A 138186-nucleotide genomic window follows, 5' to 3' on the forward strand; every position below is an offset into this window, starting at 1 on the left:
ACTGGTGGCGTTAGTGAAGGCGACAAGGCCAGAGGCCTGCCCCACAACAAAGGTGGCAGTTACTATAACATTTTGTCTTCTAAGTGGGAGGAGAATCTGACATTTCATTACTGAGTGCTGTCACCTCCCAAGGGCAGGATCCCTGGGCACCTGGATACAGAAGGCGCGATGCTGCTCCTGTCTACCGAGATCCCGGCATTTTTCCCTGACCCTTTGGGACTGCTGGCCCGGGGCTCTGAGAGTGCCCTGTGGGCCGCTGCTCTGGGAAAGGGTCATCTCTTCCTGAGGGCCATCGCCCCACTTTGACTAGCATGGCTGGTGTTCTGCGTGGGCCACTGGCTGTGTGCTGGTGGGAAAAATCACTCACTTTCTTTGCGCCTCGGTTCCAAGACTGAAGTAATAATGCCTGTTCATGAGGATTATGGGAGCTAGTTTGTGTGTCCACCCATGAACTATTTAGGAGCTACCCCAATGAAATTATTATTATTACTGAGTTCATACAAACAACTATGAAAAAATATCAGCGTTTTTGCTTTGTTGCCTGGGGAGAAAGAGGAGACAGACAGAGCAGGGGTCCAAAGTAACTGAGAGACCGAGTATCTTTGTGTCCTAGAAACAACTGCATTGTCAAGTCAGTTACAGGAAACTTTGTCCTCACCACTTGCCTGAGGTTGAACTTGCCCTTGCCTCTCTCAGCTCAGCGGGGACCAGCTGTGATGGCTGGCTCTGTGTACGTCAGCTTTCTGTTTTCCTGGGGCATTCCTTCCTCCCGCCCTTGGTCCGCACACTGTGAGAGGTTTAGGGGAAGGCAGAAGGGAAAGATCCTCCTGTCCTGAGGGTGATGACACAGCAGGGACCCACCCAGCAACAGGTTGGCTGGGAGCTGTGTGTCCACAGCTGGTCCCCGTTCCCCTGTATTCCCCCTTCAGAGCTGCCAACTCCACAAAGTCACGCACTTCTCCCACTTCATCTACCCCTTCACCCTCCTCACATTCTCGTATTCAAAATGCCAGGTGTATTGAGACCCAATCCACATAGTATAAAAGTTGCTCTTTGAAGTGCAACGAGTGATCCCAACTACATTCATGGGGTTGCACGCGACCATCGCCACAATCCAACGTTAAAACACCTTCTTTGCCCCCAACAGAAACCCTGTACCCTTTACAAGCCATTCCCTCCCCTCTTCTCCCAGCCCCTGGCAACCACTAATCGACTTTCTGTCTTTATGGATTTGCCTTTTCTGGACATTTCATATAAACAGAATAACAAAGAGCCTTTTCTCACTGGCTTCTTGAACTTACTGTAATGTTTCAAGATTCATCTGTGTTGTAACTCGGGTTAGTACTTATTGCTTTTGATGGTTGGATAACATCCCACTGTACGGATATACATCTGGTGACCCACTTCATCAGCTGATGAGCAGTTCCACTCTTTAGCTATCACGACTAATGCTGCTAGGAACCTTCGTGCACAGGCTTTCGTGTGGACACACGTGTCCAGTTCTCTTGGGTGTACACCTAGGAGAGGAACTGCTGGGTCACGCGGTAGCTTCCTGTTTAACTGTTTGAGGAACTGCCAAACTTGTTTCCAAGGTGGCTGTACCACTTTACATTCCCACCAGCAGTGTGGGATGGCCCCGACTTCCCCGGGTCCTCCTGTAAGGCAGAAGTTTAGGAGGAGGGGGAGGAGGGATGGAAGGGGGTCCATAGCACTTGCAGAAAAAGCTCATAAATCACTTGGATTAACTGCCTCTGGCCACACATCTGTTTTGAACAGGAAAACAAGGGGTGTTTGGAACAAGATAAAAATCTGAGTTAACAGTCCTCTGCTCAGACTTATGCTCTTCCCTGGAAGAGTATGTACCCCCTTCCCCCACCAATAATTCCCTCACCCTGCCCCGGAAATTGCATGCATCCCCACGCCCAGGAGACCGAGCCCCTCTGCCTTTCCCAGCCACCTCTGCTAGGCCTGTTCTCCTCCATGAGAAAGTACCACTAATCAGCTCCGCTTACACACCAATAGCCTTGCTGATCTGTAATTCCTTACCGTGTGGGCAGGAAGACTCGAGCCTGCCACAATACGGTTGCATTCTCTCTCAGGAACTAGTGCTGCCTGCATGCCGCCACTCCCACAGGGCCGAAGCTTCTACAGGACACCAACGGGCCTACGACTGTCCTAACAGCAACCACAGCACACAGCATGTTCTGAAGAAACATCAGCTGTGCGTCGGATGTGCGTTTTATCATAATCACTTATGGTTCCTAACTCCAAGGTAAGCCTCCATTTGGAGAAAACACAGGTCTAATTTGACGTCGTCCTGAAAACCTAGCACATAAACAGACCCTTGTCCTGGGTCCTGCACCATATATGACCTCATTTTTCATGAGATGGGGACCCTGGCCGAGTCACTGACGGCCAAGCTGGAATTCAGACTGGGTTTTCACTCTACCACTGTCCTCCAAGATGAAGGGCTTCTGTCAGCGGCGGAGGCAGGGAAGCGGGGAGAGACAGACAGGCTGATTTTCCTCCGTAAGAGGGAAGGACAAACTCCCCAAGGTAAGGACGAACGTTTCCGTGCCTTTGATACCTCCTGTCCCACCTAGTACATGGTGTTAACTCAAAAGATCATTTCTGATGATACAAACTTTGAACACTGACATGAAGACGAATATGCTGAAATGTGAAGGTAAGGTACTGTTGTCCAGGTCCACTTCACTCCTTATTTGCGACTACCCGTAATAACGCACAGTAGGCATCCAACCCCTTGCCCGTGGCCACAGAGCCATTGCCTGCACTAGATTGCACTTAAATCTCCGATAGTTAGCCTATGCGCTTCCAAATGTCACCGCATGGAAACCTAGCTGTCAACTCAGCTACCATCCGGTGCCCAGGACACTGCCTAGCTCCACGCTGCTGGGACCCGCAGCTGGAAAAGCAGAACTAGCCCCAGACAGGCCTTTGCCCGTAATCAACATGGCTGCCGGAGGCTTCAAGCTGAGGGCGAGCTAGTGAGAATCACGTGAGAAGAACTCCATTCCTTTACTGGCCTTCTATTCTTGGAGGGCGGGACGAAAAAAAAAAAAAACACACAGCAAGTCCAACCTTAAAGGGCCCCGCTGCTGAATCCGCCGGAGCTCCGCCCTCGAGAGCTGGGCAGCCAGGACACGAAGGGAAACGGTGGCGGACCTGGCTGGCGCGCAGAGGCTGCCGGCGCGGCGGTGACGGTCAGACGCGACACCAAAGCGAGGGGGTTAACCGCGAGTCGGCAGGCAGACGGGAGAGCACGAGCCCGGCGCGGCCGGTCGAGGAGGGCGCTCTGGCGCCAGGATGGAGGACGGCGTGGCGGCACCCCGGCTCGGGGAGGCGGCCGCGGCGGCCGCAGCTCGAGTGCGGCCCGAGGTGACGCTGCGGCCCTTCGCTCCTTTCTCCGGGGCGGCCGAGGCAGACGGGGGCGGCGGCGACTGGAGCTTCATCGACTGCGAGATGGAGGAGGTGGACATGCAGGACCTGCCCAGCGCCACCATCGCCTGCCACTTGGACCCGCGCGTGTTCGTGGACGGCCTCTGCCGGGTGAGGGCGAGCGCGTGGGCCGTTGGGCGCACGGTCGACACCTGTTGCTGGAGGACGTGGTGAGGGTCTGGGCGCGGAGGTCCGGGCCGACAGGGGACCGGGAGACCAGGGGACGTGGCGACAGCTCAGGCAGGCCTGCCAGCCTAGGTCCCCTCCTGTCCTGCCTGGGGTGGGGTCGCACTCCCCGAGGGTCCCGGGTCCCCGAGCACCCTCTGGGCTGCATGCCCAGCCTGCCCAGTGGGTGTTCAGCGCCTGGGCCGGGACCTGGGCTGGTCACCACCTCCAGTGACGCCCCTGCCCTGGGTGTCTGCTCAGGCGGGGACGGGGAGCAATTCGCCCCTGAAGTGACGAGGGGAGCTCGGGAGCTCATGCTGTGCTGTCACCCGGAGGCTCGTCCCAGCTGCTGCACTTATTGGTTAGATGAGGGGTCACCTCATTCCTAGGGACTCACTGTGGTGACGTGACTCACACGTTCCCAATCTGCACTAGTGGAAGAAGAGCCAATGTTTGGGTGAGCGGCGCGGTTGCTCATTACCCCACGGTTGGCCAGTTTTGGTCGAATGGTTTTGGGAGGGAAGGGACTCACTTTTTAGGCCTTTAGGACATTTACTCGGGAATCTTGCTGCCTGAAAGAGTGACATGCCACCCTCAGGGACAATCGATCCATGGGGACTCCCTTCTCCACCAGCCTCCTCCCACACCCACACCCCACACCATTCAGATGCTCTGGAAGGTGAGGGGGCAGGTATGAGTCATCAGTGGCGGGGAGGAGGCATTTATTTCAAATCTGCGATCAGCACGCAGAATAAAGTCTGGACCCCAGGGGCGGTGTGGAATGAGGCCTCTCCTGGAGAGCTGCGTCCGGGAGAGTGGCTGTCAGAGAGCAAGCCTCCGCGGCCCTGGTCCGTCTGCGCTGTTGGTGCCAACAGGGGCCACAGTGGACCAGAGAGCGAGCTTCATACAAATGTATCATTTATGTACTGTGTACTTTCGGGAAGGATTCCCCAATGGCTGTGACCTTAGGTAAGCTTCCTGGTACACATTCTCAAGCAACAGTTGTCACAAACACAGGGTCTTGCTCACTCTTAGACCTTCTCTCTCCCTGCGCCTGCGTCCAGCAGCATTTACAGTCATTCTTGGGCGTCTTCACGATGCTGCTAGGGGAGCAAGGTCAGGTCTTGGAAGATGGCACTGTTTTCTCGGGCGTCGAGCAAGGCACCGATTACATTCTTTCCAGGAAGGGCGGCGCAACCCTGAATGGCTGCCTGTGAAATTCCGCCCACTTGCAGGCTGTTCATTTTAGCAAATGTGAGTGGGGGCGGAGCCCTGGGCCAAGCACTGCTCTAGGCTCCCAGAGCACAGCGGTGGTTCAATAGCGTTCCCGCCTTCAGGGCTGATGTGTTTTTTGTTGGGGGAAACATGTAAATGAATAAATATCAAATGTGTTGGAGGTGATGCTGCCAAAGGAAAAATCAACACCCTGAGGTGGGGGCGGAGGCGGGAGGTCTGGGAGAGGAGCATGCTATTTTGTGTGCGATGGGGCGGGCGGGTGGGTGGTCCTTGCTGGGGAGGTGGAGGGTGGAGCAGGCAGCGAGCTGGTGGTATTCATGCGCACATTGGGTCGTTTATTCTCTCGCTATTTATTCAGCGATCCTATCCTCCAGGCTCTGCTTTAGGCCCAGCGTGTAGAGCAGTGAGCACGCTGAGCTTCCTGCGTATGTCTGGGGGTGAGAACGGGGACGCTAGAAAGAAGTAAGTGAACCCCGTTCTGTCTGAGTGGTGTGTGCAGTGGAGAAAACAGAGCAGGACAATGTGAGGGAGTGACCAAGGAGGGGACAGGGCGGGGTGGTGTCAGTCAGGCCTCTGAATTGGGACCCTGTAGTGGTTCATGAGGTTTTAATTAGGAGCTGGTTCTCAGGGGCAGGACTCAGGGAATCAATAGGGGGTGTCTCTGGAACCACAGGAGAGCAGCTGCCTGGCAGGAGCTGAGATGTGAAGGTATAGCCCTGAGATGCTGAGCCGGGAGGGACACCCCCACTTGTCCCTGGGTGGCACAGAGAAGCTGTGCAGGGAGGGACAGCCCCACTTGTCCCTGGGTGGCACCGAGAAGCTGTGAGGGGAGGAACACCCCCACTTGTCCCTGGGTGGCACTGAGAAGCTGAGCAGGGAGGGACACCCCCACTTACCCCCGCTGTGAACCAGCTGGCGTTCAGGAGGCTTGCAGTGCAGGGCACAGGTGTGTTGGCCTCGCAGGGTCCAGGGTGGGTGCAGCTGGTGAAGAATGCCTCTGGGGACAGTGCTGGGAAAAGGACTTGCTGAGGGTTGACATCAGCCCCTCGAGTTCGAGTGGCCTCAGAGGCCTCTGCACAGCTGGCACCCGGCCCATGGAGGAAGCTCCCCGTGTGGACTCCATGTGGCTGGCGTCCAGGCAGAGCGAGTAGGAGATACATCCAGTGCAGGGGCAAACTGTATGCGTTTGGGGACAGAAAGGGGCCTGCATGGCAGAGTGGAGCTTGGAGTACAAGGTGAGGGCAGGTGGTGGCCCCTGAGGCTAGCTGCAGCCAGGGCCCCGAGGGCCTCAGCGGCCGTGGAGGACTTGCGACATTATTCTTTGGACAAACAGTCTGGAGAATGTGTCCGGGAAGGGGAGGGGATGGTGGAGAAGAAGCCAGGAGACTGTCACGCAGCTCCGGCTGGGGCTGCAGTTGCAGCCAGGGAAGCTCCGATGCGGCTCAGGCTTTGGTGGCAGCGCGGGTGGCGCAGCAAAGGACAGAAGGCCCATCGGAGCCTGTCCTCTCCGTGCGGAGGGATGCGGTGCGGCCCTTTGAGCGTCGGCGGCTTGTCCACAGTGTCCTGTGACACGTCAAATGATGGGTGAAGACACCAAACCCCGCTGGACTGAGGGGTCAGTCCCCGAGCGCAGACAGCTCTGCAGAAATCACTGTGAGCCGTCCGAAGAAGAGAGAGCTGGCCAGTCCGCTGGAGCGACCGAGTGGCTTCTGAGGTTCAGTCTGACGGCCTCACTGTTATAAAGGCCACTCCACCTGTCCCACCCTTGGGTGTGTGGTCCTGTTAGCTGGGCAGTCATTAATGGTGAATAATTTTTAATGAGTATGTTCATTAAGTGCTACCTAAAAAAATAACTGAAACTGGTCCTGGCTGGTATGGCTCAGTGGATTGAGCACGGGCCTGTGAAGCAAAGGGTCAAAGGTTCGATTCCCAGTCAGGGCACATGTCTGGGTTGCAGGCCAGTTCCCAGTAGGGGGCGCATGAGAGGCAACCACAGACTGATGTTTCTCTCCCTCTGTTTCTCCTTCTCTTTCCTCCCTATAAACAAATAAATAAAATACTAAAAATAAATAACTGAAACTGTATCATCGTTAATTCACAATCACTAACGAATGGGAACTTTTATTAAAATAAGATTACTTTCTCTTGTGCAAATATTCACTTAGCATATGCATCCCTGTCCTAGGCTGGGAATGTTTTTTTCTTTGTGCTGAGAAAGCAAAGCATGGCCTTGAACCAGGAGTTCCATGCGCTTTGGGTCGAGGGCAGGGGCTCCTTGGTTCCCAGAACAAGCGTTCATTCAGTCGTTGCCAAGCTAACCTGAAGTCCAAGTTCTCAGACAATGTTCTGTTGGTTTCAGGCAGTGAGTGTAGTTCCCCACGGTAGCGGGATGAACACCACTTTTGCTGTCGTCTACAACTCGAATGGACTTTTTTGATCGACAGAGCTCTGCCCGAAGCTAAGTCGGAAAATGCGAACCACAGAAAAGTTTACTCTTCTGGAGAATCAACTCCCCTTTATTGAAACAAATGCCCTGTGATACCCCCTGACGTCTTCAAGTGACGGACGGGGAATATCCGAGAGGCACAGAAGGAGTCTGAGTGATGTCCTTACATTCTTCCCATCAGCGGAGACCCCCTGGGTGGTCTGAAGACCCCTGTGCCCTGGCTGCCACAGACCATGTGCAGTCTCAGGGACTGGGGACCCCAGGAGGGTTCCCCAGGAGATTCCAAGTGGGAGTCATTTTGAGGACCGTCGTCCCAGCCACCAGGGATGTTGCCTGACCAGACCCGTCGTGCCGTGAAAAGAATATGGAACGGGGTCACTGAGCTCCACCCTTGGCCGGGTCTGCACCTGGGTTTCCCCGTTTGCAGGGGGTGTTTTGCTCCCGCCCCCCCACCAGCTCCTGAGCCAAGTTCGACCTCAAGCGAGCAGCAGGATGACTGGCAGTCGGCCTGAGAGCCCGAGCCTGTGGGCGGGGGACACACCACAGGCTTTTTCTTCAATGTGGGGTCACCACCCCCGGCCTCGGTGATGACCCTCCCTCTCACCCTGCGGCCCCTGCACCCCGGGGGCAGATCCGGCCTGTCCCAGCCTCGTGGACAGCAAGTGGATGATGAAGAGGGTTCTCAGATCCAGGGCATAGTCCGTGCGCAGCGTCTGCTCTCGGGGTGGGTGTGCTGGCCCGGCCGTGTCCTCCTCACCACCCCAGCCTCAGCGGTGAGTTGCCAGACGACCTCCCAGCAGGACAGGAATGGGCGGTTCCAGTTCCGTGTGGAGTCCAGGCGTTTCCCATCCGGTTTCCCATTCAGCCAGGTGTCCTCGGTGTGCAGTTCCTGGGGCTCAATCGTGCACAGAAATCCCCCTTAAACGTCCTTGGGCAGGAGGTCTGAGACCTGTGAGGTACAGTGGAAGTCCTTCGGGATGCTCAGGACGTCGTATGTCTTAGAAGGAGGGGACGCTCCGCACTCGGGCACACTTTCTCTTGGGAGGCCTCCATGCAGGGGCTGGGGGGTGCCGGGCGCCGGAAGTGCGGTTCAGCCGTGGGGGAGAGTGTCCTGCTCCTGAGTGCCCATGGCCATGAGAGCCAGGGGGCTGGCCCTCGGTGAGGCGGAGGTGACCCCGCCATGTTCTCCAGGCCCTCCCTGACCGGCAGAGGGGAGCGGATGCAGCCCTTCTGCCGTCCGCCCTTCCCGGGTGCAGCAGACACTTTCCCGAGCACAGCATCCAGAAAATGTTGGGTCACTCGTCTCCAAGCGGATGGCGGGGAGGGTCGCCTTCCTGCCGTAGAGAGCTCCGTGCCGCAGAGGCCCGTCACCGCGTTTGGTCCAGCCGGTGTGGAGTGGTGGCGTGACCCGGAAAGCTGTGTCGGGTGCGGCAGGCTCACGCTGCCCTGACCTGTGCACCCCAGGGCAGTGCGGAGAAATGGCCCAGGGTGTGGATCCACTCCCCCACCCGTGCCTCGGTCTCCCTGCCCGAGAAGTGGGTGCCAGGAGGACTTACATCTGAGGGTGTGCGTGGCGCGCCTGTGGCAGTGACTGGGAAGCAGTGAGCACGTGACATGCATCCGTGTATTCGTTCTCCTCTGCTGTATGACAGACTGACTCAGAGCCCGGGGGGCCAAGGCCAGAAGCCTCTGCCGTCCCAGTTTCTGGGGGCCAGGGACCCAGGGATGGCCGAGTGGGCGCCCCTGCCCCCGAGTCTGCAAGCAGGTGAGCCTCGACCGCAGTCTCGCCCGAAGGCCACACCACAGGAGTGTGGCATCCCGGCCGCCGCATGGTGGCGGGCAGGACTGTTTCCACAGGGGCATTGGGCTGGGGACTTGCTCCCTGGGGGCTGGTGGCCTCCGTCAGTGCCCGCTGCGTGGGCCTCTCCCTGTGGCAGCTCACTGCCTGGCAGCTGGCTGCCAGCAGAGCAGGCGAGAGAGTGCAGAACGGGGCTCCCGGTCTGTGACCTGGTCTCTGGGTGAGAGCGGCCGCCACCCGCCGTGTTCTGAGCTCTAGCAGCAAGGCAGTGAGTGGGCTCACCCGCAGGGAGCGGGACTCGCAGGGTGGTTGGGGGAGTGCTGGAGCTGCAGACCCCCGGGGACCGGGTGGCCAGCCGCAGCAGCTGCCTCTGGGGACCTTCACGTCCTTGCAAACTTTTTTGACTTCTGTGGGGCAGTTAATGTTCAGCATATTTATTAAGGCGTTTTCTACTCTGTTTTTGTTCTGGCTCCGACTCTATAAAAGAATACAGTGTGCACCTCTAAGCAGAAAAGACCTCATCGATAAGATTATAGGGAGGTCATTAAGTTTCCAGCATATTGCGAGGTGCTTGCTAGCTGCTAGGTTTTGAAGACGAGTGGGCGGGGTGGGGGTGGAACTAAACCCTTTTCACTGTGGGAAGGGCCAGTACTTTTCCCTTCGTTACTGACTGTGGCAGCTGCCGCCTGGGTTTCCCCCGTGTAATCCTAACACCACAGAAAGAGGTGTTTGAGGTCGGCCTGCTTCCAAATTAGAAGAGAAAAGTGTTACCTAATTCAGGTAGCTAATTATGGACTTATTATTATTTTTTGGCTCAACATAGTATCTTGTTTTACTTTATCATCTTTATACTTTCCGTCGCACTGTCTGCTTTATTTTAAAGATAATAAAGCAGTTCCTGCTTATTTATGGGCTTGACCTGAAACATATATCATTTCATCTTTTTACAAGAACTCTGTGGAAAAGGTGCTGTTGTCACCCCCGGTCTACAGGTGGGGACACTGAGGCCAGGGCAGGCCAAGACACCCGTCCCCTTCACGTGGCCGGGAGGAGCTGGTCCTCTGCAGGGACGCGCGTGGAGTGTCCCATGGCCCACGTGTCACGCACACCCTAGCACAGCCCCGTGAGAGAGCTTCACACGCCTCTTGCTCCGTCAGCCACTTACTGCAGCTCACGGATGCATCCAAGTGCTCACAGGGCACCGCGGCGGCCCCGGCAACGTTCCTGTGTCCGGGCCGGACCGACCTGACCTGAGCCCTGGCTCTGCGACCTCCCTCGCTCGTTCGTCTTCCATTCATTCATTCAACGCTGTTTGCTGAGGTCCTGGTCCCTTCCAAGCACAGAGTTGGTGGCAAGACCAGTGGGGACCCCAGGCGAGTCGGTCACCACCCCAAGCCTGGCCTCGTGGCGGAGGGCGGGCAGTCCCCCCTACGCCAGGGTCGTGGCGAGGTCAGTGTGAGGGGCCAGCCCCAGGCAGACCTGGAGGGTGACAGACAGAATTAGTTGCTTTCACTGTGTGTGGGATGTGAATGTAAACCCCGAGCATCAGGGAGACACAATGCACCGCATGTCCTCAGCCAAGTCGGGAACCTTCCTGGACCCCAGGTGTGTCCTCCATAAATGACCTCGGGAGCTGGGGAGGCCCTGCGCGGTCCCCGTGGGCAGTGTGCCAGTACCTGAGCCCACCCCGTGGCCCCATCACCCCCGCCAGTGACACCGTCGTAAGTCAGACTTTTCCACCAAGTAGGAATTGGCTCAGGAGGAGGATTTCCCAGGGTGGCCTCCCTGCGGCCTTCCCCGCCCTCCCCCTGCAGGGGGCGCTGGACCAGACCCTCCTTGGGGTGCGGCTGCAGAGCTTTAACAGAAAGACGGGGTCACGAGAGAAAAGCAGCTATGAGGGCGCAGGTACCACCTGGGAGAAGCCTCAGCGAAGTGGAATGCAGTGAGGAGCAGCGGATCTCGTCCCCAGCAGCCCCTCGCAGGGGCGTTGCAGCGTCCCCGACCCCCAACTCGGTTCCCTGTGCTGTGCCGGACGCCCTGTGCCTGCCAATCTGTGCCTCTCAGTCCCTGCGCCTCTTCCACCAGCAGCCCCCACAACCCCCCCCACCCTCCCGTGCCCCCACCGCAGCCGTCGGTCTGGTCCCTGTGCCTGAATCTGTTTCTGCTCTGCTTGTTCACTTATTTTGTTCTCTAGATTCAATCATCGATTTGTATTTATTGCCATTTTATTGTTCATATAGTTGATCTTTCTAATGTAATTGAAAAAGGAATATGATTTAAATGAAGGAAAGTGTTTTAAAAAAGCAAAGGAGAGTAAACGTGTGGAGGAAGGACAGGACAGGATGGGGGCAGCAGTCCAGCTGTCCACAGGGTCCGGGCCAAGGGTCCAGAGTCGCCCCCAGCCGGAGGGGGGCCGATGGTCCGTACACGGGGGGCCAAGGGGCGGGGTGGTGGCAGGACGGGAACTTCCCTGAGTGGCTGCTTCACCACCTTCAGCTCACGATGACCCCCGTGTTCACGGCGTTCCTGGGGTGACACCCTCAGGTTTCCTTTGCGCCCCACTCCCTCCTTGCCCTGCATTGCTCAGTGCGGGGGCGGCCTGTGTGCGGTGACAGCTGGGGAGGAGGCGAACCTGGCACTGACACTGGCTCCCCTATGGGCCGCGGGAGGGTGTGTGGAGGGTGCGGGCGGGGCCCCCCTGCCCCCAAGGCGAGTCTGCCCGGGGTAGAGCCCAGCCCTCCTCGTGGCTGCTCCTCATTGGCAGGGTGGCAGCAGCGTGTCCCAGTGTGGACGATAAGCTGTACAAGGGATTATCAGGCAATTAGTTATCAGCGCCCCATTTTGGGGGCACTTCCATTTGTGCCAGACATGTCCCGTGCATCGTTTTATTTGGTCCTTCTTGCGACCTTCTGAGACAGGTACTATATTTGTTTTTCCCCCTCACGAGACTTGACAGCCCGTACAACCCTGGCAGCTGGGCGTCTCAGGCCAGGCTGCCCCTGGACCTCAGGGCAGCGCTCTGCTGGGAGCCTGGCACTGCAGCCTCAGGCCCGAGAGGCCAGTCGTCTTCCCCCACCCCTCCCGCCGGGCCCACCAGGGATTCCAGACCTGAGCCTGGCTCCCAGGTCCCTCCCCCCTGCCCACTGCTACTGATGCGCTGGTTTTCGTCTCTGTGAAATGATGTGCTCCCTGCAGCCCCGCCGTCCAGATGACCAGAACCTGCAGATAGTGAGGACATCCAGAGTCAGGCCAGTGGGAACAGGCAAAACTGCCCCCATCGCGGCCGCTGTTCAGGGCTGGCTGCTCACTGGCTCCTGCAGGACAGAGACCTCCTGTCCCTTGTCCCCACCAGCGGGTCTGAAGTTCTGAGCACCGGCACTCACCCGCCACCAGGGGGCGGTAGCGTCACGTCTGTTCTGCCAGGGAGCCTGGTGGCTGCGATTTTAGGGATCAAAGCCAGAAAGTGCCTTTTCAGAAGCAGTCACACCACAGGGAGCTGTGATTTGTGTGTGGGCGGGGAGGTCCCCTCCCCCCTGTGGTGGGCGGTGTGCTTTCCGGGGAGCCCCCCCGTCCTCACGTGATTCCAGAATTCCCTGCTGCTCGGGGCCAAGTAGTGGCAGTGTCCTGGGCTGGAGCCGGGGTTCCAGTGAATTCCTACAGATCCCGACCCCTCGCCCACAACCCACCGGAGGGAGGGGCGGATCTCAGGTGGTGATGGAGAACCCCCGCCCCCCCGGCTGGGCCCAGGTCTGTACCACTCTGGTGCCTCTCCGAAAAGCAGACCACCCATCAGAAGTGCGCGCTGGGCCACAGCTCAGGAACTGGCCTGAGACACAGCAGCCGTTTGGAAAGGGGCCCAGGGCTGGTTGTCCCCGTGTCTCTCTTTCTTGAGGAGCCGCGTCCACGAGCTCACTCTCCAACTCCACCAGCAGCTTCACCCAACACGGCACCTGCAGGGCGGACTTCAGTTTTTAAATCAGTCTGTGTGCCTCATGAGACGATTCATAAACATCACAGGGGGCTCACACCCGAATCCCATCTGTGCTCTGTTTTGTCGGAACGCTCATTTAGTCTTTGAAGTATATTGGGAGAGACTATTAACGGACCCTAAGATACTATGTAACCTCTACATTTAGAAAGTTTTAGTTACCTAGACCAAGGCCAGGATCCCGACCTGTCCTCAGTACCGTGAGCCGGCCTGAGAGTGCGGCATAAGGCGAGCCGGGTGGAGACAGGCAGAGAGGCAGTGACTTCCTGCACTGATGGAGCCGGGAGTCCTGCAGAGGCCCGAGCGTGGGAGCAGACGGAGCGTGACGTGCGGGTGAGTGGCGTGGAATGCGCCGGCTCCAGAGGACCACCCCGAGGGCCGCGGCCGAGCCCCTGCAGACTGGGAGGGGACAGCGGCAGGCAGTACAGGCTGTGACAGTGTCTGGAGGCCAGTGACATTTCAGAAACATTCGTTCGGTCTTTACCAAGGACTCCGTTTCAGCGTTGACGGGGTTTCATGTAAGGGTTACCCATTGTTCATTTTCTTTTCCTTTGTTTTCTGTGCAGATGGTACAGGGACTGCGGTGGCAGGATCACCTGCCACTTGTCGATCTTATTTTTGTGGCTCAGTCCGGGTGGGGACATTCGAGGGGGTGCACGTACATTACCCGTGGACACCGCCCTCGATGGACAGATGCCCACCATGGTTTGGAATTGTGCGCATTAAAAGGCGGTATGATACCAGCAGGGGTCAGGAGGGCCGGCCCCAGAGCCACGCCGGCCCGATTCAAGTCCCAACTCTGCCAGCAGCTCAGCCGTGTGACCATGGGGAAGTAACTTACCCGCTCTGTGCTTTGGTGCCTTCACCTGTAAAACAGGGCTGTGAGGGTGGAAGAATACGGCCTAAATAAACGATTAAGAACAACACCCGGGTCATAGTTAGGGTTTCGTTTATTAGCAAGTGTATTAAGTCAGGGGACGGTGTCCGTGTTGCCCCCGTCATTCTTCCTGTGCCTGGGGCAGCGCCTGCCACATAGTAGGTGCTTAATGAGTATCTGGGCAGCAATGAGGCAAAGCACCATCATAAAAGCAATAGTATTGCCCTCTTCCGCCCCTTAAATACTAAGCCTGTTTTCCCAGAGGTAATTGAGGCACTTCCTGAAATTGCACAAATTGTTTTCGGCCAGTCGAGTCTTTGGCTTTAACACTCCCGCAGTGACGTGTGTGTGGTGTGTAAACATGTGCAGATGTGAAATTAAGCGGCTCAGCTGTTCCCGATACCCACAGTCATGTGGCAAGGTGTGCGTGCACCAGCGTGGCTCGTTACCACTGGTAAACACTTGGAGCAGGCTGGAATTTCTGCACACTAGGCTGGGACTTAAAAGGGTGTTTCAGCGTGAAGCAAGCATTGCTACAAAGTTGAAAACAACTTCAGAAATGGAACACTTTAAAAAATAAACCTCAGATAAGATGCTATAAGAACCCCATAAAATCACCGTTGTACCTGGGAAGTCCTTGGCTACCCAGCGCAATCCAAACACATCCTGGAATCGGAAACTAAATGCCACGTTTGCTGCCGAGCTCTTCCCTGCCGCCCTCCCTCCCTCTTTCCCTCCTTCCTCTCTCTCCCTGCCGCCCCCCCCATTGTTCTTAGGGTGCCTTTTAGGGCCCACACAGCTCTTCCCAGAAGTTCATTGTCTCCTGCTGAATCTCCACCTGTGGCAGCGGCCGGCCAGCCTCTGGCACCTGGTAGAAGGTGGCCGGTCATCTTTGCCAAAGCTCATCCTGAGGGACTCGGTCTGCTCAGCTCTTCTTACCTCTGCCTGCCGGCTGGTTTCCTCAACTGGGCCAGAACAGCAGACCACCTTCCCCCATGGGACCCATGCTGTCTGCCTAGCACCCCTCAGCCTGCTGAGCTTCTGATGAATGCCCGGTCTTCACACACTTGACCCTGTGTACACGTGGCATCACACGGCATCACGTGGCAGTCTGGCCCCAGCGGCTGCAGTCTGGGGTGCTCACGGCACAGGGCTGCACCGTGGGGGATGCGGATCAGAGTCGAGGGGCTGTAGCAATGTGTCATCTGGTTCCTGGTTCGGGGACCAGCTCCCTGTGTTCTCGGTCCAGGGTAACCCCTCATCGGGCCCCTGGGCCATGGGGCACAGCTGCATTACAGGATGACAGGTCTCCCCCCCCAGCTGTGGGAGACCTACACTGGGCCGGCAGTGAGGGGGGCAGTGGCTGAGGGGACTTCCTGTGACGCACAGCTGGCGCTGAGCACCATCCGCCAAGCAGCCACCGGGAGTTCCGGCCTCCGCCCGGGCGGCCACGAGATTGAAGAGTGGTTCTCTGGGGCAGTGACGCTTGGTGGTGACAACAAAGAGGAGCGTTTACTAAAATTGCCCCACCTCCGCTCTCAGCCCGTTTCATAGAGAAAGCCTCTGTTGTTTTACATGCACTCTTTCATGTGTGTGCTACACATGTACAACACACGCTATATGTGTGTGATTCCCTGTGTAAACAGTGTTGCCAGCAGCATCCTGCCTGTGCTGTTTGTGTGAGTGTTTACGAGATACATTTCTGGGAGTGAAATTTCTGAGTCAGGGGTGTGGCTAATTGTGCATTTGGACAGATACTGCCAATCTCTCTGAAGTGATTGTTCTGACTTGTGTCACCTGCACCGTGTGGAGTTCCACTTCCCCCGCCTTCTTGCTAGTACAGGGTTGGACCATCACCAGGATCTTTGACAAGTGAGAAATAGTATCCCTTCGTTTTAATTGGCTTTTTCTTCATTAAGAACAAGGTTATGCTTATTGGTCCTTTATTGTGTTTTTCTTTAAATTGTTTATATCTTTTTGCTACTTTTCCGGCAAGGTTTTAGTCTGTACTTAAATGAACTTGGAAGAGTTTTTTATATACTAAGGAGATTGATACTTTATCACATATATCGCAGATATATCCTCCAGTTTGCCATTTAATTTTATGGTGTTTTTTTTTTTCTTAGCCTGGAAATTTTTCTTTTTATTTGTAGCTCAGGAGGAGAAACTTTACCTTCCTGTCTCCTGGGTTTGCCCAGCCCTGAAGAATCCTCTCTGCCCAAGATGTAAAGAAGTGTGTTTTCTTCTAGTGCTTGTTCAGTTTTATGTTTGATGTTTGCCTTTATTCATGGGAGATTTTGGCGCAAGGAACAAGTTTTGCTTCGGATTCCCCGTCCTTGCGCGTCACATGCGGGCTTCAGCACCGCTGCGGCTCATTCCTGTCCCCACATCCGAGGTGTCACCCCAGTGGTCGAACAGACCGACATCGGGCCTCTTCCGTTGCCCTCCGGTCCCCTCCGGGCCAGGTCCACGCTAGTTTAATGACCGAGCGTGCATCTTACTTAACAGTGAACAGGGCCCATCCTCTCCCTTTCTTTGCCTCTTTCAGAGTTTATTTCCCCGGCCAGTTTCACTTGCTTCTTCTTATTTGTGAACTTGAAACACATTCTGTCCCGCGCACACTATCTTCTGGCCCCTAAAAGGAGGAAGACAAACCTGCAACACCCGAGCCTGGTGGAATTTGAGGCGAGATTGCTTTGCGTTTATGCAGAGGGAGAACTGCTGCCTTTGAACACCGTGTTCCTATGTCGGTGAACAACGCTATGTCGTGTTACTGACTCAGCCGTCTTCTACGCCATCAGCATAGGTTTGACACACGCTGCGTGTGACTGCGTGTCTTCCGTTTGTAGTTACACACAACACTGGACCCCGTCCTCTCACCCACGTGGCACTCCCACCACAAGGGACGGTGGCCGCAGACGGCCTCCTTGTCTCCTGCGGCACCTGTAAGGGAAGCGCGGTGGTGCCTCCCCGCTGACCTCAGCCGTGGTGCGCTGACCCGCCCTCGGGCTTCTCCAACGGACCCTTTCCTGCCCCAGGCCCGGCTCTCCGTGTGGCTTTTGTGTGGGTGCTGACCTCGCATCCAATCCCCCTTTTGAAAAAGTGGCTTCCTGGGTGTGCCTGAACTGCATGTCTCCACGGGTGAGGTCTCGGCGCCCCCCAGTGGCACTTCCTGTGTTGGTTCGAGCTGCCCAGTGTGGGGGGCCACCGAGTGTGTGAAATGTGGTTGATGGGTTTGGAGGAACCAAACCCTTAATTTTATTTCATTTCATCTATTTAAATTGTCACAAGCTATTGGGCACATAAAGGTTCCTCATGCTACTGAGGAACCGAAGGTTTAGTTTTGAGTTTGTTATCATTGAAATAGGCACATGTGGCTCGTAGCACGGTCTCCTCCTTCATACCGTGAAGCGGGGGGCTGGGGGTGTGAGCCCTGGGGAGGCCCTCATAGCGGCTCAGTGGGCCCCGCAAGGCTGAGATCGGCTCCAATCATGCAGTAGGTCGGGAGGAGAGAGATGAGGAGCCCTGCCCCCATCCTCCTCTTCCAGAGCCCCCCCCACGCCTATGCCCACGTTACCCCTCACTCCCTGTGTCTCTTCTCTAAGTGGCAGCCAGAGTCTCTCCTGTGCAGACCCATAAGCATCCCGTGCACATGCCCCCCTCGACCGCCCCCCTGCATGGGCTGGCCCCAGGGCTGTGCCGTCACCCCGTCCCGCCGTGACATCCCCTCTACAGCACAGGGCTGTCTGGTAACTGGCATTGCATGGGCCTGGGAGGCCCGGTGCCCAGGCTGCCCGTCCCGGGTCTGCTTCTGGCCTCTGCCGGGCCCTGGGCTCGAGTCCCTGCGTCCTCAGGACACCTTAGTTGTAGGAAACCTGGGCCCTTCTGGGCCGAGTGTATTCTCATTCATTTCCTGAAGTTGCAAACACCGGGCTTCCAGCAGGACCGTGGGGCGCCACTCCCACGCCCTGTGACTCATCAGAGCCTCAGGAGAACTCGGGCCTGGTGGGCAGGGAGGCAGAGAAGGGGATGAAGACGAGGCAGAAGGCCTGGGCCAGGGGCTCCTGCAAGGAGGGGGCTGGGTCATGGGACAAGGAGAGCACGGCGCTGCCCACAGTTCACTCTGAGTTCTTCCTGCCTCGGCCAGCCCTCCTCCAGGGTTCCTGGGCCCGTCACCTGGGCCCGTCACCATCGTGTCATGCCTGTCCTGTCACGCACACCTAGCAGACCCATACGGAGCGCCTCTCTGCTCCCCTCCTCCGGGGGGCGCTCGGGCTTCCCGCCGCATCTCTAACCGCAGAGTCGTTCCGTCTCCCCACGCTGTCCCCGCACCTGCGTTCACGGCTTTGCTTGTTCCATTCATTTTCAGCGGGTCCCCATTCCTACTCAAAGGTCAGGGTAGACGTTCCTCTAATGTCATCAGCAGATACGGGACATCCTGTCCCTTTTCCATTTTGCAACGTCTCTGAGAAGGCACATTTGCCCCAGCTCGGAAGGAGAGGGCGAGGGTTCGGTCCGTCCCTCCCACAGCCCTGCAGCCGCACAGACACGCGTGCAGCCTTCCCCTCCACGCTCACGGGGCTCGACGCCACGCCTCCGGCCTGGTCCCCGGCGCCGACCTCCCGGGAGTGTCTGTCCAGAGAAGGACAGTGGGCAGTGGTCCGCCCATGTGTATTGGGTGGGAAGGTCCAGGAAGCCAGACCTGGCCCGGGACCACCAAGGAGAGAACCCAGGCCGGTTTTCTGCTCATTTTCCCACTTTTCTCGCTTGCCTGTTCTCTAGGTCTGTTTCCTGTCCTGAAACCTGTCACATTGTTTCTCCACGTGTGAGCTGGCTGAGTGGCCAGGGGCCCCCCAGGGCCTCCCTCTCGGGGCCCTGGTCACCATCTGTGGAGCAGGTGCCGTAGTTCCAGCCCAGGCCGCCCCTGTCCCCGCCCTTCCTGGGGGACAGGCTGGGCTTGGGGCTCACGCAGGACAAGGGCTCTTCGCTTTCCAAGCAGGCGAGAAGACCAGATGTGCCCCCCCTGAAAGGGGGCTGGGAGCCAGGATGGCGCCCACCCCCGTCGGAAGCCCAGCCTCACATGTAGTGACCCAGCCAGGTCACAGCCGGCGGGGAGGCGGTCAGAGTCGGCGCCGGGCAGCTTTACCTGTGGGCAGAGCGGCTCGGGCCTGTCCGGCAGGTCCCGGGCACCCGTCAGCACGCGGCTGTTGGGTGAGGGCAAGTCATTGTTGTGCCCAAACCCGTTAACTTGCCAACACTGAGCGTTTCTGACCTGAAAACACTGGCTCTCATTACGTCTCCGTCTGCCATGCAGTGTCTCCTGGGAGCCCAGCTCGGAACGAGTGTCTCCGTAACCACAGTAGGATCGAGTCTGTTCTGTGAGGTGCTCAGGCACGTAAACCAGGGTCTGGCCGTGCCGTGCACCGGCCAGGGAAGACGAGCTCACCCAGAGCGGGGGCCTCCCAGCATCTACCTGCGCCCTGCAGCTGCTCAGCCTGAGGCCCCCCTGCATCCTCAGGCCCCCCTGTACCGCAGAGCGTGCCCACACGCACCTGGGGCTCTGGTTAAGTCGGACTGTGGAGGTTTTCCTGTCTGTCCCCTCGGATGGACAGCTCCGTGTCCGGCCCGAGGCTGCACAGAGGTCCGGGTTGGCCGGCCAGTCTGCTGGGCTTTCTCTGTACAACGCCTCTAGTAGTGCTCAGCTGTCTCGAACTTCACTGGAAACTATTTTGTCAGATCGTATTGTGACAGCCGTCATACCAGTGTGCATTTAAAAAAGAACTTACCAAAATTATTGAATTTTTGTGCAGCCATTTTAATGTTGAAGATGGAAGCAGATACACAACATTTTGAGTGTATTATGCTTCATTATTTCAAGAAAGGCAGGAAAAGATTTGTGCAGTGTGTGGAGAAGGTGCTGTGACCGATCAAACGTGTCAACGTGGTTTATGAAGTTTCTCGGTGCTACTGACATTTTGGCCAAATAATCCTCTGCCGTGGGGTGGTCTCGTGCACTGGAAGATGTTTAGCAGTAGCCCTCCCTCTACCTAGTAGAAGCCAAGGGTGGGAGAGATCCAACATACTCGAAATATCTAAATCAATAAAGTTATTGGTGAAAATGAAAGATGTGTCTTATTTTATGGAAAAAAACTAAACGGACTTTTTGGCCAGCCTGGTACATAGGAATATCTGGCATGGATGAGACGGCCCCAGCCAAGAAATGTTTCTTCTTGGAATCAGACATGCAAGGAACAGGGGATTTTTGGGTTCTGTTCCCATTTTAACTACAGAAAACGTGGGTTCTGGTCACTCGTTCTGTTCTGAAAGACTGTGAGTCCTGGTGGGGAGGGATGACAGGCACTCTGGTGGCCTCGGAAAGGTGGCTGGCTCAGCGGTGCAGGCCAGGGCTGGTGGGGTGTGAGGGCGGACTTCCACTGTGCGGACTTGCTGTCCAGTCCTTGTGCTGGGAAAGCAGCAGCCCCCGCTCTGGAATCACCTCCCGACCAGCGTCCTGTCCCAGAGAACGGCAGCCCATGTCCTGACCCCCGGTTTCATCAAATCCTTTGTCAGCCCGTCAGTCAAAGGACATGCCACCAGGGCGTGGACATGGGCACCATCTTCCAGAAGTGCTGCGGCCAGCACTGGTGCTGCCGGTGTGGGCACAGCTGGGGAGCCCCGTGCACGGGGAAGGCCCCCTGGTGTGCAGCGGCCAGCAGGCCTCCTGATGCCCCCCCAGCAGAACTTCCCCCCAGAAGGGAAGCTTGGGTGAATTTGGACAGTTTCCCTGGGTTTTCTGGCTCCCCAACATTTTTTGTTCCATCTTCCTAACCCAAACTGGGAGCTTCGGTGAAGATGGTGGGATCTGGGGCTCTGGTGGGTGTGAGCACTGCAAACTTGTCACCTCTGATAGCACTTTTACAGCTCGAATGCCCTGCCCACCCGTGTGTAGGGGGGGTGGGGGTGCATCCAGTTAGGTGACAGTTTGTCCTTTGGACTCTTGTAAATTAATGGCAGTTTTGGCATCGGCCTGACAGTCTTCAAGGTTCAACTCGAGAGGGTCTCGAACCCTTTAGGTAGATCCTTAACCGACTCGGAATCCAGTGGCAGAAATTTAATAACTTCAGCTCCATTTGGTCCGAAAGTAGCCTTGTTTGAAGCTAAGCTTTCATTCCATGTCATTTATGCCCAGGGTTCCCCTGTCCCCAAGCTCGGGGCGTCCCTGCAGCGGCTGGTCACCCTCTGCTGCCTGACAGTGCCAGTCCCTGCCCCGGGCCTCTGTGCCCCTCTGACCCCTCCTGGAATGTGTCGCCCAGAAAGCTGTGGCCAGGTCCCTCACCACCTTTGGGTCTCAGGTCAAATGTCACCATCTCGGGGTGAGTGTCCCTGGCCATCCTGGGTCAGTCACAGTCCTGTGCCCCACCCTTTCTGTCCCCCGCCCTTGTTTTCCTCGGTGCCAGGTCTCACCACAGGGCACATGGTGTGTTTTACTCACTAGATACGTCCATCTCCCCCTCCCAGATAATGAACCGCATGCTGCCGGGTTTGTTCACTTTGCTCACCGCTACATCCCCAGCGGCCACAGCTGTGCCTGGAGCACGGTAGGCACCCAGATAAATACGTATCATGTGAGAAGCCCATCCTCTGGACTGGGGTCCCTCGGTGTGTGGGGCCAGCGTGCCAGCATCCTGGGCCGAGGACCGGACCCGGGTCCCCTCCTGCTCCCCTGCCCCTCTAAGCCTCTGTGTGTCACAGAAGGTTCTGCTTCCAAACCTGAACACAGGCTGTAAGGGGACAGCTTGGTGGGCTTTTACTAACTAAGCAAATCCTCATCCTCTCCTCCAGATCAAGGCAGAATGTCACCGTGCCCTCGAATTTCTAGCCCATCCAGTCATTCTGATCACTTCATGACACAGCTATGACAGACTTCGTGTTTCAACAAGAACGTGGCTTCACTTATCCCTGATGTTCTTGGCTTCTCACATGTAGGAAATGTGGCTTCTGGTCCTTCCGCAACCTTCCTCCTGCGGCCTTGCTGGCTGGGACCGTCACGGGTGTGACGAGCCAGCCCCTGGCCCCGGCTCCACGGCAGGGAGAATCCTCACTTGCTGGGTGCTTGGTGCTGCAGGACCGAGGGGGTTTGGAACGCGAAGAAGTGTGTGTCGGGATAATGAGGAGAAATGTGATTTTAGGAAGGGGACCCAGAACGCCAGCGGGTTCTCGTTCTCACTCCCTTTCAGAGCAGCTTGCCGAAGCTGACAGCCGTGAGGTGTTTGCTAGGCGTTCATTTATTCATTCAGTTGCTTGTCCAGCAAACACTCACTGAGCACCCTGGCAGCGCGCCCTGACCGGGGCGGGGGGGGGATGGGCAGTGTCTCTGCCTTGTGGAGTGGGCATTTCCATGGCAGGGACAGGTAACAGCTTTTGTGTTTATTGGTGATGGGTTATGATAAGTGTCATGAGTAAGACAAATGGGGACTGTGACAAACAAGAGCAAGGGGCTCCTAAAGGGGCCCGGAAGGTCACCTCGAGGAGGTGACGTTGAAATGGAGGTAGGAGGGACGAAGGTCCCAGCAGAGGGAAGGGCTGTGCAGAGCCCCTGGCAGAAGGGGCGCAGTCGTTCCCACAAGATGCCAGCGTGAGCAGAAGTGGCGAGCAAAGGAACAGCGTGTGACAGTGGAAACCTCTGCAGTAGGCAGGGCTCCCCTGAGAAATGACGGGAGTAGGAGGGAGAGACCGGCGGGTGGACAGATGGACAGGTGGATGAGAGAGAGATAAAAGGTAAAGTCCTGCTCACCTGGACATTTGTGTGAATGGACACACGTGTTTCTCACCATTTGTACCTGGTTTCTGTAGCCCAGCAGCGTGTCTGTGAAGTTCACACACTGCGTGCGGTGTTGGCCCGAGCTCTGCAGAGAAGCAGAGCCGTGGGGTGTGCGCATCTGCAGGGAGTGGGAGCTGTTCCAGGGAGCGGCTCGCATGGTTGTGGGGGCAGCGAGTGCGGAGTGTGCAGGGCGGGCCGGCAGGCGGGAGCCCTGGGGGTCCAGGGCCGGAGCGCCCCTGTGGCAGAATCGCTTCCCACTGAGCAGATGGTCTTTGTGTTCTGCTGAGACCCCAGCTGGTGGATGAGCCCACCCACCTCGGGGAGGGCGGCCAGTGTGCTCACAGCTCACCAATGTGAGTGTGATCTCATCAGAGCACCCTCGCAGACTCAGCCAGAACCACGCCAGACCAGCTGTCTGGGCACTGTGGCCCGCCGAGGGGACACGCAGAACTGACCGTCACTCACATGGCGACAGTTCAAGTCCGCTGGTGTTTTCATTTCATGGTGTCGGCATGTCACGATTTGTTTATTGTTCCCCGCTGATGGCCACCGGGCATTCTCCCGTTTGGGGGCCAGCACAGTGCTGCTGCCCCCTGTCCCCCCTGTGGGTGTCCCCTGTGCTCGCACGGCCTTGGCTACGGGCAGTGCTCGCCCTCCTGACCCAGCCTCGCGCTTGTGTCTATGTTGACGGGGACGTGGATCAGTGATTTCTGTTCTTACACCACTCTTGTCCCAATTTAGAGTCGAAGCTGTGCCAGAATCATAAAACGAGGGGGAGGGGTTCCCCTTTGTCTTCTCTGTAGAGGAGTTTTTGTAAAATGGACGTGACTTCTTCGGTGTTTGGAAGATCTCACTGAGTTTTGTGAGGGCCTGGGGAAGCTTTCTAATGAGAGATTTAATTTCTTTAATATGATATAGACCTCATTGATTTTCTCTTCTGTCAGTTTGTAAGTCGTATTTTTCTAGGAATTTGTCCATTTTCTTTAAAATTTTAAATAATTGTCATAAAACTTTAAATTATATTTTTATAAGCTTTTAATATCTGTGGGACCTGTAGCAATATCTCCTTTTCAGTTTTGATAATGACAACTTGTGCAGTCTTTCCTTTTTTAAGTTTCTCTTGTCTAAGGTTTATTGAATTTATTAATGTTTTAAAAGAGCCGATACTCGACTATTAATATTTTTCAATTGTCTTCTATGTTCTTTGGGTTATATTTGCTGTTCTGTTTTCTTGCTCTCTGAGATTAATATGTAAATGATTGATTTTTCAGTCTTTATTCCCCAGGATATGCATGTAATGCTATGTATGAGAGTCTAGATGCGGCTTTGGCTGCATCTCTGGTTCTGATGTGTCGTGTCTTCACTGTTTTCCACTGCATGGTATTTCTGATCTCCATTGTAATTTCCTCTTTGACCGATGGGTTACTTACAAATGCATTGATTTCTTGCAAATGTTTGGGGAGTTTCTAGTTACCTCTCATGTCATCGGTTCCTAGTGTAATTCCACTCAGTGGTCAGAAAACACCCCGTCTCAGTCCCTGGGCGTCCTTGAGACCAGCTCACGGTTCTGTGCAGAGCCAGTTTCCCCAGAGCGCGCATTCCCGAGTGTGCTGCACAGCAGCTTGGAGTCGACTGAGATTAATTTGCTGTTTACATTGTTCATACCATCTGTCGCCTCACTGAGTGTTGTCTGGTCTGTCACTGAGCGAAGTGTTGACGTTCCCAACTGTGACACTGATCTGTTGCTTTTTCCTGATCTGTCGTTTCCTGTGTGTACATGTACATGTATACACATGTGTGTATGTGCACATCTACACACACGCTACGTTATTAGATACATACAAACTTAAAATATCTCTCGGGCAAATTGGCCCTTCTGTCATTATCCGATGTCCCCCTGACTTGCTAGGAATGCTTTTTGTCTCAAAGTCAAGTTCATGACACGAGCCAGCCACATCAGCCCTCTTCTGATTAGCATTCACGTGGTATAAATTTTCCGTTCTTCTTCTTTCTGTTGCCTTACTGCTTCCTGTGTGTTTCACTTATTTATAGTTTTCTCTCGTGACTTCTTTAGAAGCAGTTACTGTCTTTATTATGTCATCGGTTCACTTGTTTGCTGCCCGTGCTCTCACTGCTCTGTGACGGGTTCCTCTGGAGACTTCGGCAGGCCTCCGGGGCTTGTTAAGGTGCCAGAGAAACAAGCTGTAGGGAGAAATAGTATCTTAGCACGTGCGGCCTCGCGGTCCATGCATTATTCTGGAAGCGCCTATAAATGTCTGTCTGTCTGTCCCTGAAGACCGAGAGCTGTTAATGTGAGAATCACCACAATGGTGAGCAGGGTAAAGTTGAAATCATCTATAAATTCTTTAGAAATTCTTAAACCGTTTTGGGAATTCCGTTACTAATTTTCTTAGAAAAAGAAGAAATTTGTTTTAAACAAGAATAACTTATAAGTTATTTTCATCGGAATCAGAGTCCACAGTTCCTATAAAAACTTAAACAGTGTCCTCTCCACAGACGGAAGCGGTGTCGATAAAACGCACACCACAGCCCCCTCTGCAGCCAGCGGGCGGGCAGGCACGGGCTCCCGCAGCGGCGCGGCCAGCCGGCCCGAGAGCCGTCCTTCCTCCCCTCTCGAGCACGTGATGCTGAGTTAAGGGCAAGTGCCGGCTCCTCGGTCTTCACCTCTCGTGGACCGATGTCCACGCATCCTTTGTGAATTCCCCACCCGCCCCTGGTTACAGCCTCTCACCCAGCAATTTGACAGAAACCTTAATAGGTGTTACTGTCAACAGGATTACACTTCATTCCACAGGGATGTGATTTTCCGCTGCTCTCAGTAAGAGGAGGGCTGACTCACAGAGCAAACTATAATTATGAAGAATTATTTTTACAGAGTTCAACTTCTTTAACCATGGTGGTGTCTGCTCTCTCAGATTTGGTAGGAACATCCAGAAAGAGAAATAGTCTGGTGTCCGAAGGCCTATTTATCCTGGTCGTTTTGCTCTGATAAATTCATTCTGAATGAGACGTTTTAGCTGTTTCTAGCTGAGTTCCTGATTTCAGTTCGGATTGTGACTGTCTCCTGAGGGATACTAATAGAGATTACTTGAAGCAAAGGAGGAGATTTTTCTGCCTGTAGAATATGAGCAAAAGGTTAAAGTCAACAGCCTGTTGCGTGATGACTGTCAGCAGCCACGACACCCCGGTGGCTCTCACCAGCTGTCTCTGGCCACCGCCACCCTCGGAGCCTCGGACAAGAGCCTCCAGCTTTGGAGCAAATTGTCCTGGGGTCATGGGTGCAGAGAAGCAGCTCTCGGTCAGACCTGGCTGCCAGAATGCGCTCTGCTGGGGGCGGGGGCCTTGGTTTATTAAAAGGCCGGCCCTTGGACCTCTGCCGCAGCCAGGCCAGGCCAGGCCGGCCTGGGACCTCTGTAAACTCCGGGGAAGGTGCTCAGCCAACAGAGATTGAGAGCACAGCAGAGGCCGGGGCAGCTCTGCCGAGCCCCGCCAACTGGCAGGCTGAAACAGCACACATTTGTTTTCTCACCACTCTGAAGGCTGCCACCCAGGGTCAGGGGGCCAGCAGGTCTGGTCTCTCCTGTGGCCTCTGTCCTTGGCTTGCACACGGCTGCCTCCGTGCTGTGTCCTCATGTGACTGTCCTTTGTGCGCACATCTGAGGCCCGGTTCTGTGCCCTTACCTCCTTTTTGTATTCTGACACCAGTGGGATTGGATGAGGGCCCACGTCAAGGGCCTCTTTCTAGGTAACAGCCTCTTTAAAGGCCCCACTGCAAATACGGTCGCATTCTGAGGAGCCGGGGTTAGGGTGTCAGCCTGCATATTAAGAGGCCCAGTTCAGCCCATAACACTGTCAGGGTCATTTTAGCTGTGGCAGAAACAAGAGTGGAATGGTGGTCACCAGGGGCTGGCAGGTGGGGGTGGTCAGCAAAATGGGTAAATGCTGGTCAGAGGCGTGGACTTCCGATTAGAGGTGAGTCGGTTCCGGGGCCCGGTACAGCGCACAGCTCACTGCCGTGGTTGCCAACACCCTGCGTGCACTTGGAGTTCACCGAGAGACTAGATCCAAGCATTCTCGCACACTCGAAAGGGGCTGGCTGTGCGGGGTGACGGGCGTGTTCACCGACTGCAGTCATCAGCTCACAGTGCATGTGCGTGCGATTCATCACGTCGTACGCCTTACATACGTAAATTTTCTATTTGTCGATCACACATCAATACGGCTGGGGGCAGCGTACGTGCAGGAGTTACTGCCTTTGTCCCTGAAACAAGCAGTGGTTGTTCCCTCCTTGACACTAATGACTCTGAGCCCGAGCCCAGCGTTAGTGTGTCTGGTGGGGACACCATCAGTTCTCGGACACCAGCGGCCACCCCTCAATTCAGCTCAACTCTGGCACTGTCTGCCTGGAGATACACAGCATCAGACCCCACAGGTGGGGCCCAGACCCGCAAGACTGCCTCCCACACCCTCCCGGTGCCAGGTGCAAGTCCAGGTGGTCATCTGGGCATCTGACAACCCAGCAGGCCCAGTGACCCCCTCCCTGGGTTCCATTAGTTTGCTGGAGCAGCTCACAGAACTCAGGCATTTTCCTTGCTAAATCCACAGGTCATTATAAAGGACGTAACTCAGGAGCAGCCTGATGGAAGAGATGCATGGGGCCCAGCGTAGGGGAAAACAAGGGCTCCACACTCTGAACACGCCCCTCTCCCCAAATCTCCACGTGCCCACCACACCAGAAGCTTCTGAGCCCTGTCCTTTCAGGGTGTTGTGGAGGCTTCATATGCAATGGATGTGAGGACGCAGCCGATTAAATCATTGGCCATTGGCTGTTGATCCAAGCTCTGGCCCCACCCCTCCTTTTCCCCAGGGATCCAGGGGGTGGGACCAAAAACGTGTCCAGCCCAGCTGGTGAGGAAGTGAGAGGGAGCTGCCCGCTGGCTGGCCTTCTGATAGCATCTTCTGAGCTGGAGGCCACTGGGCGGCAGAGCCCATGGGGGACACCCTCCTCGCCGCCCCTGTCCTTGACACTCAGGGACACATAGGCCCCTTCCTGATCTCCCAACTTCTTTAGAGTTGTTTCTTTGATACACTATGGAACCTGGCATTCAAGGTGTCCTGACTGTGTGAGATACTTTTTAGGCCTGGAGCGAACAGAGGTTTTCATTTCTGTGACCTGCTCCTTCAGAGTCGTGCTGACGCTCGGAAATGACCCTTTGCTTCGGGTGTCTGGCCGTCCATGGTCCAGGTCTAGTGAAGGGCCAGGGAGCCCGGGGCAGAGGGCTGAAGACGTCTTCCTCCTCCTCCTCTCCATCTCTCTCTCTGATTCCTCTCCTTCCACCTTGGGAAACTTCTCAGGCAAGAAAGGGGTATGAATGACACTTTTTCAGAGTGAAAGATCTTCAAGGCCCGACAGCGGTTCACGGTTCAAGGCAGCAATAATAACTCAGTTAGTCTTGCTGTTTTGGGGCTGCACCCTTCCTCCTCGCCCTTCCTCCATGCCCTCCCGGCTCTACCCGTCCTGGCTGTGCCTGAGCTGGGTGCCCAGCACTAGTGGAAAGGCAGCGCCTGGAGCTGGTGGCGGGGCTAGGACAGGCTGCTCTCAGCTCTAAGACACTTGGGAAACGGTCTGAGGAAGCCATTTCAACTTTCCAGCCCGAAGGCCTTTCCCTCAGAGACGGAGTCACCTCTGGGGTGGCCGGGCCCCAACCCTCTGCTCAGTGCTCCAGTCTCTCAGGTTCTTTACCTACGGCCTTTCCAAAGGACAGGTTCGCAGGCTTGGCTTAAAACTGTCTTCTCCGTCCTCCTTCTCGCTGGCCTCGTTCACAAACGCCCCCTGCCACCTGCCTCCTGTGCTTTTCCCTGACTTGACCTGCTTTTCCTCACGTGTGACGGGGACACAGGTGGGGGGGACAGCTGGCAGGTCTCAGGTGTGAGACACACACAGGGCCCGGGGTTTGCATCCCTGTTCTGGGCCACCTCGGGGTCTCACAGACCCACGTCCACAGAGTGTGACCGCACACTCCTCAGGGTCACGACAGCGTCTCACCCAGGTGGGTGGCCCAGGAAAAGCATCCAGAGCCCTGCGGGGTGCTGGGTAGGTGACGCGCACGCCCAGGCCACCTCCCAGCCTCACTCTCCAAGCCTCTAGGGCACCTGCCTCTGCAGGCTGTGTCTGCGGCCGCGTCGGGGGCAGCGTACGACGCCTGCCACCCTGGCACAGCCCAGGACTGGGCGATGGCCTTGCCGAGAGATCCCCAGTGATGTCTGAACACGCCCCGATCCGGTTCTGCAGTCATTCAGCCCCGGGCAGCAGCGGATTCATACTTTCCCTGGGCGCGCAGGTGGCCGGTTTCCGTCAGCCGGAGCCCCAGGAAGAGGGAAGGGCACGCTGTCATTCTTTCCATCCCTGCCAACCCTGCTCCCTCCGGGGCCCGACGCCTGCACGGTCAGCTGAAGGAAGCTGCAGGTGCCGGCCGGGCTGTGCAGACCTGCCGCCCGTCCCAGCACTCGAGGGGGCAGATAAGATGGCTCTTGACGTGCTAAAGCCTGTGTGGCTTCACCTGGGACGGGAACATAAACGGGGCCTCTCCTTTCTCCCCAGAACCATCGTCTGGGAGCTCGGGGGAAGTGGGGAGGCAGTCGCCATGCAGACGCCCGGGTCAGAGCGTGACACCAAACGTGCTGTTCCTCCCTCGCGCCCGACACCTGGCATCAGCCACTGAGACAGACTGAGAGCAAATTCCACACGAGCTCTTCCACCAGCGCCGGAGACAGATGGGAGCTGTGAGCTTTGCTTTAGAGAAGGCATTTTTAAAAGGGAGCAACAGAAATTCTGCTGGGATGGAACACTGGGAGTCAGCAGCCCCGACGGAATGTGAGCTCAGGGCCTGGACCTCGCCCCTCAGGGCGCAGGGACCTCCCTGCAACAGAAAACGCCTTCCAGGGAGATGGGAGGCAGGTCTATTTTAGAGCTCCTGACTAATTTGTTTTATTTTGTTTCCTGGAAGGCAAAGCCGGCATTAAGGGTCTGGGACAATGTAAAATCTGTTTCTGTAGCAAACATCTTCCTCTTTCCCGCATCCGCATTAGCACCTCCACGCTGGCTGTCCTCTGGGCTCTGGGCTCTGGGCTCCGCCGGCTCGGCCCGTCCGACCCCCTCCGACCGCCTGCTGACCGACATCCCCGGGCCCCTCTGCAGGGCTCCAGCCCCGCTGGCCCTGGACTGTCTGCAGGCGTTCCAGGCCCTCTCTGTCCCCACCCCGCCATCGCCTCCGCACCTGGGCCGCTCGCTGTCCCTCTTCGGCCCTCGCCCGTCCACCCAGTCTTTTTGTGCCAGAAACAGGGGCGAGGCTGTCGTCTCTCCTCCTCGTTCATTCAGCCAGAAGGTTTGGAGGTGTCTCGTCGGAGGCAGCCTCCCCTCTGATTCCTCTTTCCTGTGCCCCTGGACCGGCCTGTTCAGTCCCTCAGAATGTCCCTGCCTGAGACCGCAGGCCTCCTGCCTGGCTTCCTGCCCCCCTCGGGCCCCTGCGCCCCACCTCCAGCCGCTCCTGAGAGATCTTTCTGAAGTCCCGTTTAGTCACCTCACCCCTGCTTTAGACAACCCCCCTGGTTATCCGTGTCTCTAAGATGAAGGTCAGGTCCTTTCGTTGTAACCAAGGCCTTCCACTTGGCTCCCACTTCTGTCTGGGTCTCGCCCCTCCTCTTCCCTGACACAGCTGTGAACTCGGGGGTGCAGAACCACCCGGGGTCCCCAGAACATGGCGTATGAGGTGGCAGTCGCTGCTGGCTCCGCCCAGGGTGCCTCACCCCCTTCCACACCGAGTTGAGCCTTGGTGGTTCAACAGCTTCTAAAACACACTGTGTTTTAGAGCAGTTCTGTGTTCCCAGCAAAGTCGCGTGGGTGGCCTGGAGACCTGCCATATACACCTGCCTCCCCTGTTACCAACACTCCCCACCTGAGCAGTGAGTTTGTTACAACAGGGGAGCCCCACATCATGGCCGCAACCCGCCTCTGCAGTTCCCAGGGGCCCCCCTCAGGGCGGTGAGTTTTGGGAGCATGTGGAAGTTGGAGTCAGTGCCCTCACCGAAGACTCCGGGGTTTGAAAGGAATGAAACACCTGCTGAGGCAACAAGCGGTGAGCGGAGCCATCTGAGATCACACAGGGCGGGTTTGTGGTGGCACCAGCGGGCCGGGTGCTGTAATGTCCAGTCACTGGAACCTATGAGCAGGCGTGGGGTGGAAATTTGGCAAAGCAAGCGTGGTAACAGGCCGTGCTCGAGGGCACCAGCCAACCGAAGCAAAATCCTTTCATCTAGATGGGCGATATCAAGAGATTAGCTAAGGAACCCAAGTGCGTGACTTCATGCTCTCTGCACCTCCCGCCTCCCTCCCTCGGTCACCACAGCTGTGCCAGAGCCAGTCCCAGGAAGAGCTGAGACAAAAGAGATGGGAAAGGTTCGACCCCCAAATTGGAGGGTCTCTGCCGAAATCCCACAAGAGGGACGGCATCTGGCCCGCAGAACTTCCGGCCGACGTGGGCTCGGATCTGGGAGCAAGGCTCGCTCACCTGCCTGGGACTTAGATGTTGAAGCTGGAAGAAACCTTAGCCATCAAACTCAGTGGTTTTGAAATGGTCTCTCTCTCTCTTTTTTTTTTTTTTTGTTTTTATTGTTTATAATGAAATACTTTTAAATGAACTTCTCCACCGAACCCGACACACACACAGAGCGAAGCTGTGCAGCCCACTGTGGGCAAGGGCCCGCCCTCAGCCCACCCGAGCTCCCCTTCTGCACCCGAACCGCAGTGGCCTCCAGCACCGAGGGTTTTCCCGGTGTGTGACCAACGACACCAAGCCGGAGCAGGGCCGCAGGGCCGGAGCTGCACCCCATCCCGCTGCGTCTGTTGGCGCCGCTCTTCCCCAGGCCACCCTCTGTGAAGCTGCAGGTTCTGGACTGAAAGTCACACGTGTGCATTCCACCTTGACATCCCAGGCCCTCTGGGGTGGGGCAGGCGCCACCTCCTGCAAGTTCAACCCCAGGCTTTCCTGCCTTCGGCTCTCAGGGATCTCATGGCCACCGGGGAGCTCACTGGCCATCCAGCCATCCCCCCCCCACCCCCGGGAACCACTGGGCATGCGTCTCCCTGGCGATGAGAGGGCTCTTCCCGGGCAGCACCAGGATGACGGCCTCGGCCGGGTCCCTGTCATCAGCGGCGTTACTGATAATTGCATTAGGCCTTTGACAGTCATGCAAGTAAACGCAGTTTGATGTCATTTACCGGGTTAAATACATTTCCATAACGATTTCTTGTAAAGCCACTTAACATTTTTATCTGTATTCTCTGCGCAGTCTTAAAGTGAATTGATTGGCATCATTAGGGAAATTTGATTTTTTGAATTAAAAGTACATTCATGCTTTGACATGATACTTAGTCTAAAGAGGTAGATGTAAGTTCAATGTCCATAGGCTACATTTAATCAATTTTAAGTGATGACTTATTTTTTTATCTCAGCATAATTTTATCAGAATGCCAACCCGTGTCCTGCCACATTTAAACACGTTCCATTGATTCATACCGCAGCTTCCCTCTGAGAATTCTTCATGGCCATGGTTACTTTTTTGTAGGCTTTTTGTAATGTTTGTAACCGCTTCAGTGCATAGCACACAGAGGGAAGCTGGGACTCAGTCCTGGGGGCCCAAAGCTGCCTCCCCTGCACCTGCCTCCAACAACACCTCCTTCCGCTCCGCGTTTGCCTGACCATGTGGAACTGGGGTGGGGGCAGTCATTTTTGTTGGAAAAGCTGCAGATTCGGTACAAGCACCAACTGTTTCTCCTTCTGAGCCACATGAAGGCGGCTGCCCACCTGGCGCCGCCCCACCGCAGATGCAGCAGACCGGCTCCTTAAAACCAGGACACCACGCGGCCATCACGGTGACCCTGTCAGGATCCGGGCACCAGCCCGATGCTGCACTGCCTGGGGTCCTGAGGGTCTGTCCCAGTCCCTCTTTCTCCCAGTGGCATCCTTTGCAGCACAGGGGCCCGTGGAGGCGGAGCACCCGGAGCGAGCACCCGGTCCAGCGGTCGTGGGGGAGAGCATGGACTCAAGTTGGCCCGGGGCCCGGAGCAGAGCAGCGACCTGGGATTTCCTGTCCAGCCCAGAACTTGAAGGGCCAGGACCGGAGGGGAGTCCTGTGCCCACGGAGCCGGCCCTGGGGTGGGGCTGCAGGGCTGCTCCGAGCGGGAGGGGCGGTGGGGGACAGCGTGGCCTCTGCCACGGCAGCGGTGACAGAAAACCTCTGAGTTAACAGCCAGGGCTCCCTGGCATGGGCACCGTGCGGCTTCTCGCCCTTTCATCCACGGATCTCGCAGTAACTAGCCTGTTTGTGAAGTCAGCCAGAAAGAAGCTAACATTTCTGGAAAGTTATTGCCATTCTGCTTTCAAGCACTCGAATCAGCCAGGTAAAACCAGCAGCGGTATTTTTAACTGGTGGCAGAAGGAGAGGTCGCCAAACACACCAGTGTGCACATTTCAGATAAGGGGGCTGCGGCTCAGGAGTGGACCTGGGGGGTCATTCTCCTCTGTACTAAAGATAGAAGTTTTAAAGTAACCCGTTGTCGAGAACAGTTTCCGGGCGCAGATCAGGGGCTTCCTTCCTGTGCCCGCACATACCGTGGTTTCAGCTGGTGAGCTTTCGGTGTGCGCTTTCCCGTGCGACCGGAGCAGCCGGCTGGACGGGCCCTGTTCTGCCTCTTCGTTTCCCAAATCCCTCGGGAGCGAGTTGGCTTCCTCCCGGCCCTCCCTGTGCTTCCTGAACACGGCTCGTTCATCTGCCGTCTTCCGGCACATTTCCAGCTACTATGTGAACTACTGAACTGGTAAACACTTGCAAAATAGTTTCCATTGTAAAACCCTGTTCTCATCATTCAAAGCTGTGCCACCGCCCAGCCCTCCTTTTCCAGGGAAGCCGTCCAGTGCACAGAGGCCCCACAGAAGCCAGCGACCTTGAGGTGGTGTCGATGTGGATAGCGTTGTTCGCTTCTGCTCTTTCTCCTCCGTTTTTATTCTTACTCTCACCTGTTTGTTCATCGTCTCGTGGGAGGTTCGGAACTGGCCTCCTCAAGAACCTTCCAGCCCACCCGGGGGCCGGCAGGGGGCTGGGGGGAGGTGTGCGTCCTCACGGCCCTGCCCAGGGCTGCCTGCCCTCTGGGTCCCTTGTCAGCTGCACCTCCCCACCAGATGGCCCCCTCAGAGTCACAAATTGGGCAATCCCTTCAACACAATTAGGCAGACTTGGGGTTTGCGTGACGGTGTTTGAAAATGCGTCAGACCCAACGTCTTAGAATGCAAGACGAGTCTGGGGGACAGTTGTTTCAATGCTCTTTACCCTTTCTCGGTTCAGAGCCTGAGACCCAAATGTCTCACTAATCAAGTTACATTTGCTGACTCATCGCAGAAACCGGGTGCATGCCCGGGCACCTGCGGGCCTTTTCTGCCCATCCTAAGGATTCGCGGGGAGGTGTGTTTGGGTGCGGCCACTCCGGGGAGCACTCAGAGGGCACGGGTTGCGTGCTGACTTGTCACTGTGGGGTGCATGACCTTGGGCGAGGGATCTGAGCTCACCGTTTCCACAACGGGAGGGAGGGACGCCAGAACCTTCCTTGCGCCCTCTGAAGACGTATCAGGGCGAACACAGGAGCCCCCCACATGTGAGGGGACCTCATGAACGCACCGTGGGTGGAGCTTGGCTGCAGCTCACAGTTGCCATCAGTCTGACAGTCGCCCTGAGCCTCAGCCACCGTGCGCTGCCTGTGGTGGAGGTGTGGAGTGCAAGGTGACAGCAGCCCCAAGCCCGAGGCTTCACAAAGCCTTTGGCCTCTGCCTTTCTCCAGCACACGCTTCATCCGGGTGTCTGTGCAGGGCTCCCTCGAAGGTGACATCTTCTGTAGAGTGGCCAGACTCTTGTCAAGTGTCTGCCGCACTTGAAGAACCGCGTGTCTCCCACCAGTAGCGTGGAGCCCGCAGGCACCTCCTTGGCAGCTTGAACTTGTGAACAGTTTGTCACCGACTGGGAGGGATCATTCTTCACTAATTTAAGAATCTGTGTTAGGCTGGGGGCATTTTCACTGGCACTTTGCTCCAGATTCTGCTTCTGAGTCAGACGTCCAGGGGAGTTAGAAGTGTCCAGTAGCCTTAGTCCCGTGTCGAAGACCAGGCCCATCTCGGAGGGTCGGTCGGGGCCGAGGGGGTGTGCAGGCACCAGCCTGGGCACCTGGGAGAAAGCACGCCTCAGCTGCCTGTTCTTCCCCATCTTCGTCATCGTCACTACTCGCTGCTAAGTCTGTGAATGTCATCTTCTCTGAGAAACGGATTCCGCCTCCTCTCCTGTTTTAAGTGCACTAAACGTGGAAGTGGTTTTAGTGTGCGTTATCTTTAGACAGCACCTGGACACTTTAAAACCCCACCATGCGACCCTTGGTCACACACACCCTGCTCTGGCGTTCAGTTTACCTCAGTGCCTAGGCATGGAGTGAAGTGTGTTATTAAGTGCAGGCAGGGGTTTCGGGTGCCGGGCTGGGTTTGTTTCTGGCCCCCCCGAGTCACCACTGACAGGAGCAGTCAGGTGATCTGGGCCAGTCTTTTCACAGATGAAATCAAAACACCCCAGGTGCCACCTCCCGCCCTCCGCACACCTGTGGCTGCTGTGGAGTGAGCGGTGATGCTTCTGAAGCTGTTGGCTGGGAGGTGGGGGCTGAGGGGCGTGTCTGGCTGAAAGGACAGTCGTCACCTTTACCGATGGCTCCAGTGTGGTCCTCACGGCCGGAAAATACAGGACGCATCCCCACGATTCCGCAGCGGTGCAGGAAGGTCGGGTGACCGCCCTGACCCGGGCTGTCCCCCAGTGAGAAACAAAAGCTCCGGCGAAGCCCAGTGTCCCTGGCGGGTGGCGGGCGCCTCTCTGCTCCCGCTCTCCAGCCCTGTGTGAACTGCTCGAAGTGTGTTCCCGACAGACCGCGTCGCAGTGACCGCAGGACCCGCCCACGTCCGAGTCCGTGGTGTGCTGGTAGGGCTGGAGTGTGAAGTTTCCATCAGACCTGGCTCTTGAAAAATGGTTAAAAATCGAATTATGGATTTTCAACTAGTGTGAGTTGTATTCTTTACTGTAAAAGCCATTTTATACCACATCTAGTTAGACGTCGTACAGCTAGTGCTGACTGTATTTGAAATACTCTATTGACTTTTCTCTCCGTTTTTCCTTATGGCTCTTTACTGTGGGGGGTTTCAGACGTGTGCAGAAGCAGAGGACAGTGTGCGGAACCCCCACCCTCTCCTCACCACCAGCCTCCACGGGCGTCAGCTCCCGGAGGGCTCCTCCCCCGACCCCATTCCCACCCTACACGGTGGGGGGGGCGGGGTTTAAACATGCCCCCAGGTATCTTATCATTCCAATGGTGTGCCTCTCTAAGAGATAAAGACTCCTTCCTGCCCTGGCTGTCCCTGGTTGGTGTAGCTCAGTGGATTGAGCACGGGCCTGCCAACCAGAAGATCGAAGTTCAATTTCCAGTCAGGGCACATGCCTGGGTTGCAGGCCAGGTCCCAGCAGGGGATGTAGGACAGGCAACCATACATTGATGTTTCTCTCCCTTTCTCCTTCCCTTCCCCTCTAAAGATAAACAAATAAAGTCTTAAATATATATATGTGTATATATATATATATATGTGTGTGTGTGTATGTATATATATATATGAGTCCTTCCTAAACAACAGATACATGCAAGTACTTCTTTAACATCAAACACACATCCTGCGCTCACATTTCCCTCGTGGCTCCACGAGTCTGTTTTTGTGACTTGGGCATTTGAATGGAACCTGATGAGACACGCCCACTGCACTGATTGACAGGACTGATTGACAGGACTCTTCTGTCTGCCCCGTCCGGTTCCCTGGCACAGATGTTTGAGTCTGAACACGCCGGGCCCTTGGTCTGGTAGGTCGCGTCGCCCAGCCGGGAAGCAGGGGCGGCACCCCGCCGGCGCCCATGACCGCACGCACCCCTCCCTCCCGCTGCTACAGTGAAATCCCAGGTCTCGGGGGGACGGGTGGGAATCAGAGCATCTGGTCCTGCTTTCGGGTGCCTGAGGGGTCCTCTTGCCGACGGCTGCGGTGCCTGGGCAGCTGTGTACCGAGGGGCGGGCTTGTTCCTGGGTTCCGGTGGGGACGATCCGGTCTAGCTTACACAATTCCCCACCGGCTTTCCAAAACCTCAGCGTTGGAGCAGCCATGGCTGACCTGGCCCCTCGGGTCACCATCTCCCTGGGGTTTCAGCACCCAACGCATAACTCAGTCTGAAAGATTTTCCAAAAATATGTCTTAGTGGGTGCTGGAAACTGCAAGTGTCTAATAAAAGAATGATTTTCAGGTGAAAGTGGTTGTATGATTCAAAATGGTTTCACATTTTAAAATAGAAGCATGCTTTGCGGGAGGCTAACTAGGAAGGAAAAATAATTCTACGTCTCAAAGAAAAGATATGAATATGAGAACTAACCAGGGAGGGACTGGCTTGTTTACTCTCCTCCCACAAAGGTCCAAGTAGCAATCTGAAGCGGGTGTTGTTTGCAAGAGAACACAGTTGTTTTAAAGCGTTTATCTTCCTTCCAGCAGGAGCAAAGCGAAGCACTTTCAAGTGCTCCATGTTCCTCTTGCTAATAATGTAAAAAAAAAAAACAACCAGCGGTTGCAGATTGCAAAGCCCCTTCACGGGAGCAGCCCGGGCACCCCGCTGCCACTCACCCCCACTGCGTTCCAGCCGGGCCTCTCCCTGAGCCTAGAGCCTTCCGGTCTGAAAAGAGGGTGCTTTATAGCACATCTGCCCCACCACAAGGGGCTCTGACTCTGGACTTGAACTCAGTGAGCTGTGGTCCTGCGCCCAGCACCGTGCTCCCAGCTCACGTCCTGGGGAACAGGATGTCCCTGAGAACCGAGGACCCCGTGGCCGTCCTGGGAATTCAAGGGCAGAAGAGGGTTTGGGACCTGGAGTGAAGACGAGAGACCTGTGCCCAAGTTTCTGGGTTCTGCATATCCTTCCACCTCTTCTGTTGGACTGGCCTGCCTCCGAATTGTTTCAGGTGACAAGACCAGCAGGAGTGGTGGTGAGTCCGCCCGGAATGGCAGTGTGGTGGAGGCAGTCAGAGGAAGGTTCGGGGCTAGCAGGGGCTGCTGTCAGCAGGGCGCAGGGCTGTCCCCCGCTGGGGGTCCAGGCTCCTGGAGCCTCTCGCTCTCTTTTCCAGCGGTAAGTCTGAGATGGGATTGAGAAGCACCGCGGAGCGAAAGCACCAAGGCCTTTGCGCTCCCTGCCGTCAGCTGGAGGGGGTCTGCATCCCCTGCCACTGCACCCGGATGGGGACTGTGGCCCAGGGCCCATGGGTCGGAGCCACGCCATGTGGGCCTTCAGGAGAGGCGCCACCCCCTGTGTCGGGCGGGGCTCTGGAGAGGGCCCCTGTGGTCTGGAGGGACCGTGAGGGAGCGCGGGGCGGTCCCCCAGTGTCCTGCCGCTTTTGCAGCTCTGTGTCTGGAGGGGGAGGAGGCTGGAAGTGCAAAGGCCGCCAGAGCCCTGCACTTGGAGGGGAGTCAGTGTGCGGTTTCGTTGTCCATGCGAATGGTCACATTAATCGAGTGATAAGTCACCTCCTCCCTGTCTGTAAGGCTTGGTGAGCACGCGAGCACTTGGTCGTTACCACCTGGGATACATCTCTGCGTGTGAGAGTGAGTGTGTATTTTCGTCGGCACACCCGAGGGAGTCAGTCCACGTGCTCACACTCCCATTGAACAGCCATCAGCTCCTGCCCCAGACAGCCCGGGGAACATTGTCTTGGGAGAACCATGTAAAGTGGGTTTGCTGGATTTCCTGTTTCTGACAACCAGGGCGGCTTGACGTCCCACCCCTCACAGGGCAATGACCCACGCGTCCCTCCTCCCCCGCCCAGCCCAGACTTCTCAGCCTGCACTGGGCCCGGACTGAGTGCTTGTGACCCCCACGCTCCTGTGCTGAAACCTAACCCCAGTGTGAGGGTATCAGGAGACAGGGCCTCGGGGGGATTTGGTCATGAGGGGGGAGCCTCGTGATTGGGATCAGTGTCCTTATCAGAGAGACCCCAGAGCGCCCCCTCGTCCTTCTGTCCACCCTGTGAGGGCATGGCGAGAAGACAGCCGCCTGTGAGTCTGGAAACAGGTTCTCACCGGGCTCTGAATCTGCCAGGGCCTCGACCTTGGACTTCCAGCCTCCAAAACTGGGCAAAATCCATGTCTGTTATTAAACACCGCCAGTCTCCTGTCCCTGTCACAGGAGCCCCACCAGACTGGGACAGTGGGGTGGGGGTCACCTGGGGCCCTGGTTAAAACGCACACTCCACGCAGGGGGTGTGCATCCCTCCCAACCCGCGGGCCCAGGGACACCGTGTGTGCCAAGGCCGGAGCCTCAGGGTGAACTGCGTCGGCAGAGTTAGGAAGGAGCAAAACCCTAAAGCGTGTCACCGCCTGACACTGACACTTAACGCCCTTCTGCGTCCTCGACTTCAAATCTCTCGGTATCTGATAATGCCCCCTCCATGCTGGGCCCAGGGGTTGAGAAGCCTAATAAGCACATGGCATGAGCCCACTGCTGGCCCCCCACCTTGCTCCTGGAGCCACACTCCCCCCTCTGAGCACGTGGCTAGGTGCCCAGGCTCCGCCAAAGCCCCGTAAGGGGCCGGCAGTTCCTTCCCTTCCTCTGCGGGCGGGGCTCGCTCTCGGCGAGATCGGTCTCGAACTCCTGGTTGCTGAAGTCTTCTCGTGGGACCCCCATGCCAACTGGCTGTTAGGTCTTCACTGGTTTTTACCTGTGACCTCACCCTCCACCGTGCGGGGAAAGGGCTTAGAAAGTGCGGAAGGGCAGGGGGGGATTTTGGCTGCAGGGACCGAGGGAGCTCAGCGGGCTCCGTGAAGGAAGGCCGAAGGGTTTGCGAGTTCCTGGAGGCTGATTTAAAGAAAGCGCTTCCACCGGGAGACCGTCCCGGCCGTGACGCCTCAGCAGTGCTCCAGGTCCGACTGGCCGAGTGCTGGACCCCGGGTTCCGGGCCAGCCGGGGAGTTGTCGAGCCCAGAGACGACCTCCTCCTCCTCCTCCGATTGTCCCGGTGGAAATAGGTTCTTACCTCCTTAGTTGGCTATTTTATTACCATGGAATTTTCAAATAAACCAGCAAGTCAGCATCATTATTTTAAGATCCTAGGAAATATGATTCAGGGATTGTCACTCCATTTTCCAAGGAAGAAACTGTTCCAGGTACTTTCTGCAGGGGTGAATGTGAATGTCGTGACCTGTCCAGTGAGCAGCCAGCCCGCCGACCCTCCAGGCCACGTTCGGACGTGGAGAGGGTACGTGCCCTCCAGTTTCCCTTCTCGGGATGCGCACCTCCCAGGGGTCTCTGTTTTCCTTGCGTCTTTGTTTAGGGAATAAAGTACCCATCCAAATGGTCGCCAAGAACGTGGCATTTGAAAAAGTGAGTTTAATCGCTGTCGTAGACCCTACTTTATCAACCGCAGGGGATGTGTGCTTTTGCACACCAATGGCCATCTCCTGGCGCAGCGTCAGATGAAGGCAGGGTGTGAGTCTCCCCGATACACAGCAGAGTGTGGGGGCACCAGCAAACGTGTCCCCCCCCCATCCCTGTCCAGTCTTTCCCTTCAGGGGCTTTTCCGAGCAAACACGGAGGCCAGTGGAGGCGAGAACTGGGCTCCCTCGGAGGCCTCACGTGAGGGTGTTCCGTAGGAGCCGTGGTTCCTGGCTGCCACGTTTTCGATTGCCCCACGGGCTTCAGTGGGAGGCCATGTTAGCCCCCCAGGGCTGCCGGGACAGCCCGGGGGCAGAACTCACGCACCCCGAGCTCAGGAGGCAGGAGGCAAGGTCAAGGTGCCAACCTCTCTCTGAAGCCTCTTCCAGGCTTGCAGATGGCCGCTTCCTCACTGTGTCTCCACACCGGCTCCCTCTGTGCTCCTGTCCCCACTGTCCCTTTGTGGGCCTGTAGCCCATCTTCTCACCGGGACACAGGTCTGTAGGGTTATGGCCACCCTGACAAAGCCATCTGACTTGTGACTTTTCAAAGTCCCCGTCCCCAAATAGGGTCGCATTGCTGGGGTTCTGGGGCTTAGGACTTCAACCTGTGAATTCAGGGGTGTGGGGGGCCCACACAATTTAGCCCATGACCAAGGTCATGGGAACCACTTTGCAACTGCAACACTGTTTCTTAGGCTCAGGTGATGCAGCAGAGCTATTTCTTTTCGAGAACAGTTCTGTTTTCCTCTGAGTGGGAGACAGCATCCCTGGCACTTCACTGTAGAAAAGCTGTCACAACATAATCTAATTCTCTCAGTGATATCTTGTGCCCCTGGAGGGTTTTTCTCTGTGAGAGGACATCTTTAGAAGTGTATCCGGATGTTCTGCAGAGAACAGAGTGGACCTTGGCCACTTAAGAGTCCTGGCTGTGCGTCCCCCATTCCCACTTGTTCCTCCTCACCATGTCTGGGCGCACTGCCTGCAGGCACCACCACCAGAGTGGCCACGTGTCCCCAGGGGACTGTCGGCTCCTCGAGGAACCTTGATGGGTTTGTTTCTGGGCTCAGCACCTGGCACGGTCAGTGCCTGGCCCCTGGTAGATATTCAATGGATAGAGATGACGGACGGATAGATGGATGGATGGATGGATCACAGATACATGGATAGACGGATGGATGGTAGATGGATGGATGATGGATGGTGGATGGATGATGGGTGGATGGTGGATAGATGGTTGGATAGATGGATGGATGTATGGATGGATGATGGATGGTTGAATTGATAAAAATGTCAAACCACTTCACACCCACCCCCACTCAGAAGTATTTCAGAAGAATGTCAGCCATTGCGGCTACGACCCCCTCCAAGCCTTGGTCGTTTTCCTCCCCCCGGGGCGGCCCTTCAGGGACCGCGCTGTGGAAACCGCCAGTGGAGTCAGACCTCACTCTGCTACGTGTGTGTGTGGGGGGAGCGGGGCGGGACTGTGCGGTCTGTTGTACATGGCCTGGGGGGGCGGGGCACCAGCACCACCCTGGCTGTGGGGAGGGTTAATCTTTCACGTTTCCCTCCACCCTGTGTCCTCGTGCAGTCCTGGGCAATGACCCTGATTTGAGCAGCCACAGTGAGCCCTCTGGTATGTGTGTGCTTGAACTCAGAAGCAGATTAGAACATCGCCCAAGCCACTGCCAGGTCAGAAAGTGAGCACTGCTGGAAAGAAATAAAAATAATAATTTTATAAAGTCCCAGGCTGCCCGAGAAAGTGGCTTCATGGCCTCACCTTTGTGGCCTCACCTTTGTGACCATGGCTGCCCGGCCAAGGCTCCTGGCGCTCTGACTCCCTCCTCTCACCTGGCCAGCCCCTCACACAGAGCACACGTGGACGCAGTCACCAGTCACCGGCCATGACGCGTGGCTTTCTTTCATCAAACGGTACAGGCAGTGATGAGCCTGTTTGCAATGAGAGACTTCGGATGTGACCCATGACTGTGGGTCACAGCCCAGGGTCTGGCCGATGAAATCTCAGTGCCACTCACCTGGGGGTTTGGCCAGGAGCCCACTCACTAGGGGCGAGATTCAACCAAGTCGCCAAACGTGCACAGAATAAGACACAAGCTCACAAAATAAGTGCTCAGCGGAAGCGTGACCGTCTTTGCGATTGCTTTACATTCCGTGACAGGACTTTCCTCCAGTTTACGGTGTAAACTTGGGCGAAGTGGAGTTTTTATTTGGGAGGCGCTGAGCTGGAATTTAACGTTCTTTTGCCGGCATAGTTTGCACTGAGCAGAATCAAATTTTCCAAGAGACGCAGAATTTCCTAGCAGCTTTCTGAATTCTCGTGAATAATGTTTTTCAGTTAAAACAACATTTCTCATGATTTAAGCAAAAAGTTCAGTTTTTATCACAGTATGGTTGAAGACAAAGCTTTGTAAAACACTGTGATGGTGTTTAAATTACATCTCCGTGGAGCTGTTTAAAAAGTACTATGTTCGTATTTCGAAGTTTTCAGTACGGAAGAGGATTTAAGCCCTGAATGGGTACCGACTCGACCTTTCTGAGCATTTTCACCCTTTAAAAACTGCGCTTCCCCAGTTTGCGTCCAAAGCCCCCGCTTGCCCATCTATGGGGTCGATTGTGAGCCCTTACAGAAGTCAGAGGGTCAGCATCGGGTTAAGAAAACTGACTTCACTCTCCTTGTGTGGATTGCACAGCCCTCACCCAGCGCGTGTCTACCCGTGCAGAGCAAACCCCGTGTGCAGCCCTGGGAGCCGGGACTGCCCCAGAGAGAACACACGTCGACTGTCCCCCATCAGGGCTGAGTTGGGGCACAGCATGTGCCGAAGGCTCGGCCTTCGAGTGCCAGGGGCCTGCTGGCACATCACCCAGCGCCCTCTCGTGGCTGGGACTCAAGCTCTGGGTCTCCCCTTCTTGTGAAGACCCTGCTCCCGTCCCGAGGGCCCCACCCTCAGGGCCTCTTCCAAACCTGGTCATGTCCCCACGCTCCTGCTTTCTGACACCAACACCACCATATGGTAAGTTTGGGCTTCAGCATGTGAGTCTGGGGGAGGCAGGGTTCAACCCGCAGCTGCAGGCAAGCCACTCCATAACTTGGCTCCCGCGCCTGGCCTCTTCCGGCAGGTTTTCTCTCTTTCTGCTGAGACTGTTTTTCCAAATTCTCTGTCTCCTGGGGGTATTTCTGTGTGGCAGGCAGGGAGGAGACACCATGGGGCACACACAGAGCCCTGGGCCCAGGGACCTGGTTCCCCATGCCAGGCCCTCTCTCTGCCCCACTGAGCATGCCCTGCTCTCTGGAGGTGCTGGGACAGTCCCAGGCCTGGGCTCAGTCTGCTGAGATACCAGGCACTGGGCGGGGGCAGGGGTGCAGCCGGGCGTGAGCCCCCCTGTGACCCAAGTCCACTGCCTTGCCCTCAGCATAGACCTTCCAACAGCATAGCCCGCAGACACAGAGGGCAGGGGTGGGGGTGTTCACCCGGCAGGCAGGCCTCTGTTCATCCTGAAAGTCGTTTTGAAGAAGTCACGCGTGCATGACTCATCAAGTTTTCCACCTTTTTGATTTTCCAGATAGGAATGAAGCAAGCTGCTCACGCCTTTCCTGTTTCCCCCTTTCTCGGGAAAAACACGCTATCTTTTCCACATCTGAAAGGGAACCGAATGTTTCTTGTAAAGCCTGCATCTCAGGGAAAACCCAGCACTGTTCTGGACCTGCTTGGGGTCCCGTGCGTGGGGGTCGCTGAGTACCCCTGCTGCCTCTGGGCCGGAGAGCCTCGGGTCCCCTGTTGGCGCGAGTCTGAGAGCCCGTGTCCATCCTCACCTGCAAAGGCGGGGGCTCCTCGACTGAGAGGACTTCTCCTTTGCACCCGGGCTGGTGGTAACTTCTTCACACGAGCTTCAAAAATAAACACTCGTGCTCCTGTCGACAATATATTAGCAGCAGCAGTGGGATTTTTCAAATTATTTATTTAATGCTCAGTTTTACCAGTACATGATTTTAAGTAAAAGCCTGTTTACTTTGAAACCAAGAAAATGGTACCTACCATTTTTTTAAATATATGAAACCTAATGATTAGGAAGAAATGGCGAAGGAGCACAGAGTTGATATTTTTATGTCTTTTCTTCTTAAAGCCAAAACTTAGCAAGCCCTCCGCGTGCCGGCAGATGCTCGGAGCAGCTGTTACTAGGCAGGTTGGCTTTTCAATGGAAAAGGGTGAATATTTGCCCGGCGCCGTTTCTGTCCATTTCCTCCGTCACTGAAATGCTTATCTCACCCATTTCTGTCTGTAAATGACCTTCTCTTACCACCATTCAGCTGTTCAGGGAGCCTGTGGTACCCGTGGGGGTGTCATTCGGTCCGAGACTGACCGACATCTTTCAGCATTTCCACGGAGCAGTTGGCATCAGGACAGTGTCCCCTCCGACCTGCTGGGAAAGGCCATTCTTTCCCGATGAATGAGAAGCTGGATGAATGTGTTTGGCATGCTGGGGCTATTCTTAGGATGTTAGAACAACCTGCTTAATTTTAGATTTCAGAGTCATTACCCTCCCGGGAAGGTACTGAAGCTATTACGGAAAATCCGTGGGAGTCACCGGGGTTGAGCAGGACTGGGGTGGGGGTGGCCTGCAGGCATCTGGGGTGGGGAGTGGGTTTTTGCTTTTGCCTTTGGTTTTGTTCCCCAGACTGCAGGCTGCTGGGCAGTGTGGAGGGCCAAGGAGGGGGGGGCTGGAGGGAGACCCGGCTTCATCCAAAACGTGATGAGTGGAGCAGCTGAGAACACAGAGGGACCCCCAGGCCTCCAGGGTGCCAGGACGAAGAGGGTCTTCCCGCCTGGCCCAGCCGGCTCCTGACGCAGAAGCGTGACCTGGGGGTCCCCGCGGACGCTTGCCGGGTTTTCCATCCGCCCTGGCCCCCTGCCGCAGCGCTTCTTGTCCGAAACCACGAGGAGCCCACATCTGCTTCCTCATTTCTGCGGGGACTTTCTGAGTCACGGCTGGGGTCAGTTTTCCGTGGGGGCCGGGGCTGTGGACTGCAACTGCGCAGTGTTGGGTTCGAAGGCGGCGGCCGGTGCAGGTCCTTTCCGAAGCTCCAGCCGGTCCGGAAGCGCGGGCCCCGCGTGCTGGCCGGCACAGACTGACCGTTGTGCAAGGCCATCCTGGCCCAGGAGAGCGGAGGCAGAGTCGGCTGGCACTGTTCTGCAGAACTGGCTCCCTCGGGGTGACGTCCCAGGTCCGCTTCCCATTGCAGCTGCACCAGGCGGCCACACATTCGGTGGCTGGAAACAGCACAAGCTTCTTGGCTTACAGTCCTGGAGGCCAGGAGTCCGTTCTCCGCCCCAGGGGGCTGAAACCACCCTGACACCCCCTCCCAGGTCTGGAGGCTGCAGCCCCTGCCGCAGTCTGAGGCCGACTCCCCCTCTGCCTCCCCGCCCCTCTCACAGCGACCCGAGCCCCCGCCAGTCCGAGGCCATCTCCCAGCTCCAGGCCTGTAACTCAGTCACAGCTGCAGTGGCCCTGTGCCACGGCAGGGGACATATTCACAGGGTGCAGGGACGAGGAAGTGGGCATCTTCGAGAGGTCGTTCTTCAGCCTTGCCACCTAAGCCCCATGTTTACGGGGACAAACGGCAGACACCCTCCCAGAACTTCCTGGCACCAGTGTCCTTTCTAGACGTGAGGTCGGTCTGTGCCTCGGCGGCCACACGGTGCGTCTGTCCGTCCTTGTTTCTCAGGCGAAGGAGCTGGAGCACGCAGGAGTGGGGACCTCCCCCGGGCCCCACCACTGAGTGGCTGCGCTGGGCACAAACTCGGGCCTTCCCTGCTCTGCCGGGTGCCACCCGCAGAGGCTCCGGTGAAAAGCGGGCGTAGCCTGCCCTGAGTTGGGACACGACGGACAGCCTTCATGCCTTCTTGTCACTGGAGGGGCCGTTGTGGGTCTCGCCCCCCCACTTCGATAGTAAGTGAGCTCCCTGTGTCTCGGGCACAGACGCTCTCTCACCGAGCCCCTGCTAATGGCTGCGTGTCTCTAGTTGACGACGAGCTTCCGGAAGGAACACGCCCCTCAGCTTCTGTGTCTCCTGGGAAGAGGTGGGTCCTTGGCTGCATGTATTTGTTCAACAGACGTGTTTGTGGAAGGTCTTGCGTGTTCCGGGCTCCGCGGCCTGCCCTTAGTTCAGCGGGGGAACCAGTTGGTGAGAACGGGACACGTGCTCAGGACGAGAGGCTCCCCGTGTGACGACAACAGGAAACAGTTACCAGTGACCCGTCCTGCAGACCCTTCATAAATGGCAGGTGAATGAACGAAGGAATGAGTGCTTTTCCTTGGGACTCCGTTCTTGGCCCCAAACAGCCCCACCAGAGCGTGATCCATGCAGGAACTCGGAAACCGTGCGTCCCACCCCCAGGTGGGCAGCCCCCAGCTCCAGAGGAGCCCGTCTGCCCAGGGCATGTCCCCTGTGACCAACAGCTGCCTGGAATTTTCCCCTGAGTGACACGTGCCCCTGGGGCTGAGATCTGATCTCCAGAATCTGCCGATTAAAGACAAAGTTCCTAGGAAACCTTACGCATCAGCGCGTTGGTATCAACAGTGCAGTGGGGGAAGTCCCTTAGGTAACACTCCAGTCTTGTTAGAAGGAGGAAGCAGAGGGCAGGACCACCCCAGCGAGAAAGGAACAGATTGGGTGTCATCGTGGGTCGGCAAGAAGGATGGAGAAAGCAGGCAGGCGAGGGAGGAGCAGATGTGGGGACACGGAGGGACAAGAAGGAACGTGGCAGTGTTGCTCAGAGATGGCCTCGCACTGGGGTCGTTTGCAAGGCCTGGATGGGAGATTTCCCAAAGATCATCAGAGTTCCCTGGGGGGCACACCCCGGGGCCCTCGGAGCGCGCTGTGGGAGATCAGCTCACACTGAGACAGAGCTTGGCCAGCTACCTGAGTGGGACACAGTCCCCGGACTCCTGGCAGGGGGCAGCCCCGACTCTGCCTGATGGCTCAGTCCACACGACCAATCAGTCAGGCATTTCACCAGATAAAGACCGTTGGCAGCAGAGATCGTCACAGAAGAGCAAAACACATCCTTTCTAGTGAAATCCCTGTTTTTAAAGGCAAGAAATGAAATGCTTTCAGCAGTCGGCATTCCGAAACATTAAATGGTGAAAACGCCAGGGTTGGGAGTTGTGAAGGAGAAATACAGGGCAAAGACGTGAAAGGCCAGATGTCCTCCCGACCAGAATTTCATCTGACACCTGTGGCTGGTGACCTGGCCTCCCTGACCGTCGGCATAAAAGGAAAAAATGGGCACTGTGAACACTCCGGCAAGTCCAAAGAAACACAAAGGAAAATACTGCGTGCTTTGTTGCTACCATGTGTATTTTTTCTTTTCACCCACATGGACTCAAGACAATAAAGATTACTTTGTAACCTGCTTCTCTCTCTTAACAGCAAGTCGGAAACAACTTTCCATGTCTTTAAATAGCCTTTACCTGCTTATGCGAGTGGCTCTTCAGTCTGGGCCAGCTTCTGCTGGCCCCTGATTGGACGTGTAGGTCGTTTCTAGTGTGCTATTTGCATAAACAGCACCACAGAGAATGTGTCTGCATTTAAATCTGAGCCCACAGCCGGGACCATTTCCTTAGAACAGATTCCAGGGAGTGAAGCTATCAGGTCAGTATTCAGGGTTGGCCTGCTTTGTGCCGAAGGTGCCAGCTGTTGAGTTTGCTACTCACCTCGCCACATTCCTCTGAGTTCCTTGCATGGACAGATGAGCTAATGATGTGGAGTAGAGTCAGTAGTAGCTTTGTGGCGCACACTTCGGAGTCTGTCATATTTGTGAGAAATTTTAAACGATTAACTTAGGGCATAGATCTTTGAACTTGGGTCTGATTGGTTGGTTGGTTAGTTGGCTGATTGGTTGCTAGGTTGGTGGATACTGTGACACACCCCAGGTCCCTTCAGGAATAGAAGATGTGTCTCCCAGCTGCCCCTGGCCATCCATCACCCCTTCAGGGATGGCTTCGGCTCAGAAGAGCCACCTTCCCAAGTCCTCCCCTTCTCAAGGTGGCCCGGGTCCCCCAGTGGACCAGTGTGAGTGTATCAGCGTTCAGTGCTGCTCTCCGACTAGGGTGGTCCCCTCTCCAGGACCCCCCACAGGGTCAGGGAGTCCTCAGTGGGGCCACTCTACCCTTCCCCTGCCCCCTCTGCTCGGTCCCACTTTACACCCCTCCCTCCTCTCGTCTACCCCTCCTTCCCGGGGTCTGACCCCTAGTAACCCCCCTGCACAAGGACCCCTGACGCAGGGTCTGGAAGCAGCCCATGCCTGTTGGGTGGTTGGTTGTAGGGGGTTGGTGGGGTCAGGGTGGGCTCAGCAGCCCCCAGGAGGTGGTCGCTGTGCAGAGGGCAATGGCATCTCCGGGAGCTCCCTCAGGAGGGAGGAGCCCAGCAGCTCGGACCCAGAGGAGGGTATCTGAGAGGGACGGAGTGAGGCACCGTCTTCCAACAGCTACATTGTCCCCCTCAGGGTGTGGGTCAGACCACGGCCGAGATTTTTGCGAGAGCAGTTGAAGACGCTATATTCTCCAAGTGGTCTTTTTAAGAACCACCTTAGAACCTCACCCCGAAAATGCCAGGGTCTCAGTCTACGTGCAGGCCACCTCTCCCGCCACGCCGTCCGTGCCTGTCACGCCCAGACCTTCCTGCCACGCACATGGTCAGCCGGTTCTGTGAATCCTCCGAGTGCGTGGGGGCTGGGGCTCTCCCCGCGCCCCCCCACCCCCGCCTGGTGCGGCCACTCACGTCTCCCTGACCGGTGCTAAGGAGGCGGCTGTGGCCTGTAAACGCGGAAGCGGAACCCGGGTCGTCCCGGGTTTGCATCTCCACCGTCCCCTTGCGTGGCAGTTTGATTTCAGTGGGGGGAGAGCACCTTGCAGGTGTGCGGGAATCACCCCCGGAAACGGGGGCCAGTGAAGGGACAGGGACAGGGAAGAACTGCCCGTGGGGAGGAGACGCGTGTGCAGTGGGTGGTGCTCTATGTGAGATCGTTCGGGGCCCCGTGGGGAGCCGGGCTCTCAGCTGGGGCGCCTCAGTTTTCAGTGACTCAGGGCCCAAACCTCAGACGCCTGTGGGGTCCGGAGCCTCGGAGCCACCAGGGTCTGGACCGCACGGGTTTAGCCACCAGTCTGGCCATGGCCACGGGGGCCTCCAGACCCAGCCTCCTTTCATTTTCCCAGAGAAGCCAGAAATCCTGTTTGGAGGTGAATCCCCCCATGTTTCAGTACCGACCACTGAGTTTTCTCAATGTTGGGGCTGCCAGCTCGCGGCTGCAAACTCACCTGGGGGTCTGGACCCACCGGGAGGGGTGTGCAGCTCTTGCACCTCAGACTCTGTGGCCCAGAGGGGTGTGTCCCCAGAGTTTGGTCACGGACACGAGCCCCCAGTCCCCTGAGAAGCGGAGTCGGCCCCGGTGCTCTGTTTCGGTGGCAGAGGCTGCTGTCCGCGGCGTGGCGGGGGCCTGTCCGGTCCGTGGTGCTGTTTTCTGGGGCTCGTTTTGAGTCAGCGTGATGCCCTCATGCAACTCAGTGCCATGTGACTTCTGAGTAACCAGTGAAGACGGCAACGGGCTGCGGGAACAGCGCAGCATGGCCCACTGGTACCTTGCCACAGACAGGACCCAGCGGGGAAAGAGGGCGAAGCTCCCTGCCCTGCCCTGCCCCCAGCCAAATCCACTCTGAGCTTTTATTTTATTCTACTTTTTAAAGATTTTACGTATTTGTTTTTAGAGAGAGGGGAAGGGAGGGAGAAAGCAGGGAGAGAAACATGGATCACTGGCTTCTCCCACCCCCACCGGGGGCCTGGCCCGGGGCCGACTCTGGTCTGTCACACCCGGGGCTCAGGGTGCCCATTGCGGTTCCTCCCGGGGACGAAGGGTCCACAGGTTGCCCTTGGCCGCTTCTTTCTCCTTCCTCCATGACCGTCTCACCTTTTGATTGTCTGCCCATGGCCCAGCCAGTCACTTGCTGGTCTCCATAGGGCCCTTGCGTCGTCCTGGTTCCCTGGCAGAAGCTGCCAGGGTGACACGGCCCCTGCCTGGCAGCAGCCGTCACCCAGCCTTCGTCCCCTGGGCTTTTCCGTCAGCGTGAAGGCTGGCGGGCAGAACTCGCACATGGGCTGCAGAGGGTTTTACTTGGTGGGCCTGAGTCAGTCCAGGGTGGGGCCGGCTGCCTGGTGCAGAATCAGGGCGGGTGGGGGAGGGCCACACAGCAGGCCACCCCCAGCCGCCCCTGCAGGGCTGTGCCTGCCCAGGTTTCCGTGCCCAGGACAGAATCCCCTGCGGGGTCGCACCCTGCCCCAGGGTGGCATCAGAGCACAATTAAACTCTCGCACTAAACCCAGGTGGTGTGGGGAGGGGCACTCAGAAGAGAGCCAGCGAGGGGGGGTGCGTGAGGGTGCCCAGGCCCCGGGCTCCTCGGGGTGCACGTGGCAGCCCTGGGTCCGCAGCACCTGTGGGTCTCATCTGCAAGGGCAGCTTGGTTTGCTCTGCCTTCATCGACGCCAGCTGCAGTTGCCCAGAGGTTCCGGAGGGCGGTTAGTCGTACGGACTGCGGAAAGACCGAGGTCACAAGAACGACGAGTCCACCGGACTCTGAGTGCTCCCGGAACTCAACAGACAAGACGACATCTTGTAGGAGCTCTGCCCTCCCGGAAGGTGTAAGTCGGAACCCAACCCTTCGGTTACTTTGTGTCACTCTATTTCGTGTCTTCCTTCCGTCCCTTCATTTCTTTAATGACTGCAATTGTTCTTTATGTGCCGGATAAGCTTTAACACGACACAACTGCCGTTCTGCTGAAAAGGGCGCTCGGCAGGCCCACCGACCCGCCCACTCTTTCCAGCACCGGCACGGGCAGCCCGTCCGCGTTTGTTACTGGCGTCACCGGAAGCCCTGCGTCACCCTGACACGGGCAGCGCATCTGCAGCCTGCCTTTGCCGGGTCCCTGCCAACTCTCAAGTGATATTTCAGGCGTCTTTTCTTTTTTCCAAGTGTGAGAACTGTGCCAGGCTGATGAATAGCATTCCTTCCATGTTACCCGGCGAGTTCTGGAGATGAACGCTGGTTTCCTGGAGGCCGGTCTTTCCGTCTTGGACTGCGAGTTCTTGGACAGCACCCACCGCGTGGGAGAGCCCCGCCTCGCCTGTCTCTCTGGGGGCCCCTGCTGAGCACCCTCCCGGGTCGTCAGAAGGGAGGGCTGTCTGCTTTGTTTTTCATCCTCCCTGAAGTGGGGCCCTCCCTGTGGCCCCGCAGATTCCAGCAGTAACGCAGCGCCACTCCGGGCAAAGTGCGTGCCCAAGCTCAGACCTGCCTCCGGAGCCCCTTCCCCAGGGCCCTGGAAGTGCCCAGCAGTGGAAATCCCGTCACGGATCAGAAAGAACCCTTCCCTGTTCTTTGTCACATTTGATCGTCCTGCGGACGCTGGAGAAGCCTGGGCATTGAATCACACTGCCGATTAGCCGAAGGGTCTCCGAACATTTTTGATCACAAGCTTCACTGGTAGGAGATTTTTTAGTACAAATCAAAGCAGTTTATTTGTAAATTCTAGACAGTTGCTACTCGACACCAGGCCCCTTATAGGACACACTCCAAAAACAGGCATTTAACGGAGACGGGGGACACGTATGAAGTTGAGTGTGTTCCACCCACACGTCCTAGGACTGTGGAGACCGCTGCCACAGACCCACAAGAAAAACCACACGTCCGCACTGTGCCCCAGGGGCGGGGTGCGGGCCCCACAGCAAGGATGGAGAAAGCACAGCCAGGCAAAAGCCACAGACACAGATGCCCTCCCGTCAGGAACAGGAACGGCTGTGGCCCCTCATGCTGGCGATGCTCTCCGCTCACCTACCTCGGGTGCGCCCTCCCTGGTGCAGTCGGGTGCAGGGAGGTGGAGCAGATCCCTGGGGCTGCACCGTAACCGAGATGGGTGTCTTCATCCCCTTGAGAGGCTTCTGTGGGTTCGCGGCCCATCCCCCCACCCCTGGCTCCAGGCAGTTACTTATTTGGTTTCTGTCACTAGAGGTTAGTTTGGACTTTCCTTTATTTATTATTATTATCGTATAAGTTGTAGGTGCACAACTTGACAACTGTGTTCACTACTGAGTTGTCACCCCCAAAGATCTAATTACCGCCCATCACCATACAGGTGACCCCTTCACCCGGCTCCCCAGCCCCCAGCCCCCTTCCCCTCTGTCCCTGAATTTGGTTTGGTTCCCTTTGTTCTCAATTCCACGTGTGAGTGAAGTCACACATATTTGTCTTCCTTTCTGTGTCACCTCACTGAGTGCTGTACCCTCGTGGTCCCTCCGTATTATCACAAACGGCGAGACTCCGTTCCATGTTATGACCGAGCAGTGTCCATTGGACCTTGTTGTCTTTGTTCGTTCGGCCACCAGTGGACACCTAGGCTGTATTTATACCTCGGCTGCTGTGGATGATGCTGCAGTGAACGTGGAAGTGCAGACAGCACTTCAGCTCAGTGTCTGCGTTCCCTTCAGAGGAATGCCCACAAGCGGACGTGCCGGAGCACACGGCGGCTCCGGTCTTCACTTTTCAAGGAAACGGCGTACCGCTTTTTTGTGGCGGCCGTACCCATTTACATTCCCACCGAGAAGGGCTCCCTGTTCGCCACCTCATGCCCAACGCCTGTTATTCCTTGTCTTTTTCGTAGTAGTCGTTTTGACAGGTGGGAGGTGATGTCTCATTGCGGTGTTGATTTGCAGTTCCCTCGTAACGAATAACTTTGAGCATCTGTTCACGAACCTGCTGGCCCTCTGTACGCCTTTGGGAAAGTGTCCGTTCAGACCCTCTGCGCACTTTTTAATGAAGTGGCTGGTTTTCCTGGTGTCGAGTTGGGTGAACTCGTCACACGTTCTGGCCTTGACGCCTGACCCCACATGCCCTTCGCAGACGTCGTCTCCCACCCGGCCCGTTGCCTCGTCATCCCTCGTCATCCCTCGTCATCCTGGTGGCCGTTTGCTGCGTAGGAACTTTTGAGTTTGAAGGAGTCCATTTGTTGACTTTGAAAGTCAGTTTCTTTAAATACTTGCTTTTGGATCTATCTTTATTCTCAGTGGGGAAAATCACTGTTTACAAAGTGAATCATTTTTCACAGGACGTTCAGAGGTCCTCGAGGTCCGGGCTCACGTGCAGTCCCAGGGCGGGCGTCCCGCACACACGGTCAGGTCGGTGGTAAGTGGAAGGGCGTTGGGGAGAGGGAATGCGGTGCTGCCTCTGGGCACAGGGACTGGTGTCTGTGCCCGTGGCCAGCCACGGTGTTGGAGCACCACGAAGGAGCCACGCTGCTCAGCCTGGCACGCCGGAAACCTGAGTCTGCCCCACACCTGCCCTCTGAGGCAGAGGGCCTGCACTGGTCGGCCCAGGTACCATTTGGGGCTGGTGATGTTTGCCACCCAGCGTCCTGTCCACCCCGCCTTGCCGCCGTTGACCACTGTTCTGAGCCCCTCCCTTGATGTAGAAAGGGAGCACTCAAGTTCACTGATTTTGATTCAGGCGGCACTTGAAATCAGTTCAGAGGCAGGTGCAGAATTACACATTCCATGAAACTTCCGCAGCCCAGTGAGAGAGCGGTCATCCTTCGTTTGTTCTGTGCGTGGGGACAGTTGGTCAGTCTCCAAATACCCTTCTTTTTTTCTTTTCACCCACATAATGGTTGCAGATTTGGGGAATTCAGCACTGTTGTCTCGGGTGAACAGAAACGGTCCACATTCGCCCCACACCTGAACCAGAGCTTCATGTTGGTGTGTTTTACGAGAGAAGACAGCGGAATTCACCTCCTCCCCTCCACTGATCGCCCTTCAGCTGTTTGCCACAGTGGACCGGAGTGGGGGATGGGGTCGGAGTGGGTGGGGCGCCCAGGGGAGGTCCAGCCCCTCCGGAGGGTGCAGTGCAGCCCCGTGTGCCCACCCTCCCGCCCTCCCCCTTGGCTGCCCCAACACCTCCCGTACCCACACCGCCAGCACCACTAAGGGCCCTCAGGACACGCTGCACCCACTCCCCTCCCGAGCACCCCAGTGGTGCTCGATGCACACCATTTCGTTCACAGTGTTCCGTTTTCTAGAATACGCCCAGGTAGATCTTTTCTACCTGCAAGGAAGCTGAGGAACACTCACTCATCCAAGTCTTCGCTTTTCCTTTTTTTTTTTTTTTTTTGGAAGAATTAGTGTTCTGGTTTGTTTTGTTTCTTTTCCGCCACATATATTCTGTGTATTTTTGGCCAACTCTGTAGAAGTGAATAATGGCAAGTTCCCATTGGACTTTGGGAAGCTTGCAAGGTGCCCCTGTGTGCCTACACTGGAGAATGCTTTCAGGTGGTAACGGACCTGGGGAGAGTGGGAGGGACCCAGGACCCAGACTAACCAGAGGATCTAGACTACTCAGGTGCCTGGAAGGTCCAGCCGTCACAGATACTGCCCGGAAGCAAACTGAGAAAGGCCGGCTGGACTAGCTTCCCAGCGGCACCGCACATCCCTCCCACTGCACCTTCCGTTCCTAGTTTTAAAAAAAATTTAGGAGTCTCACAGCCAGACCCTCTGAATGTTTTTCTTAACTTCATACGCTGGATTCTTTTAAATGTTTCTGTCGCTTCTTCTGAGTTCAGTAGCTGTGATGAAATGGTCAAAGCGTTGCATATTGCTAGCTCTCAAATCACAATAATAGAGTTTTCCAGCGAAAATTCTGTCATTGCACAAGTCCTCTGGCCACAGCACCAGTGTGCAATACAAGTGGGCATCGGGGCGTTCGCCCAGCGAAGTTCAGTTAAGGGGGGGGGGCATATTTCACAATGAATTACACTGTTTTCTTTAGAAGCTCAGTTCATTGACCAAGATGCTTCAGATGTTTTCTTTACTGCCCCAGTATGAAACTTTTATTGTTCTTCAGGAAATAGCAAGGATCAGACAGCTGGCCTGGGCCAGGGTCCAGGTTTCCCGAAGCCTTGAAAAGCCCCTGGAGGCTAATTGCTGCTTACCGCGGGCCTTCCTCCTCCTCCTCTGTTGTAACATTTTCCGTCTTAGGGAGGGTCGCCCCCCGAGCGCGCTGGAGCGCGGGGTCTGAGCGCGAGTGGAATTACTACCGATGGAAAGTATGTTGCAGGGGCCGGCGAGGCAGCTGCAGAGAACCTCGCAGATCTTTCCATCCTGCCCGGGCAGCGTTAATTAGCATAGGGAAACTGACTAAGGCGTTGACGTCACCTCTTTCCAGCAGAAACTCACACTCTGTCCCTGTCCGCCGGAGCTCGCAGGGCTTGACTCAGGGATTCGCTGTCCAAACAGGATGCGCTGGAAGCTGCGCTTTCCCCCGAGGGGGCTGGGCCGCCGCTGCGCTTTATAAGCCGCGGCTCCGCGGACGGCCCCCAGCCGCTCGCTCACTCGCAAAGCAGCCTCGCTCTCGCGCTTGACCCGGGTGCGTCTCTAGTGTGCTCCCTGTAAGGAAGGAAGATGCATTTTAGAAATTTTAACTACAGTTTTAGCTCCTTGATTGCCTGTGTGGCAAACAGTGATGTCTTCAGCGAAAGTGAAACAAGGGTAAGGCTTCTTATATAATGTGGTTTTTTAGAGTTTTCAAAGCATTACGTTAACTGGGACTATTAACCGAAATATTGGTGGGGGCAGTATGTGGATCTCCTGTGGGCTTGGGGCTTTGGAAATAATCCAAAATACCTTGAGCCTTAAAAATCAAGAGCTGTCTCCTAAGGAGTTAACTGTGAGGGATTTTTAAAGTTCTCAGGGTTTTAAAACATCCAGACCCCTTGACCGAGGAGGCGGCAGACTCGGAGCATTGGGTATTTTTCATTCCCGGTGAGCGTTTCAGAAGTTCTTAGTGAATGGGACGTTTGGCTTTGGCATCTGGAGTTCAGAATCATTTGATTTTATCTTAGGAAATGAATGCTGTAAAGGCATTTGCGTGTTTGCAGTAATTCCAGATTTCTCTAGTTTGAGAAAACGCAGCCGTGGCAATAATAAAACTTAATAAATAAGTGTGGGGTAAGTGTACCTCCTGGGAAGCAGCTCTCGATGTTGGTAATTAATAGAATTAGTCACTTTCATTACTATAATTTTCTTCTTCATTTAATGAGGATATAAGGTTTTCATCAGTACCACCCCAGCTATCTCCATGAGCTTTACCAATGTTGAGTATGAATGAATCACCAATATTGTGTATGAGTGGATTCTGTATGTTCCATCTGGGGGGTGGTGTTCGTGTAACATGCCGTATACTCCAAGCCATACTGGATGTGTGAAGGTTTCTTTTTTCTTCTTTAATCAAATTTAACTCCATAAGTATAAATACTGAGCTTGCCAACCCAGGTTGTAGGTTTTGAACTAAATATTAGAGCACATTCTATGTTTAAAAGTACAACATGTATTTACTATTAGCCTGATGTGAGTAAAATTGCCAGTTTAGCAAAGTAGAGATGCCACCAAGCCCTATAATAGCGAAACACCAGCTGTCGGAACAAGTAAGAGCATTTTTTAAGAGAATTACGCAGCAGTAACATGGATTTAAAAGCTCACGTGCATTCACTGGTGTCCTGGTCCTGAGCCCTGACTTGGAGTCTAAAAATACTCGTCAAAGTCATCTCTCCTAAATTATGAATCATAACTTCAAAACTGCACAGTTGGTCACAGTGCCTACTGATGAGGTCATGGAGACGCCAAGTGTGTGCGGACACCCATGCCAGGACCTTGCCCACGCCGGAGAGAGGCGGGGAAAGCTGCAGGCCGCCCGGTGCCGCCAGCCTGAGTGTCTGCTCTGCCCCCTTTCTCGCTCTTTGCCTCTGCAAGGCCTCCTGGGAAAGTCGCAGACATGGCTATGAACTAGAGAAAAGCCAGGGAATTCGAAGAGCAAAAGTTTGTGTGGTCCCCCTGCCCCTCCACAACCTGCCTGGTGGGGTCACCCGGCAACTGGCACACCGGACCTGCTCGCGGCCCTGCCCGGGGGGGGGCGGACACGTCCCCAGAGGCCGGTTCCCTCCCTGCTTCCCAGCACCCAGCGTTCCAGAGGATGCGCCCTCTTGTTTGGCAGCCCCCCTCCCCTCTGCAGGAACACGGCTCCCCATAGGTCCCCGGAGCCCTGGCGGGCCCAGCGCCTTCCTGCATCCCTCACCTGTGTGCGGGGCCCACTGCCCCACCTCTCTCTTCAGCCAGAAAATAATGGCCACCAGAAGTCCACGTGTAGTCCTCCAAGTTCCAACTGTCTGTCCGTCAATACCCTCTCTGGCTGGAATTGGGAGGGACTGCAGTGGGCACCCAGTGCCCCTTAAACAACCCCCCACAAACACCTCCAGCCCTGGGGAGCTCCCCTCAGAACCTGCTCAGGAGGCTGATGCGCTCGCTCCTGAATATAAACGTGAGACCGTTGAACTTGGCATCCCCGGGCTGAGCGCTCAGGCTGTGCTTGTAATCACCGCCAGGCAGGTCACCGTGCAGGCGAGCACGCGTGTTGAAGCCAGTGTGCAGGCCTGGCTCCGCGTGCAGTTCAGTGGTCCCGAGGCCGGTGTTGTGTTAAAGGGCAGCAGACTGAGAAGCAATAGTGGGAGTTTTTTTTAACCTCCATCCCTCACATTAAAAAGTACAAGGCTTCTTATTCGTAACTTCGTTGTTTTCCAAGTCAATAACCGTGTGTTCTCAGGTCAGTTCCACTGCTTACAATCCCCAGAGACACACCTGCTGGACCCGGGACTGGGTCCGGGGGTGCAGCGGTGGGCACGGGGCTCCCCTCCATCAGGCCAGAGGGGTGACAGGTGGCCAGAGTGCACTTTGGGGATGCTCGTTGTCCTTGAAGAAGAATGTGTCTGTGGCCATGGGGGGTGTTTACGTATTGGAGTGGGTCTGCTGCGTGCGTTTAGTCCGTCGTACATTCCTCCTTTCTTAGAAAACCATCCATGATCGAGTTAAAGGGGCGCCGCGAAGAATCTCGAGAGTGGGGAGGGGCTCGCTCTCTCTGCTCCAAGAAGTCGGGAGATCTGGAGGGGACCGGTGACCCGCTGCCTCGGTCAGAAATGTCAGGAAGGTGGCCAGTCAGGTCACAGAAAGGTACATTTTAACGCCTTTTATTTTTGTTTTCCAGGCCAAATTTGAATCCCTCTTTAGGACGTACGACAAGGACATCACCTTTCAGTATTTTAAGAGCTTCAAACGTGTCCGAATAAACTTCAGCAACCCCTTATCCGCGGCAGATGCCAGGCTGCAGCTGCATAAGACCGAATTTCTCGGGAAGGAGATGAAATTGTATTTTGCTCAGGTGAGTTGAGTGTACTGCTATGCGCACTCTCCCTTCTTTTAAAATCAGTAGCCGCATTGATTTTACACTGTAAGAATTCATCCTGAGAAAGGCAAAATTCTTCCTCCCGGTTTTCTGTCTCATCTATTCACAAGAAACAACAGGGTGTATTTGGAAGTAACTTCTTGGCCTTCTTGGGTGGAGTATTGGCATCAGTGGGGAAGGTGCAGGGGAGGAGGGGGCAGTCGATTCCCCATGATCAGGGCAGTGGGTTTCCGTGAACTCGCCCGAGGGTGCAGACGGAGCCGCCGCTCATCCCTGGGGAATGGCTGGTCTGCAGCGGGCGGGCAGGCGTGCACCTCAGCCCAGCCAGGAGGTTGAGTTGGATTAGCCTTTTCCCCTGCTCACCCCCCTCCAGGGTCCTCCCTGGGAGAGCCCCATGTGATGCCGTAACAGGTCTGGTTGGACGGGTTGACAGGGAAGGGGAGGAGCTTCTGGGGGGCTGCTTCCCAGTTGAAGTGAGCCCCTTGGGGCTCTGTGTTCTGTGTTCCGCCCCCTAGTGGTGTGTGCTGGGCGTAGGCTTTGACTCCAGACGCTCAGCTCTGAATGCGCCCCTTCCTGCATTTGGTGGTTTCGTATAAGTCACTGTTTAGTCCCTCCACGACTGTTTCTGATTAGTCAAGTAAATGCAGTGTAGAAATTGGTGGGGGGGATACCCAAACTGGGAAGATGTTTTTTTGTTTTATTTTCTTCCGTTACCATTTATCCCCCTTATGCCCCGCCCCCCTGCAAGCACCACAGGGTCGTTCAAGTCCCCCAGTCCTTTTCCTTTCTGCCCCACCCCTTCGCCCCCCCCCACACTGGTGAGATTTTGATGTAAGAGCTTTCTGGTCGGGCTGAAACTGGAATCCTGGGTTATTTTGCCTTGTTATTTTTCCGTCTCATGGAAAGAGGGGTGTTTTTTCTTTCTCTCTGAATTTCGAGACTGCCATGGGCCCCCGTCCCTGCTTTGTCCCCTGTCCCCTGGCTGCCGAAGCTTCTGCTGGGCCTCTGATGTGAGGGCTGGAAGGAAGGTATTTCTCCACTGGTTCCAACCTGGACCCAGTGGCTTTGTTTTTCCATTTATGCAAAAGCCATGTCTATTTTCCGCCGTCTGGGCCCAGCAGGGTCCCCTGTGAGTCCCAGCTGCGCCAGCCAGTGCCGGACGCCCTCCAGGCCACCCCACCAGCCCCCCGCCCGCTGCCCGGCCTGGACGGAGCTGCCACACGGCGTCTGCATCCGCCCGTCGTCCTCTCTCTCCCCAGACTCTGCACATAGGGAGCTCCCACCTGGCCCCACCGAACCCCGACAAGCAGTTTCTGATCTCTCCGCCCGCCTCGCCGCCCGTGGGTTGGAAACAAGTGGAAGATGCCACGCCCGTCATAAATTACGACCTCTTGTGTGCGATCTCCAAGCTCGGGCCAGGTAAGCGAGGCTCCCCTGTGCGGGGGTGGGGGCAGCAGACGTGGAGAGATGGCTCCGAAGGCCCCAGATGCAGATGCCCGCCCCCACTGGGGCCCCGTGGCGCCCCATGGTCCCTTGGGCCCCGTGTGATTGCTGCAGGTGTGGATGTCCTCCGTCCACATCTTCTGTTTGCACATAACTCGTGTTGGGGCGCATGTGCCAGCCTCTGGCCTCAGTCCTTAGGGACTGCGGTTGGTTCGTGGGGACCAGGCACCACGGGACTCTGCCCCCTCACCCGCGGGGCACAGCCTGTGTGGGTGGTCCGAGGCCCCAGGTCCTGTCACCCCGAGTGGGGACGAGCAGCTGGACTGTGGAAAAGGAAAGCTGACCCCCCCACGTTCAGGAATTTTTGGTGAGGGCCGCTCTGTCCTGGACGTGGTTTTTCACCTGCCCTCCTCAGTGTTGGGGGAGGGCAGAACCGTGGCCCAGGGGCAGAAGGAGCGCAGCCCTGCCCCTCGGGGTTCCCGGGGCTGCTCCCCTGTTGAGAGCACAGGGACAGGAGAGGTTCCCGGCAGTCTGGCCGCAGGCCCCTCCCCCGTGAAACGGGCCTGTTACCCGGCCACAGCATGAGCACGCAGGCCTGGGCCCGTCCCACGGAAAAGCAGCTCAGCAGGGCCTGGCTCGTCCGTGCCTGTGAGAAACTGTGAAGTGGCCGTGGCGCCCGTCCTGCGTGATAGAGGGTCTGGGTGAGGGAGTGGGTGGGGGGGTGAAGGGGTGCGAGCCCCTGCCCCGCCCCGTCTGTGCAGCCGACGGGCGCACGCTGAGACTGGCCGCTCCCTGTTTCCTCTTGACCAGCCACCCCACGGTCCTTTGGGCGGGGGGCGTTCGTTTCTGGGGCTGTCAGCAGTTTCCTGCTGAAAAGATCACATTTCTGAAAACACTGCCCGGATGGGAATTTCCTCTGGGGCAGAAAGCAAGGCTCGTATTCCTCCTGCCGATCGCGGGCGGTGTGAAGGTCAAGGTGGACGTGGCCAGTCTGAGGAAGCACAGGCTCCTCCTGGCCACTCCGGCCAAGGTGAGCAGCGGAGCCGAGGGTGGGCGTCCCCGGGGCTCCGAGCTGGAAGGTGGGGCAGGCCACCCCAGAGGCGGGGAGCGCTGCCAGAGAAGGTCCCCCACGCCCGAGGATCTGCCCCTGCTCTGTACAAGGCTCACTTCGGAAGCTTTTTTTGGAACAGAGTTCACAAAATCAGCATGCCCTTAGTTTCCGTAACAACGAGCACAAATAATGTAGTTCCTGTTTCGGCCGCGCTGTGCAGTCTCCACAGCGGCAGGGGTTTTGCAGGCGGGGCTCTGCGCCTGCACCTCCTGGGCTGTGACTGACTGGAGGCTGGTAGGGGTTGCTTCCCGGCGGGGGTGCCCCCTGGCCCAGCTGACCGCCCACCTTCGATCTCTCCCGAGAGGGCTGGGGGCCTTTTCCAATGCAGTTACAGTGATACCAGTCTCACTGGTGCCATCCAGGAAAGCATCCCCCCTTTTTAGGACAAAAGTGCCTTCCTCATGGAGAGAGCGTCCAGGGCAGGGGCAGGAAGAGACCCCGCCTCCTGCTCTCCCAGCCCAGAGCTTGTCTGGCCGTGTCCCTTGGTCCCCAGGCCTTCCCCATCCACTCCTGCCAGGTGGCTCTCTGCTCCCGCCCGAGTCACCAAGCGGTGCCTTTCTTCCCCTAGGGGAGAAGTACGAGCTCCATGCAGCCACCGACACCACCCCGAGCGTGGTGGTGCACGTGTGCGAGAGCGACCCGGAGGATGAGGAGGAGGAGGACGAGGTGGAGAGGACCAGGAGGCCCAAGCCCAAAATCGTCCAGACCCGACGGCCGGAGTACACACCCCTCCACTTGAGCTGAACGGGCTCCCGGACAAAGAACCCCAAGTCAGATGCACGGGGAGGAATCTTTGGCTGTGGGAGTGGCCGGTCACCACTGTGGAGGTGGCAGCCACGATCACGGGGGCGGGAATTCCAGTTCCCATTGCCCAGAAGAGGATCAAGGCTTCGTCTCCCGGCTCTGATACTGCACACCGATGTCCACGGCCCCAGGGTGTCCCAGGCCGATCGCTGAGTGCCGGGCACCCACACAAGGACATCAGGGAGTCTCGAGGACACCCGATAACCGCAGCACTCTGTGTTCGTCCTTTCCTGCCGGGTTCTGGTTTTGCCGAGGGCAGGCTGGTTGGTGGGCCCGGGGTCCGTTCCCACGCAGCCCTCCGGGGCAGCCCCTCCCCTGCTGTGAGAGGCGCCCGAGACCATGCCGCGTCTGCGGCACGAAGGCTGGGAGAACCACGGGCCGTGGGGGTGTCGTGGCGTCTGGTTTTCTCCCTCATGCCCGATGTCGGTGCATGTGTTACTGATTTCCAAAACTAACCCTTGTCCCACGTAGAGTTACGCCCTCGTCACGTTGCATGTTTTGGGAAGATAGGAAGGTGCTTGGAAGCTAGCACCTTTCGGGACTCGAGACTCCTGACGACAACAGCACACGTGGAATCCTGCCTGGAACGTGTCACCCGGCCCGTCCGGCGCGTCATGTCACCTTGTGCTTTCACGGAAGGGTCCGTCGGAAACTCCCAGGCCAGGTCCTGCTCACACAGTTCAGAGGATTTCACTGCCGGCTTCCAGGGGAGGAGAAGTTTCCGCTTTGGTGTCCTGGGGTGGAATCGGTCTCATCTGCTCCTCACACGTGAGGGATCGAGATGGATGAGTCCCAGCCCAAACCTTTCCTGGGGATGGTTGGTTAAAATAGTTGATTCTTTCTTTTAACCCACCGCACCATCCAGATAAACTTGTAAATAAAGCTGGTAGCGTATATTCTGACCTGTTGTGCACTTGGGTAGACAAGTATGGAAGAAGAGCGGAAGGTGTAGTGACCCACCTGTGACCGTGCGCTGTGAAAAACACTTTAGAATGTTGGGCGGGACTTGAATTCCAAGCATGTGACAGGGACAGTGGATGGGCAATGACATGAGAGGGGTGCAGTGCCTTCCCCGTTCGTTCCCGATGGAGTTGTCACCCTCGTTAGTGTCTGTGGGTTTCTTCTAGTTGTCATGTATATGTACGTCTGGTAAATAGGTATTATATTTTGGCCTTAACAAATGCTGTAACAGTTTGTCATTTTGAAATGCCTGATGCCAAGTTAACAGTGCATGCTTTGGAAAGTTAAAAGACGGTTCTCCTTAAGAAGCGAGTAAATTCGATTGTTCACATCAAGAAATTGGCTGAATGTTCTCCAATCCCTGTTTACGGTTCTTGGTGGGGGCGGGGCCGGGGCGGGGCAGCCATTCGCGAGTTCCCAGGTAAGTGCTTTCGAACCAGAGAGGCTGACCTCAGAGTATTTTTTTTAACTGCATTCTATAATAAATCCACACGACATGCTCTTTATGGAAAAGTGGCCTTGTCGTCCCTTTATTTCTGCCGGTCAGTCCGCGAACCCTTTGGAATCCACGGTCTCGAGACCCGTCCCTTCATCTCTGAATTTAGAAGCTCCCACCTCTGCTCCGGCTGACAAAGGGTCGGCCTTGCCGAGGGCACGTCACGTACTAAAGGGGCAGTGGGTGAAACACTGAAGAGTGTCTTTCGTCTGGGCAGGTGACGTGAGAGGACCGCCCTCTGAGCACCAGGGTGATCGCCCGTTTGAAAAGTCCTCTTGTCTGTTGGAAGGTGCCCGTAGAAGACACTAAATGGCACAGGCCAGTCACATTCCCAAAGTCTGCCTGAGTCTGTGTCTGGATTTCGGGCAGCCTTTTGCCAGAGACCCTTCCGACAGACGAGGGGGGCTTCCTGTGCCCACCGAGGCCTGCCCAACCTGATTCCCTCGCTGCGGTGCGAGGTCCCTGAGAAGGAACAACTCGTGAGGCACGTGTCCCTCTTCCTACTGAGGAGAGCCATGTGCACCTCCATGTTTTAACCCAACACGTCTCCAGGCAGCCAGAGCAGTGAGACGGGAAGGGAGAGAGAGAGAGCTGGGGTGGGACAGTGGACGACACTCCCGGGACAGTCATGGACTGGAGGGTGAGCGGCAGGAAGGGCGAGGGCACAGATCCGCAGGGTGGTACCAGCCACAGCAACAACACAGTAGCTGTGCAACGGGCTCGGTCGCCCCCAGCCCACCAAACCGCACCCTGTGAGCAGCTGCACTGCGTCCCACGAGGAGTGTCCCACAGAGAGTGGCCCTTGGGGAGTGTGCCCTCCTCGTAAAGCTGACGCAGTGTTTTCAAACTCAGGATAAAACCTTCCAATCTCAGAAAAGGGACAAAAGTCAGGATCACGTCCGAGTGGAAACAGCTTTGCAAGGGTGTGACGCCTTAACGGCGTCCATGAAACTGTGGCACACAGGCCGCAGCAGCCTAAGTGGCCGTGAGCGGCATCCTGATGACACTTTTCCAGAAGGACCTGAGTGTGTGCATGACGATTTGCTGACACTAAAAATCGACTCGGCTCACACTTCTTTCACGTTGAACGTGTGACTAATTTTTACACGTTTAGAACCCACGTCCGCTCCTTTGAGAAAGACACAGGCCCACATGTGATCAATGGTGAGCGAAGCTGATTTCAGCCTCATGCTGCCAGTGACGGCCCACACTGCCGTGTGACCTCACACAGGAGTGGCGTTCGGGCCAGAAAAGCACACGGGTAGCGAGGAGTTTGAAATGAGCGAACTAGTGGGGGAGGAAATGATGAGAAAAACCCCCGCTCTCCACAAGGTCAACTTCATTTCTGAAGCTTCTAAAACATGTTTCCCGCAAATTCCCATACATACAAAAAAACCCCATGCCATTCTTTTCCTCATAGAAATGCATTCTAACGCTCCATAGCACCACCAACCACCATTGTAAGGAGTGGCTGCGGTCACACAGGCATGGTGATGCTTCCAAAATCTAACGTTTTCACATGGTTTTATCATCGCCTCAGTTGCGAATGACTGCTTTTCACTGAGTTCACTGGAATTTGTGATTTTCATAAGGGCGGAAACAGCGGTGGTTTCCCTGGGGGTCTCTGGGGGGGTGTGAAATTGCCAAGAATGTGCTCTGCAGGGGTGTGCAGAAACTTCCTGAAAATCTCTTCAAGTGGAACGATCAGGAAGGGGGCGGGGGCGTCACACAGACGAACCACACAAGCCATGCGTGACGTGTTGTGCAGGCACGCAGCCCAGCCGTGGGCGGCGCTGCAGTGCAGGGAGCTGTGATCAGAGAAAGTGCCACACAGGATGTCCGGAGGCCCCTGGTCAACCACCAGACAGACAAGCCCCCGACTGCAGGGCCGAGGCAGCGTTGCGGGGCCTGGAGCCCACCCAGGGGGCCTGCACTGAGGAGGAGAAAGGGGGAAGGTCCCATCACCTTCCTGCGACCCCCTGAAGGGAAGAAGTGGGGAGGAGGTGAGCGCTACAGCATGCCGGAGGGGCCTTCAGGGATGAGTAGGGCACGAGAGGGGCGGCCCAGGCCGCTGCGCAACTAGGCACCGCCCCCCTTGTAATTGCGGCTGCGTCCTCGCCAGGTGGGGGTGTGCACATCCGCTCCGGGGACCTGGCCCTGGGAGCCCCTGAACTCTGCCACCCACCTGCACCAGGGTGGGCCCAGGCACAGAGGACCGGGGGCTCCAGCTCAGCCCACCTCCTCCTAGTACAGGGTCCTGACCCCTGGAAACAGCTGGGAATCCTAGGGAGGTGAGCAGAGTCCAGGTGTGGCCGCCCCCAGCCAAGGCCAGCAGCGCCCCCTGCTGCCTCTAGTGTGCTTTACACACCCGAGCGGACTGCGGAGACAGAAGGTCTGGGCAGGAGGGGTTTGAGGGGGAGGCAGGTGGGTGACCCAGGCAGGCCATGCAAGGCCAAGTGGGAGCGGGTAAGGGAGCTCGGCGGGAGGGCATTTCTGGTCCGGAGAGACAGGTCCTTTGTCCCCAGTGAGTCTGCCGGGGTTAGAGGGTGAGGTTGATGAGGATGGGGCTGTGAGTCTGGGCACAGGGGCCCTGAGATCCCCACTCCACCCACAGGACGGCCACACACACCCCGCCCTTGAGCGTGGGCAGGACCCATCACTAGGACCCATCACAGGACCCATCCCGTTGGACATCACTCCTGACTCTGTTTCACTAGAAAAAGCCATTTTGCAAATAGAACTCAGCTGACTTTGAGTTTACCAGGAGACCTGTCCCGGCTGGGCCTGACCTCCTCAGGGGAGCCATCGACAGAGACCCCGGGCCGCAGCAGGGCTCCGCAGCAGGCCACAAAGAGGGGAGCCGCCAGGTGAGGAGAGGAGGGACCTGTGGGCAGCTCCTAGGAGCTGAGGGCAGTCCCCAGCCTGCTGGGAAAGGGGACCTCAGTCCCACCTACAACCACAAGGGCATCCATTCTACTGTCAGCCACCGGAGTTGGGCCGAGGACCCTGACTGGCCCCTGTGAGACCACAGCTCCGGCTGACACCGCAATGCCAGGTGGTCTCACTGGGTGGGAGATGCTGAGCCAGGGACCCACCGGCCCACACCCTGCTTCCTGCCCACACCCGGCCTCCAGCCCCGCGGAAACCATGAGAGGGGCACGAGTGCTGTTCTGAACGTCTACACTGGTGACAATTGGTTGCACAGAAATAGAAAACCAGGGAAGGCACTGGGAGCAACACAGAGTCATCTCCTGCCTGCAGCAGCTGCTCCTGTGGGGGAGGGGGCGGGCCCTTTTTCTCTGTTTGGCTCTGGGCAGTAACTTTAATGAGTGCAAATAACCTTGACTCACAGGTCCTACTCTCCGTGGTGACCCCCCTTCCACGGTACCTGGGACGGCCCTCCTCCCACCGTCAGCTCTGCGGTGGTGTGGAAGGGCAGATCCAGCTCCCACAGCCAGGCAGCTGCAGGCACTCACCCGCTCAGGCCCGCCCTTGCTGAAGCGGGAGACGGCAGTGGTGGCCAGAACCAGTCCTGTAGCTTTGGGCCAAGGGTGGCTGTCTCAGGAGCAAAGTCCCCCAAAGGGTCACCTCCCTCCTCTGGGACCCACAAATAGTTCAGGAAGGTGTCCCCAAGCCTCGGGAAGCTGAACTAAAAATCCGATACTTGGGACGCTCGCCACACTGGTTCAACTGGAGCCGGTGGGCATTGTTAAAGTTCCCCCCAGGATGTGGCCCCAGTGAAAACTGCCAGCAGAAGGCAGGACCGTAGCAGAGGGGGTGGGGGGTGGTCTTTGGTGGATTCCTAGGAGGTCCAGACTGGAGTCTTTGAGCAGAGGGAGACCGTTGAAACTTTGTACGCAGAGGGACAGTGAAACTTGGGGCGTGGGATGACCCTCTGGAGGCCTTGCAGAGGTGGGGCAGGAGAGGAGCAAGGCTGGGAGAACAGGTAAGAAGCAGCGAGGCCATCTAGGCGAGCCAGGGTGGGGGCCGCAGGCCCTGGAGGAAGGGAAAGAGTCTGAGGAGGATTAAAGAGGGGTTCAACCTCGTCACCATCGCTCAAGTCATCCTCCTTCTCTTCTCTCTGCTCTTAGGTGTGTCTCTAAGTCGGTTTCCAGAACAGCAGGCATTAGTATTCGCCCCAGAAGTGAGGCAGACCCTGATGAAGAGGCAGGGACACCCAACTCCAGCCACAGCTGCCTGCTTCTGGCGGGGACTTCGAAGGTCCCCCAAACATCCCCTGATCAAACTCCCTCCTCCCCCACCCTCCAGCCTCCTGGTCTCAGCTCTACTCCCCACGTTTGCTCAGGGCAGCCAGGGCTGACTGCGATTTCCCGCTTCACACCTCCCCCCTGCCGCGTCATCCGCAGCCTTCCAGCCACTCCCGATCTGTGTGCCGCTCTCTCCCCTCGGCACCCGGTCTCACCTCGCGGGGACCACATGAGAGCTCGGCTCACTCTGCGGCGAGAGCGGACGCGCAACCGGGCTGGTTTCCCATTGACCTCCACTGCCTGACCGTTCCCAGGGGTCTGACGGGTCTTGTCAGCAGCCGCAATTTGTCCTCCCGGAGCCCTGGTGATTACATGTCACGAGAGACCCAGCACTGACAAGGGGCTGGCGAAACGCCGAGGTGGCCGGTCTTTGAGCCAAAGCTCCTCTCGGCAAAAGAGAAACCAGCGGCGCCTGTACTGCAGAGGACCTGTGGGTCCATCCATCCTCCGACACACGGGGCCCAGTACCGATCGCAAGATGCTTGTTAACTCTCCTAGTCTGTGTGTGTGTGTGTGTGCAGACAAATACACACGTATTTTTCAAAGCTAGAGAAAAGTCGAGAGTAATGTCAGGAACCCAACTGTATCACAACTTTGCATTTTGCAATCTACATATTTCATATGTCCACATAAACATACAGGGAGTAAGTGAGACCCTCTACCCCGCCTTGATTCTCTTTCACTCCCTCTCTCTCCGGAGGAAACCAGTGCATGAAATCAGTGTTTGCGGTCTCCGTGCGCCTGTGCATTCAGACTATACCTTACAAGTCTGTGTGCAAGACACCGTTTGTCTCACCAATGGCAAATTTGGAGAATTGGTGTATTTGGGGTGTCATTTGGCAAATGACCCCATGAAACCCAACGTTATTTTTATATTTATCCTGTGCACGTGCATCCTTTCCCCCGCCCCCCAGCACCGAGGTCCATCGAACTGCACAGGAAGGAACGCAAGTGTTGTCCGTTCACATAATTAGACAAGGCGAAGGGTCCGCGGAGCCACCGCCTGCATCAGGAAGTCGGCTGGCACTGGGCCCCCGAAGCCCCTCCCACGCCGTCCACCGGAACCTCCTGCCCCTCGTCCCCACAGGAAACGCGTTGCTAACTTCTCGCCGTAGCCGCCAGGTTAAAGGGGAAGGCGTCGCCGAGTGTGTGGACTCGTGTCTGGTTCATTTTGTTCGACTTCACACCGGAGAGAGCCAGCTCTGTGTTTGTGTAGCGGCAGTTCGTGCACTTGAAATTCTTCTTTTAATTGACTTTATTGTTTAGAAAAGTCTCGGATTTTCGGAAGAATCTAGACAAGAGTACAGAGAGTTCCCATATACTTCACGTCTGGTTTCTTTTTAAAAAAATTTTAAATTAAACATATTGGGGTGATGTCAGTTAATAGGGTCACGTGGGTTCAAGGTTTCTGAGCACCCTTAGTATTAGATTTTTTTCCCACCTGCGCTAGAATTTCGATTGTCAGGCTCCCTTTGAGTGGGCTTTTGTTTTTTCTTGTCACTCTCCTGCCCACCTACGTCCGGACCAGGCAGCCAGCCTCCCCTGACCAGCATCTCACAGCAGCTTCCACCTGACCTTTGGGGGTCCATCCTGAACCGGGCGTTATAGTGGCGTTTGGGGGTTTCTGTCCCACAGTGAACCTGGGGGCATCCCTGCCACCCCGAGGCTGGAATACAATGAGCACGGCTTTCGACTAGTGATTGGGTCTCCTGCTCCACCTTCCCGGACCCTTGCTCTTCTAAGATCTTGGTCTCGGGCACAGAAATGCCACAAATTTTTTTTTGGAGTGGGGTGGTGGGCTCACACCCCAGTTCCCTGACTTCAAGCAAAGTTCTTGGTCCCCATCTGCCACCGTGGGTGCTCACACCTCGGGTCTGCCAAGCCATCCCTCTTCGGCTTTCTATCGTCACACTTTCCTGTCGTGGCTCCGAATGCGGAGCCGAAAGCTGCATCAGAGTGTGGATCAGAGCGTGACCTTGCTGCGCCGTCTTGTCCAGAGCGCTCTTTTCAACGGAAAATTCACATGTTCGATTCACCGCCATTTCACAAGGGTGTTAAAGAAGCGATTTTACCGCCGGATACCGGCGCGGTGAGTCACATGGAGTGGCTCTTCTTCCCACTCCGAGTGACAAACGTGTAAAGCAGACGCGAAGAGTCCAGGTGCCCCTGCTGAGGTTCAGGGAGCCACGGTTGGTCACCCGCAGAGCCTGGGCCCCCACACAGGGCTCCAGGGTCCACCCCGTTTCAGTTTTGCCCCCAAGAGAAGCAGAGCACCGGACGGTCACAGCATTTGTCAGAGGCGGTCCCCCCACCCAGACATGCGGCGTCTGTGGGCCGCTTACAGTTCCCAGCAGAAGGGTCGGAGGGGCACAAGTCGGATCTGCCCTCACACAGGGCACATCCATTTGCATGCTGCCATTCATTCACATATCGCCTCTCCTCACCTTTCTGGTCCGATGCCCGCGCTCCAGCACCCTGTTGAATTCCATTCCACTCAGCAAATGTTCCCCAAAACTGTCATGTCAGGCATCACTAGATGCCTGCGACTGCTCCAGAGAGGGGGACCCCCAAATCACGACAGACGAGTGACCGGCTCTCCAATCAAGAAAGAATCTCTGAGTCCCTTTCTGCCACAGGGCTCCTCGCTGGTCACCACGGAGACCAGAGAGACGAATCAGCTCGTAGAGCCTGTCCACACAGTGAGCAGAGCCGTCTGGTCATCGCTCACCAACATGGAAGGTGAGGCAGACTGCTCCAGGACAGACGGACGGAGGGGCTAGAGTAGGCAGGGGGTCGGCGGGGGCCTCTCATTCGTTCCCTGGAAAACACTGGCATGTGCTGGCCTGTGGTGGGGGCTTCTGAAACGAACAGAGAAGAGTGGTCCTGGGTACACAGAGGGCAGGGGGTGGGGCCAAGGTGACACCCTGGTGCTGTCGAACCTGCCCAGCCAGGGAGACGAGACACTTCCCCCAGAAAGTGTCGGCCGAGTGTTGTTGGCAGGGTTGGGGTGGGAGTGGGGGCGGGCGGTTGGAGGTAGAAGTTGGGTGAGTGTTGGACTGGGGGTTGGGTGGTTGGGGGCAGCTTAGCTCCACCCTGCAAACTGGGCCAGTTTGGACAGACACTCAGTGGGGTGCTCTTCCCCCTGCCCCCCAGGAACTCGGTAAACACTGAATCAGACCGGCTAGTCATCAGAGGGGACATTTGCGTATCAAGAGAAATTTTAAGGAGAGAGGCCTAAGTTCCCAGTATGGCAGTAAATAAAATAAGGACTCAGCCTGAAGATCAAGGCTGTCATCAAAATTTTTTCACTGTGCACAAACTCTGCATTTAACAGCAGTTTGGAATCTGCTTTTCTAGAGCTTTCTTCTTTGACTACACTTCCTCTCACCCTCCCCCGGGTTCACGCCTCTCGGGAGACCTGCCGCAGCTCGTTCGCTCTGGCTGAGCATCGGGCCTGAGTTCCCAGGGCCAGGACAGCGGCTGCGAACAGCCGTGACTCTGCAGTGACCTTCGTGCATGCACGGTCCCAGAAAGGCCGCCTGCGCTGGTCTCACCGGCAGGCTTGCCAACATCCTTCCATCCTGGGGACTCTGGCCGTGGCACGCTCCTGTGTTATCAGGAGTTGGAGGTACACCAAAATCATATCCCACACGCCAGACATTGAGAAGATGCTAATCTCCCTCCGGCCCCTCCCGGCTCTGCAGCCGGTGAAACGCCCAGCAGACTGTGGTTATTCGAAATCCACAGCATTTAAAAGGATTATACATGGGTTTGGGTGAACTGGACCGGGTGGGTTTTTTAAAAACCCAGAAAGACAACATTTGCATTCAGATGTCAAACAAGGTACATGCAGATTTAGTGTTCTTTCCTGGCCACGAACGACATTCCAGGCCGTGATTAATTTATCCGTGTTCCCATCAGCACAGCCAGAACAAAAAGGGGCGGAGAGAGGCAGAGGGTGGGGGAAATCAATGTTCTTATTGCTTTGGGGGGAAGCTTCCTTAATTAGATTTTTGCTCATTTCATAACCAGGTGAAGGCTGTGGTTATTTGTCAAATGCAAGGGCAGCTGTGATGCCCACATTGGAGTGTAGCTAGCCAGCAGCGTGGAGGTCCTTGGGTGGCTCGAGGGTGCCAAGAATGGGAGCAGATGTCCCCCAGACTTGGGCAGAGGCAGCTGAAGTGGCTGTTTCATGGGTGGCCCAGCTGCCCACCAGTCAGGCAGTGCAGTCCTCTGGCAGGCAGAGTCCAGGGCAGAGACCCGTAGGACTGACGCTGTGGAGCCGACTGAGTTTTACGGAAAAGAGAGTCCTGCCCAAGTCAACAGTTTGTTAAGACAGCCGCCACAAATCATCCAGCAGGCCGGGTGCTCACAAGGCTCCTGAGTTGCCAATGAAAAGCTTGCACTGGGGGGTGGAAGAGGGGACCCGTAGGTTTCCTCCAATTCCAAAGGAGAACCCTAAAGAACCATCCATCCAGAAGGGCACATCCAAAACAACCGAGGAGCCCTTGCCACACGACAAATTACCCAGGGGGGCAGATGGGAGGGACAGCCAGATGAGGGCTCTGTGGGAAATGGGCCTGGAAGGGAAGGGCCCAGAACAGAAGGGACTGGCTCGGTCCCTCCAGAAAGGACTGAGGCTGGACATCCAGGGAGCGGGCAGCGCGCGGCCCGCGGGGAGAGTGCAGTGGGCGGCATTTTTGTGGGAAGATGCCAACACCCTGGGCTCCAGCCATTCATTGCTGTGCCGAAGGTGCATGGGGCCTCCCAAACCCTCGAGTTCTGTGAAGGGAGCCAGGAATCCAGACGTTTGGTATGAGGGTGCGCGGCTCTCTCATCTGAACACCTAATTCAAAATTCTTGGGGAACAGGAGCACTCCCGGGGGGATGCAGTTAGGGGAGTGCTGGCGTCCTTTGGGGAGACCCGCTAGTGTGCAGGTAGCGGAGTCGGGCAGAGATGAGCCCCATCTCTCATGGGCATGTGTCGTGGCTCGTGGTGTTCCACTTTTTTAAGATCAATCACTTGTAGATTGGGAAGAGGGGAGAATGGGAGCAGGGATGGAGGGGCAAGAGAAAGGGGGTGTTTCCTGTTCCCTGAGCAAAGCACATTCTCTCTCCCAGCTGCACGCAAGTCTCCTGGTTACAAATGGGAAACAGGAGAGGAGCATGATCATCATGAAACAACCAGTCACGCGTGGGCTGGAGAGAGCCCGGAAGAGAAGCAGATAACTCATCCACTCACAGTGCCCAGGTGACAGATGGGCAGGCACTGTCCCACCCAACAGGTGGGCGTCTCCGCAGCTGGTCCGGGGCCCCAGGCGCGTTCGCCTGGCCCGAGAGCTGGCACCGGAAGGGCTGCGCATATTTTGATAGGACAAACCTTTGAACATTCAGCTGCTTGAATTCCTTACCCCTCCTGGCAGCGTCCTTTGGAAAGATGGGCAAAAGGCACTACCTACGTGAGCATGAACTTGAGAAGGGAGAGTGCAGGGAATTTTCAGATGAAGTTGACATACCTTTTCCTAAACATTAAAGCACACAGTCCCTCAAAAACTAGGAAAGTGGACCAGCCTAAGTGAGAACATAAGTCTTTCGGAAGCCACAGCTGACGGACAATGTTAGCACCACAGTGTGTTTCCCTGCATGTGAACCGTTGCGTAGCCCCCCGAGCGTACGACGCGGGACCTTGTGTGTCCACTCCACATGACAGTGCGGGGACGCCGTGCCACTGCAGACGGCCGCGTACACGTCTTCTTAGCAGCTGCATGTGATCTTCCGCCACAAAGCCTGGCGTTCTGTCAGGGGACCATCCTTTGACGGATTTTCTGTTCCGAGACTTGAGGTTCTACCTACGTGAGTAAAACGGTGAAGACTCTCCCCCAGTTCAGGTCCTCTGTACAGACTGCAGGACAATCCCCCTGCCAGGCTGGGGGTGTTGCAACACCTTTCGGGGTGGCTGGGTGGGGGTGTACCGGAAGCACCCACGGTCCAGGGCAGAGCCAGCCAAGCTAAGAGTGCGAAGGCCCACCAGACGGACACCTCGGGGCCGAGGCCTCCAGAGAAGTGACGGACCAGGGAAGATGCGGGGACCCCAGAAAGTGTCTCCTTGCCCTGGTCCAGACCCACATCTGCTGCCTGCCTGAGACGGCAAGCTGAGACCTCACTCCCAGCACTTTCAAGGGACTGTCATTCCGGAACTGCTCCGTCTCGCTCTCACTTCCTAGGCTGGGGGGCACCTGCTGTGGCATTTGCCAGTGGCCACAGGGGCCATCGCGAGGTCTGCACCTCGGCGCAGTCCCCACTGCCCAAAGCACTTTGGAGCTCAAGTGCCGAGGCCAGGGTAGCTCCCGGAGACTGACCCCTGCGCAAGGGGACACCCTCCAGTCTGGTCCACAGCTGCAGCCCCACTCAGGACCCACACCCCCTCAGAGGGTGCTCAGTAAATGCCCAGTAAGTGCAGGGCCACAGCAGGGGTGTGCGTGTGGCTAGGAGGAGTCCACTGGGGCTGGAGCGGACCTGAAGCGGTGGTGTGAGACTGTGCCCAGGGTGTCTGTCAGGACACTGGGCCGAGGGCCAGGGCTCCCGGTGGGCCTTCCCATCAGCAACAGGAGCTTCTGGCCTCCTAACCCCAAACACCTGTAAGAGGGTGGGTTTGTCTGTCTGTGGCAGTTGTAATACAACTTCCTTCGCCTTCGGGCCCTTAGCCCACCCGCCCTGATCCAAAGCACTTGGCGGGGGAAGTAGGATGGGGGTGGGCGGGGCAGGGGAGCCCGGCCTGGCTGGGGTCGCTTGGCGAGGGGATGGGGCGGGGCCTCGGTTGGCTGGTAAAGCCCCGCCCACCCCGCAGCGCTCAGCGCTCACTTGGCCTCGGAGCGCGCAGCCTGCGGCGCGGCTGTCCGTGCCCTGCGCTCCACCCGCACGGACGCCGCTGCGCACCCGGCTCTCTCAGCGCCCCAGACCCGGTAAGTCCGGGGTTCCTGTCTTCAGGCTCCTCGCCCAAGTGCGGGTGCCCCAGTCGGCGCCTCTAGGGGACTCCAGGGACCCGGTCTGAGCCTGGGGCGCGCACTGGGCGCCCCCAGGCAGGAGGCGGGCGCGGCGACCCTGTCCCGGGAGAGTGCAGCCTTGGCTCTCCTTTGTTCAGTCCTCTCCACTTACAGAACGCCAGCACGGAACGCAGCTCATCACGGCCCGGCGCGGACAGTGTCTCCCTTAATTTAATCATCCTTAAATTACAGACATGCTTGTAGAATACCTGGAAAACACCCCCAAACATCCAGAGAAAACTAAAACGGCCCACAATTCCAGACCCCGCTTGGTTTCAGCAGCTTCGAGCTCAGGCAATACACACCAGTCTCAAAGGGAACACTTATCTATCTAGCTATCCATTCATTTACTTATGTTTGACCAGGAAGGTTCTGGGGCCTTGGCACCCCCTGGGGGAAAAGGCACGGGACACGGAGGAGGCTGTGGGTGTCTGCTCTTGATCGCAGTGGCTGGGGAACAGGTGGGAGCTCCTGAGAAAGTCGCCCAGCAGCAGCTAGTGCAGGGTGAGTCCGCCCACCCCCCCGCCCGGGTTCCAGGGCTGCCGCAGTGGGCTCTGTGGAGCCTGAATTTAGGTTAGGAGTGGCCTCCCAGCTCCATCCAAGGAGGGCCTTGCCAGTCACCACGCTGTCACCATGGGCTCGGTGGTGGGAGCTTTGTGTGGCCACACCGCGGCTCTGTCTCCGTGTGCCCAGGGAGCAGCCCTGGCTCCGGTCCCAGCATTTCTGACGAGCGGGCAGGAACCTCCTGCCGTCCTGTCTGTCTCTCGCTTCCCAGCCGAGGCGAGCTGGGGTGGGCTTTGGATGGGTTATTAGAAAGTGGAATGTTTGAAAGTGGACTCTGAGGACACCAGAGGGACTCGCGCCTGTCCTCGGTCTCAGCAGGGAGAGCTGGGAGACAGTTTCCGAGTGGCGGCATCCATCCTACTTGAGTGGAACGTCTGTGCTTTCGGGTGCCCCTACAGCACGCCCGCGTCCTGTGACCGCCCCCCTCGAGCCCCGGCCACAAGCAGACCTGTTTCCGGCCTGGGGGCCTCGAGGACCAGCGCAGCCCAAGGGCCTCACCCTCAGAAGCAAGCATGCATTTCAGTGGGGAAGACAAACAGCAAACAAGGAATGTAACAAGCAAGAAAACTAAAGTGTCTTCGCAGGCGATAGGTAGTGTGGGGAAAAGGAAGCAAGGTGTGGGTCCCCACCGTGGGGAGGGGCGGGGGGGTGAGAAAGCTGCCGAGGCGTCGAGATCACCAACCGTCCTGAGCCGCCGGAGGAGCAGGGCGGGCTGCAGAGACTCGCAGAACGGCAGTGCCCGCGTACACTTGATACACAAAACAAACAGCTCGAATGAGGTAATAAAAGAAACACAAGTCGTTTAATTTTCCTCATACGCAGACCTGCTGCACTGATGGAGGTTTTCCTGGGGTCCCAAGCCCCCGCCCCATTTCCTCCCAGAGTGCAGAGCGGTAGCAGTTTATTACTTGTTCTCAGGTTGCATTTGCCTGGAGCCTAAACCTGTTTGACTCGGCAAACCCCTGAGGCCGCCTCCCGGGCGTGGGAGCAGGGACAGTGGGAGCATGGACAGGGCGAGCAGGAGTCTCTGACCTCACCGAGCTCCTGGGAGGAAAGGCCCAGACTGGTCCACAGGTTGTCGTGACCCCGACAGTGTGGGCGCTGACTGCCAGGGAGCTCTGAGCGTCGAAGAGGGTTGGGGACATCTGGGTGGGTTCGCATGACCGGTGGCACAGGAGCGGACTTCTGGAGGGTTCTGACAAGCAAATACGGTGGTCACACCGTTCTTGCAAAGAAAGCAGCGAAAACAAGAGGTAAGAAAGTGGGGGCTCACTGCATGCCCCACAGAACCTGGTGGTGTAGTTGGGGTAGATTCCACTCGTCCCTGTTTTCAGGTGAGGGTCAGAGGCACCCCGAGTTATTTTAATTTGCCGAGGGTGAGATTCCATCTGCCTTCCTTCCATGTGACTTCGGCTGCCCCTGGAGCCTGGGAGTCCTCCTGAGCACCTGTGCCCAGATGCTCCTCCTTAGTCTAGGTTGCGTGTGACCGGGTCCCTCTCCTCAGCGAGCACACGGTTCACATTCTCACCTGTCACACCCCGAACCCCCCTCTCGTCTGGCAAGGTCCCGGTCCTACCACCGGACTCAAGAGCCATAGTTCAGGCCCAGCAGGGCAGGGGCCGGAAGCCCGTTGAGATCCAGTAGGACAGTCAGATGCTGTGCCTGAGACCCGGCCCCTCAGTGACTCACTGCCTCCAGGTGGGGTCACGTGGGAAGCCTGCCTGGAAGGGTTTCAGGGCCCCGCTGGCTCCTCTCCTGCAAGGAGACAAATGTGCCTCCAGAATTTGGGCACGGTGTTGCAATAATGATGCAAACAGTTGACAACGGCTTCTAAGGAACATTGGCTCATAGAATTCTTGCCCCGGTGAGATCATGGTCTCCCAAATTAGGCTCCTCTGTGATTGTTCCACCCTGGGCCTGCTTCCCACAGCAGGTCAGGCCCACTGATGGTTTCCAGACCTGATGCTCTGTCGGGAAAACGCTCCAGGAATGCTGCGAAGAATGAGGCACATTATTCTCGTTCCGCCTAGATAAGCAGTGGAGGCCCGGGGAGCGGTGGTGCAGCTGGGACCCAGCAGGCTCTGAGTCCGACGTGCCCCCTCCCCTGCTCACCCCCAGGACCCGTCCTTCTCAGAGCAGAGCTTGGAGTCAGCCACGGGAGCCTGGCCTGCTGGTCAGTGCTTAGGAGAGAATGAAAAATGGTAATGCGGGAAACCAGCCCTAAGAGCTTGCACGCTGCTATCAGCACTGCCAGGCACAGGGCTGGAACACGTGGGAGAAATGCAGAGGCTGGTGTGTGCCGGGACGGCGTGACGTCCGGTCGGGGGCCTCACAGAGAGCGCCCAGGGCGGGGCGGCCAGCCGCTAGCCCAGCTCAGCTCCCAGAGCCTCGTCCTGAGTGGTCGCAGCCGCTCTGGGTCTAAGCTCCGATGACGTCCAACAGGGTCCAAGCCTCGTAACAGTGGTTGTGTTTGGAGGCGGAGCCTGCTGGTTCCCGCTGCCCCAGCTGCCCAGCCCCCTTGCCTCTGTGCATGGCGCGAAAGCTGTGGTGTCCCCTGTGTGGGAGGAGTGTCCCACATGGGGGTAGGGTGCCCTGGTGACTCTGAAGCCAGTTCTCCTTCAGGTGGGTGCAGTTTTACTTGATGGAAGTGGCCAGCTCCCCAGTTCCTGGGAGCCTAAGAATCCATCTCCTCTCAGTCAAGACCCGAGAACTGCCTTTTCTTTACTACATCTTTAGGCTTTAGATACATTTTTGGTAACAGACATGACCTTGGGTGGGTCAGCTCACCTGCATGGAGCCCAGGTGTCTGTAAGTTGGATCGGTTGTTGTCCAGGTTCATGTGAGTCCAAATCTAAAATGGTGGCCACTGGCCAGTGATTCGTCATTACAGTGGAAGTGAACTTGGGGCACAGGATGTACACCCCCAGTGGATGTGCCGCTTGGGGTCTGTGTCATTAGTGGATTTAGTCAAACTGACTCTGAGACTCTGCACAAACCACCATGAGACCCAGCACTCGAGCCCGGGACGCTCAGAGGGCCTTTGGCCAAAGCCGGTCAGTAAATCAGAGTAAAGTAAGAAACAGGCTTTGCCTTAACAGGTCAGAGTTGTCACTGGAAAGGCAGCTGATTGACGCGCCTTTCCTGGGCCGGCCTAAAGCTCTGCGAGGCTCGCGGGAGCTGGATGCCAGCAAGAGTTGGGGTGGGGCAGCGAGGTGACGACAGTGAAGGGGTTCCCTCTGCACTCTCCCTTCTGGTGACACGGGGACGTGTGAGCCCAGGGGAGAAAATCTGAAGACCAGATGAGATTGGGAAATTCTGCTGTGAAACCCCATTTCTCTGCTTATGAAAGATTCCCCGGGGCCAGGCCGCCCAGATGGCTGATGGGTCGGCTTCCTCAAGCCCCGCATCAGAGCCCCGTGGTCTCGGTCTTGGCTACAAGTTAGGATCGCCTGGGGAGCTTCTAAAAGTCCCAAAGCCAGCCCTGGCCGGCGGGTCCGTGGGTCGAGGCGCTGCCCCACCCACCGGAAAGGTTGCAGGTTCCGTCCCTGGTCCGGACACACCTGCTTTGCAGTTTCAGCCCCGAGTGACTGTGTGGACAGGAGGTAACTGATCGCTAATTCTTACATGGATGCCTCTCTCTCCCCCTTCCCCTCGCTCTGAAATCAATAAACATGTCCTCAGGTGAGGTTTAATAAAAACTCCCCGTGCAATATAGGAACCTTGACCGAGGACATCCCTCTTCGGAGATGAAATTCAGGCATCATAGTTTTAAAGCTCCGCAGGTGGTTCCTAAGTCACCAAGTGGGGTCCCCAGTGGGAGCAGCACCTGGGAACTCGTTAGAAATTCGACCTCTCAGGCCCTGGGCCTTCCAAGTCAGAAACTCCAGGGGTGGGGCCTGCCTGCCGCGTTTTTACTCAGTGATTCTAGAGCTTGAGTGCACGGCCTCAGAGGAAGGCTGCAGATCTCAGCCTGGCGGGCTTTCAGGGCGGATGTTTCTGGTTGCTTCCTCTGGGCACAGAAAAGTCCATCTGGTCTTGAGTGGCAGGTCCCGGGGAACTGAGCAACACGGCCTCAGTTGCAGGAGTCCCTTTGAGCTTGCCGTGGCCTCTGAACCCGAGCACCTTTGGCGGTGGCCACCGGAAGCCCGCTCACGTGGTGGGGAAGTGATAAGAACATTCCAGCAGGGGCTGGTGGCAGGAACGCCGGCCAATTGCCGTCCCTCGGGGTTTGGGGAGGAAAGTATATTACCAGCTCAAAGCTGTTTTCTGGGCAGGACTGATGAGTTCTTAAGTGGTTTCCAGTCATTTGAAAAGAAAATATTGGACGTCGAGTTTGGAAATCTGGAGTGATTTCCAGCAGTCCTGCAGACCCAGGTCTGAGCTTTTAAGGAAAACATTTGTTACCCAGCAACTTCTGCCCACCCCCCGGCTAGAAAGGAGCCGAATACCGGTTTAGTGGGAGACTCTCTCACAGCTCGCCCCCTGCCAGGTCTCTGGGCGCAGACTCGAGTGCCCCGACGGTGTCAGGGAAGGCTGCAAACCCACGTGTCCCTCACTGTGGCCACGTCACCACGAGAGGAAGCAGAGCCACAGGGGTCAGCTGTGGCAGAGCCGGACCCCAAGACCCAAACCCCCAAAGTCCCGGGCAGCTGTTTCCTAACAAGGTGAAAAAACCCCAAACACTCACGCTTGGGACACTAAGTACGCATGCTGTGTGCCACACACGCGGTCACCACTCTAGGACCTGGGGGGTGACCCACAGCCTCAGTGTCAGCGACCTTTCTCCTCATTTCCCAAAGGGAAAAAGACCGGCCTGGGCTGGCCTAAGGAAGCAGACTGGGGTCACAGGGTTGGGACCTAGGGGCCTGAATCCAGGCCAGGAGGAGGTATGACTCCGACATCTGAGTGCCCTCTCACCCCGCCCCCCTCACGGATCTGGGAGTGTGGTTCCAGCCGGGAAACGGTGGCCCCTCCGGAAAAGGGACGTAGCTGCAGCTCTGGAGGCAGCCACGGCATCTGCTAATCAGATAAGCCTGCCAGGAAGAGTCGGCCCCACTGGTCAGGAGGCAGTAAGGAGTTTGCCCGGTGTCGCTGCGTGCTAGGGAGGCCGTGGGGCAGTGGGCAGCAGGCAGTGGACAGAGACGATGGCGGCGGTGAAGTCGGCAGGGAGCACAGCAGCCCCCAGCACGTGGTGTGGGCGGTGCTAACCGCCCCAGCGCCAGAGAAAGCTTTGGGGAAGAGGTGAGAGTCCAGTGGAGTTTCACGGTGTGGCTAGGCACCACGCAGGAGATTCCCACTTGTGCTGGAGACCTGACGACAAGTTCAGGGTCCCGGATGGGGTGAGCAGCGTGGGAGCGTGGGGTCTGGGAAAGTGGTGCCAGAGGAGTAAGACAGGCAGCAGGACAGGGGGGATGGGGGTGGGACGGGGGGGTGGGGGACAGGGAGCAGGGCCCCCTCTCAGGGCTGGGAGCCGAGCGGACAACAGGGCGTCTCCCCCCAACGGCGGGAGGCCCAGCAGGCTGGGGCTGACGGGACTGGCTGTGCGGGGCGGGTGGCACAGCTCACTGGGTGTGGAGCCGGCTCTGTCCACCAGGAGGGGTCGGTGGGGGTGGCAGGAGGTGAGTGAGTCCTTGAAAGGTCACTGGTCACTGGTGCTGGAAGGGTGCCTGGGGTGGTGGCCTCGTGGGTGACCCCGGAGGAGCAGGTGCGGTGACCAGGGAGGGGCCTCAGTGAGGGAGAGGGGGTGGACAGTGGGTTTCGGGGATGGCGGAGGAAGAGGGCGGGGCTGCATCTTTCACTGTGTCTAGTGACCCTCTGAGGAGGAAGCCCGCTCCGCTAAGAATGAGCGCTGGTCCGATCTGGGGTTTCTGGGGCTGACGTCTGAGGCCGGTGCCAGGCTGTGCCAGCCTGTCTGCTCTACGCGAGCCTGACCCCGCCCCCGGCCCCCCCCCACCCCCCCCACATGTGCACCACACACAGGGCCTGAGGGCATTTCTGCCAGAAACCCTGCCCCCCAGTGCCCCTCTCCCTGTAGCCACAGCAGCCACCCAGGGTGTTTCACTCAGCCGCTTGGCGGATCCTGAGAAGTAAGACGGACCATTAGTGGGGGGTTCGCCCCCAGCACCCCCTTCTGGGCTGAGCCTGGAGTGTGGGCCCCTCAGCTTGGCCTTAGGGGCTGTTTCTCAGCAGGAAGTGAGGGCAGAAACCAGACTTTTCCCAAACAAACAAGAATACAACCTGCTTTAGCTTGTCGCTGACTGCAGGGCCCCCCAGGGGAGGGTTTTGGAGGGTCCCATGTCACACCTCCAAAGCTTATTACGTGGGTGGTCAGGGACAGTGATGTCAAGATTGAAGTGATGGGGAAACTGTCACCTTCTACACAGCAGCTGCCGGCCATTCAGTGGGTGGCAAACAAGCAGGAGCTGGGACTTGGCCCCTTAGTGGGGAGCTGGGTGAGAGCTGTCACCGCACCCCCCTGGCCACCGTGTGGGAGGGTGGGGTAGGGCTCCCCCTCAGATGGTGTCCGGGGGGAGTTACCTCCCAGGAGGCCGACAGCTCCTCGGTCTGACCATCCACCCAGCACCAGCTGTGCAAGACATGTGACTTCCCCAGGAGGCCGTCGGTCACCCTGTGTGTGTGGAGTCGGTGGCACTGCAGTGTCCAGCTCTGGGGGGTGGGCATGGAGAAGCAGTGGGTACCGACCATGGGTCCCCTGGGACGGGGAAGGACGGGAACGACTTACAGCCCGAGGGGCCGGAGAGCCGTGGCGCTGAGGACAGACAAAGGGAGGTTGGGGAGCCAGGCGCCCCGATCCCATTCACAGAGCACGTCCGTCAGCTCAGGCCGCCATTGCAAAATGCCACAGGCAGGGGACAGCCAGCGTGCACATCCATTTCCTCACAGTCTTGGAGGCTGAAAGGCCAAGTCCAAGGTTCTGGCAGGGTCAGTCTCTTCCTGGCTTGCAGGTGGCCACCTCCTCAAGGTGCCCTCATGTGCCAAGGAGATGTAGCTCTGTCTTCCTCTTCTTGTAAAGCCACCGTCCCAATAGGTCAGGGCCCCACCCTCAGGACCTCATGTAACCTTAATGACCCCCTGAAGACCCGGCCCCAGGTGCAGTCACTCTGGGGCTTCGACAGATGATCTGGGGGAGGGACACAGGTTGGCCCTTTGCAGGTGAACAGAAAGGTGCATGCACAACAAGGTGCGTATTAAAGGGGCCCGTTCTGGTGGTCACCCGCGGGGTCGGGGGTGGGGCTGGTGAGCGGGAATAAGAGGAAATCAATGTATCAGTTGACGGATCAAGAGAGGCCATTGCGCAGACCCAGGACGGCGCCCGGTGTGGGCCGGGGGGAGCTGAGGCCCCCCTCACCTGGGATTCTGAAATGGCGCCCTGCATGGGCATGGAGGGTGCTGCACTTTCTGAGTTCAGGTTGCGCTTTTCTCGCAGGCAGTGTGCCCAGGAAGGTCCCTCTGCCGCCGTGGAAACTCGAAGTCCGGGATGGCCCTGTCCAACACCACAGCGGTGACACCCTTCCTGACCAAGCTGTGGCAGGAGACAGCTCAGCACGGCAACGTGTCGGGCCTGGCCCGCCGGGTCCTCGGGGACGGTCACGGCGGGATGGAGGCCCTCTACGTCCTCATGGTGCTTGGCTTCTTTGGTTTCTTCACCCTGGGCATCATGCTCAGCTACATCCGCTCCAAGAAGCTGGAGCACTCGCACGACCCCTTCAACGTGTACATCGAGTCCGACGCCTGGCAGCAGAAAGACAAGGCGTACTTCCAGGCCCGGGTCCTGGAGAGCTGCAAGGCCTGCTACGTCATTGAGAACCAGCTGGCCGTGGAACGGCCCAACACGGGCCTTCCCGAGGGGAAGCCCGCATCCTGACCCTGGCCGGTGAACACAGGGCCAAGTCTGTGGGAAGTCTGATTGTCCCAAGCCTCTGCCCTCTTATACTCTTTATTGCAAGGACACACTTTTTTGCTCTGTAATGGTGAGGGGTGTATTAGGAGCACTATTTCTCTACGATCACATTCCTTCTGTCCTAGACCATCAGCTGTTCCCCAGGGACTGTTCCCTGAGAGGGTGGCCTCGGAGAATGGGAGCTGTGGTTCCCAGACTCCCTTGCAGCTAGCAGGTCATGCGATGAAGTTTTGGCCAGTGGAGGTGGGAGTGATTTTTGGAAAGTGAAGGACATTTCCTCTATTTCCCTTTCCCATGCCCCAGTGGCTGGGACATCGGTGAGTGGTGGACCAGCTTTGGCTTTGGAAATGGACAGTGTGTCACAGATGACAGAGTCTGGGGCCCCAGGCAATGCCATGAGGCAGGGTCCCCCAGCCCTCCTGGACACCCACCAGCTCAGGCTTCATAGGAAAAAGAAACTAACTCCAATCTCCCTTAAGCCACCGTTATTTTGGTTTATGTTACAGCAGCAGAATCTGTATTGTAACAAATACACCTACCTTATAAGACTAAGATGCAGGAGGAAAAAAAATGTCTGCTTCCAAATGTACAGCAAGCAGAAGGTACTCAGTTATCACGGCAGGAGGGAAGGGTGCCCCCCATGGGGCCCAGGGGAAGGGGTGGGCGTGGGCACGGGGCAACTCTGAGCACTGAGGTGGCGGGGCCTTTTGAGCTTCTGTGCCCATTGTGGTGGCACCGTGTCCTCACAAAATATTTGTTCAAGTCCCTGGTCCCTACGAATGTGACCCTATGTGAAAACAGGGTCTTTGCAGATGCCATCAGGGAAGGTGAGGTCCTTGGGGTCGGCACTAATGAAATATGAGGGATGTCCTTCAAAGGAGAGGGAGACCCGGATGCGGACACATGGGACGAGCCCCTGTGACGACAGAGGCAGAGACTGGAGTGGCACAGCCACAAGCCGGAGGCAGTGTCCCCTGCAGGCGACAGAGGAAGCACAGCCCGTGACCCTGGCTTCGGACTCCTGGCCCTCAGACTGTGCAACAATGAGTTTCTCTGGTTCGAGGCCACGTAGTTTGGGACTCTCAGTCACGGCAGCCCCGGGACACTCACACAGTGGCCCACCTCCACCTCCCGCCCCCGAGACGGCTGTCCTCTCTGCCATCCTTATTTACACAAAACAGAAGATGCTCTCAAAGATGGAGGTGGGAAGGGAAGGGACTGGGGTGGAGGTAGATGGGACCAGGAGGGGGTTCAGGGCTGCAGAATAAGCCTGGTTCCCGTGGCCCGACTGGAGAGAGTCGCGGAGCAGGTGCGCCGTGGGCAGCACAAGCACTCCGCCACACCCGCACACTCGTCCGTAGAGGGTGGGGCGCTTTAATCAACCGTGGCTGTCCACACCTTCCCCTAGCGTTGAAGGCTGACCTCAAGGGCACACGCCCGTCCCCGTCCGCCCCCAGGCCTGGGGTCCTGCACAGACAGCGACTCCGCTGGGGGAGTCGGAGGCCCTTGGCGGGGACGTCTCGGGCAGAGCCTGGGTGACTGAGTCCTTGAGGTAGGCCCTTGGGGTCACAGAGCCCCTCGAAAATCTCACGAAAGCTAATGATCCCTCCACACCCCCCAAGTACTCATGTACAACATGCTTCCCACCGTCTTGGGGGGTCACGGGCCCCCAAAAGCACCTTTGGCTGCTCGCATGTCATAGCCCCAGTGGGGTTCCCTGCTCCACTCAGTTACATCTCGCCGTGGTGAAGAAAGGCAGGCGGGGAACGCGGGTGGAGGGGGACCCAGAGTGACCGCGGCCGAGTCACAGCGTCACACTGACTATGATGTTCCAGGCACAGAACTGGCTCCTTACAACCAGCTCCTGTCCCCCAGCGCCACCCGAGACTCCTCCCTGTCCCCGAGGGACCAGCTAGCTGTTTGGCACACTGCCCGGGGCCCCCAAACCCTTCCCAAGCCCCGGATTTCCAATCCTCCTTACTGTACTTTAAAATCTGGTTCGGCGGACGTAGATGTCTTGCTGCAGCCGGAGGCCGTACCGAGCCCTCTGAAAACAGAATCTCAGCAACTGCTTCATGTGCGGTGCTTTCTGTGTGCACTGGGTGGGGCGACGTGCCTTTTGAGGAATCAATAAGATCTTTTAAAAAAATTAAATTCTTTTATCCTGCTCTGTGGTGTGTGTTCTCTGACCATCACTGTGGCCCTTTTACAAAGTGGTTGTGGGTTCTCGGGGGCTCTGAGGGGACCACCCTGGGGGCTCAGGAACGAGGATGTCAGGTTGTCAGCGGGCAGGTAATCTCTGCAGCGACTCACCGGTGCCCAAGGACAGGAACTGGGGAGCCAGGCAGAGCCAGGGCAGACTGCGGAGCGCCCCCCACCCTCCCCATCCCCCGAAAACATGGCTGAGTGTGTTTTCTGCCAGCCGGAAATGTGCTCCGTCTGAATGAACTTGTGGGTTATTTAAAAAATATATACTGGAGCCCTGGCTGGTGTAGCTCAGTGGATTGAGCGCGGGCCTGCGAACCACACGATCGCGGTTCGATTCCCAGTCAGGGCACATGCCTGGGTTGCAGGCCGGTTCCCTGCAGGCCAGTTCCCAGCAGGGGACACACAAAAGGCAACCATACATTGATGTTTCTCTCCCTCTCTCCTTCCCCCCCTTCCCCTCTAAAGATAAATAAATAATAAAATATTTAAAAAAAATATACTGGAAATCTGGATGTCTGGTTTGAGATCTCCTGGTTTTTAATGTTGACAACAAACTCGTTTTTAGAAATTGTGCAGGCCAAACAAAATATGACCCTGAGCTGGACTCCGCCCCAAGACCACGGACGTAGGCACTGCACTTTGGGGGGAAAGCCCAGCCCCCAGCCAGCCCCCAGCAAGCCCCCAGCCCAAGCAGACAGAAAGCAGAGTCAGAGGGGAGACCGGAGTCTGAAGGGCTCCCCAGCCTCAGTGGCAGAAGCCGGTGAAACCTCTGGCAGCCTTGTCCCCAGTGTGGTCCTGGCCAGGGGACCAGCAGGTCCCAACCCCACCAGGGGACGCTGCATCGGGCTGCCCTTACCTGGCTCAGAATTCTTGGGAAGGATCTGGAACACACACCCCCACTTCCATAGTGCTGGGACCCCTTCTCCCATTTCCAGGAACTACACCACCAAGGACACGGTGCCTCTCCAGCCCTTGGAAACTCATCTTTCAGCCAGACTGGCGTCCCCTTCAGTCCCAGGCCTGGGGACACCTGCGCTGTGCACAGAGGAAGGACTCCACCCTGGTGACCGCGGTGGGCACGGACACCCTCCACTGGGGAGGACAGAGTCCGGTCTAGCCTTCGGGATGGCCCAGCACGCAGCACCCAGCACTGGACAGACGAGGTCCCCACGGCTGATTAGTCCCAGCAGCCCTGGAGCAGGACTGGGGCCGCCCGCAGGAAGGCTTCCTTTGTCCAGTCTGCTCAAAGGACACCACGGGGACCCTTAACCACCTTGGACCCTCATTCTGCCTGCCCCTTTCACCCCCTGCCCCTGGTGCGAACGTCCTTGGTGGCCCAGCCCAGACAGGCCCATTGTCAAGCAGTCACCACGAGGCCTCCCAGGAGTGGGGACAGAGGCACACATCAGGGGACCCCCAGAGTAATTTCATGCTGGCCAACAACCTTGCAGAGTCGTGGCAGAGAGAGAGCAAGGCAGCGGGGGGCTCTCGCCTAGTGCAAGACGAAAACTCTGAATCGGGTTCCTGAAGAGGCTCAGCTGGTTTGGGTAAGAAGACACTGAGTGTCCCCCACAGACCCCGTCACAGGGGGGCAGTGGGGAAGTCGCTGCTCCAGGGCCCACCCACTGTGACCGGGGGCCGGGTCCCCACCCCCCACCACCTGGCCGCACACCCTCCCCTTTGTCCCTCACACTGACGATGCGCAGAGATGGGCTCCTGTCAGTTTCAAAGACACAGGGCAAGAGGTGAGCCGGGCTGGGCTTGTCCCGGACAAGGTCCCATGAGGTCCCATGAGATCCCATGGAGACTGGAGAATGTGCCTGCTCTGGGGACCCCCTGGAGACCCACAGAGAAGAACCCAGGTTTCCAGACACCTGGAACCCAGCTTGGGTTTTAAACCCAGCTTGTGGGTGAGACTTCAGGGAGTTCTTGTGGCTGCCATAACCATTTACCATAAAATCGGTGGCTCGAAACAGCACAGATTTATTCTCTCAGAGTTCTAGAAGCCAGAAGTCCAACACCGAGATGTCGGCAGAACCCTACTCTCTCTGGGGCTTCCGGGGGGGTCCTTCCTGACTCTTCCAGTTTCTAGTGGCTCCAGGTGTCCTCGGCTTGTGGCTGCGTCCCTCCAGTCTCTGCTTCCGTCCTCACCTGGCCTCTCCTCTGGCTGGCTGGGTCTTTTCCTCTTCTTACCAGAACACCAGTCATCCGATCTAGGGCCCCCCTAACCCAGGACGATCTCATTTGTAGACCCCTACTGTAACTCCATCAGCAGTGGCTCTATCTCCAAATAAGGCCATAGCTTGAGATTCTGGGTGGGCATTCAGCCCAGTGCAGGAATTTTGGGCCAAGAGTTCAGAAAAGCGCAGACACAGAATAAGCCCTTGACAGATGGTCAGGTCACCTGATCTCACCAAACGGAAGGTGCTGCTACAAACCCGCCTGTGATTTCTGCCAGTAGAGGTTCCCATCGCGTATTCTCGTCCCTCAGCAAACGCGCTTTGTCACCGTAGCTGGTCGTTCGGGCGTGAGGAAGACAGCATCCTCACTGTTCATGCTGGCGGAGAAGCTGGCACGAAGAAGTGGTGAAACAGGTGTCAGAGAGGCGGAGGGAGACGTGGCAAAGGGAACAGAGGCTGAGCCACACGGTGGCACCTGCCTGCCAACCAGCAGGATGAAAGAAAAGGTTCCTTGTCATTTGGGTGGGTGGAGCCGGCTCCCCTGTAACCACACCACTCAGCAGATCATCGGGGTAGTTATCCAAAGAAAATGAAAACACTACTTCGAAAAGATACTTGGACCCCAACGTTCACCGCAGTACTATTTACGAGAGCCGAGCTATGGAGCGGCCTGGGTGCCCGTCGACGGAGGGCTGGAGAAGAAGGCGCCGTGCGAGCACACAGTGGAGTACCATCCACACAAGAGAATGAGCTCTTGCCATTTGCGACAGCGTGGATGGACCTGCAGAGTAAACTGCTCAGTGAGATAAGTCAGAGGACAACAAGTACCATATGACTTCACAAAAATGAGCAAATGAAACAAAAACAGACTCATAGAAACTGAGCTCAGATGGTTGCCAGAGGGGACAGGGTGGGTGGCTGGATGACGAAGGCGAAGGGGGATGTGGTCAATAATATTGCAGTATTAGTGGGGTGATCACACTGTGAGGTATAAAAATGTCGAATCACTGTATTGTACACCTAAACTAACATAATAAATATACCATTGCATACTAACTATATCAAATGGAAAATAAAACAATGATAAACCCTTGAATAGGCTGCTGGAGGCCGGACATTGGAGGTGAGGTTGTCCCTTTAAGGGTGAAAGAGAGGAGCCCAGGGCTGCTTCTCCCTGCAGTCAGTCAGCGGCCCCTGTATGGCCCTTGTACGGGGCATGCTGGGAGCCTCCTGCTGCTTCACTTTCACGGGAAGCCTTTTGATACTTGTGGCAAAAGAACATAAAGAAAACCCCCACAGCAACAGCTATTTTAAGCAAGTTCCCAAGAGTGGGCAGGGCTGAACCCCTCCCCAGCAGGAAAGTGGAAATACGGGGAGAGGATGGGGCAACGCACTCAAGGGCTGACCCTGCATTAAAAGAGAAAAAGGAAGCCCTGGCTGGTGCGGCTCAGTGAATTGAGCGCCGGCCTGTGAACCCAAGGGTTGCTGGTTCAATTCCCAGTCAGGCACATGCCTGGGTTGCAGGCCAGGTCTCCAGCGGGGGGCGCACAAGAGGCAGCCACACATTGATGTTTCTCTCTCTCTTTCCCTTCTCTTCCCTTCTCTCTAAAAATAAAATATTTTTTTAAAAACGAGGAAAGGACACAGAAAGGCACCATCGCACCCTCAATTCTGAGAGAAGGAGGGGGCTCGCTCAGGGCCGTGGAGGACTGAGGCACAGGTGCATGTTCTTCGGGCTCTGTGCTCACAGGGTCTCTGGGAGACGCTCGCTGCACAGGTGTGGAGGGCCTGGGTGCTCTGATGCAGCAGGCAAGGCTGAGAGCTCTGGGGGAAGGGCTGTGTGGTTTGGGCTGATTTCTTGGGTCAAAGGCTTTGGGGCCTCACACAGCACGAAGGCGTCACTCCCAGCTCCCCAAGGTTTGACGTTTTCTTGGGGCCCGGGAGGTCTGAACATGCTGGAGCAGGCTCTCACTGGACATGCTAACTGAGCAAACAGCAGCCATGGCTGTGCTGGTCTCCCTGCCGTGGGGCGGCACACCACAGAGCATCGCGCTGCCGGCAGGGCCTGGTGTCCCTGGATTTTAGAGACAGGGACACAGGTTCCCAACCAGTTTGGCCAGCTGTGGCGCACAGGCCAAATCCAGCCCTCCGTCTGTTTTTATAAATGAAGTTTTATTGCAACGATCACACATTTATTTACATATTGTCTAGCACTGCATTCACGTGACAAAGGCAGGGTTGAAGTCTTGCGACAGAGGTCATATGAATCATAGACCCAAAAGTATTAACCACCTGGCCCTTTACAGGAAAAGAAAAATAAGTGTGTTGACTCTTGCTCTACAGCAAGGGGTCAAATTCGTCACCAGGGGCCGCAGCAGCCTCACCGTTGCCTTCAACGGGACGAATATAATTTAGGACTGTGTAAGTGTAACTGCTCCTTAACAGTTAAGCGAGAGCTCGGGGCTGCCACGGGGTAGAAACAAGGTGCCGGGCCGGAGAGAACAAGGCGGAGGGCGGGATTCGGCCCACGGGCCTTGTGTTTGCCACTGTGCTCTCATAAGCGTTTGGGTATGTGGCCAAACTCCACCAGACATGCTGGAGCACGAGACGCAGGGGGCGCAGAGGAGAGGCACCCTGGCCTCTCCAAAGTCAGGCTTAGGCAGGCAGCTGATAAACCCGGTAGTCGGGGGCAGGAGATCTGTCGATTATAGAACATCAGAATTTGGAATTCAAAACATCAGTGACTCTCATTAGGCCCATAACTGTGCACTTTACAATTTTTCTAGTGCTTTTGTGTGTGTTGGTGTGAAATCCACATTCCACTGCTGCGCTAGAAAGCGCGCGCAGCTCCGTGGCACAAACATGGCTGTCTCACCAGCGCCCTCTATTGAGAGTCCTGGGGCTGGACCGCCCCCCGGAATCCGACTCCGCAGCTCCGCGGCGGTGGCCTGGTTGTTATAGCGCCATCTCACCACCAGGGGGCAGAGCACCCACAGGTACCGCCGAGTCTCTGCCTCCAGGTGGCTCGCAGAGCGGGCGCTGGGAGAGACCAGGTGGGCTGCGTTAGCATCAGGCCACTCAATTGAAGGCAGCACGAATTCCTGAATTTCAAAGGGCTCTTTTTTGTTGTTGTTAAGAGTCTGGGCAACCGCAGGTGCAGTCTTCCATCACATTCCTCGGGTAGCTATCTCTCTAACAAAGGGGAACACTCCTAGCAGAAGTTGCAAACCGGGGGCAGAGAAGATGCGGACCAGGGGTGGAAACGGAAGTACAGGGGACTGGATTTAAAATGCCTGAAAGCCAGAATTTCAAACATACTAGAAACGGCTGGTTCCCTGCAAAGACTCGGTTAATAATGTTCCTTGGAAACTCAGAAACGTAGGTTTGCCTTTCAATAGATAACAGACACATGTAGAGAAAATAAACAAATCCTTTCAAGGGGAGCTGCTAAGAGGCGATGAAAGGATTCCTGGGCCTCCTCTCTGACACGGTCTGAACAAGGGTGCCCAGCCTTTCCCTGCAAAGGGTACAGAGCACACGCCAGTCTGCGTGGACCCTGTTTTTCTTAGCGATTCGCTGACAGCTGCTCCCCCGGTGCGCAGACGTCCGCCGCATTCCTTTTGATGCGTGAGTAGGGTCCCGTGCCATGGATTTCCACACGGCCTTGAACCAGGTCTCTCGATGGACATTTATAGATGGTTTCCAATCTTTTGCTTTTACAGTGGGACAGTGATGAGACCTGTACATACGTCCTGGAAACAGCTGTCACACACCTAAGTCCCCCAAATTCCTAGAGGACCGAGCAGTCAGAAGATATGTATGCTGAAAAGCTTGAACATGGCAGTTTTCCTCCATAGCGATGCTGGCAGCTGTCCCTGTGTGCCCGAGACCCTTGTGACTGCTTCCTGAACCCGGTGGACAGACTCATTTCACAGGTGAACTCCTCAGCAGGTCCTGAAGGAGTTCTCTGCATAATTTTAATTTGCATTTACATCATTATGCATGAGAATGAGCACAGTTGGATCTGCTTTAAAAACATTCGCACTTCCTTCACCGTGACAGGTTTTCCTGTGTTTTGGCCCATCTTTCTGTTGAGATGCTCACCTGTTTCTTAATGTTAAAAACCTTTGCAATACTAAGGAATTTGGCACTTGACCACATGTGTTGGGAGTGATTTCCCCCAACTTATCATTTTTTTTATTTCTTGAGTCTGTTAAAAGCCTTTTGTTTTTGCTGCCGAGACATTTTTAATTCTTCGGTCTTGTCTTCTGTGATTTCGGACGCCCGTGGCGCGCCTGGAAGGACTGGCACCATCTGGGAGCAAAAAATAAATCTCCCGTGTCTGTCCTGGCTCCTTCATAAACTTATTTTAAAAACTGTAACTTAGCTCCATCTGGAATTGATTTTTGCTGAGCATCCGACTGGAGGCCCACTCCCACTCCTGCCCAGATGACTGTGCGGTTTCCCCACGCATTTGTGAAATGACCCGTCTTTTGTCCACTGACTTGAAACACCCCTTCTCTTTCCAACTACTTTCCTGAGTGTGTTTAAGTCTGTTTCTGTTCTGCTGATCCGTCTGCCTTTTTATGTGCTCTGACTAAGCGCTTTTGATTTCTGTGGCTTTGCCTTACATTTTTACGTCTTGCAAGAATATTTCATAATTTCCCTTCCCTGGAATTTTCTTGGCTGATCTTGTGTGCTGACTTTTCCATTTGAATTTTAGACTCAACTTGCCCACGTTAATTGGAAAGGGACGAGGCTCTCAGTCTTTGTTTAAATAAGAAATCGCACAGATTTCTTTACCTCATCCCTGGAAGAAAGGAGGGAAGCCCAAGAGGACCCACGGAGGTTTATTCCTCGGAGGAGACAGGTATCAGTTAAAACAGGTCTGCAGGGCCAACGTGGCACAGTAAGACCCCCAGCCCACTCAGCCTTTGGGGAAGTCAAGGTCACGTTCCTCAGGGTGTGGCAGTCACCTGGCCCATCCAGGTGATTTGCTGGGTTCTTTGTTGGAAGAACACCTGTGCTGTGCACCCTGCCTGCTCTCCTCTGCAGCTGCCCAGGGAGGAGGCTCAGCTCTCCCATCTGTTTTGATGCACTAATACCTCTGTGAGGCCCCACCCCCCTGACCTCACCTAAACCTAATCACCGTCCCAGGAGGCTCTGCCTTCAAATACTGTCACGTTGGGGCTTAGGGCTTCAACACAGGCATTTTAGAGGGACACAGTTCGGTTCAGAGCAAATGTCACTCGGCCTGCCACTCGGGCTAATCGAGTGCTGTGCCTTCTCCTTTCTAAATCTCCCTCGATCCGCTGGCTTCTGTCTTCCTCTGGCCCTCCAGTTCCAGAAGCCTCTCTCTGCTCCTCCCTGCAGACATTCCAGGTCCCTAAAAGCTGGAAAACACAGTAATAAGATTAAAAGGAAAGGCAAGAATGACAGTTAAGTTAACGAGTTTCAAAATGCACTAAACGCCTTTTAAACGGCCTCTGGTGAGAGCCCTTTGTGTAGCCCCCGCCCCCCCCCCCCCGGGCTCCTGATCAGACACTTTCAGTGTCTTCTGCCTGGCAGGGGTCAGAACTGGCAGCGAGGTCTGCCCCCAGGAAGCACCCCTTGGAAAGAAGACTGACCAGGGACACGTGCATTTATTTACTGACATTTTTTTAAATGCCCACTCTGACACCTTTACATTCAAAATCACTTGTTTCTCTGCGCCCCTGCCCCCCCTTTTTTGTACAAATCCACATCCTTGGTTTCCCCTGCTGGAACTGAGACATCGTCAAAGCTCTCTGGCTCTTCAGTGGACCCAAAATTTGAAAAGGAAAACAGAAGCCAAGCCCTGTGGGAGGGGTGTCTCTCAAGTCAGAGGAGTTGTGGGGGGACGGGAGCGGCGCTCGCTCCCAGACAAATATTTGCCGGAGCGGCTTTGCGTGCGGCGCCCAGGCCAGTATTTGTCTAAACCGAACCGGAGGCCTGAGGAGACGCGCCCCAGGAGGAAGGAAATTCTTGACCCTCTCGGCCTGCGATACGAGTTGTTCCTCGTCATGTTATGTGTCAGGAACTACAAACAGCACGGAGCGCGCTGACCTCGGAGGCGGTGGCTGCCTGGGCCTGTGACTGTGGGGCTGGCCACCCCTGTGCCAGCCACCGCACACATTTCATTCGATGGCACCACGTGGCCACAGCCATGACAGAGTAGGAAGCCCCTGTTAGAAAGAGTGTTTGTGCTTCTCTATAGGAACCTGAAGCCCCCCCGCCCCGCCCCCACTGTGCATCCCAGGGCGGGGTGTGCGGGGGTGCAGGCAGCGTGGGGTTTGGGGAAGGGCCCACAATGGACAGACCCCTAAGGCAGAACACCAGTGGTCCCCAGAGTCCCTTCAGGGTCCCTGCAGTCCCCTGTCCTTTACTCCGACCTCGAACATCATAGTTTGATTTGAGCCAACAAGGAGGGTTCAAGGTCATGGATACACCCCAGCAGGGTGACCTGGAGGTTGAGCAGTCGAGAGAACTCATGGACCCTGGGCCCTGCGTGTAGGTGATGCCCAGGTGGTGGAGGGAGAGCACCTTGGGTCCCTCCAGGTGGTGTGACAGTGGCATTTCACTTCGCGGAGCCTGCCAGCGTTCCCTGCCCTGCGTGGGCACCGCTCACAATCAGACGCCTGCACCCCAGTAGCCCCGCCTGGGCCGCTTCCCTGCTGCCTTCCTGGGACCCGTGGGTGTGGGACCCCGCACCCCTACCTCGCAGGGCAGGCAACGGCAGTTCTTAGAGGGCAGGGACTTGCCCAGGGTCACAGGCAAGGGCACAGCTGAGACCCCGACTGCTGGCCAGCTGCTGCGTGGGGGTCTGTGTAGGGATCTCCATCCCAGAGGCAGAGCTGTGGTCCAGCCACTGCTGCACAGGAGCCTGCAGAGACCTCGGGCAAAGATTCACATTACCCAGGGCTGGGCCGATTACACACAGGACACGCAGCGCCGAGTTCTAACCCTTTCAGGCATGAGGAGTATACACTGAGGACTCTGCCTCCCGGCCACCCACCCCGGCCCAGGCCTTCCCCACATGGACCTTCCCCACATGGGACCCGGTCCTCTGCCCAGCGTCCCTAAAGTGGCCTTCAGTGCCCGCCCCAGCGAAGTCAGAGCCGGACGCTCCTCCCCACGCCTGTCGCCACAGATGGGACGCTCTCTTCTTTGCTGGTTTGCTCTACAACTCACCCGGGATCTTTCACATCAGCACACATGTGACTCCCTCGTTCTCCCCACAGCTGCACAGAGCTCCGCCGCAGACCCGCAGGACGTTGCTCAGATGCAGCCCACACGCTGTGCATGTCCCCCCCCCAGAGTGTGCAGTCGGAGACTCGAGCGCGTTCCCAGAGCCGCACCACCAGCACCAGGGTTCCCGCCCCCCCCGCCCGCCCCCCAAGCTCCCCCCAGCCCCAGGCCACAGCGGAACCCCCTTCCGTTTGTCTAGACTTGTCGATTTCTGGCATCTCACATAAATGGAAGCACGCGACATGTTGACCTTCGTAACTGACTTCTTTCACTTAGCATAGCATTTCCAAGGTTTATCTACTTTGTAACAGGCATTATTTTTTATTGCCAAACAATGTTCCATTGTAGGACTACCTGCACTTGATTGCTCCATTCATCGGTCGGTGGGCGTTCGGGCAGTTTCTGCTTCGTAGCTGTCACAGGCGGCGCTGCTGGGAACACGCGTGCAGGCTGTCTGGGTGTGTTTCCGTTCCTCTGGGGGCGGACCTGGGAGCGGAACTGCTGATCACAGGGCCGACTTTGCAACTGACTTCGCAAGCCCCCCATCGATGAAAACTGCATCAAATGACACCGGAAAAGCCACAGCCCCCGCTGGTCAGGCAGGGCACGGTCGTCTGGTTTCCGCCTCCAGGACACAGTCTGAGAGGAAGTTGGTGGCCCTCGTCTGTGGAGTTTCCTGGCCCTATGACAAGGGGCCTCCGCCACACCTGGTTGGGTGCAGCACCTGCAACAGGTGTGAAACCCGGCAGATCAGGAACCACCCAGGCTGTAAGCCGGCAAGCCAGCCCAGGGGCAGCGCCGCGCCAAGCCGCTGCAGGGCAGCGGGGCCTGGGGGGGCGGCTGGCAAAAGTGCGGCGCCAGCCCATTTTCAACAGTTCTTCTGTGTCAGAGTCAGAGCGCCCCACGCAAGCCAAAGCCGGGAGGCGCTGTTTATCCCGAGGCGACAGGAGACCACTGGACATGAATTCTCTGATCCACTGAGTGAGAGGCAGTTCTCCCAGTTTATCTCTGCTGATCTGCCGCTCCGTGCTGCCCTTCTTGGGGTGTCCTGTTACCCCCCCCCCACTCAGGAGCCTCAGTGGGGCTGGGCTCCAGTGGGGTTGTGACCCTTTGTGAAGCAGGGTCCCCCTTTATCGGCTTTCAGGGAGTGGAGGAAAAGAGCCTCCTATGGCAGGTGAGTGTCTTGCCACCACGGGAGGACGGGTGTCTCCGGCAGGACCGGCTCCTGCACCGCAGGGCGAGTGTGGGCGCCGCAGGTGGATGGGTTTTTCCTCCACACCGCACCCCCCACCGCTACTTGTACTGTTTTCAGAACAGAAAGGTAGGGAACAATGCCCTTCACTAATTAAGACACAGAGCTTCTCTCCTGTGGAAAAAAGACTGGTTTTAAAGTAACTCGATGTTCTACAGTTTTATTGGGTGCTTTTCATGTGCTTGACACATCCCATCATTCTGGAACAATTCGCAGAGAGTTCTGTGTACATGTGTGCTCCAAGTTTGAACACGTCCTCTTGCCCGAATTAAGCTTACGGTGCTCTTGTCAGGTGACTTGTTTGTTAGTGGTGATGGGGAACCCCTCCTGCTTTACGTAAAGATCACAAACGCATTGCGGACGCTGGTGTTGAATTCCCGACGGCTGTAGTATTTCTCATGAGTGGCCAACCCGACATAATCACACCTGTTAACTTTGGCAGATGCGATCTGTAGCGTTATTTTTAACTGGTTTCCCCCTCATCTAACAGTAGTAAGGTTATTCATGCATTCTGACAACTCACAACCATAAAAAATGCCAGCTGCTCTAACCTGGCACTGGTGGAATGAACAAGCAACGAACCAGCATCAGAGAGGAAGCGTTTGCGGAGTCCCTGCCCGCAGCAGCAGGCTGCGGCGCTGCAACACACCCGCACACACCTGCGGGGGGGGCGGGGGGGGAGCCTCACAGCAACGTCCACACCTTCTCTGGCTTTTGTCACTCTGGTCCCACCGGCTCCTCTGGGAGAGAAAACAGTTGTGAGTTAAACAGCGGTTAAGATCCTAATCTCCTGGTCTTGGAAGGGTGCCCAGCATCTCTACCCAAGGGCACTTCCCCTTTGGAGGCCGGGAGAGAGCCCACCTGGACTCTCGCGTCTGAATGGCTTTCCTTCTGAAAATCAGTGCGCAAGGCACAAGCTGTGCTGAATGGACTAGCACAGCGCCTCCCCCTCCTCTTCCCCAAGGGCAAGGGCGGGCACCGGTTTCCTGTGCGTTCTCCCGGAGGTATTTCATCTCCGCAAGTACCAGCTTCGAGCAAACACGGTGCCACCTTTAGTTACATATCTGACCCTCACATTTAATCGCAGTTGGGTCGCTTTTTATTCATATTTAGTGCCCCCAAAACCCTTCATGGATGTTTATGGCTGCACAGTACTGCTGCATGGAGTTTCCGAACCGTATTCGCCACCCCGGACATCGATGCTGTTCAGGCTGCCCTTGAGTACTAGCCGTCATGCCGCAGTGACTCACAGCTACGCATGGTCCCAGGCCTGTTCCGCTGCCCCTGTGTGTGCGGGGGGGGGGGTCCTACAGGGAGAACAGCTGGTGGAAGGCGAGTGTGCGTGCGATGCCACAGCGCCCTCTGGACTGGTGGTGTGAGTTCACACCCTCAACAGCCGTGAAGCGCAGGCTGACCCGCCCTGTCGACGCGGCCACACGGTGTGTCTGAAACACTGTGAATCTGCACACCTGGCAGCTATCAGAATGGTATCTCGTTGTGGTCTTGCTGTGCATTTTTCTTATTACGAGGCTTTTATCACGTTCAAGATCCATTTCTTTTTCTATAACTTAATTGCACATATCCTTAGCAAATTTTTTCTACCAGTCTTTGGTCTTTGTCTTCTAGAACTGAAAGTTATCAAGAGAAATTCAGTGGTCTGAATTGTAATTTTTCTCATTTGTCACTTACTCTTGGTTTTATAGCATGTGATAACTTTAAAGTTTCTATGTAGTTGAATTTAACATTTATTTTCATTTTTCTTCTTTTCTCCCCCTCTGAATTTTTGCGTTTTTTTGTGCTTAGAGAGGGGTTTCCTACTCCGCGATGTTAAAGGGAAAAACCTACCACGCTTTTTTTCTAGTACTTTACATTGTTTCTTTTGTTTTTGTTAAAATCTTTGGTTTCTCGGCACTACTTCTGGACATAAGGTGAGGGATGGGGACCCGGTGCTGTGTTGCTCCAAAGTTCACTGAAAAATTCATCTTTCTCTTACTTCTGCCTCATTCTTTAACACCCTGCACACCTGCTGCGAAGCCCAGGAAGCCACAGCTGGGCTGCGGGCAGGGGAGATGGTCCTTCCCCCACAAAGTGTGAATCAGTCCCCTGACCGGCTAGTTTTACATTCCTGGCTAATTTCCACCCATCATCCTGTTTTCTCACATTCCTTCCGATTGGTCTTGGTGGTTAGTTTTTCAGTACGCACAGTTCGCCTAGTTCCCAGAGAAATTCTGACATTTTTACTGCAGCCGGTCGTGCAGATTGTTTCAGTGACAGTTGACAACTTTCTGACACTTTGCCTCCTAGTCCGAAACACAGCATTTTGAACCCTTTGATTCTTAAAAGCTTATCAGCACATAGGTGCCGGGCTCCCGCCCCGCAGAAGGACTCTCCCAGCCCTCTGCCTTTGCCACCTCACCGGCACTGGCCTGGCCAGGCAGCCCCCAGTCCGGGATGCTGGGTCTCACCTGGGTCTTTCTGTTCCTCAGGGGTCAAGTGCACTCCTCTGAGAGCCCCCAACCAGACCCAGGCCGGCCCTGCCCTGGGGCATCTGCTGAGGGACCAGCTGGAGGGCAGGAACCGCACCAACTCCACCAGGGCTCTGAGGCTCCCGGACGGGACCGGTGCTGCCTGGTACATCCTCATCATCATCGGCATCTATGCCGTGGTCTTCCTCTTCCAGATGGCCAGCAACATCCTCAGAAAGAACGACAAATCCTTGGAAGACATTTATTTCTCCAATTTGACCTCTGAACTCAAAAAGAAGGGCCCCCGAGCAAGGCAGTCAAGTGCCCTGCGCTGACCGTTGTCAACAGAGCCACCCTGCCGCCCAGCCAGGCCAGCCCGGAGCCCAGGCATGAGACCAGCGGGACCCAAACCGACATCCAGGGGATCCCTTAACAGGCGAGGCAAGCAGGTCCCCATACAGCAGGCCCAGCCGTCCCGCAGGGTCCGTGGAGAGCAGCTTTGGGCTCACCTGGAACCTCGAGACAGGGGTCAAGCCCCTGAGTGGGGCCGGAAGATCACCACTGAGCCCTGGGCACTTCCGGCAGGTGGTGTGTGAGCGAAACCAGCATCCCTGTCCCTCTGGGTTTCCTCGTGCTTTGGGACGAGACAGCAGGCAGTAGCTTCCAGCCAGATTCTCCCTGCCCTGGAAAAGCTTGTGTTCTGGGGGAGGGCACCGTTCTCAGAGGCATCTGGGAGACTCCTGGGGTATCCATGAAAGGTGGCTTCTCATCACGGAAAGAAGGCTGGACTGGGAGCCCGGTGCCCTGGAGGGAATTTCAACTTCATGGGGTTACGTGAACTTTGAGTGGCTATCGGCTCGCCTGGGACACGCGAGGACTGGGATGCAGGGTCCCACAGGGCCATCCACTCGCTGGAGGGGAACCACAGTCATTACTATCAGCAGTCAGTTCTTGCTTTTTAAAGGGTGGGATCCACTGGAGAAAAGCCTTGGTTTTGGAGTCAGAAGAACCAAACTGTGGTCTGAGTTTTGGAACCTACCACTTAGGTGTGACTCTTAGTTTCCATACAGTTAACACAAGGACAATAATGCCAGTTCTGTGACTCTTACAGAGCAGAGATGAGCTGATGAGATCACACCTATGGGTGCATTTTGAAAGGAAAAATAAATACATACAATAAGCCTGCTGGTGGTTGGTGGTCGGAGGGCGGTGGTGTTGGGGAGGTGGACGCTGGTGCTGCTGACGCTTCCGTGAAACAGGAAGGAGCCCGTCCACGGCAGCGCCTCTCTCAGCGACGGCCGAACTCCCTCACATGACGGGAGACCGTCTGCAGAGCCCCTGACGCCCTGTCCCTCTGGGTCAGGCCCACGAGGTTCAAGTTTTATACTCAGTCGCATTTAGGGTTTGTTAGGGGCCAGATCCTGGCCCGGACAGTCTCAGAGCCAGCAGGACTCCAGGGGTCAGGGGCCTCCAGGACTGGACCTGGAGCCTGTGACGCCCGGAGCAGAAGGGTGGGCTCGGGGCTCAGACACTGCTCCGGCCTGGGGGGCAGGCGAGGAGCCCCGGCGAGGCCGAGGCTGGAGGGCGTGACTCACTCAGACAGACGGGCGTGATGTCCCCGCACCACTGGGTTTGTGGAATGAGGCCCAACCAGCACAGCCGTTGATAGGCGGCGGCTGTCCTGGTTTTGTTGGGGGTGTGGGGCTGCAGCCAGTCCACGAACATTCCTTTTCTTGTGGGGAGCGAGCAGGTGCAGCACTTCCCACGTTGGCATTGCTTCCCTTTCCGTCTCCGAGTGACTTCAAGCAGCCAGTGTGTTGCTGTGGAACATCAGCCACCTGGCAGTGAGAGGAAAGAAGCCCAGGAGTGTTTTCTAGGAAGCAGGTGGTCTGAGGAAGAAGGTTGTCCTTGGGAAGGGGGCCAGTGGGGGCAACTTCCAGGCGCTGCCCTGGGAAGGAGTCAAGGTGTTGCCTTGTGAGTCACGGAGACCTGTCCCTCCTGCCCTCACTGAAACCCCACAGGTGGCAGGCGACTGGGGAATCCTCCTGGTCTCCCGGACCTTCCAAGCCCCTGTGGGCCCTGCATCCAGAGAAAGAAAGCCTCAAGGGGCCGCATCCAGGGGGTGGGCAGGGAGGTCTCTGGGCATCTGGCTGCCCCCCGCATCCAGGGGGTGGGCATCTGGAGTGACGGTTTTTTCGGTCCTGGCCCTGCCACCTTCGGGTCCCACCTCTGTGCCGGTTGGGCCTCCCTGCGGACTGTGATGTTGGGGTGCAGATGGCGTCTCTGCGGAGGTGGCTGCTGGCTGGGCCCTGAGTCCTCTCTGTGTGTCGCTCTTAGGCCCCCGGACTCCACCCCAGTCACCTCCAGGCCCTGGCAGTGCCTTCATAGAGGACAACAGGGAAGACTGTGAAGGCCCACAGGGACAGGGTGCCAACTGCAAGCCAAGGAGAGAGGACTTGGGAGAAACCAGCCCAGCCCACACCGTGACCTTGGACTCCCAGCCTGCAGAGCTGGGAGATGATGAACTCGTTGTTTCAGTGAGGCAGGCTCTGAGACTCTGTTACAGCAGCCCCAGCATAGCTGCCCATTTCGGTCCCGGGCCGCTGGCAGGAGCACCGTCAGAGACAGTTCACACGGGTGACACTGCTCATTCACACCTGTGACATCATAGACGCTTGAGGGCGATCATTCCGATACCTGTCCCGAGATGCTTCCCAGCCCCAGGTGTGTCTGCGGGGTGGGCCCAGCTGTCAGAAAGGCCTCTGTGACGTCGCCGCTCTGGCTGGAACTCTACCTGGGGAGCGGGGGGGGGGGGGGGGGGCTCTCCAACCCGCCCGCGGACCACCATGCCTCACCTCGCCAACTGGCTCCTGCGCAACGTCATCACCAGAAGTCCCTTCGACAGCCACAAGAGGAAGCAGTGCTTGCAGTATCTGAAGACCCTGCGAGCACTGCAGTACGACGGGTTCACGACCGTGTACCTGGGGGAGACGGAGATCTCTGAAAGTCTGGTCACCGGGGAAGAGCCCGGCCACGGGCACGTCCCGCCGGGCCCCACCTGGTGCATCGTGCACGCGGGCGGCGGCCAGGGCTGGGTGCCGTGGCGCCACCGGCTGTTCCTGCGGGACGAGCTCTGTGTCCGGCGGGACGACGGCCTGTTCCCGGAGTTCTGCGAGGTGGTGAGGAGGGCCTACGGGAAGTGCGCCATCGTGGTCAAGGAGAGAAGGCGGCAGGACGCGACCAGGCCGAAGGAAGACAGAGAGCCCGAGGCCGGGGCGGGCGTCCCGGCCGTCATCCGCCTCGCGAGCATCGCGTGCTGTCCTGAGGTGGCCAAGTCCTGCGGCCACGAGCTCCTCTCCCTGCCGCCCCCTTCCACCTACCTGACCCCCCTGGACTCGGCCTGGTCCGCTCTGAAGTGGTTCATCATCAACAGCAGGAGGGAGTTCTGCCTGCAGTCCATTGGCGGCATCTACTCTTACCAGTACATCCTGCTCGGCGACCTGATCAGCAGAGGGATCGACAGGATCACCCCGAGCAAGTGGAGGGCCCTGGTGGGCAAAGTGAGGAGATGGGAAAACTACTACCTGGGGAAGGTTTCTTAAGGGGGAGGCCCCGACACAGAGCGGGCCTCGCTACGGCGCCGTCTTCACCACCAGACGCCCCCGGGCTCCCCTGGCCAAGGACGCGACAGCCACCCCCCGGGCAGGCCTCCAGGCACTGGTGCTGAGTCTATTAAAGCTTCTTGGACCGGCCGGGGTCTCAACCTCCGTGCTGTTAAGGTGACACCGAGGGGGGTGACGGGGGGGAGGGGGGTTCAGGCGCGCCCAGCACACAGGGGCCTGGTGGTGAGCAAGGATGAGCGAAACTCGTATTGTGGGGTCCAAACTCAGGTCTTGGACAAAAAGAGAATCACGGGTATGGCCCCCCCGAAAGCCAACATTCAGTAGCATGCTGACCAGAGTCAGCCCCCCAGAATCGTCCGCAGGGAGCCGGCACAGGCGTGGCCCAGACGGCGGCCGAATAGGCCCTTCTCTTCCCACGGCCTGAGGGCAGGGTAGCGGAGGGGGCGCCAGAGGCCCCCAAGGAGGTGACACCCCGTCCAGACAGTGACTGATTCAAGTGGCACTAGGTGGGTGAAGAGGTGGCATGGGTGGGGTCTGCAGAACCCACTTACCCGGCCCGTTTCCTTCGCCAACTCCAAGACCTCCAACCGGACTGGAATCCTGGGCTCTGGCGCCTGGCCCCGCAGCTGGGACAAGAGCACCCAGTTCAAGTTTGGGGTGGCCGCCCATGCAGGTTGTGAGGATTGGGGTGGTATTTTTCACTTTTACAGAAAAAGCCCTGCTTCCAATTAAACATAAAGTTTGCTCTTATTTATACATGTTTGGGCAGCAATCTTACCACAGAAGTCATCATACCGGGGTGTCCAACGTGACTTACCAAAACGTCTCCCCAGCCCTGATAGATCTCCACACACACGAGATTGGGGGGCCGGTCCCTGCCGACCGAGCACAGGGACCTCGGCTTCTTTGCCTGCCCCCCGACCTGTCTGCCTGTGGAAGGCCCCCACATCAGGAAATGCCGTGTGCGGGGCAGATGCGTGTTCAGCGCTATTCAGCAACTACCTGGGGGACTTCTAAAGCACCTCGTTGTGCATTTTACCTGGGGCAGGAGCGCACCTGCAGAGCCAGACCCTCGATGAGAGAACCGGGTGCTTTCCTGCCCATCCCACCTGACAGCCGGCAGCGCTGACAGATTCCCGGGGCGCCTGGAACGGAGGGCCACACTCCCGGCGGCCTCAACAACAGAAACTTACTCTATCCCAGCTCCGGGGGCCTGAAGTCCAAAGTCAGGTGCACCGAGTCAAAGTCGAGGTGCTGGCAGGGCCCCAATCCCTCTCTCGGCTTCTGGTGGCTGCCAACTTCCGGTGGCTGTGACAGTCCTTGGCTGGTGACAGCCTCTCTCCCACCTCTGGCTCCTTGGCCTCATCACTGTCTCCTCCTGTGTCAAATCCCCCTCCGCCTCTCTCCTGTGAGGACACTTGCTGATTGCATTTAGCCCCACCCACCCCACCCCAATAACCCAGAATCACCTCAAAATCCTTGATCACACCTGCCAAGATTCTGTCTATACAAGGTCACAGTCACAGGTTCCAGAGACTAGGATCTCTGCGGACCATTATTCAGCTGACCGTAGCTGCATGGCCCACCGGCAGTGACCCTGATGAACAGGTCCTGTTGGGGTGCGTTTGTGTGGTCTTCATGACCTGTTTCATGAACAAGGGGCACCCCCCAAAAACCCAGAATTATCCTCTGGAGGGCGGGCCCCTTGTAGCACAGGCTTTTCCATTCGGGGAGTGTTCTAGGAGCCCCCTGGAACAGGCCTCATGCCCTCAGTGGCTCTTTCCTTCCCAGATTGGCTGAAGAGAGACCAGACTCTTTGGCCCTCATGTCACCAGCGACCACATCCCCACTCCCTCCCAGGGTGACCCCAGGGGTGGCAGGCGCCGCCCCCGTGTGCCCACAGGTGCCTGGGGCAGTGGGGCCTGAGACGGTCCAGGCTCAACGGGGTCGAAGCAGCCAAGCCAGGCCAGTCGGGAGCTGGTGCCGACCCAGGCCCACTCTCCCTCATTTCACCCTTTCACGAACACAAACCATGTTTAGACTTGACCTCACTCGGTTCAGAGGAGCCCCTGGCACACAGGCAGGGCAGGGGGCATGAAGCTCATCTGACAAACGGTGCCAGGCTGTGAGGAGTGAGGACCCCCCACAGAGCTTCAAATAAAGTAGAAGGTACCCCCCTCAAGTGGCAGCTCAGGGCTAACCGCCAGACCCAGGTCGTCAGAACCAGGCCCTGCTTCGCTCCGCTGTCCCCGACTCGGCTCCCTCCTCAGTCGCTCCATGGTTCACGTGGCCGAGGGCCAGCCCTGCCCCCCACCTCCTCCTCCTCCTCGGGAGAGACAGGCAGAAGGGCCTCCACGCGGGCAGGAGGGAGGGGAGGGCAGAGGGCAGAGGGCAGAGGGTGGCGGGCCGAGGGCTGGGGTGGGCGTGGGTGCAGCCGCAGCCTCATCTCACGCCATCACCCACCTCTGCAGCCCGTCCCCTGCGTGTGGGCGTGCAGAACCCCTGCTCTCACAGCTCAGGGTGTGCACACCTGTGTGACACACACACACACACACACACACACTCCACCATGGCCTGTTCCAAAGAGCAGAGACACACGTGTTACAAAGACGTTTTATTTTACCAAAGAAAATACGGTTCTTTTAAAAGCACGTGACAGTTCACGTCATTTTAAGTTAGAGCGAAGGCTAGAGGTTTATCTTCTGACACATCACTAGGCAACTAAGCGTGTCTCCTTCTCCCCGGCTGGAGTCCAGGCGCCGGTGGTCTCCTGCGGAGCCTGGGGAAGAAGACCCGACATGAGCGGGGAGCGGCCCAGGAAGCAGCGCACGGGACTCGGACGCCCGCCGCCGGGACCCCACAGAGACCACCAACGCTCATCTGCTAATCAGTGAACTTTTCTCCTTGTAGAAACGGTTTTATTTTTTCCTGAGCTTCCACCATCACAATTTTCTTTCCACTGAAAAGTCCCGTTTGTTCAAAGCCAGGCTCCAGTGAGCTGGCAGCCTCGGAGGGGACTGACCCCCGCCGTCCCCTATGCCTCCAGGCCCCCGTGGGAGGGAGCGATGCAGGTGGCAGACATCACCTTCCCCTCTTCAGTGTCACATGCAAACTAGCTCAGTGACGGACGTTCCCTGTGGTCGGCCTCCCCGCGCCCCTCACTGGGACAGGCTCCCTCCGGGACACACCCCCTCCGCCCACACCAAGCGCCTGCCCAAGAGCAGGCTCTGCTGGGCGAGTGCTCCCTCTGGCTCCGCTCTGCACCACGGGCGGCGGGGCCATCCCTCCACCTGGATGGCCTCCTCAGCACCCTCAGCAGGAGGAGCTGCCCCACGGGTGTGAGGGCTAACGGCTCCGTCCGAGTGTAAGTGTGTTTCTCCCCTCAGCAAGTCTAAAAAGTACCAGAGACCCCGTATCTACTGACTCATGGACCCCCAGGCACTTGCTGCTCAGAGTGGGATGGGTTTTCTAAAGAACCAGTGCCCATCCTAGCGGAACCCCTGGCAGGCTGGGGGCCAGGAACTGGCACTTTAACAAGCCCCACACAGGCCGTTCCGCCCCCAGCAGCGTTGGGGAAGCCCCACCTGGGAGTCCCTGCCCCCCGGGCTGAGCCCCCCATGCCTGCAGCAGCACAGGCCTGAACTCAGTCAGAGGAGGACGGGGCCAGCTCACTGTCACCTGTTCAACCTGAGACGGGGGCTGAAGGACGACCTCCTGGGGCCCAACTCAACGAACGGGCAAGGCTGGTGTGCACGGGGACAGGCGCTGGCAGGAGGTCCCTGGGAGGGACCCTCTGGCCAGGGGACCGACGGGGACCAACGAGCAAAGACTGCACGAGGGGCGCAGACGTCTGCTGCAGGGGCGCAGCATGACGGGGACGATGCCACACCCAGAAGTCAGGCTCCACCCTAGAGAGAGGCGGCAGGGTCTCCCGGTCCCAGCCACAGCGGGGGTTTCCCACAGGGACGTCCCCTCGGCCCTACAGCGTCAGGTACAACTGTAGGTGCCCCTGCCTCGGGTGAGGGAGAGCCCCGCGGGCTGGGCTCAGGGCGGGCACACATGGCCTCAGCCCTGAGGGGTGGAAAGCGCTGACCCACTGCCCCGAGCCCTGTGCGCCTCACACTTGGGAAGTCTGGTACCTGCGGCTTCCCATTAGTTATCTTTCTTCTCCGTCTGCTTCTTCTTTTCAGCCTCCAGTTGCTGCCGTTTTGCTTCCAGCCTTTTCCTTTGGTACATCTTGGCTCCGGCAAATGCGAGGCAGAGAATCAGTGTTTTCGCTGCCAAGATGTACAGCAGCAGGGGCAGGTGTTCCAAAACCTTAGAGAGAAAGAAGCCGTCCAATGTCCTTCAGCACTCACCGAGTACCCACCGCGCTAGGCTAGAACAGACGAGGCCCCTGTCCCCGCGTCACCGACAGTCTAGTTTTAGCTCTGCCCTCCTGTCCCCCTGGCTCCAGGCTTCCCAGAAGGCCCACCAGTGGACGGCAAACCTAATGACCCTGGTTTACTACAACCTGACCGCGCACTTGTCCGGTCGCCCAGGCCCTCGCTTCCAGGTGGCGGCGACACGGTCCAGTGGAAGGAACTGTGACCAGGGGACCCGGGAAACGGCTCTGCTCCGCCACCAACCAAGTGAGGAGCCGACCGAGGGCACAGCCTGCGGTGCCACCTGCCTGTCCTGGCTCTGCCTCTTGCCTTCAAAGGGGGGCTGAGCCGGACCTGCCTCCCGGACCCTGCGCTTCACTGCTCGCTCCACAGCCTGTTCTCGGTTCCTGCCACACAGCTGCGCTGGCACCCAGAGGTCAAACCAATGCAAAGACAACGCAACAGAACTGAAACCTGCACCAGACACCTACTCGCCGTCCCGTCCCTTCCTCAGGGAGGGACGTGTGAGGCGCTGGCTGCGGTGGAGTCTGGGGAGTGACCGCGGGCGTGCAGCTCACTCTCTGCACCCACCAGTGGGTCTGACTACGAGACTCGAGAACGGTACGCAGGCCGGCCCTGCACTAGCTACGCAAACAGGACGAATAGGAAGTGACCCACATCCAGGGCGTGTGCTGTGACTGGAAAGCCCGTCCCCGACAAAGTGAGAAAGCGAGCTCCTGGCGGGCCACCATCGGGCTGCCTCGCTCTGACGACGTCACTGGGTGAAACTGCCGCACACCAAGTGTGGTCTCCGCTCCCGATGTGACGAGGGTCCCCTGCAGCCGTGCCTCCCTCGGGTCGACCGGAAACCACTCAGGAAGGACGTCAGGGAGGGCAATGCACCAGGAGAGCCGGGGCAGGAAGGACTCTGAGGGAGGGGGACTCGGCTGCCGCCGTCTTTTACCTGCCAGGGTGGCAGGCAGGCCACACGGTCACACAGCTGATGCAGGACGGGGCCAGACTGGAAAGGAACATTCTAACCCCAGACCAGTCTCCTGCCCACCGGCTGCCGATCTTCCTCAAAATGGAATAAAACCACAAACTACGCACACACGCAGCCTGCAGCTTCACTCAACATGTTGTAGGACTTGGATGTAAATTCTGCATTTAGACGACGACACCCACAGAGAGCCCACCACGCGCTGAGCAGGCACCATCGGGCTCCTTCCCTCTCATCCACACGCTGTCCCCAGAGGCAGAGGGGCTGTCCCCACGTCTACGGCTGAGGACACGTCCAGTCTGCAAGGGCTGGGGTCCAGCCGTGTCCTGACTGCTCGGAAGCCTGCCCTCTTGGACACCACACTACGGTCACACACAGGACGGACATCGTGGAAATCAAAGGGGGTCGGAGTGTTCAAGCTGTCCTAAATCAACTAACACGGCGAGAACACACGCACCGCTGAGTACCTGAGCAGCAGCTCACAACCACGGAATCACGCCCACAGTCAGGAACCAACACGCACACACACTCCGAAAGCTCACTCCAGTGGGAGTGCAAGACTCAGGGATCGACAAAATGGAGCTTTTTATCCAAATAGAAGCACCCAGAACACGGACTTGGTTTCCAGGTCTTCCCTCCCTCGGACCTACAGTTGACCCCCTGCGTCTCCCCCAAGTCACCCCGATCCATCTATTCCGGAAGGTTCTCCCCTGGACTCCAGGTGTATAACCAGCCACGGAACAGCTCAGTGGTCCCTTCTTGTGCCTCCTTGGAGGCCGTGCCCCCCACAGCGGTTTGCTGACACACACACACGAACCTCCTTTTACCTTCGTTGGACTTCCTGGCTCACGGAGCACCGACCGGTGATGAGAGAAACCACTCTCCACTCTCGAAACTTCTGCAGGCGAGCCTGCGCCGCCCCAGGGGCCACCCCCCAGCACGGCCCACGGGCCCCGGGAGGTCGAAGCCGCCCCCAGGCCCAGGCCCAAGCAGGGCCAGAAAACACACTCGGAGGGCGGCAGTGCCGGGGAGCCGTTTCTGCGTTTACTCTCCTTCCAAAGGCTCTGGAGCAGCAGTGGCCCAGGGCCCGGAGGGCGGAGCAGGGGTTGAGGGCGCCACAGGCCCCCAAGAAGGTGTCCGCCTCTCAGGCACTAAACTTCATCTGGGGCAATCTCCTCCTTTGATCGCCTTCTAACAAACCCCTCCTATCCACTCTCAAAACGCGCAAGCCCCTCCAGGACGTGCAGCGTCACTCACTGCGGGTGGGCCCAGGCACACCCACTGCTGGGAACTGGACGACACCGGAGCCTCTTACTGACGAGGCCACTGCCCACAGCCACGGCTCGCAGAGCCACCGAAGAAAGGCCACAGATGCCCTGGGCTCAAGTGGTTGGGGCCCGGGGACAGGCCGTTCCTCCCTGACACTAAGGGACGGCCCCCTTTGAGTCACAAGGTGCCCCAGGTGCTGTCTGCTCGCAGTGGGCAGGTTCCAGCAGGTTCTGCTCCTGACCCAGGGAGCAGCCCCTTTGGCACAAGCAGGACCTGCCTGGGTGGTCAAAGGGACTCAGGGACCCCGGACCCAGCAGGCGGGAACTCTGGGGGCGGGACCTCTCTCGGTGTGAGAACCACTGCTGACCTCAGGGCGTCGGGCGACCCTCTGACCCTTCAGCACCGGCTCTCTCACCCGCTCAGGCACCGCACTGGTGCAGAGCTTCCCCGGGACTCGGTGCCCACCGCTCTCCGCCCCTCCCCCCACGGCCGGTCCACCAGGAGCTCTGGGACCCGGTGCTGCACGAACACTCCCAGACTTTCCCCTCCTCCCCGCAGCCCCCTCTGCCGCCTCGACTGGGACCAGGCCCTTCCGGAGCCCTCGCTCCCCCAGCTCCCTGACCCTGCCTCCGGGCCTTTCAGATCTTTGCAGTAGAAACCTAGGGGATGACCCGAACAAGGAAACGTTTACACTGGAAACACACGTACATGATCCTAAGTGTGAACACACACACACATTACACTTACATATGTAAAAAAATACACCAAAATTATTCACACTACCTCTCTGGATGGTATGACAGTGCCTGATTTTTACCTGATTTTCTGTTTCAAAGTGTCCACGATTATACGTATTCTAGTGACTGTCCTGTCCCTACCCTCCAGCTCACCCCGACCTGTTTTGGGGATCTAACGAGACATGTGACCCTCCTTCCCCACCAGTGCTCGGCCAGCAGGCTCCTCTGTACGTGCCCTTGAACTTCTGCTTCCAGCAGCCGAGTCTAACGTTTTCCAGGGCATGGCTGTGTCCACTCCCCAGCCGGGTTAAGTTGTCCTCGATGTGACAGTAGATAATTTATGTAAATGTGACACTCAGGAAGTGTGACTGTAAAGAAGGTGGTCCCATGAAACCCAAGGGGATGCTCTCGCTGCATTTTCAAGTTTGAATTGAGAAAAAAAGCCACTTGTGAGCAACACACACGCGGAAGATCAGGGAAAAGAGCGTAAAAACCTGGAAAGGTCTGGTGTAGAGGCTGTTTCCTAGGATCTCAATCTGCTTTAAAGAAACCGAAATGTGAAACTGCAGTGACTTTAAAGGCGTGGGTTTTGCCAGAAAAGCAAGGCAGGTCTGACGTCATGGGCATCTGCAAAGAGAAGGCCGAGCCCCCTTCAGAAGTCTGGCCAGGAAGTGTCCACTTGAATGTTTTAACTGAAGGTAAAATATCAGCTATTGTTATGACTCCCTCTTGAGTCTACTTTTCCTTATTCTGAACTTTTACAGTTGGGAGAAAGAACAAGCCCGAGCCATCAATGTCTACGTCTACTGTCACCTTCCAGTTCATGCCGGACCAGCTGTGCGGTCGCTCCTGGTCAACGCAGGGCCGCGGACGAACGCATGGGGAGGAGGGGCCGGACGGTCAGGCCGCGGTGGTCTGTGGGAGAGAGGAGGCAGGTCAGTCGGACTTCCTGGAGCATCCCACCCTTGGAAGCCGTCTCCCGTGGAGAGAGGGCACATGAGCTGACAACGAGCTCTGCGTCTGATCTAGAATTCCCTCTAAAAGTGGGGGACACCCGAGGACGGTGAGGCAGGATGGGACAAGGCAGGGACACAGCCAAAGCACAGGACTCACTCTGAGGCCGCACTTGTCACTGTTTCTAGACTATGACACGCACCCCCAGACTCAGGAGGCTGGAGCTCTGGACGAAGAACTATGCGCTCTGGTAAGCGGCTCCCCTCTTGGGGCCTCAGTCCATCTGTGAATGAAGACATGGGGTGTCAACTAGGCGGGCTCAGGGCCCCCACTCCTCCTGAAGCTTGGAGACTCTAGCACAGTAAGCGGAGCCTCAGTTCAGGGTGCCCAACCAGGGCAGTACACAGCCGCCGAGGCACTGACTCCCTCAGTCTTCATGCCAGCTCCTGGGGAACGGTCCAGCCTCCACTACAGAGACCGGACACAGGGACCCCGGCAACTCGGCCAGGGCCCCGCAGTCCCATCCTGATGCCAGCGGCCGAGAGAGCTTTGCTTCCAGTGCACTTACAACTCGGGGAAAAGCAGCAGGAAGCTGCACAGGCCTTCAGAATGGCACGCACAAGATGAACTTCAGGGACAATGTTTCATAATAACTTTCGCTTACAAAAGCATCTAAACAGGAAAAGTTCATACCTTATCCATTCAAGGTCACGGTATCTTGAAAACAAGCTGGCAGTTGGCACAAGGTGGTCAAGTTTTCCCCGTGACTTTCTCAAGGTCAGATAAGCTAACAAGCTAACGGGAGGCACTCACGCCACAAATCTGTGTCACGTGAGGGCTCCTCGCCTTCCTGCTGGCGTCTGAGTGGCAGCAGCGTCCAACTCGAGCTGCAGAAACACGCCCCTAACACGTTATGACCTGTCACTGTAATTTCCACTTTGCACAAACCTCTAAGTCTCAGGGATTAGTCGTGGGGTCTATTAACATAAAAAGGTTACGGTCGTGTAAAGTTTATTTTCACAACCCCTTTAATCGAGTTGTGTACAAATACAGTAGGAGAGTTTGGCTGGTTCTCACTACACACCTAAGGAATTGACGTAAGACATTGGTTCCCAAGGTCTAGGACAACAAACAAGTCCAAAAAACTCACAGGAGGAAATAAATCAAAAAGAACGCCCAAGGGTCTGGCCCTCTGGCAAATACGTATACTTAGTCCTCACATAACAAGGTCTATCAGTTCTGCGACTTGAAGCCAAACGACACACAATGAAACCAACTTTACAAGAGGCTCGATGGTATAAGTAAGAGTTAACACAACATCTCATCGAAGTTATACGAGACAACACGAACAAAATGCCCTGATTTAGGGAGGGTCTACGTTGATGAGTGGGGTGACACAGGACCAGTCACTTGGCCTCTCTTACGCCTCCGCGCTCTCACCTGGACGTCTCCTCCGAGACTGGACGGTGCACACAACGCACCACGCTCAGCCTGTGGAAAGGACTAAATACAGAGCAACCCTCGCTGTTGCGATGAATGCTTCTCCTTCCTTCCGCCAATGGCAGAGCTGAAGAAATAACAAGTGGCATCCAGGGCAAAGCGCAGCCACTGAGGACAGCAGGCAAAGAACAAGGAGCCAGAGGACCAGGAGAATGGGCATCTGGACCCGAGTCTTGGTGGCACCTAGGGCAGGACGTGTGACCTGGGGCAAGTCATAAACCTCTGTGCACCCAGGTGCTCTCATTTCTAAAACCAGACCCTAAAGAACATGTCTGCAGCTCTAGAGTTCAGAAGTCTCCATCCTCTCAGGCATCCTGGAGTCAGACCTCAAAAACATACGGGCAGCCACCTGGGCTGCATCCCTGGCATGATCAAGTTCAAGCTCCTTGGGAGAGAGACATTGAACATCAACCTGCAGGCAGTGGAATGGGCCTGGTGAGGTGTGAACCAGAGGGCGGATCAGTGAGGCGCCCTCTCCCCACTGCCTCCAATTACAGGCTCCATCCAGCTGCCACTCTGTAGCTGCCTGCAGGACTGCAACAGATGAGAGCCAGGAGAGCTAAAAATAACAGGCTGTCTGCCCCCTGCTGCACACACACCTTCTGAGGAATGAGAAATGGGACGCGGCTGGTGTCCGAGGGGAAACCGCAAGGCCAACAACTGGGGGCAGTTTTGAGACATAAAAATCAATCTAAGGGCAGGTAATTTTCAACTTTTCCTGGAACGATTCACTCTTAGATTAGTACTAGAAAATAATGGCTTAGATAGAGATAGTTCTACTTCCTTTACTGCAAAAAAATCCTGATTTTTTTCTTTGCCAGATTTCTCAAAAAACAGAAGGGCTATTCACTGATAAAGCAACATGGACCACCTATGGCCGGTCATCTACTTCCCCTTCTTGGAGCACTTAGCAATTTCAAGGGCGTCTCTCCCTCTCGGTTAAACTCCTCACAGGCACTAATCAGGCTGTGACCTTAGTCTGAGCTTTTCAAACTCCTGCCAGGCACTAATCAGGCTGTGACCTTAGTCTGAGCTTTTCGAAGCTGTTCTGTTCTCAGTCCCATCTCTACCCTTTTCATCCCAACCTTTCACCCAATCACCTGAAGTGGGTGTGGGGAGGAGGGGGTTCAGGTGATCCCTTGGTGGGCCTCGGAGCCCCACCCCTGGGCCAGCCGGGTTCTCAGCGCCAGGGGGCTGGGTCTCAGAGGGCCTATCGCAAGGTTTTGGCTGAAACAACCTTGGCATGCTCTACAATCCGGCCACGGTCCTCTCATGCCCGACATGTGGGGAGCAACACCTGCTCCGCTCATATCCGAGGATGAGGACCAAGGGTGGCCACTGCTTCCCCCACCCTTCCACGGAACAGGGCGCCCAGAACATTCTCCCGCCCCCCAAACCCTTCCGATACCAACAGCCACTGGCCAGCACCTACCACGGGCACTTCCCGGGCGGCGCGCCAGCCTAAAGACTCCGCCCTCGGCCCTGGTCCGCGGACTTTGCGGCGCCGGAGGGCCCTGCCAGGTAGGCAGCCGGCTGGGGGCCTTGGCTGCCGTCACCCTCCAGTCCCCTACCCAGGGAGCCGGCGCCGCGCGCCCGGGGGCCCACTGGCGGGCCTTCTAGAGAAGGCGCGAACGCAGGGTCGGCCGCCGGACACCCCAGCACCCCACAGAGCCCTCGGGATTCGGGACAGAACCCGCTGACTCAGACGTCACCCACTTACAGCTCCAAGCCGCAGAAACTGCGTACCCAGTGGGAAGGCAAAGCAGGAAATCGCGCGGCACGGCAGGAAAACTACAAGTCCCGAAATGCACCGCTCTGCGCACTGGCCCCGGGCTGTCTTTCGGCGGGCACCGTGCAACGCGCGCCGGCGCAGTAGTTCCACCCCGTTCCACCGTGTAGTCTGCGGCCTGTTCTCATTCACAACTTAGCTGACCCTAAGGATGATGGCCGCCTGGCGGGGTGTCGGGGGTCCCTTCCGCCCCACTGGTGCGTCATTTCGTGGGTGCTCCTCGCTGCAGTGGGCGACGAAGGACCCTGGAGTCCCCGGAAGTTCCCAAATTTAGCAGCAATGCCCTCAATTTCCTTTGGGACGGAGGCGGGTGTTATGCTGGGTGGCCCCCATGCTGGGTTCTCAGATTCTGGCGTGCAGAGCTGGAGCACACTCAGTCCTGGCCCACGAGAGCGGGCCCCCACCCCGGTCACCCGGGTGACAGAGGGCAGGCCCGAGCTCAGCTCATCCTTCAGTGGCTGGACAGTGACGCAGGGGGAGAGTGACTGGGACACACCCACGGAGAGACAGGCAGTAAACACAAGGCCCAGGCGCAGAATCCCGCCCTCCACCTTGTTTTATCGGCCGGGCACCTTCTTTCTACCCTTCTTTCTACCCGGGTGCAGGGCCTAGCTCCTTCCCCTAGTTAAGGAGCAGTTACATTTTATACAGTCTTAAAGTTACATTTGGCTCTTTGAAGGCAATCCGGAGGCTGATGTGGCCCCTGATGAACATGAGTTTGACACCGATGGAAAACCAGGCAGTAGGACTGCAGACCCACTAGGGCTTTGCAGGGTGATGCAGTGTGAGTGGTAGGAGTGCCCTACAAAGGATATGGAGAAAGTAGCTCAGTCACTCAGTTCTAAGCACTTTGAGCTCGTGTCTAATGATGGAAGTCTAATAACAAGCATACAAAGAACATTGTACAATTACCACCATTCCACAGACAGAACACAGGGAGATTAAGGCAATCGTGCAGGATTTAAAGCCAGCAAGGATCCGGCTTTGTCAGAGCAACCAGCTTCCTTATCAAACCGCTTCTGACCTCTCAGAAGTAAGTGGGACGACGGTCTTCTGGAGCCTGCAGATCAAGCAGAGGGAACTCTAAGAGCATACCAGGTAGAAAAGAAAAGCAAATTGAGTGAACTGGCATTTTGAGTTTCGGGTTGAAAGTGGCAGGCCTGGGCGTGGTGGGGGTTGAGGCTGGGGGGCAAAGCAGGGCAGACGGTTTCTACCACCAGATCCCCAGCGTTCTCGTGGGGGTTCCGCACGTCTCCCATTTCCCCAAAGTCGGGTGACAGCCATCTATTCCCTGTTGGTAACATACACTCTCCGTGATGATAACATGCACTTATTTTTTAAAGAGTAGATTCCCTGCCCCCTCACTTTGTTTCATGCATCAAAGATAAATGAAGCTGGACACTTGTGAAGGTATAAGGATAAACTTTATTCCGTAACTCTTACCACAGGGAGGAGGGCCCAGCGTGGATCAAACTGAGCTTTGATGGGGCAGAGGCAACTGGGCGGAGTTTTGAAGGCAGACTGGGAGTGGGGTCACTTGAGCAGGATTAAGGAAGTGGAAACTTACAAAAAGCAAGGAATGGGTCCATGGGAGAGAGGTTTGTTCATAGGCGGTATCTGGAGGAGAGCTGCTCCTTTTTTTAACACTCTTTTTAAAAAGATTTTATTTATTTACTTATTTTTAGAGAGAGGAGAAGGGAGGGTGAAAAAGGGAGACAAGCATCAATGTGTGGTTGCCTCTTACGCTCTCCCAGCTGGGGACCCTGGCCCGCAACTCAGGGTCCCCAGGTGAGAGAACATAAGAGGGAAGAGCCACTTCTGTCTTGATGAGGAAAGGCCGTGACGCCAAGTCAGAGGCAGGTGACCCACCAGTGGGGAGAGGCCACCTCCTTGAACAATGCTGGCATTTCAAAGAAACAAGACAGTTCTGGGCAGTGAGAGATTTACATCTCAAAGGTGGAGACAGAGGATTTATCATCACAGGCTTTCTAGAGCAAGCTTCTCTAAAGGGGAAGTAGGGGCAGACCGACCTGCCCATTGCCAGGTGTTAACTGGACCACCCTGGCAGGTTGCCTTTCTCCCGCAGACACTTTAAGGGGGCTGGGACCCCCTTAGGGACGTAGCCTTGAGCAGCCAGGTGCTCCGCTAGTGTTCCTTCAAGTCTCTCACTGTGACAAGAGGGCCCAGAGGAGCCTGGCCAGAGTTTGTCCAAGGAGAGCATGTTCGTCACCTGCCGGAAACCTCGCTCCCGTCTGGGTCCTGACCCGGGTTTTGTAGCCTGAGTCGCTGCTCTGGACGCCCTGGGATGAATGTTCTGTGTGCACAGCATCCCCCGGGTTCTGATCTGAGGAAGGAAGCCGCTCTGGCTACATCTGCCCTTGGAATATGAACGGCTTTTCCTGATACTGAGTCTAGTGCTTCTGGTGTTGATGCCAGAGTGCTCACCCCAGTGACAGCGTCCAGGTTCTTGTCAACGTGCAGGAAAGTATTCAAGGGCGAGACAGACTCAGTGGAGCACGGTAGGTTATTAAAGTGACAGCACCCCCTCGGGAGGAGGGGAGTGTGGGCAGGGCCGGGTAGAGGATTTGATCAGCTCTGGGCACCAGGAGGGGGGCGGTGGCTCGTGGTCTCCGAGTCTGCGGCAGGGGCGATCGTCAGCACAGTCCACCTCGGTCCCCCCTCTCCAGAGGGCGGCACCGTGGGCCGGAGAGGGGAGCAGCTTCAAAACTGCGAGGTGGGTTCACTTGGCTGGCAACTCTGGCTGAGGCTGGTTTTTGTTTGTCTTGCCCCAGGGGTTTGGGGGGCGCGGGAGGGGACAGGTGTCCAGCTCTAAACCCCTGAACCCTGGAGCATGCCTTGAAGAAGGGCTCCTCTTTTAGATTTTGTCCATGCGCGGAGACTTGAGGGCCTCCTCACCCTGGAGCTGAGCAGATGGGGAGAAGGGGGAGGAAAAGGGTCACCCAGGGGCCCCGAGGCTCCAGGAGCCCCGGCCCCAGGCATCCGTGAGTTGCTGCTCCGAGAGAGGCCACTGAGACCCAACTTAGGCCCACCCTTCTGTCCCTACTCCACCCGCTTTGCGTTGATCTGTGTGGTAACCTTGTCACCTTGTGTCACCGTGCTGTTTACAAATCTGACTTCGTCTATGCTGCTGGCGTCTAGGCTGGTGAGACGAGGAGATGACACTAGATGTTGCTTCTTAAGTGGCTGAAGTCACCTGATCTGCGGACTGCGGACTCGTGTCTATACAGGAAACGGTCTGACAAAAACACAGCGACCGCCTGGGTGCCTTCCACACCCCCCCCCGCCCCCACCCCACATGGCCCTGGCACTTTGCTTCCGGTTGGGCTGTATTTCCACCACTGAACATCAACTGAAATGACAATCCCATGGCACAGAAAAGAAGTCTTCAGCCCCCAGTCCTGCTCTGAAGAGCAAGCATCGGTCCCTGGGGTGGAGGTGTCCCTGTCTTAGGTGACCAACCATGTGACGTATAGGAAAAGCCCCAGCAGAGCGTCCACCAAGTGGTGGCCGTCTGGGCGTGGCACGGGCGTGTCTTCACATCCGGGTGTCAGAGGTCAGCTTCCCTGCCTGTCAGGGGGACATCGGGAACTCCACCACACTGAGGTTCTCGTGGACGGCCGCCCTGGACTCCTCCAGGCTCAGGATCTGGCTCTTGTACTTGGCCTGCCAGTCGTCCACGATGTACTGGTGGTAGGGGTCGTCCGAGTGCTCCTGCCGCTTGGACTTGACCGTGCTCACCAGGATGGCCACAATGATGAAGGAGAACATGCCGATCATCACCATGAGGTACAAGATGACGTAGTAGAAGTTCTCCGCGTCCACCTTGGCTTTAATGATATCTTGCCCCAAGGTCTCGTTCCTACGCCAGCTGTCCATGTACGTGATGAAGATCCTTCTGAAGGCGTCTTCCAGCGCCTGCGTCAGGTTGGACGTGGCAGCCATGCTTCCGTCCTGCACAGAGTAAAGAGTAGGACAGGTGAACCCTGTTTTTAAAAGGGGGTCCTTTCTACACCTGCCTACTTTAAGGCATGCAAGAGGGAGAGTAAGGGTATTCTCAGCCTGGCTGGTGATTGACGGAGTGCCTAGTTTGTTATTTTTTAAACTTTTCGTGTGCATTTTTTGCATGCATGATATCTGACCATAGTTTAGTGAAGGACATAAAAGCACACATCGTACGATCCCAAATTATAGATGTAAATAGATGTACATGGACATGTGGAAGTGGAAAAAAGACCGGAAATAAATAGTTCAAAATGTTAATAGTGGGCGATATGCTTAAGGAATTTTTTTCTTCTTTTTTACATCTTTCTCATGTTTCACATTTTCTCTGATAACCTGGCAGGACTTAGTCTTCAAAGCGATCAGCACCCTCACAAGTCAGCATGATGCCTTGTTCGTAGCGGGCGCTCGGCCAACCCCTGCCGCCTAGAGCAACGGCTCACGCACATTCTGTGTTTTCAGGAACGGTGGGGTGGAAGCTTGGGAAGGGACAAGGGCGGCTTTTGGGGTTTGGGTCACACTCCATGCCGAGGCAGGGCTGTTCCCAAGTTCGCCCGAGAGATGGCCGAGTGCGCCCAGGTCTGGAAGGAGTGTTTCGGGTGAGACACAGGGTGACGACCTGAGACACGGCCGCATGTGTCCCTCCTGCTCTCCTCACCGCCCTCCCCGACCTTGCCGGGCTGGCAGCATCTCTCACGGGTGACACCGGGTGACACCGCAGCACGTGATGCCACACAGGTGCCCTTTTAAAGAGGGAAACGACACCACATTGTTCCCCGATGTTAAAAGCAGCCGAGCACCTTCCTGTTGTTCTGCAAACCCCTAGCTCCTCCTGGGTCCCTGGGCCCCTCCCCAGGCCCTCGGCCCTCACAGCCTTCCTCCGACGCCCCCCCCCCCTCCGTCACCACCAGTCTCCTGCTGCGTGACATGGTCGCATTCTGTTCCCTCAGGCCGGCCCTCCCGGCCCTGCTCTTCCCCTGCCACCTCCTCGCCGCCCAGTCCCAGTCCCAGTCCCGGCTGTCACCTGGCCCCACTCTCAGCCCCCCCCCCCATCTTTTCTCCAAGCATCTTCTTATCTCTCCTCGAAGCACTCTGCAGTCTGCGGTCGTCGCGTGCGGATATCGCTGGTGCGTGTGACCATTGCTCTGTGGTGTCATCCTTCTCACTTGCCCGTCTTCTCCCAGGGGCAGGGCTCGCGTCACCTGGGGTCTCTCGAGGGGCTGGCACAGAGCCCGGCCTGCCGCAGGCCCACAGTGGACGCCTGACGAAGGGATGAATGTGCCAGGTCCCCATCTCGAGGGCACTGGCCGGGCAGCGAGGACGGATGTGGGGACTGTGTGTACATGCTCAGTGGGCGGCACACGCCCAACCACAATGACCCAGGGTGCCCACGGTGGTGACAGGCGGGAACAGCACGACCCGGAGCGCAGAGAATGGGGCTGGACGAGGCGCACAGACGACCAGGCAGGTGGAACGAGAACTGGAGGGTGGGCAGGAAGGAGCCGTGGACCTGCGGGTCCTCCCGCCAGGAAAAGCCCCGACGACTGACCACACTGGGGGGCTGCCTGGGCCCTGGGAAGGCAGCGTCTCCTCTCCTGGTGCGCACCTGTCCCTTCATCCCGAGGAAATGGGTGCTCCAGACCCCACCCCACCCCGGGAAGGGCTCAAGCCAACTTCCAGGACTTTCTTTCATAAACACGCCTTCCCAACATCTCCCTCACGGGGAAGCACTGTGACCAAGATGACACATTCCTCGCTGGGACGTTCTAGGTCCCATCATTCACGGAGCTCTCAGATCTCTCCCCACCCCCCACAAAGCCAGGTGGGTTGAAAAGAAATCCGACAAACAGACACGTTTGCCCCACAGCACGCGCCAAGCACGTTCCCTGAACCGTGTGACAGAGGCGTCCCCTTCCCCCTAAAATAACACACATCACCGTGACAGAGTGCGGCCTTTCGTCCCACTTAAGGCCCCTCCACTGGCTCCTTCGCCCTCGAAGACACAAGATCTGCCCATCTGGGGGGAGTTTACTCCAGTTTCACCTTCTAACGACCCCACCCCCGCCCCACACCACGCCAGGCCTGTCCCCTGAGGACGGGGCAGGGTGCCGTCCCCTCGCATGTCCTCGCCCTCTGTCCCTCAGTCCCAGCCCTTGCCCATGGCCTCCTCCAGTGATGAAAGCCGCCCTTTGGCTATGTGCAGAGCCCCTGCCGCACCCACTGGACAGAATTCCTTCCTTTTTTGGGAGCCAGTGTGAACGATGGCCTGAGGGCAGAGACCACCGGGAAAGGGCCGAGAGCTACATTTACAAACCACAGGGCTGCTGGTGGTGTAAGAAGACCCCCTGGGGGTGAGAGCGGGTGTGGGGGACCCACACTGAGCAACCGGGGACAGGAGGGACAGAGAGGCGAGAATTCAGTCCCCTGTGTGTCCTTTCTGAGGGGCGTGGAGGCTGGGATTATTCGGGTACTTTTGCTTATTGGACAGCGTGTCTCTGAAGTGACAGCGACAGGCACCAGGCCACTCGAGGCCCTGCCTTGTGTCTGGTCCCCCAGAGAGCAGGTGGCTTTGCCGATTCCTGAGGGATCAGGGCCCACTGACCCCCCCAAAGGTCTCCTGCCGGGGTCCATCAGTGGAGGAAGGAGTTCCTTCAAGGGGAGGATGGGCGTCAGGGTCCCAGTGTCACAGGAAAGGACAAGAGGACAGGCCACCCTCACTGCCACCACAATCCTGTGACTGTTCTCACCAAAGCAACCCATTTGCTTCCCGCGACTTGTGACACATGCTGGCGCGTGCTCAGCGGTCAGTCGCCTGTCCCTGCAGGGCCCTCAGACGACAGAGGCCGCTGTGACGCTGCACGAGGTCCCCAGGACAGCGAGTTGGGGAAGCCTCCCTTCCCACGGCTGGAATGGATGGGGCACTTCCAGTGAGCTTTGGGGGGAGGGGGGCCCAGGAGAGAAGACAGACCCCGGAGGTCGCCTTGGTCTTCCCAGTGACCTTCCCCGAACTGCCTGCAGAAGAAGACACGCGGTTGCTAGAGGACAAAGCGGCGGAGTGTCTCCTGACACCTGGTACAGATGGCAGTTTTCACCTGTCACCTCAGAGCCGCTGGCTGGGGACATCCTGCCCCCGAGCTTCTCCCAGCCTCCGAGGCTGGGCTGGAAGTCCCTTCTCAGAGCTGCTTCTGTGAACTTGTCTGTCCGCCGACTCGTTTACCGTGCTCGCTCTGTGACACTGGAAGCCCCTCTGTGACGGGGATTCCGACCTCCGGCCTACGAACCAGGAAACCGAGGTTGAGGGCCCGTGGTCACTGGGCTCCTGACCACGGGGCAGCCTGAGCGGTAGGGTGCCAGGTTTGCCATCCTCATCCCTGACCTTGGCTGTCACTGTGCGTTTGGTGAGCGAACAAACGTTCCTCTCCCGTCTGCTATGGAATCAACTGGAAACTACTAGAACAGTGATTTTTAACTTATTGGCAGGGGAAGGGAAGGGAAGGGTTTGCAGATCCCTTGAAACACTTTTTTTAAAGTTCATTTTAATTTTCCCCCTGAAAAGTGTATGTAATGCACATGTGAAGCACTCTGATCAGTTTCAGGGGGCTCCGGACCCCGAAAGCCCATCCAAGAATCTCTGTAATAAAATGCCCTCCGTGCCGGAGTGGGTGGGGTTTGCTGCCAGAGGGGCGTGGCCTCGGTCTCCCGTTGGAGCTGACATTGCTCATTATTTGCTCAGCATTTCTAACAGGGACAAAGGCCACTGTGAGCCGAGTGGGAGGTTCTTTGTGATAAGACTCAATCACGGAGTGAAAAGGGCCTAAGGGTTGACCCCTGGCCAGCTGAGAAAGTCAAGTCCAAGGTGAATTCCCTTTTTGAACACTGTTGCCTAAGACGTGGCTGAGTGGTTGGCAGCTGCCTGGCCCATAACCCCAAACCACAGCGCACGAAAGCAGTTCCATCGATGGACATGCCAATACATTCGAGTAGATTTAGCACGTTTCTGACACCCAGAACTTTCATGGAGAGGCGCTGACCGTGTTTGGAACACACGCTCATCCCCCGTCTGAGAAGTGCGCAGTGGGTGTTTATAACGCCGCCCTTGTTTATGTTCTGTTAAAACAGGTGAAATTGCCGTTTATGTGGGTGAACATGGCCAGATATTGGCAACTTCTCACGGTTCAGAGTAGTATTAATACGTTGGACATGCATATGTCAGATATTTTCAATAATTAGTTCTTGCTTTAACAAATAAAGCAGGTGGGCCCTGAGGGATTGTTGAGGCCGGCCTGCTCGTATGACAGGTGGGACAACTCTGGCCTTCACGTCCAAGGTCACCGGGCTTGCACACTGGCCACTCTTGGAGGACAAGACACCCAGCCAGCCAGGCGAGTGGCCGGCACCCACCCCATCCTAGCAGGAGCCTCACAGTCTAGCAACTTCTGTTCTCGTCGTCTGGGGCTGGTCGGCTCCAAGGGACCAAAGAAGGAGACAGACCAGGCTTGGGCTCACAGGTGTCCCGAGCTGTCCCTGTCTGCAGGACACACGGCCTCCTGTTTGCAGCTGCGCCTGTCACAAGCCAGCTCAGTTCAGCACCTGGGCAATCTGACGCCACAGGAAAGGGACACCCACTTGCTCCCCAAACCCACCAAAGTTTTCCTTTTTGGAAAGATGGGGGTTTGTTAGCATCATCTTGGCCTACAAAAGGCAACAAAGTCTTTCATTTGTATATAAAGAATAGCAAAAAATACCATGTACCATGAAATTCCCATTGAGAACTTTCCACATGTTCATCCAAGGGTAATTACTGAAGAAATGAGGAAAACATCACCAAAAAGAGGAGGAGGAGGACAGACGGGGGACAGAGAGAGCCAGGAATTATTCTTTTAAGCATTACTTTTATAATTTTCTGGCAAAGAAAACAGCTTTGTTACTTAAGACCTCAAAAACATAAAAATAAGGAATTTGCAGCGGGAGCTGACTCACCTGCGCAGCGTCTGAAATCCGGCTGCAGCCGGGTTCCCACCCGCTGCCCGGCGGCAATCGTGGAAGGAGGGGCGGAGAGCTCAGCCTGCGCACACCCTGGACACGCAGGCCCTGGCCGCCTGCAGCCCTCGCAGCCCTTGCTCGGCTCTTAAGAAGCCTGATGTTTACTCTCATCCCACGTGGAGAGTTAAATGCTGCTGGGAGTCGGGAGCGCGCCCTGGGGCCCGACCGGGTGTGCCTGCTTGGAGTCCGGCACTGGGCACAAAGCAACGAGCTCCCTCTTGGCCGTGATGGCAGTTCCAGCCAGGACAGTGTCTGACGCAGCAGGCTGCCCTGTCCCTGTCCCTGTCCCTGTCCCTGCCCGGAGGCTGAGCGGGCAGCGCCGTGCCCCGGGGGGCCTGCGCGCCCTGGGAGCGCTCTGGACGGGCCGCCTGGGGGAGGGGGCGGCCGCGTGGGTCGAGGTAGGGCCAGTGTGACTCAGCCAGTGCAAGCGCCCTGTAAGCCAAACGCTGTCGGAACACTCCGCCCTGAGACAATTCCCAACGCCTTCGGGCCGTCTTGGGGAACAGTGGTGGCCGCCGGAAGGGCCACAGGTGGATGGAAACAAGGCCCCGCGGAGCTGGTGAAGGCCTCGGAAGAGCGGGGCCAGCTCCACGTACCCGGAGGTCCTGTTGCGTCCTGGTGGGCGCCCCCGCGGTCGGCAGAGCGGGCTGGGTGAACGCGCATCCCTGCGGGGCCCGACAGGGTCCTTCTCGAGGCCACCACGGCGCTGGGGTCCCGTGGCCCTGCCCGGCACAGAGGGTCCGGAGGCCGGCCGGCTGGGCACCAGAGGAAGAGCCAGGACTGGAAGCTAATCCTGAGCGCGCACCAGCCACACCACCCGAGGGCCCCCGGGGCGGGAGCAGGGCACGGCCCTGTGGCGCCGCTGTGCGAAGGGAACCGGGTTTTAACAACAGATTTTCTCCCTAAACCGGGCTTTGAAGGATTAGGTTTGACGTTCGCCGCCAGGGGGCGGGGTTGGGGGCAAGAGGGAGACAGGATTTAAAACTGTCTACAGGTTGTAGTAGTTCATATACTGGGCGCCATCGGAACGAACACAAGGGTCCCCGTAGTTGCACCCGCTTCCCACGACACTGCTTGTGCTAGAAGGTGGCCTTCCCTGCGCAGGTGAGACAAATAAATCCAGGGGGACCGGAATGGCCTGAACCTGCCGGGCTGCAACGGAGGCCAGTCTCCCGGGAATCTCCGGGGAGGTGGTGCCACCTGCTGGTGACAACTAGGAACAGCGCCCAGCCTCGCCCCGCAAACGGCCCTGGCTGTTCAGCTTCCTTGTAAGACTTCTTCCCTCGCAAAGCTGAAGAGAACCCAGTGTGCAAGGGTGCCCTCGGGCGGGTAGGGGCAGCACTGCAAGGCCACACATCCTGGAGGCTGGGAGAGTGGCTTCGGAGGCTGGCAAACCAGATGAGCCGGTCACGCAGCGTTCCTGATCTTTGCACACTTCCTGGGTGGGATGGGGAGAATACAAGCTCCCACCTCCCTGAGTCTTTGCAGAGGTGAAATGAAATAATGGATATAAAGCCCTGAGTACAGAACCTGGCACGTAGCAAGGGAGTTAGTTAGCCTCTGCACATGAGCGGTGGCTGTTATTTTAAAGAGAAATAAACAAGGCGACCTGACAGTGAGAAGCATGGCGGCCGGACTAGACCTTGCCAAGGAAAAGAACATTCTAGCCCCTGGGCAAAAAGGAGTTCCTTCGTGGCTAATTTCTATTTTTTCCATTTTTTGTTCTTTTTTTAAATTAAATTTATTGTTTCAGGTGTACAGTTCTATGATACTGTATATTTCAATGTACACGATCGTGCCTGTGCATTATACATTACCTGTATATTGCATTCTGTGCCCCCCACCAGACTCAGTGGCTGATCTTTAGAGAGCTCTGCCCTGTGCCCTGGCTCACACCACACAACTGGAATGAGGCAGGTGCAGGAGCGAGTGGTCCACGCCACAGTGACAGGCTGGGGAAGCAGGCGGAAGGAGACAGTGCCTTTTTGTGCCTCCCCCCCCACCTCCGCCCCCAGGCGCTGGCCCTCTGGACCTCTGCAGGAAGCTCTCCAAGGGTCACTCCACATTGTCCCCACCTGGAGAGTGGAATGGTTCCCGCCAGAAAGCAAGGGACGCACAAGCGAGCTCTTTGAGAGAGGTGGCAGCCAGCTTCTTCACAGAGCTCCTCTGCCCAGGCACGGGGACACTTGCAGGACCCAGGGGACGGATGGAGTCTGCACTTGGATGTGAGATGGGACGTTATGCAGTCTGATGTCCAGCACTCCCAATACCCAGGTTCCTCCACAGAGCAGAGCTGGGGATGGCCGCTGAGCCCCGAGTCCGCCTTTCAAGTTGCCGGTGCTCCCACCCTGAGGCCCGGCCCAGGACACACACGTGCACGCTAACGAGACTCCTCCAGCAGGATCCACCTGCGCAGGACGGGCAGAGGGGGTGCCGCGAGGGGGCGGCTGTCTGTAGAGGTCTCCGAGTCAGTTACCACCTCTCTGCCTCAGTCCTGCTGGGAGACACCCTGCCTGGGCTTCATCTGCTGACCCCCTGATCCCCAAGGTCACCCCACACCCTCCTTCCCCCTCCGCAGCATAACTGCATTCCAGCTCAGGCCTGTGTCCAACTCCAGAGTTCGCCCTGTGGTGACAACAGAAATTTTGTTCTTTGATGACCTGTGTAGTGAGCTGAGACGACAGCTCCCCTGTTCAAGTTTTTCTCTTTTGTGGAGTTAACATTGATTTCTTGTTTTCATTATTGCCTAGCTGTCTTTGAACCTCTTCCTATGCCCCCTCAATGGCCCAATGTCATTATTCTTGGGAGATGCGCCTTGTAACCACGACGAGACACCTGCATGCCTACAGGAACCACTGCCTTTGTAAACGCCTGGTGCACCAAGTGCTGATGAGGGTGGGGTGCCTGCCACCTGCCCGCGCTGCTGGCCTCTCGGAAACAGTTTGTCAGCGTCCCAGAAAGTTCCTGCAGGCCCCTGGCCCCCACCCTTCTAGGTATTTATCCGAGATAATTGAAAAAACTGTGTTCAATTGTCTTGACGCTTTCTCTGTGCCCCGCTGCAGAGTGTCTGACCAGATGACAAGGGTCCGGGTGGATGCCATTGTCTCACTGAGGGGCCACTGCCGTTGTCTCGTCTGAGCCACAAACGTGGCCTTGTTTGTTCAATGCGGCTTCACCACGAACTCGCCAGAATATGGGGCTGCTTTGGTTTGGCAACAAAAAAAAGTGAACTGTGCGGCGAATTGGAGTCGCTGCTTCAGCAGCCGAGCAAACCAGGCTTCGTCAAAGTTGCTCCTCTTCAAAGGGGTCTTTGCTCCAGGTGCCCCCAGCGTGTCCAGCTTCCCACCATGGGGCTCAGAGTCTCCAACAAGAGGCGGTGGGTCTGCAGTGTCACCACGCAAAGCTGGGGGACAGCTGAACTTCACTGGGTTCTGTTTTCCTCAGCGAGGCCCCAAGCCCTTGAAGGCAGGGGCCATGGGCCCGAGGGTGAGTGTTGCCTTTCATTTCTGTTAGTGGATGAAGAAAGCCACAAGGAGTTCGTGAGTGTCCCATGTCATCCCAGCGTCCCCAGGAGCATTTCTCCCTTGGGTGTTATTCTGGAGTCAGTAATACCCTCCCATGACCCCAGGAAGCCAATAGAATCAAACAAGTGTGCTGGCCGCAGCAGCTCAGGGTTCAAAGTGGGTGGGAAGGTGTTGGTGCCTGGAGGGACAGCCCCGGGTCTTTGTTCCCCAGGGTCTGTGGGACGGAGGCCTGGGGGCCCTTGTGGGGAAAGGCACATCCCCCAATAGGGGGACAGAGGAGAGGGACTAGAGAGCAAACTTGGTCGGCTCTCCTGCTTTGCCAAAAATCAGACCTGCCTTGGGGTCCAGGCTGAGAACCCAGGCCCCAGTCCGTACTTCCCGCAAAACTTCCCAGAACGTCCGTGGCCAAATCTCCCCTCATTCCGGAGCCCTGGGTCTGGGCCCGACGTCGGGTGGGCTCTCCCTGTACGTTCTGTGTCTGACAGACGCTGGTTGGGACAGAGAATGGTGAGTCACCATGGACAACACTGAGGGGGCTCCTCAGAAGCTAAACAAAGGTGGGACGGACCCATGAGGCCGCCGTCCAGGTCCTGGACACTTACCCACGAGGACTGGAACCAGCATCTTGGAGAGTCAGGAGTGGCCCTAGCCATGGCCGCACGGTTCCCACAGCCAAGGACGAAGGAGCCTAGGGCCCAGCGGCGGCGAATGGACAAGGAAAGCCAGGCCTGGGTCTACAACAGAATACTGCTCCGCCTTTAAGGAGAAGGGCGTTCTTCCACGTGGGACAGCATGGATGAACCTCCAGGACACTATGCGGAGTGAAATAAGCCGGTCACAGGAAGATGTAACAAAAAACAACAGGACAGCAAAAAAAAAAAAAACACCCACCCCCCCAACCCAAACACCCTACCCACCCGACTCTCTCACCCTAAAGCCTTGGAAAGAAGAAAAAAAAAGAAAAAAAACAACCCCACCACACACCCCCAAACCCACATCCCGCACCACCCAGAGATGTGAGCTGTGTAGAGAGTCGAATTCAGAGAATCGGAGCAGCCTGGGGGCTGCTGGGAGATGGGAAGGGAAGCAGGCGTTTCTGATCAGCAGCGACCCCAGTCCTGGGGCACGAAGTGGCCCTCAGGGACCTGCCTACGGCATCATGTCCCTGCTCAGCATCACCGCTCTGCACAGACAAAAGGGCCTGCATCCCAGAGCAGCCGCCCGGGGCCAGCACAGCCTTCTGAGTGTCAAAAAAACAAATGGCTGGGCACCTGCGGGCCGCCTCTGAAGAAGAGACAACCGCTTGGACTTCCTGGCCCTTCAAGCCTGGCCAGGCAGGTGTTTCTAAGGGGTTCCCGTGCACTACGGCAGAGAAAGAACATCCAAGCCGGAGGCTGCGGTGTTCAAAGGACCAGCCAGCCTGCGTCCCCACACAGCTGTCAACGTGCGTGGCTCTCAGAGCCACCAAGGGCAGGGGGTCCAGGGTGACAAGGGCTTCCAGGGCTCTGGGCACAGGCTGTCCTCACAGCCCTGGGTGAGGCTTTAGGCTTATTTCTTTTCCAATTTGTATTTTAGAGAGCAATGGGTTACAGCTGTTCTATACATTTCTTTTTTGTTATTTTTGTTTTGAAATAATTTTAGCTGTAGAGGAAGCTGCAAAAATGTTAGGTCCCTTGTGCCCTTCACCCAGCTTCCCTCCACGGTGACACCTGACAGAATGATAGTCAAACCCAGGACACTGACTGGGACGGGAGTCTGTGGAGTCGGTCAGGGAACTTACTCGGGTTTTGTTGTACCTGCACTGGTGTGTGTGTGGGGGGGGCTGATGCAATTTCATCAGATGCAGAGGTTCCTGGAACCCCCACCATCACTCTCATCACACAGAACTGCCCCTCGCCCAGCACCAGGGACCCCCTGTGTAGCCCCCTCCACGGCCCACCCCCTCCTACCCCTAGCCCCCACCGCCCTCTCTAGACACTGTCACTGTGGGAATGTCCTACAGATGGGACAATACAGTATATGGTCTTTCGGGACTGGCTTTTTCCCACTCAGCACCCCGCCCGTGAGATCCACCCAGGTTTCTGGGGCCACAGCTAGTTTCTTTCCATTGCTCAGCAGCACTCCCCACCAAGGACACTGAAGGTCAAGGATGTTGGAGGTGTGCTCAGCTGTTTGCAATGGTGCATGGAGCTTTCCCACACAGGCTCTGGTGTGAACATACGCTTCTGTTTTTCAGGATGAACGCTCGAGTGTGCAATTGCTAGGTCAGGCGGAAGGTGCCGGTTTAGTGTCTTAAGAAACTGCCAGCTTGGTGTCCAGAGCACTGCACCCACTTCATCCCGACCAGCAGCGAGTGAACATTCCAGCTGCCCGGTGCCGTCCCCGCAGAGCCCCGCGTCTGGTGCCTGTGCTGCTGAACCCCAGGACTCTGCAGCATTAGAATGACCTGCAGCCCTGGAGGCTGTCTGCCCCGGCCCCCTGGTTCTGCACGGGGCTGGGGCTGGGGGGCATGTGGTGATGAGAAGGGACTGGACCATGTCCCCAGCCCTCCCATTTCCGTTATTACCCTACCTTCCCTCTCAGCAGAGCAGAACCCCCTCCAGGACGCCTCTGGACACTTGTCCATGATTGGGCAGAACCTAAGGGCCTTGTTCAATCCTGGGGGAAGGTCTTACCCGGGAAATGTGACCTTGAGCTTTGCTGCTCTTGAAGAAGCCAGGTTCTAGCCGCCCTTTCGGATTCCTGCAGGGCTCCCGGTCGACCACCACACAGTCTTCTCTCGGGAAATGACTAACAGCACTGTGGTTCAAGGACAGTCTGAAGTTACAGCGGCTTTCCCAGGTTCAGCCTGCTCCCGCCCCATCAGTAATGTAAACAGCATGGCGACAAGCTCAGCTACTCTCACGGATGGAGCACCTACTGTGCGCTGGGCCACGTGGGAGGTGCTTCATGCACCATGACTCCGCTGTTCCCAACCTGGCAAGGCTGGCACAGTGAGCCCCCGGATGAGGAAACCACGGCTCCGAAAAGTCATCTCAGACTCAAAGTTTCAGAGTGAGAGCCAGCTCCGGGCCATTTTATTTTTGCACAGCTGCTCACGGGGCAAAATGCATAAACCATTGTCTTTGGTGATGATAGTGGCCTTTCCTATCGTTTTCCTAGCTTCCAGGGGCAAGGTGCCCCTCTTTCCGGGTTTTATACCTGCAACCTGGGCAGCAGACACCAGGTGGCACCAAAGCTGAGCTTTTCCACCGGGACGAGCTGGACTTTGCACACACAGTGTTTCCAGCTGAGCTGTACAACATCTCTGGCACACGAAGCTCTTCATGAAAACAGCAGACATCCTTGCTTTCTTAAAAACTGAATCACCAACTTTTAACATCTGCTTACATTTCTAAGAGAGTTACACTTTCCAGCAAAGAGAAAAGAAACACTGTATCTAGTATCTAGGGAGAACGGAGAACCTTTTCACTGGGCACCAATTGTTTTAAACCGCTCCTTGTTCTAACTTTGACCTGCCCACATATAAGTGCCCCTGAGAAGCTGTGTGGGACCCCTGCGGTCTTGCGAGTGACATGAAGCCGTGTCCGGCTTTCTCGGCCATCCTCTGTCTGAATGCACCGTGGCCTTGCTTACTGTTGAGTTTGCTGGAGACTATTTTAGGAACTGAAGCCTCCTCATGTAGCTTGTCGATGCTCAGTGCCTCAGACCTTACTAATTTTTCCCGTTTCCTTCCATGAGAATGAGTGGTCTGCTGCTGCTTGCTCTCCCCTGCCAGGCCGTGCAAGCAGAAAGACAAGCCCTTTTCACTTGTTTCCTGCCCCTGCGACCTCTGCTCTCCCTACTCCGGGTACTCCCTGCATAGAAACTTTCCCTCTCCCCGGTTCTTCTGAGGTTCTGCTCTTTGAAACTCCAAGTAGGGTACCTGGCTTGTACTGGGAGATTTTTCCTGTCCTGCTTCCTCGGAACCCTCCTTAATCCCAGGCACAACGGCACGGTCCGTGACTTTTTTCGCTTTAAGTTGAGTAAAAGTTAACCGGCAACACGTTTAAGATTAAGATTCAACTTCCACCACCAGGTAGCCGGCTTCCTTCCCGACCACAGACCATTCATTCATTCACTCATTCATTCATTCATATATTATGTAGGAGTCGGCTCCCTCTGCCGTCCCAAATCCACCTAAGTGACTCCTCGTGTTCCTTTCTCTGCAGTTTTTCGAGGCTGACAACTTGTTCCACATCCTTTAGAGCCTACAGTGCTGAACCCAGTGTCTAATGCAAATAGACGCTTCTCGAATGGTCATTAAGTGAAGAGAGTGATACCCCCCGTCCCACCCCCGAGACTACCACCTGTCCGTGGTTCCAAGTACGTCCTCGGTCTAGAAGCTTGCAAGCCCCAACTGGAAGCTGAAGGACACTCTTCAGAGGGAGCAGCAGAGGGGAGCTCATGGTGTCCCACGAGGTCTTGGTTACAACAGGGGCAGCAGTGGCCGACAGTTTTCAGAAACTGCCTCAAACTTCAAAACTCCTTGTTACCGCCCCCCTCCCCCAAGGAATAAAACCTGCCCAAATTTGTTTTCTGTGAGGTTGATACTTAGGACGGGCCCACAGTTCGGGAGTACTCTTAATTGCACACCGGCCCCCCAAGGCTCAGAGATGGAGGTCAAGGCTGCAGGGCCGGAGAGATCACACTCTGTTCCCAGATAAGTTCTGTCTCTTTCCTGCCGGCCTCTCTGTAAAAGGGAGAACTGGACAGCTGGCGATAGGAACGGAGGTCCTGGCAACCGTCCGTGAGACGTGTCCACTGCGCTGTTTACCAGTTCCTGCAGCCGGCCCCCAGGGTCCAAACGCAGACAACTCTGTTTACGTGACTAAAATAGACGCTGCCACCGTGTGATTAAGGTGGCCACCGGGGGCTGGGCCACCGCGAGGAGACATTTGCTGAGGCCGGAGGCGGGGAGGGCAGGGCAGGGCCAGGCTCCGCAGGCGCCCGGCAGGTGAGGAAGGCTTACACTGGTTTTCTGGCCCAGGAATCACCCCCAGTGGGCACATCAAAGATGCACGGGGGACCCACACAAGTCACAGCCCGGGCTCCGCTGTTTCACAGAGGACGGACTGTCCCCTCCTGGACAGCTCCTTCCCCAGCACGGTTTTCAGAGTGAAGCACTCCTGCCCACCCCACCCCAGGAGACTTGTTCCCACGTGTGGGAACAAGCAGTAATGGGTCCCGAACGGTCTAGAGCCAGGAGGCATCCGCCCAATAACGCGCCCTCCGCACATGCTGGGGGGCTCGCTGTGCCCCCCACACCTCCGGACCCCTGGCTGCACGAGTGATCCGCCCGGATCAGCAGGATCTCACGAAGCAACGGCGGGTCAGAGGAGGGAAGGCGACAGAAAAACCCCAGTTTTGAGCTGAATGTTCTTTTCTCTTTTTCTTTGGAAAAAACAAACCCGAGGGTTCTTTGCTAAGTCATTGCCAGGGAAGTGGACGGCTGTGACCTCCGGGGGAGGGCGAAAGCCCCCGACGGTCATCACCTATGATCCCGGGTGCGAACTCAGGAGCAGGAGGCCCCGCTGAAGTCACACTTGGATGTCAGACCCTCGGAGCAGGGAGGGCGCCGTGGCGGCCAGCACGGCCGGGCACACACAGGGGCATTCACGGCCCACGGCCGCAGGCCCTCCCGCTGCCTGTGCGGCTCCAGCCGCAAACAGAACCCTCTGTCTTGGGCCCTGAGTCAGGGCCCCACGGAATTAACTGTAATAATTGGCAGGTGGGCCCTGCTGGCTTCTGGGTTTCGATTCTCCGGGGGCTCGTGAAAGAAAATATCTGGATGTTCTGCCGCAGCTAGTACTCAGCTTGGGCTCCAAGAAGCGTCCGGTTTCCACGAGAAGAAAGAAACAGTGTGGCTGCAGCTGCCGCGGACAGGGCTCCGGGACGGCCTGGAGGACAGAGCTGTGTCCCCGGGGAGGAGGAGGGGACGGCCCTCACACTGCTCTCCTCGGGAGCGCGGGACGGCGGCCAGGACAGGGCTCCTCCGGGGGTCCGCGGTGGGCTCTCGCTTCTCGTTTCTGCGGCAGAAGGTAGCGATCACCCCTCTGCGGTTCTCCGGGGCACGCACGCCCTTGTAGGACTTCACACACACACGTGGCCATGGGTGTGCTGGCCTCAACCCACGGCCGCGGCAGCCCCACAGAGTCCGCGGTCCCACCTGCCGCTGCAGACGCCACCCACCAGCGAGTGGTTCTCGCTCCCAGGAGCCTTAGAACAAGGCCGGACCCTTCTCGCTGCGCCCCGGGAGCCACTGCAGACCCACAGGGCAGGGGGCGCAGTGCTCCCCCTTTTTACTGCAGTGACTCCGGACAGGCCAGAGGTACAGTCTTATCCGGAGGTGTTGGCGATGTCCTCCTACAGGACTGGGGCTTGGGTGGCACTCACTGCCCACACAGAGTCCCCGTCACCGCTCTGCAGAGAGCAGGCTCGGCCGACAGTCCGCAGGGAGGGGAACACTGGACGGGACTGGGCTGCAGACCCAGGCACGGTGGCCCAGGGCTGGGACAGCCGATGCCAAGGACACGTCCTCTCTGCCCCTCACGCCCACACCTGAAGCTTGTCCTTGGACAGCAGTTTTTGCCACCAGTGTGCATAGCCGGGCCAGAGCTGGCCACCACCACCAGGTCCCCCTCCGGGAGACGGCCGCCCCACCCACAGTGCGCGTCCCTGCCGTCCCTCTGTCCGCCCACCACCCCTTCTCAGCTTGGGCTCTTTCTCACAGGAAACTAAGGCGTCTGGCTCGTGCAGGAGGCTCTGACCTCCGGGCCTCGGAAATGCTGGAGAAGTGGCCTCTCCTGGGGTCAGGTCCACCTTGTCCATGAAGGCCCTTCATTCACGCTCCGAGGTCCACCAGCCATTCCGTCACGCCTGGTTGTCCTCGCGACCTTGGGCTTCTTCCAATGGGCTTGGGAAGGGGGTCTCCTTCTAGATTCCCATTCTCATCCCTGTTTTTCCGAACAAGCTCGAGGCAATGGGAGCGCTGCCTGCTGCTGCCCGGCTGCGGGGCGGTGGGTGGGAGCGGGGGGTAGTTTCCTCTGATACTTGAGCTGCTGCCTCAGAAGGACGAGACCCTGGCAGCCCCTCCCCTCCTCCCTCCTCACTCCGTGGGCTCTTGAGTGGCTCTCACTGGGATGTGCTTGGTCACTTGAGCTCTTCTCGTCTGCCTCCTCACGGGCAAAACAGAAATAATGCCACCACCTGCCAGGGCTGCCTTGAGGACCAGACGAGAGGGTCCACGCAAAGCGCCCAGCAGTCAGTGGGTGCCCAGGGCGGGGCGAGGGGGTCTGTTATTGAGATGCGACAGGCATTGCAGCTGGGACAGCCCTCCTGGGGATTTTTAAAAAATTGTGGCGAACTGCACATCACACGCACTCACTGTTGTAAAGAGCAGGATCTCCTCAGTGCACAGCCGTCACCACGACCCAGCCCAGAACGCCCCGCCACCGCCACCCGGATGGAAGCCCCGCACCCTGACTCCTCCCTCCCCACCGGCCCTGCCACCTCCAATCTGCTTCCCATCTCTACGGATTGGCCTGTTCTGGGCATTTTATAGAAATAGAATCGTGCAATGCTTGGTCTTTTGGTCCGGCTTTTTTCCCTCAGGGCATAATATGTTCGGGGTCACCCATGTTGCAACATATATCAGTCTTTCAACCCGTTTTTATGGGTAAATAACATTCCATTGCATACCTGGGCCCCACTTTGTGGTTCTAGTCACCTGCTGACGGACATTTCGGCTCCTTTGACCTTCGGCTGCTGTGGGAAAGGTACCAGGGACATTCGTGAGCGTGTTTTTGTTCGAACACCTGCTTTCACTTTGGGGGGAGGGGCCGCTGCCTGGGCTGGGTGGCTGGGTGAGAGGGGAATTCGGTGTTTAACTTCCGCAGTGACCCCACATTGCGCAGCCCCTTCGACACCGTGGGGAGACTCTCAGGCCCCGCCCCCATGTCACCACTTGTCACCCCCTTCTCCATTGACCTCTGGCCAGCCTGGTGGGTGTGAGTCTCGTTTCCATGACAACCAATGACGCTGAGCATCTTTGAATGGGCTTCTTGCCCTTTATGTCTCTTCTGGGGAAAATGTCTAGTCAAGTCCTTTGGTCACTTTTTAATTGGGTTGTTTGTCTTTTTGCGGTTTCTCCTATGAATTTCAGGTTGTGTTCTAACCAAAGGGGTCAGGAAAAAGAATCAAGAGGCATCGAAGCGTGTGTGGGCGCGTGTGCGTCCAAAGTTCCTCTACAGACTGAATGTGCAGTAAAACGACTTCCTTTATTTTGTCCAAAACGTACCCGTCTTCCTTGCCTTCTTCTGGGCCTTCCCTGCTGCTTAGTGGGAAAAATCCTCTTTGGATCTGATCTGCTTTATAACCTGAGATCCTAACGTTTAAACAGGCCTCCCGGTTCCTCTCAGTCTTTCTAGGGGAAAACAAAAACCCAGGAACCCAAATCTGAGCTTCTTCCTCCCCAAGTGGCGGTGGGCTCTGAGAGAGGGGGTGGTGGCGGCCTCGTCATCTCGAGGCAGAGGGCACGCCTCGACTGTGTCCTCCTTGCTGTGGTGACTTGTGCCTCCTCTGGACGTGCGGGGCCGCGTCCCTCCTCTAGTGGTTGGGCCGCCCCAGGCTGGAAACGGTGGCCGAGGGCTGTGGCCTGCGGTCAGTCTTCTCCTCTTGGTTCCCTCAGAGGCCAGCTGCTCCCGGTGACCCGGCCTCCCCTCCCCGGGAGGTCTGTCTGTGTCGTCCCCTGGGCCTTCGTCACAGGGGCCCCAGCCTGCCCCAGCCAGACCTTCGGTTTTTCCTGAGTCGTGGTGGCACCGCAGGGAAGCCCAGGGCAGCTCCGGAAAGACAAAGCCGAGGGGCTTTCCTGTAGACCCCCACCACCACCACGTGTGCCTGGATGAGGGCCCCGGGCAGTGGCAGTGCCCCTCCAGAGACCGAAGCCAGGGTGGGGGGCGTGGGGGGGTGTCGGGGGCAGGTGGAATGACAGCATCCTGGTGGCTTGGAGGTGGAGGACTCAGGAGGCGGCCATGGAATTGGGGCTCGGTGGGGACGCATCCGTGGCGGGAACTCCGCCTTCCGAGGCTGGAGCCTCGCAGCACACAACGCAGCGTTAGACAAAGAGACGGCGCTGCAGCCGCCGGCTGCTCCAGTCGACCGTGACAGACGAACGCCTTGGGAGGCTAAAGGCAGCAGCTCGGTGGCTGCTGCTTTTTGAATTAGAGGAAACGCTGCGATGGCCACTCCAAGGCCATCTCTGTCATTGGCCATGAACTCTGCCCATGGCTGCCCACAAACTGGAGACTGCACAAGGTCTATCTTTGTGCCTCCTCCGTGCCAGCCTTGCAGCTCAGAGGAGGGCGTGTTACCCTCGTCCTTGAGGCTAATTCTCCCGCCCATTCCTCCTAATTCCCATTCCTCCATCTTGTTCCACATCCAGGCCTCGATCCCAAAATCTTGAAGGGAGGGTGCCTGCTCACCGCCACAAATACGTGGCTGACCAGTTGGTTTATTGCTGGCTCCTGAGAGTGGAAAACGCCGACCCTCTGCAGCCCGCTGGCTCTGCCCCCGTTCTGGTCCCGATCTCCCTGCCAGCGGACGACCGAGTCAGGAAGGGTGGGAGCGGTCAGGGGCTCTCTGAGGAGCAGGGACGGACCAAGCCTGCAGCCCAAGGCTCCCACTGGAGCGGGACTGAAGGAAAACGCCGGAACAAACCAGTAACGGGAACACTCAAGAGGACACAATCAGAGTCTGAAGCAAGGCCAAGCCCCAGAGAGGACAGTGTTTTAAAACCACACACCTGAAATCTTGGGTTTCTAAAAACAGAGAAAATTGCTGACCAAGATGAGAATGAGGAGGTATAAAAGGAGAGACAGTCTTTTTGCTACATCTTTGCGCTCTGTCCCCAGTAAAAAGGAGTACTCATTATTTTAGAGTTGACAAAGAAACATATTCTAGCGCCTTTCTAACCATTGGCATCTGTGCGTGGACTCTCAGCTCACCATCTGAAGACACGCGTGGCCCTGGACCGGTGCTGGGTTGCCTGTTTTTTGGCTCCGCCTCTCACCCCTGGGCCCCTGCAGAGCAGCAACCACTTCTTACGCCTTTACTTTGGGCCTGGGACCGTACTGGACACTGAAACACAGAGAGGAGCGGGCCTGGAGCGCCCGTGGGGAGCGAGCTGAACTGGCTCCCCTGGACCGAGCCTCCTGGTTCTCGGGGACATTTTCTCCGTCAGCCCGCCATGGCCCCCCGCAGAGGAAAACTATCGTTTCCATGACAACCCAGGAGGGCGGTTCCATAACCCCGCTGTGGTCCTCCTGAGACAAGACGGTGACTTGGCTCCCCCCACCCACCCCGCCTCCCTTCCCCTCTCCTTGCACCCACCCTTCGCAGATGTCCCCCATTCCGTCCCGGTCACTGTGGGCATGGGGACTCTCAGGAGCACCTTCTCGGCCACCCCTGGGCTTGCTTTCCAATGGCTACGGGAAAGTCCCTGGAGGCAGGCCACCTGGAGACAGCGTCAGCCAGCTGGAACAGGGGCTGCCGGAGGTTAAGGCCAAAGAGAGGGCAGTGCCCTCGGCGGCCTCCCAGGTCTGTCTCCGGCTTCAACAGGTTCGCACGGCACAGACCCAGGACGCCCCTTCCTCCAGCCTCGACCGCCCCCTAACCTCTGGCCCAGTCGCCACCTTCAGAACCACCCCAGCCACCCTCGGCCTCCCAGAGCAGCAAACCCCGTTTTCTGACCTTCGCTCCAGACTGCCGACCACCCTGAGCTCCCCGATTCGCCAGGATTATCCCCCAAGGTGGAGGCCCCGAGAACAGCCTGGTCTGTCTGCATCTGTGGGCCTCCCAGTCCCACCTCCCGGGCTCTGTCTCCACCGAGAGGCTGTGGCCCTGCAGGGCGTGGACCGAAGCCCAGGGCTCCGGGCGTCCCTTGAAGATGCAAAACCAGTGCCTTGGCCGCACCCTCTTCCAGGACAAGCAGAAGCTGTCCCAGGATGAGTGGGTGACACCCCAGATGCCAGGGAGGCCGCCCGGTCCTGGAGGAGAACCTGACACTGGCCTTTTGGACCTGGAGGCCCGGTTCTGCCCACACAGCCCCTCAGCTCCCAGACGTCCTGCAGAGCCGTGTCCTGGGTGAGCAGGTGAAGGTCACCAAGAAGATGGGCGACACCTGGCTCCGTCTGCAGGCTGATGGCGCTGCAGGCTGTGTCTCTTCAGACCAGGTCAGGCGTGTTCAGGGTGGTGTGGCCGTACACGCGAGTGTCTCCTCCAAAGGCTCCCCCTCAAACATGACCAGGAACCGGCGCGGAGCCCAGAGGCCTTCGAGGGGCCCCTCGGCACCCCCTGGGGTCTGGCTCCTGTCCCAGGCCATCCCTGCAGCCACTAGGCAGCCTTTTAAGCTTCCTCCCTGCTGAGGCCCAAATGGAAACAATACAGCTTTTTGCAGCAACAAAGAAACGAACGAACAGAGACAAAACAACCAAAGTGAGATCAAAAGAGGGACCACCCCCAGTAGGTGGGTTTCCCCTTCTTCTCTGTCTTCTGTCTGAGCTGGGGGCAGAGGCGGGGATGTGGGAAGCTTTGAGGGAAGCCAGCAG

The 138186-nt window shown here is 57.1% G+C and overlaps 6 protein-coding genes across 18 annotated transcripts; 4 read left to right on the top strand and 2 right to left on the bottom strand.

Annotated features, from left to right (window-relative positions):
* The first annotated feature begins 3133 nt into the window (after window positions 1–3133).
* Window positions 3134–63554, top strand: RCAN1 (regulator of calcineurin 1). Of its 2 annotated transcripts, none has more exons than XM_037127169.2 (4): window positions 3134–3570; window positions 58540–58713; window positions 59997–60156; window positions 61860–63554. In XM_037127169.2, exons 1-4 carry the CDS (start codon window positions 3328–3330, stop codon window positions 62033–62035), a joined length of 753 nt encoding a protein of 250 aa, XP_036983064.2. In that variant the 5' UTR covers window positions 3134–3327; the 3' UTR covers window positions 62036–63554. The 2 variants fall into 2 exon arrangements, with proteins under 2 accessions (XP_036983064.2, XP_036983066.2); XM_037127171.2 differs by lacking the exon at window positions 3134–3570 and adding an exon at window positions 55715–55994 and having other exon boundaries at window positions 61860–63553.
* Window positions 63555–74685: 11131 nt separating this feature from the next.
* On the top strand, window positions 74686–86007 carry KCNE1 (potassium voltage-gated channel subfamily E regulatory subunit 1). 4 transcript variants are annotated; one of them, XM_037127224.2, is made up of 3 exons: window positions 74695–74781; window positions 75228–75366; window positions 82874–86007. In XM_037127224.2, exon 3 carries the CDS (start codon window positions 82925–82927, stop codon window positions 83309–83311), a length of 387 nt encoding a protein of 128 aa, XP_036983119.2. In that variant the 5' UTR covers window positions 74695–74781; window positions 75228–75366; window positions 82874–82924; the 3' UTR covers window positions 83312–86007. The 4 variants fall into 4 exon arrangements, with proteins under 4 accessions (XP_036983117.2, XP_036983119.2, XP_036983120.2 ...); XM_037127222.2 differs by lacking the exon at window positions 75228–75366 and having other exon boundaries at window positions 74686–74781; XM_037127225.2 differs by lacking the exons at window positions 74695–74781; window positions 75228–75366 and adding an exon at window positions 80533–80667.
* A 9789-nt stretch (window positions 86008–95796) lies between these two features.
* Window positions 95797–99053, top strand: SMIM34 (small integral membrane protein 34). Its single transcript, XM_037127180.2, has 2 exons — window positions 95797–96175; window positions 98740–99053. The coding sequence occupies exons 1-2, from the start codon at window positions 96169–96171 to the stop codon at window positions 99051–99053; spliced, it is 321 nt and encodes a 106-aa protein (XP_036983075.2). The 5' UTR covers window positions 95797–96168.
* Window positions 99054–101564: 2511 nt separating this feature from the next.
* On the top strand, window positions 101565–102491 carry CUNH21orf140 (chromosome unknown C21orf140 homolog). The gene has a single exon (XM_037127197.2). The coding sequence runs from the start codon at window positions 101565–101567 to the stop codon at window positions 102318–102320; it is 756 nt and encodes a 251-aa protein (XP_036983092.2). The 3' UTR covers window positions 102321–102491.
* Window positions 102492–104940: 2449 nt separating this feature from the next.
* On the bottom strand, window positions 104941–113963 carry SMIM11 (small integral membrane protein 11). 9 transcript variants are annotated; one of them, XM_037127190.2, is made up of 6 exons: window positions 113886–113963; window positions 111359–111552; window positions 110825–110948; window positions 110525–110626; window positions 106481–106658; window positions 104941–105120 (listed from the first exon to the last, which is right to left on the bottom strand). In XM_037127190.2, exons 4-5 carry the CDS (start codon window positions 110534–110536, stop codon window positions 106494–106496), a joined length of 177 nt encoding a protein of 58 aa, XP_036983085.2. In that variant the 5' UTR covers window positions 110537–110626; window positions 110825–110948; window positions 111359–111552; window positions 113886–113963; the 3' UTR covers window positions 104941–105120; window positions 106481–106493. The 9 variants fall into 9 exon arrangements, with proteins under 9 accessions (XP_036983085.2, XP_053513885.1, XP_053513884.1 ...); XM_053657910.1 differs by lacking the exon at window positions 113886–113963 and adding an exon at window positions 113598–113859 and having other exon boundaries at window positions 110868–110948; XM_053657909.1 differs by lacking the exon at window positions 113886–113963 and adding an exon at window positions 113598–113858.
* Window positions 113964–117545: 3582 nt separating this feature from the next.
* Window positions 117546–123855, bottom strand: KCNE2 (potassium voltage-gated channel subfamily E regulatory subunit 2). The gene is made up of 2 exons (XM_037127226.2): window positions 122955–123855; window positions 117546–117926 (listed from the first exon to the last, which is right to left on the bottom strand). The coding sequence occupies exons 1-2, from the start codon at window positions 123126–123128 to the stop codon at window positions 117546–117548; spliced, it is 555 nt and encodes a 184-aa protein (XP_036983121.2). The 5' UTR covers window positions 123129–123855.
* Window positions 123856–138186: the final 14331 nt, after the last annotated feature.

Source organism: Artibeus jamaicensis, unplaced genomic scaffold (genome assembly GCF_021234435.1).
Source record: "Artibeus jamaicensis isolate MK-2021 breed Jamaican fruit bat unplaced genomic scaffold, CSHL_Jam_final scaffold_474, whole genome shotgun sequence".
NCBI classification, from domain to species: Eukaryota; Metazoa; Chordata; class Mammalia; order Chiroptera; family Phyllostomidae; genus Artibeus; species Artibeus jamaicensis.

Excerpts from the sequence above, each read along its gene's own strand:
- CUNH21orf140 (XM_037127197.2), top strand. The coding sequence starts at position 101,565 with ATGCCTCACCTCGCCAACTGGCTCCTGCGCAACGTCATCACCAGAAGT.
- KCNE2 (XM_037127226.2), bottom strand. The coding sequence starts at position 123,128 with ATGAGAGTAAACATCAGGCTTCTTAAGAGCCGAGCAAGGGCTGCGAGG. Across the intron at positions 117,927-122,954 it reads GGATTTCAGACGCTGCGCAG|GACGGAAGCATGGCTGCCAC; the intron begins GTGAGTCAGCTC and ends TACTCTGTGCAG.
- RCAN1 (XM_037127169.2), top strand. The coding sequence starts at position 3,328 with ATGGAGGACGGCGTGGCGGCACCCCGGCTCGGGGAGGCGGCCGCGGCG. Across the intron at positions 3,571-58,539 it reads TCGTGGACGGCCTCTGCCGG|GCCAAATTTGAATCCCTCTT; the intron begins GTGAGGGCGAGC and ends TTTGTTTTCCAG. Across the intron at positions 58,714-59,996 it reads TGAAATTGTATTTTGCTCAG|ACTCTGCACATAGGGAGCTC; the intron begins GTGAGTTGAGTG and ends CTCTCTCCCCAG.
- KCNE1 (XM_037127222.2), top strand. The coding sequence starts at position 82,925 with ATGGCCCTGTCCAACACCACAGCGGTGACACCCTTCCTGACCAAGCTG.